Below are 144,179 nucleotides of genomic sequence, written 5' to 3'. Positions count from 1 at the left end.
GAGTCAGACATCAGTTTTATATTTTCGAACCAAAACGAAAGATAATTAAGTTAGACAGCCATCTGAAACACAAATGTGCAGCGTCTGCAGGTTTAATTGCAGATGTTTTGTTTGTTTCTTTCATTGTGTGGCAGTTGCATTCTTTATTAGATTGCATTTGTTGGTTAAATATATCATAAAATAGTGAAAGCATGAGTCTTTATAATCTTGCAGAAAGCAGTGAACCTGGAGTGAACCAGATGCCTCCTCCGTCCCGGTGGACGCTGATGGAGTTATGCGTTTGTTAAAGCCTGTTTGGCGCAGCACAACACCATATTTTCCATCACAATGAGAGTGACTCCATCCTGTTCCAGATGTTATTATGGCAAACCTCCCTAAAAAAAAAAAACATGGCGAGGAAAACTTTGGAGCTTTTTGACGAATGACTAGTTTGGTCTGGAGAGCGATGGATCTTAAGAGTATATACACTTGGAATAATGACAAACTAACATCTGTCATCAGCGTACAAACACACACTGCTGTTTAAAGAAGTCCGTATCACCTGCCTGCTCACGCTCTCGAGGCTGCAGCTGCAGCTCATGTCGTATTGGAATGAGATTTGCGAGCACATATTTCCCCCCATCGCACAAATACGCCAAAAGCATGGATTGCCAGGCACGAATCAATCAATGAGCGTTAGCTACATTAAACGCAGCGAGACAAGCGAGCATGCACGGCCTTGTACTGTAAGTCCTGCAAAAGTATGCATGAAACGAGGAGGATCAGAGAGCTTTATCATCAGCTCTGATCACCGGAAAAAAAGGTTGCGGAGACAGCACGCTTTTGTTCGACAGCGACAATGAGTTTGGTTTACAACCCACGTGGCGAAGGTTTTCCATGATCCTCGAGTTCAGCGGGGCCGCCACGACCGTCTTCCTGTTTTAATACCAAGCTTGATCCAACTTGTGCTGTTCATGAAATGCAGAAACATCTGCTCACGCTCTTCTGAAAGCGTTCAGCTTCTCAGACCTCACCGGTTCAGTCATCAGCCAGCTATTGAGTTAGTGTCCATTACATATTTGCATTTCATTTTCTTTTTAATTGTACCAGGAGGGGAAGTGGCATTCAGATGAAATCTGGCCAGGTTGAGCCCTGGCCAAGATGGCAGCATAAAAGTTTCACATAAAAAGTACAAAAGTTAAGACATGCAACTTAAAAAAAAGAGTGAGAGTGAGTCACAGGGGTGGTGTAAGGGAGTTATATGCATATATTATATTATGACTGACCCAAGTCACTGACTGCTCATTTGACTAACTGACTGTCAGTCGAGACTATATTTTGCACCTTAGCTGAGTTCTGCAGGGTTGATGTCCTTTTGCAAGCCAACCCTGGAAGTCAGCTACATAATCTCCACCGTTGAACACGGCTTTTATGATTTCTGAAGCGCATATGCAATGCTACTCATTAGCATCCGCTTTCTTTAAGACGTGAAAAAGTCTTGAAACACAAAACATTCCACCATATTTTATTCTTCAACAATGGTGGCATGTTAATGTTTTATAAAACACTTGGTGTATTGATGTTCTTGAGATACGACTTGTTAGTTTGAAACCCACATTGTATTGTTAGATATCTACTTCAAAAGCATCGTTTCATCCCACAGGATGTATGAACAATGTTGTTTCTCCATCACTGAGAATTGTACCCACTGTCCATATTTGTATTTGTACAACAGGCACAGTATTATTTTTGGAGTCTTTATATTTGGGTGAAATAGGATTGAATATCTTAAATGACAGAAAGAAAGGGCATCTTTCAGTTGTGTTTCTTGTATAATGTTTCATAAACTAAATACATTTCCTACATGTTGTCGGGTTTTCACCTCCCCACCACAAATGAAACCATGATCATGAGTGAATTTTTGCTTTCACCACAAAAAAGCCCTAAAAAATTATGTATGCAGGTCACGATTATTATAAAATACAACTTTTTACAGTTTTCTACAGTGTATCCCGAAAATGTCAACTACCTTCTTTGTGAGGTTCCACTGGTTTTTTTTTTTTAAATATATATTTTGAAGTAAATCTCTAATACACAAGGATAAAGCCTTTAGCATTGACATGTGAAGTCAAGCACATACGAGCAGGAAGAAGAAATCAAGAAGCCGGTGAGAAAAAAAAGCAAGCCTCTACTCGTTTTCTCCCGCAGTATGAGGAGGAGACAAATTTCACTTTGAGTCATTACTCTGGCTTTGATGGAGATGTTAATTAGTCGAGTGTTGTCTGGCATCATAAATGCTCTGCTGTCAAGTCATTTATTTACTGAATACTCTTGTTGTAACAACGTGAAGAGGATGTACAAACATACGTGCAACACATTTTGAAGGCAAATCCTTTTTTCTCGTTTATTTCCATAACTGCTGTATCACCTCTCCAGCGAAGGGATCTAAAATTAAACGTGTCGGGCCGATGTAGCGAGAATAAAAAGTGCCAGAGTTGTCGCCTGCCGTCTCAGGGATTAACTAACCATGTCTCGTTCGCCCGGCCCTGCTGCAGCTCCGCCCTGTCGGCCGTTTGTAGTGGTGGCTGTAATTACGGAAGGCAGTTCATCCCCATGTGTTTTAACAAGACCCGCTCTTTATGCTCTCCTCTCATTGCTGAAGGCGGCTCGTTGCATAATTGCAAACGGTCTGAGGAGTAACACTGTGCAAACAAGATGCGGGCGCAATAGTAGGGTATTTATCTTAAAAAATAAATAAATAAAAACTCACTGCTGATTTGAGAATTAATCTTTTTTGTAAGTTGTCAAACAAGAAGAAGCTGAGCGTCTGTAGCGTTAACTACTTTACATTGTGGATATTTAGCGAAAAATACGTGTAAATGTGATGAAAAATGATTAAAATGCGTATTTCCTTGGCAGAATAAATGGTGTTTCATTTGTCTCCAGCCAGACTCGGAGCTGTTTATGAAACTGAAATCGTGGAAATAAGCATGTCTCTGTTCGAGAAGGCCAAAGTCAGCGGCTGGAGAATCCGAAAAATGTAGACCAGTTTATATTACACTAATTTCTTCAGACCATTTTATTCCACTCAAAAAGAAAAAGAAAAAAAAGTTAAGGCTTGGAAATTCAACAAAAGCCTTTTTACAACCTGTGACCACCTGAAATCGTGCACCAGAGCTCAGAACTGACTTTCCATCAGCATGACGAATGATTCAGTCACTTTCATTATAAAGCCGTATGGGCAGCACGTGCTCAAAATATCTCAACAACTTCTGGATGGGATTGCCATGAAATTTGAAGATTAATCTTCCCCCCAAAGTTGAATTTGAGGAAATTGTCCCATAACTTCATAGTCGAATCATAATTTGTCCTGTACTCTGGTTTACCTGCAGAACGAATGACCCACTTTGCATTTCGTGTTAGCATGCTAATTAACGAAATTGACCATGATGTTTAGCATTAGGAGCATGTTAGCATGCTAAAGCACCATGTTGCTAATGTTTGTTCGTAAATTGTCCAAAAAACGAAACGTTTAATATTCCAATAATGGATAGCATTCACTTTTTTTTCCTCCTTTGAAAATTAAAATACACAAAAAACAAGATTATTTGATCAGATTTCTTCACATTTTTTGATGGTTTATTTGGGGAGGACAACTGCAAATACATCACTTTGTGTAAATATGCCGGATTTAACTAGAAGCGAATTTCTTCAAACAGATATATGGTGATAATAAGAAGTAGGCTACAATAGACTGCTGATGAAAATAAATCAACCTTTGCCGGGCCTCTCTCTCCGGCCGGTGTGTTGATTGACTCGTACAGCGTTGCGTAACATCCCGACACATCATCGGTTCACAAGCCGTCCTGCATTCTCCACTCGCAGGACGCAGCGATGGTCAAAAGAAACAGCTTAAGGTCGGGGTCAGCTTTTATGTGAGGCCTTCTGCCAGGCCTTTTGTGTTGCGGGCGACGTGCACACTTTCAGGATCTCCTCCTTTTCTGAGTGAAAACTGGGACAGCTGACTTAATGAATACAACATATTCAAGTTTTTTGCCGACGTAGACTTTTCAAACGTTTGAAAACATGGGGTCAGTGTACGGTGTCACCCAACCATCACGTCATGGTTGAGTCTACACAGTCTGCATGTGAACCACATAGAGCCGGCCGGGATGCAGGCAGCACCGTGGGTGGAGATTTGGCTGCTCGTCCTGGCAAAGCGTATAAAAAAAGAAATATAAGAGGGAAAAATAAATCCAGCCACAATAAAAAAAGTTTTAATTATCTCCAACATTATACAGTGTGTGTGTTTTCTTCTTCTAGGCTGCTGTATTTTGGACCTATTTGGTTTGTGAATGAAGGCAAGCCTTCAAGGAGGGGAGACCACACATGAGTACGAACTACAAGAAGTCTATTTTACCAAACTGAACGGTTAATGAGTCTTATACTTAAAGGTTGAGTAGGTGATTCTATTCAGAAACACTTTCTGTTATATTTCTTGAAATCATCCAAACATACCGATAGCAATGAATACATTAAATGCTCTGACATAAAAAATTCTAAAGTACATTTCATCTGTGGCCATGACAGGATTGTAAAAACCCCGTCCAATCAAAAGAGTTGGGACGGAGAAAATAATTGGATGGTCTGCCTGTCTGTCAATGCTTACTTCCTGATTGCCGATCTCGAGCGCTCGTTCGGCGTTCTGGGGGCCGGGCTTTGAACAGAGGTCTGAATGAAGGGGGCGGGACTTTCTTGGTTCGGTGATGCATTTAAAGTCAAAATCTCTGTGGTTTTCCCAAATTACCTACTCAACCTTCAACCTAATGGAACAAGACCAAACATTATGGAAGCAAAGACGAGGCTTGTTTGCGCAGAATCGAACGCCTTTCAAACGCCGCACAATGCCGGTTAGATTTGAGTGCGACTTGCTCTGACATTACGCACAGGTGGGGCTACGATAACCTCACGAGTTCCTCTGAACCGACTGCAAGCCCCAGGGGCATGATGGGAAACACCTGGTTGATGCCTGATCAAAGAGCTGATCGGCTCCTTTTGACAACAAACGCCAAGTTTTGTAGAAAAATCTTTATTCGCTGTGAATGAATCTTGTATGGTTGATGTGAAGAAAAAAAGGTGTTGTGATAATAATTACGACTATATTGGCAACAAAACCAGCAATTACGATATGCTTTATGAGGCAGACATAAAAAGGGATGGCAGATATGTAAACAATTCCACATATAGAATTACAAACGATCTGATCTAAAGGCAGCCTTGAAACCAGATCTAACAGGATGCAGGATTGTATTTGGGTTCCTTTAGGCTAAATCCTTTGAAGGCTGCTGGAAACTGTCCAATGTGACCGTAGAGCTTATGGCCCAGGTAGCCACGCCAGGTGAGCTGAAGCTCTCTGATGATTTGACTCCGCCCACCAGGCTCCTGGAGGGAGGGGCCTGCTCGGAGAGGTTGGTCCCACACTGCGGTGGATCCGCTAGAATATTTCAACATGAATTGCCGGATAATATCTAAAAAAAGCCTCTGTTTGCTCTCCAAAATAAAGTTCCCAAACAATCGGTTGTGGTTATGTTAGGCCCCACCTCCTGTCAATCACAACCCAGACAGACGAGCCAAAGCTTGATGCTTTTGTCAGCTAAAAAAGAGCCAAACCAGAGTTTCAAACAACTGTCTTAAAATTGGACGCTTCAACTTTGTGACAACATTTACTGTATTTCAAATGATGTCCTTAAATGTAATGAAATAACTCTATGGAGGGAAATAAATCCAAGTTTTCTTGTGTTTCCGTGCAGACGAACAGTTGTGATGGTTGCTTATCCATCATCGGCACATAAAGGCACCTACACAGACAGAAAATAAACTCCCACAGAACACCCCCTACTTCTGCTGTTTGTTTTGATGACAATGACACGAGCACTTAGAGAGTTTTCCATTGGCCTTTAGTTGGAACCGAGCTCGTATAAATATTATCATGAGTGCACGATACTTGTGCACGTGTGAAATTGTTCGCCAGCGACTCGTAGGAGAGTTATACACTGGATTAGACCGTAAAAAGCATTGATGCATACTCAACTCACACACACGTTGGTGGAAGCACACACACACACTTGACACGTTGTCATGAACTCACCATCTGCCAGTTATCAATGGAGTGCAAATCCCCAATTGGCAGGGATCCCGTGAACTGCATGTTTGCGTCTGTAGGAATACTTTTCTCCCTCGAGCCCGGAGTGAAATCTCTGTGGAGAAGAAACGCAGCACATAAAACTTGTCTTGAACTTTTAACAGAATAAAAGCAGTAATAGAGAATATTACATCATCGCTGAAATGTCGACGTATCATTCACATTTTTCAGGTCCATACTTGTATTTTTCAGAACTTTAACGTGCATTAACCTGTTATAACCTGTCATTTTCATTAAAAAAAAATTATAATCACAGCTTCCAATACACTTTGTCAAGCAAAGTGGATCGCACCGAGCCATTAGGGCTGTAACGAATGTCACTTTTCTTTTGAGGTTTTTGAACAAAGCTTTCCAAAGTCTGTAGCTGTTTGACTGAAGTGAAAATGTTGCTTTAAAAAGGTTGAACGCCATCAAATACGGATTGAAGCAGGATATTTCATGTGGTGAATTGTTGAAATGATGACTTTGAATTGCAGCAGCCCTACAAAGAATCCAGTCTGTCAAAAAAACAGACAGTGGTCAGATTTTTCCATCATTTAAAACCAAAAAAATGGTAAATGACAGATAATATTTGTGACCTCTGGTCTGAATATATCTGGATTTGCCCTCTGTCTGCAACACTGTCTCTTTAAGCCCCCCCTCCCAACAAAAAGCCCAGTCTGCTCTGATTGGCTGGTGAGGAAAACATGCTTCACCTTAGTAAAGGTATAGTGAAGTCTGGTGCAGACAGCCAAATGGGGGCAGTGGATCCTAATGAGCCTCACAAAATGCTTCCAGTCAAAGTAAAGAGACACATGGGGAGGGGGAAAAAAACTATAATTGGTCCCACCACCCACAACATTTGCTCTTCAGATGTGCGTTTTTTTTTTTGTTTTTTTTTACCCATATATGTCCTGATTTCAAATTGGGTTAAGACATCAATAAGCAGTTTCGGCTCAAGTAGAGTGAGCCGTATCGTTAGAGCCGTATCATCAGGAAAGGCCAAAATTTAAAAAACCCAGACAGAGAGATATCAAACCAACGGAGTTTCTGTCATGTGTTTTGTGACCACCTGTGACTTTGCCTCGGAGGGAAAGCGGTTTGCATCACTCGCAGGCAATCTGAATGACTCCAATGACTCTGTCAGCAGCTCAGAAACAGCTCGGACTAGCCCCTTGCCCCCGGGCCGACTGTACACTCCACTATGCAGGCAACCAACCACTGTGATACACTACCTTGGTCTCACATGTGGCATGCATCCCCTGTTCTTGGCTCACATTGGTCCTGCTGTTCTGTATCCCACACTGTATTTTTTTGTACTCTTTGGAGAGCTGATGTCATAAATTAAACATCGCATACAGGCTGTAATAATTAAAACCCAGTGGGATATGCTAATCAGAGACTCTACCATGGAAGTGGAGTCGAACAGTGAGATGAAGTGCAGGCCAGCTGGAATCCGTGGGTGTGGATCAGTTCAGAGGAAAATACCCCTCATTACATTTCTTGAAGTGGTGGTGTTGAAACATTAGCAATGTCACTTGGGGAAGAAAGAGAAGGGGGGCTCGGAATCTGGATCAAATCTTTTTTTATCGTATCGCAGTTTCCGCTGGGTTTGGTTTTGGCTTTGATGAATTTTTTGAGTTCTCTGGGATAAAGCAGATCAATTAGAATCCTTCATAAGTGCTAAATCGGGAGGAAAAAGTTTGCATGGTCCCCAGAAGATAAATCCCATAACTTTGGTGATCCCCTGTCTTTTTACCTGGCACCACCAGCAAGTTGCCATTATTCTTGTCTATAGAAATGTATTAACAGCTATTGGATGTCAAATTGGGTGTCGACATTCATTGTCACTAGAGGATGGACCCTAACTCAGTAATCCTCTGACTTTTCCTCAAGCACCGCCAGCCCAACATGCAGATGAATTCACACAATGTTCTGCATACATTCATGGTTCCATGAAGATGTACCATATTGACTTTTGATGATTTTGATGATAGAACCACACTGACCGGACAATACAAATTCGTTTTTTTCCCTCATCCAGATACGGTTCACATCACAATGCCAGACATAAACGGGGTATTAGTTTGTCATTCCAAACCCATCTCAGAGTTCAACCTTTTTACTGTGAGTTTCATCAGATATTCTATGTATGAAGCATTTTGAGATATTCAGGAAATGGAAACAGTGAGATGTGCTGAGTCAAGCAGCCTGTGGTCATCTTTTTTTCCCCCATAACTGGTCATGATGCCATTGGCTCAGTTACCGCTCTAACTAAGAAGGACAATCTGAGGGTTTGGATTCAAACTCCACACAGAAAACCAAACAGTCCAAAAAGACATTTTGTCTCTTTTTTCACCAGAGAGAAATCTTGGACTTTTTCAACTACAGAAACAATTCCTCCTGAAGGAACGGAGGTCACAGGAATCAAGGACTGATGGACCCCAGCCTTCCTCTCATCTTAATCCCATCCCCGGATCTGCCCAGCAGATGTTCTCACACAGGCACAAAAAAAAGGACCCACCCTATGTAAGACGGTTATGTACTGCTGAAGTTAATGGGCCTTTCTGAATTCCAGGAGCACCCGTCTCAGACATTCAAACTATTTTCCCCGTGGTGTTTTAAGCCTCGGGGATGAATCCTTCTCACCTCAGTCCTCCTTTCGGGCTGCCTAAGAAAAACCCCTTGTTTAATGTATGCATGGATGAGCGTATTAAAGAGAAGCAATAACAGCCAGGTGAGGCTGCAAATCAATCAGGAGGACTTGACTTGGTTTTAATCTACCAATCTTCCCCTCCCCCCCGCCTTACTTCAAGGCTTTATACAGAAAAAGTCCTGCATTTCTTGGGGTGACGCATGTTTATACAAGCATCCCTGCTCCTTGAATTGCAGCACACACATACACACACACACATATACAATGCATAGATACACACAACTGTTCCATCGCTCATAATCTTCCTGCTCGGTTTAATACACTTTCCGTCTAACGCAATTCATCACAAACATCTCATTGAGGTTTGGCAGCTCTCCTGTGGAAAATCTTAATACAGCGAGTCATGCCAGAGTGCTCATTGGTCTTGATAAACATGTCTGGGGAAGGGGCGGGGGCTCGCAGAACAAGGGTGACTTCTCGTTGTGAATTTATTACTGTAGTATGTTAAGCTCAGATGAAAAGGAACAACATCCCCCGTATCAGTAATACAACTCCTTGGATGTCTGTCATGTTTACGACTGCTAGTTGCTTACTTCTCTCTGTAAAAATCTTTAAAAAAGCTGGAGCTGTAACCATGTAATGGTCTGCCGTTTGAAATCCAGATGCCTGCATGGTGGGTGCACGCAGTTGGGAAAAAAAGATAGGAGGTAGAGAGTTTGGGGGGTCCTCGAGGGGACACGATTTGGTGAAGTTGTGGGAAAACCCACATGGCTTTAAACTGTTTTGGCGTCTTTGTTAAAACACAGATGGGCACAGGCGATGTTGAAAATATGCAGACAGCCACAGATCACGAAGTTCTGTAGAAAGAGTGGCACCAGGGGGGTACGTCAGAAATCCCAACGCGCCGGCTGTTTCATGTGGCTGATGACACACTCACACGCCCAGACCACGAAACTCTGAATGAACAAAAATAATGTCTGTAACGATTTTTCCTCTAATATAACTCCAGACTACAACAGACGGGCACAGAATTAAGTCATTTACTCCGTAAACTGTTCATGTTGAAACACTGACGGGCTCATGATGTAGACAAAAACCATCCTGGAGCATTTCTGCTGGCGTTCAGAGGAGGATTTGGACGACTGTCTGCTCAGTTGTTTAACCTTGTTCAGTCCAGTGTTCCCATTCTGACCTCTTCCCTGGAGGACTGGGACCACTGGTGAGGGAGGAGATTTAAGGAAGGAGAGGGAACTTTCCTCATACTCACTGGGAGATTCTTATCCGCCCTCCATTTTCCTCTTCTCTCTTTCCTTTTAATCATTTTAAAATATCTCAACTACTGAATGTATCTTAATGACTGATGATGTCAACATAAAAATAGTCTCTTTTACTCTACTTAAGTACTTTTAGGACACAGGGGATTATGTACTGCAGTACCGCGGTCGGCCACCGTGATAAAATGGCAGCATGGCTGCCTGGGGGCTCAGCATTAAAATATATTAATGGTAAAAGTCGATACTCATCAGTGAAATATCTCTACATGTACAAGATACATGGGCTCAAATTTCTGTGAAGCCAATCATGGTCCCCAGAGGATGGATGAGAATTGTGATGCTCCTCATGCCACTGTCAGGTTGACATTTGAGGTTTTGAGTAAAACATCTCTACAACAATTAGATACACTGACATGGAAGTAAATATGAACTGCTGGTTATCCTCAGAGGAAATGAAAAATGTGTTATTGTTGCTGGGGCATTAATGACATTCCCATCAGCCTCGGCTGTACATTGAGTTACCTATCTAATGGAAGCATCTTAGCATCCAGCTGGAAGCCGGGGTGTACTTAAGGACAGCCTCCCCGGAGCCGCTAGCATCGCTGTAGAGTCTTGTTTCTCCACCAGTTCAGACGTGTGAGCACCAAGAAAGGAGAACATAAATATAATTAAGATCAGTCACTGTCACAAAAAAAAAGCAGTCAAAAAGTCAAAGGGGGACGCTTAGGTGGAAAATAAAAAACCAAACACTGAGAGGGGAGGGAGGGGAGCTGGATGGTGTGATGGGAAGAGCGTGTCTAGACGGTTCCTGGCCTGCCCGAGCTCCAGTCTTTGAAGTGTGCGTCGGCCGATGCGTGCTGCATGTGTGCAGGGCTCTGATGAGGCTTACTCTAGATCTGCCGTTTTTAGACCATCATCTCCATCATCTCCAGGTTTATGGTCTGTGTGCCCACTGCATCCTCTCTCTCCTTCCATTCATATTCCTTTCACTGATCTCTTCCCCCCCTCTCCTCCCCTTCTCTTCTTCCTCCCTTCCCTTCCCTCACGCCATTTTCCATCCTCTTCGCAGCGCTGGCCCCCACCACATTCCAAGCAGATGTTAGAGTGGAACAGAGACTTCTCATCAGATGAAAAGACCGGACTCGTAGATGCCCTAATTGATTTTCTGTGCCATCTCCCCGTCGGGCACTAACTCTTAAAGTCTTCCTTTCAAAATAAAACATGACTGCGGTAACGACCCCAAAACTGATTCACAGAAATAAACTCTAGTTGAACACGTGAACGTGGTCTTAAATAATCCGGTTTAAGCAGTGGTGGAAACATTTTAGTGAGTAACGCATCAAGTATTGCTTTGCATGAAGGGGGGGGGGGGGTTTATAGAAAGGGTGAGGTAGCACTTTCCAGAATCTTCAGAAAATTACAAGAAGGGAGGGAGGCCAGAGAGAAGGAGGGAGGAGGGGAGGCAGACTAGGAAGGGACCACAGAGGTTTGTCTTCTTAACTGGGAGCTGCTGGCAGTTATTAAGCTCTACGACCCACTGCGAAAAACGTACACCCAGAAACTTGTTAAAAAGGCCGTGGCAGGCGAAGTGTGTGTCTGTAAATGTGCACTTTCAGGAGGAAAAGGAGGGGGAAGAAATAATGAGCTAAGCGAATTAAACACGATGACTTAACAGTTTCTGTGGTCAATTTTGTTGGAGTTGGCGTCGTTGGCCTGTCCCCGACAGATGAGTTGATTCGATGTCAGAGCGCACTGGATACATGGGATTTTTGGTGTAAAGATTGATTCTCCCATGGAGAATACTGTCAAAATCAATGGCAGATGGCTCAAACAGAAATGAAGAACCAAAGAGTGAGAAATGAAGCCGACACATGGAAGTGCCAAAAACTGCAGTTCCTCAAATGGCCACTTGATGCCGGCTCCAAAAGCAAGTTGAACTCCATAGACCCGTATATTAAAATTTTGTCTGGTACAAAGAATTATAGCTTGTCCCTGTGCATAACAACTAAATGGGATAGAATTTATATATAACTCACATGTTATAGTATTGCTAGCTATCTGCTCTTCTGGGTCACCAGAACGGCCTCAGCGCTACCTCTTTGCCCATTTTTGGATTGGTCGGGACGGGATTATGGCTAGGTTGCCACTGCCAAGATGGTGACAACCGCAGCCACCCATTTTGAACCGAAAAACATGTGTAGCTTCTGAGAATCAGAAAAAGAATGTGAACAATTCAGTTAAGAATTACAACCCAGTTGTTCCTTATTAGCAAATACAATGGACTGGCAATCTTTATCGACCGTGTTTGGGAAGACACAGACGGATAGACAAATCATTGTCTCTGGCACAACTCGGTGCCTCGACTGCTTCTTGGCAAACCTCAGTGGAACTAGCTGGTAAGCGAATGAGCCTCATTACATTGACAGCATGAAGGGAGGAGGTCATTGAGTGTAATATGGCACGTTGTTCTGCTGACATCCTTTTCCACACCAATACCTCCAGCGGGTCCGGACCTAGCCCAGCAGAAAGACTCGCCAACATTTTGGTGAGAAAGTGTGTCAACCACCCGGATTCAAGCAGCATTAAAAAGGGTTGACTGAGAGCGTATTGAATGAGTCGAAGAAATACGTTTAACCTGTCATTTCACGTATAAATCATTTTGTCTTGCAAAGAATCGCCTCCATCGCCAACATCTACATCCAACGTTTACATAGAAAGGCAGGAAGTAGTGTTCCCTTTACGGAAGTTAGCGGAAGTTAGTTTAGAGATACCATTTATTTTGGAAGATACCTATCCACAGCAGGTTCTGTTTATCATCACGAGCAAGCATATTATTTCCAGAGAGACTCTGCGACTGGGAAAGTGTGATTTTCTATGGTTTTGACCTTTTAAGCATATCTTCTGCCCACACATGCGCTAGTGGGCTTCGCCCACCTTAACGACTGCTTTTTGGATGATGAATCTGGTTTAATAACCTTTCTACCATCACACAGTAACCGCCAATTTGCTGTGTCCTCACACAATGTACACCATCTCCTGCACCTGACCTTCCAGAAGCCAAAAAGCTTCTGTAAGTGATTATCAAGCAACATATAAAATCTAAGTTTGAGAGAGTATACATGGGGAACAAACGGGAAGTGCTCCTGTAACACTCGCCACCCACTTCACAGCTTCGCAGATGTCCACCTGCATCACATTATGGGACGGATGGTATTGAAAGTGGGAGAAATTTAAATAATTCTCACTCATAGCCTGTGATTCTGCACACACTGCTTGGATTGAGTCTAGGATGCTAAATACATTCAGGGTTCAGGTAATGTGGGAACTGTAAAGGCCTGAAGTCATGATTCAAGTGCTACAATGATCATGGCTGCTTTTTTAGAAAAGTGATTCTTTTGTAGTTCATTTGCATCGACTGACCAACAAAGAAAACTATGAAATTCAACTAAAGTGATTTTCTAAACCAAACTGGACAATGGTTGATGTAATGTGGAACAATTTTTCCATATTGGCAGGAAAGAAGCGATCAAAAGACACAAGCCACAAAATGAAAAGTGTGCTAATAAGACCTTGAGCCAATGCGACTGCCAGAAACCTGCAGCTCTCGCTGGCATCGAACCCTCAACCATCTGGACCTCTAGTGGAGTAATGCAACCCAGTTCTTCGACAAGGTGCGGCGTCGTTCGGCGGGTTCTCTTGACGGGAAAGCAAACTGCTGGATCAATAGCGTTGATGTGAGGAGTATGAATGCCCCAAAGCATTGTTTCTACTTATTTGGAAGCAATAAAAGCAGATCCAAAGTCTCAAGCAGAATCAGATGGAAACCGCGTAAATCAATGAAAACATTGAGATGGTGTTAGTAAGAGATGCAAGGAATTACAAGGCAACCAACTGGCTTATTCTTTTTTATTATTATTATTTTCAGAGCAATAAATTATTCTCCTTGCATCGTTGATTGCATCCACCTGCCTCAGCTGCTTTCCGTTGTTTACCATTTTACATGAGCCTTTTTGTCAGATGTCATGGGTAAGCTCCAAAATAGCCAGCGCCGAGCCAACACACTTTTCTGTTTAGAAACATTTCGGAACGAATATGCTATCATTTCACACGGTGAAGCTTTGTATTGGTATGAGAACGGAGAGTGATAGAGCTGGAAGTGGTTTTAATAAGATAGAAGAATTCCTTTCTTGACGAGAGTTAGACAAGAAGATCCGCATACCTGTACATTAAAGTGTAAGTTTGGCGGAAATTGAAAATAAAGCTATTTTCTGAATGAAAATACATCAACTAAGCCGTGGAGGAAGTAATTTTCGCTCATCACGCAGTTCAGAGCTAGCACGGGTGGGAGCTAGAGTCCAAAATCGCAAACAGTGGGTTAGCATGGGGCCAACAGCCACACGCTTTCAAAATCGCATTTTTAAACCACTAACATTGCTCAAAACAGCGCCAAACCTCGTCAGCAGCTTGCTCTGGGTGTCTACACATAAAACGAAGCACCAACAACTCAGTTCATGAACCCGAAGTTTATAACAGAAGACAGTTAAGAACACTCACCAATTCTACCCCTGCCAGCTCCTCGCGAAGGATAGTCCGTAAGTGTCGATTACCGAACGCAGCTCTCGTGTTCCCGTGTGAGATCTCGCGTGACATGTATGTGCTTCAGATAAGGCTGCTGTCTTGAACTGATTGGAAGTGTATACAAACTATCCCGACGTTTTTACCCACCGTTATTAACTTATATTTGGCCAAACTGCCACTAATTTAAAAGTATACTCGTTTTATTCTGGGCGAAATCTTCAGTTTCACTTTCACTTTTGCATTGCGTTCGGTAATCGACACTTACGGACTATCCTTCGCGAGGAGCTGGCAGGGGTAGAATTGGTGAGTGTTCTTAACTGTCTTCTGTTATAAACTTCGGGTTCATGAACTGAGTTGTTGGTGCTTCGTTTTATGTGTAGACACCCAGAGCAAGCTGCTGACGAGGTTTGGCGCTGTTTTGAGCAATGTTAGTGGTTTAAAAATGCGATTTTGAAAGCGTGTGGGTGTTGGCCCCATGCTAACCCACTGTTTGCGATTTTGGACTCTAGCTCCCACCCGTGCTAGCTCTGAACTGCGTGATGAGCGAAAATTACTTCCTCCACGGCTTAGTTGATGTATTTTCATTCAGAAAATAGCTTTATTTTCAATTTCCGCCAAACTTACACTTTAAATATAAAGCTGCAGCGGTTAGCATAACTTAGCTTAGCACAAAGACTGGAAGCAGGGGGAAGCAACTAGCCCCGACTCAGTCTAAAAAGGGAAAAACAATCTGCCTGAAATATGTTAGCTTACGTATGCTAGTACCAATCCATCCATGCATCGATCTGAAAGTTTTCCGAGGAGGGAGTTCCCCTGTAGCTCCGTTTCGCGCTACAATAAATGCCTCCCCCAATTTTTTAACGCTCCAATCAAATGCCAAGTATTTGTTTCAGATTTCTCTGTGGAAAACTCACTTTACAGAAGTGAAAGAAGCTCTAACTTCCTTTTCCACTCTGACTTTAAAGGCAGGCGTATAAGGTGTGCCATGCGTAAGTATAGCAATGTAACTCAAGTGTCTGTCTCAACAAGGTCCACCGCCTTTACCACATTCATATGAATAATAGTTTTCACATGAATCATATATAACGAGCAACTAAAAGAATGAATCACATCGGCCTGTGTAGGAGAAAAAGGTCAGCCGTGTGTCTCCATTAGGCAGCTGTCTTGTTGGCTGACTCACAGCGATGTGGTCAGTGTGTCCTGTCTGCTTCACCGCCACTTAAATCACCTCATGATTATGTCTGCTGCCTGTGACTGCATTCTATTCAGACCAGGGACCGGGATCAGCCGTCTGAAGCTGGTGGGAACAGCTTTGTCGTTCCTGTTGCAGACTGGGTCAAATAGCGGCACATTTTTAAAAAGGTGACATTGGCTAAAAACACCCTGAAGGATTGGATCTGTCCGTGCTTCTTTATTTGTGTTTTGTCATGCAAGCAGTACGGCTCTGAAAACCTTTTTTTAGTGCAGACTGAAATATATCTAACTATCGGATGGATCGTCGTGATATTTTGCAGACATTTATGGTTCCACTAGGATGAAGCTAACTCACGTTTCCTCTCGTGCCACCATCAGGCTTTTTTTTTTAGTGAAGATTTCTCAACAACTATTAGATGAACTTTATCTGCCAAAATTAAAAATAACCTGCAAAAACTGACATTCCCTTCGGGCCCAGTTGTACTGCATGGTGTTAACTAACATACATTCTATCAACATGTGAATGCATGTTAGCAGGCATGCAGCAAAGCGCCTCATTGAGTTGCTGGCTGTAGATTTTTTTTTTTTTTTTATGTGCACATTTTCGTTTCATTTATCAGACCTCGAAACATCACCATCAAAACCACATTTACCTGATCTGAGACCTGAGCTACTGGAAATGACGGTGACCATAGAAAGTTAGAAAGTACAAACACAGGACTTTCAACAAGGACACCGGTGTTCCAGTCCCACTGTGTTTTTGAGCAATTATTACATGAATGACATTTGTAACATCCTTGAGTAACACTTAAGATTAGGGAACACATTAACCATGAATGTTTCTTATTAGCTACTTCTTATTAAGTGGTTTACAACAACTCCCTAACTCACGATCAATAAGCAGTGATTAGGAAATGATTGATGGAAAACTCTCACAGTAGTTAATGGCCTAGTAGTTGCAGAATATGATCATGCAGAATAAGGCATTGGTACGTGATTTATAATGGCTTAAAAACAGCCAATATGCTACTAATATGCATGCTAATTAGAAACTAGCTCATGGTTAATATGTGTTACACATACTTGTACTTATTTTAGGCCCAACTATGACGTTTTTCATTTTTTTTAACGTAAGTTTTGTTCCCTAAACCTAACGTAAAATTGTGCCGCCACGTAATCAGCCGTGGAGAGATCATTGTCAGTCCATGTATTTCTGTGAGATCACGTTATAAGATATAAGATTCAACACCGAGTGCCACCTGTACCCGATCTCCGATGAAAGACGGAGATAGAGAACGAGAGAAAGAGGGGTCAGCTCAGATTTATTCAGGAGGGTCCGTCTATATATACACAAAGCTGGCTAAATTTAAAGTCTGTTGACATGGGACACACATAGCCCCTCTCTCGCCATTTACTGTCCTTCACTCACTTTACCCACACACACACACACACACAGAAATGCTCGGCATGTTTAGGGTTTTTGAAAAGGACGGACGTAAAAGACGAACGCGCTACATAAACATGCACGTTGGCCGATGAGAATCTAAACTCATTAGCGGTGGAATTTCTCCCTCTCTTGCGTTCCGTCTCTTTTTGTTTTTATCTCTCGTATACATTCCGGTCCCACACACGGTTTGTTTGACAGGCACAACTGCCACAAGTGGACGTAACACAGTATTTTCTCTTCTACGACTCTGGGGTATTAAAACAGGTACCACCCCCCCAGTTCAAAGATCAGCTGTTGCTAATGATTTAACTTATACAAGCCAGAAGATTAGATCAGATCTGGTAAGAAAAGATAACCCAGAAGGCTGAAAGCTGCTAATCTCTACATTTTATCAATGACTCAAAAGAGTTTTAGTGTCTTTAAGCACGATGTTTTGGTTTGAAAGCTAACAACTTTCTCCCCCAGGGTTGTTTACAGCAGGTAACTGGTTTCAGTGAAATAAAGACCAGACAGCCAGAAACACCACTCCAAATCAACGCATATGTTACTTGTTACCGGACGTGTACTAAATACACCGTTTGCGAATATCCATCAACTTTAAAAGGTTAAAAAGATGTTTTAAAATGACAGAACAAAGTTCAGGTTTAACTGAGCTTGACTCAACTCGGGATGATGTCATTTTAAAAAGCAGAATGACCACATTTGTCCTTTGGTTTACCGACGTTGTAACCATTTTTTTTGCTTGTGTTTCACCACATTTTGGCATTTATTTCGCCATAATCACCACCTGTGGCCAAAGACGGGAAATCAACCCCCCCTTCCTCCCCAGTTTGCGATTACAGTGTATGTTATGCATTTCAACCTCAAAGATGACCTCATAGGGTGACATCACAGCAGCACCCCTTTTCTTTCCTCCTTTCAGCTACCGCAACATACATTACCAAAACCCAGCTCTGCCAAAACATCAGCATCACGGGACTAACATACAGACAACACCACGATGACATCACACTGTACATGTGTGATGACGTGTGAACACCGATGCTCGAACACGTTCTACCACATTTCACTTCAACGCTCAAACGTTGTCAACGTATAGACCCTATAGGGGGGGGGGGGGGGGGGTCATGATCTAAAGCAGAAAAAGGGGAGATGAGGCAGCCATGAGTAAGAGAGAAGAAGGCAGTGAGGAGGGAGGAGGTGGGCTGCAGGGCTGGAAAACTTCAGGCACATGGAGGACTGTGGAGCGTGAAGGTGGAGCTCATTGTTGGAACGGCAGCTTTGTCGTATCACTCCACCCCCTTTTCTCCCTCTCTCCCTCTCTCTCTCTTTTCCCCCCTCCCAATACACACACAGATACTGTTTTCCTATATTTTCTCCACAGCCTATCATGTAATAGTAGAAACATATGCGCACTGGTGTGCTGACATGTGCGCAGGCCCTGGGTCCACAGGGAGGGTGAGGGATACACGGTGCACTGAGAAACGACTATGCTATACATAAAAAAAATACTTTTACTACACTTCTCCTTTCCTTTCTTTCACCCTGCCGTGTTGCTCTGTGCACGTTTGACTTGGGGCATAATTTACCCAGAATTCTCCCCTCCTCTCGCTTGTTCCATCAAAACCTTCTGCACTTTGCTCCACTTTCTCCCTCTGGCTCATTCAGTTTGGTCATTTCTCTTTCTGCCACTAAGAAGATCCTTCGTCGCTTCCTTTTGCTTCCTCTTCCTCTTGACTTTTTTTTTCCTTTTTACGCTTTTCAACCTTTTGTGTGTTGCAACGAGTTTCACAAAGACCAGAAATATGTTTTTTTTTAAAGAGAACAAAAGTCCTTGACAGCTGCACATTTCGCCTTGGCTCCTACTTTTGAGCAAATTCCATCCCACCCTTTTGCATCACTCGCTGCTCCGTCTGCCTCACGTTCTCACAACTCCCACGTTTTCTCTTTCCGTCACTTTTTTTTTCTCCTTCCTCCCCTCCCCTCCTTTTCTCTTTCTCCTCTCAAAAGCTTCTCCACTCCTTACTCTCCCCCCCTTCCTTCCAGACCCCTCCTCCCCACTTCCCTCACACCTCTTTTGTAACATTTCTGCTCATATTCTCAGCTCTCTTAACCGTCCCGATGCTTAATTTCTGTCTGCGGATGACGAGATCGTCATTTACTGTGACTACGCTGTCGGCATGATTTAAACCAATCAGGGTGAAGCGTGGTGTGACTGTTACTCCAAGAGGAAAACAAGGGAGGGCATGCAGAGATCAACAATCAGGATAGAGGATTGGGTCAGACATGAAAGAGACCGAGAGATCTTCACTCAGATAGAGTAGAGCCTGTTAGAGTTGTGTCTGACAGTGGCTCATTTTCTTCTTCATGAATGTAAACTTCTGGCTGAGTGGGTGTTTACTAAAAAAAAAAAGGGAGGATGACTCCGGGCTCCAGGATGAGAAACAGACATGGCGTCCGCTCATCCCAGGGGGGAATGTAAACACACTATTTTACAAGATGGTTATTTTCTCAAGACTTCCTCTCGATGACGTTTAAAAAAAATAAAAATAAAAATCCCACATCACAGATGTATAAAAAAACTAATAATTATCATGTAGAAATTGGGATCTGGGAAAGTTTGAGCTTCCTTCAAGTGGGATTGTGGGTCAGAACGATATTTTAATGTGAGTGGAGTTTAATCTGTCATTGATTTTGAAAGTCATACTTAGTTTCCTTTTTATTTCTGTCAAAAAATAATGTCTGCGTTTTATTTTTGATTAATTGTCAGTCGTTTTTTTATTTTTTTTATTGAAAGAATAAAAAAAGGCTTTGAGCTGGCAGGCTGAGCACCGGCAGGGAAACAAGAGTCATGACTATTAAATCAGTTAATAAAGACAGATTAAGTATTACACTGAGAGGTTTAATTAAATATATAATGGAGTGATTGATGATGACCTGTCGATTCCTGTTGCCACAAGGGGAAAACGATGAACCATAATGCTTCAATATGGATAAAAATAAGACACCAAAATGTACTTATATGTGGAGTTTGAACATTCTGTCAGGGGCGTCAAGTATTCTCCATCTTTGATCGTAAAGAATAACCACCCTCCATCTATTTAGAGGCCGTGTTCAAATTTAGCAAATGGCAGACGAGTCGAGGCTTCGTTACTACGACCACGAAAGTGTCGAGACCCTAAATCACGCTGTTGTGGACGCTCATCTCTAACGCTGTTGTGAAGGAGTAGATGGATGTGGTCCGGCTGCTGCCTGTTGTGCTTTAGGCCACAGCTTTTCGTAGGTGGCGCTCAATTAAGGTGTCAGGTGATATCAAATTAAAGAGGATTTATGGAAACGCTGGGAAGAACATTTTCTTTTTAGGTGGCGTCTGACCACAGATAAAAAAAAAGGTGCTTCACTTGATGCAGAAGCCGTGAGAGAATGGATTTCGTAATCATGTGTCAACAAACTCTTTTATTCTACACCATCTGAGATGAGGTGGATAGCTTAGTTTGCCCCCAGGTCTGCGTGGTCCTGCCCCAGCAAAGCCTCAGGTCAAGGGTCAGCTTTTCTTCTGCACCCACCCTCCTGCAGTAACCAAAATCTGTAATGCAGTTTCCAAAAAGAGGACCAGTTGTCCGATTTGAGTCTAATGCTGAAATGTCCCCCCCCTCTTTTCTTGCAGTCCTGCAAAAAACAAAAAAAGGGGACACGTTACTTGACGTTTTAAATCGTTTTTTTTTTTTTAAACTGAGGTTTTCTCAGCGAAACCATCCTATACTTAGTGGAAAACTCTGATTATCCTGCAATAAAGTTCCTTCCACGATTCTTGCAAGACGGTTCTTTTCCATTAACCATCCAGTTAAGGCGGCGACATGCAATCTTTCAATAAAATAAATGAGTCAACTGGAATTTCTATCCACCAGTCAAAAAAGCCTTTAATCGCTTTAAAGTCCTGTCAAACGTCCAATATCTGGAGTGCACTTTTGTTCCCTAATTTACTCCACCAGCTACCTCTGACGTCCCGCCATAGGCATCTCCATTTCCTCCATGTTTGTATGGAGGGATGTGGCTTGTTGCAGGCATGTTTTGCCCTCCGCTCTGAAGTTCTCCCAAGCTCCGGGACATGGTCTTCCAGCCCCACTTAATGAGCCTCCACTTCAGCTGCCTTTTCTTTTTTACTGCAAGCCTGTAAAGCCAAACAATACAACATCATTAGGGTTGTTTCTCTTCGAATCAATTCGACGTCAAACGAGGAAAAAGGAAGATCTCTGGAAGGAAGATACACTGAGGAGGTCCCGACGGTCCCTCCACGCTGAGGGTTTCATGTCCTCTTATGTTTAGTTTACTCTCCACAATGAAATTCCATCCATTTCTCCCCTTCCCTCCTCTTTGGGTTGGCAAACGACTCAATTCTCTTTATTGGCATCATCAGGTTTTGTTCAAACGTGGGCAAATACTCTGCTGTATATGTATATCTGTTGACAAATGGCTCCATGAAAACCATAGCTTGTGTTTTATGTGATTGTATTGTCATGAACAATTACATTAGTATAGTGCGCATTGACATAAGTTTCAGAATTTTCAATGAGCTCAGTTTTCCCACAAAATTATTCTGGCTTTTTTTTTATGTGCCCACACTAGAGGGTGTTTTCTGAAAAGAGACATTGATTTATGGTCATATAACATCTTGAGCAGGCCTAAGTAGTCATCATACAAAGTTCTAAGGGATCTGAAAGGAAAGCAGCAAACTGGAGACTGAAAGAAATGCATATGAGCGGCCAAAAGAAAAGGGATTGGAAGAAAAGGGGGGATCGCAGTGACGGAGGGTCCCACAGGAGGGCAGGAAGCGGGTAGTGGGGTTCAGGGCCGAGTGGGTCAGGGGGCTGAAAGGCCTTGTTTACAGAAACCACGGTCTGCTAAAGACATCAGAGGCCTCTCCCCTCAGCTATCAACACTTCCAGGAATGCTCGCAACTCAGATTAATTCTCTTGGACGAGAAAAAGTCAAGTTAGCGAAAATAAATACGACTCAAATATACACTCATACTGTAAAGCTTCAGATTTCAAAATTCCTCGATACTGGATTAAATGAGTCTTGCAGATAAGGAGTCCAGACTGAAAGTCAGTCCAGACTGTACTCAGAAGACCCAGTGGGCTTGTGGGAGCGAGCTGACGTGGACAAGAGATGCTTTGCAGTTGAGTCATCCCGAGCAGAGGCAGCCGTGTCCTGGGCAGCCCGGGCCCCTCTGACCACTCCCTGGTTCCCCCTCGGGTGTCCTCCTCCCCGCATCTGATTTACACCATGTTTCCAGAGGGACTCGCTGATACGCCGGATGCCACCGCTCCTGGGAGGTCATCCCAAAATCATGATGAAGAGTTCCCCCCCCCCACCCCCACACCCAGTGGGAAGTCGGCTCCACGTGGAACCCGAGAGGATCTCCTCTCTGAGATGGAGGCTGACCATTGGGTGATCCAGGATCCAGCAGACAGGTGTGGGTCTGTTCCCCATAAACTGCCTCAAACGGGGCCCGAGGAGGCCGACACCTACACATGTGTGGAACTGCACACACACACACACACACACACACACACACACACTTTAGTGTGACACCCAGGGCTGGTTGGGTGGGCCGGCTGTTTACAGAAACAACAGGAAACATCACTGCTGTCAACATTTCGGCTTTCTGATTGTTTCTTTCTGTGTTTTTTTTTTCTCTTTTTTTTGCTTTGGCCTCACTGTTAAAGAGACAGTTCACCCACATTATCAAAAAAACATTGTGTGCCGAGTGGATGCTGATAGTTTCCAGTTTTGCTAATCTCAGCATTGCAAAATCGCATATAAAAATGTTTCTTTCCAGCAGCAGTGTCCCCGTTACTTGGAAGGGATCGTTTTAAAGCCCCAGTGACCCTTTAAAGTGTTGGCAGGCAGACGGTTTTCCATCTCCAAGAGGCCTAAAGTTCTCCATGCAGGAGGCGTTCTCCTACGTATACGCCATAATTCAGTTTGAGTTTCATTGACTCTTGTAATAAAATCTTAAAGAATTCAGATTTGGTAAAAGTGCATTTATATTTCTATTTAAAGAATGTGATATATGTGCAAAACTCATGTAGAGATAGCTCAACCATTTTAATTCCTATGTTATTGTAATTTAAGGGACAATGCCAATGCAATCAACAGTGAATTTATCCTATTAAGTTTTTCCAATGTGTGATATTATTGATTGTTGTTTATTCTGTACATCTTTTGCACTTCTATCCATCATCAGTCGCTGTCCTGAAAGGCTTCCTCCCTTTTCCCCCTGTTATGGGTTTTTCACTATTAGTCGCATGCTGTATAGATCGCAAAGCCCTCCGAGTAGATTTATGATTTGTGGCTATATAAATAACATTTTATTTTATTTCTCCATCCACAAAACTCCACTTTTGCCCCCAAAAAACTATTAAAAGTGCATCAGTGAGTCATATCATTACACTGAATGACACAGGGCCTTTATTACAATGAAGAGGCATTATTGTTTATTTGAGGTCCATCCCACATAAGTCATCCGGCTGCCACAGTGCATCAAATCAGCAGCTGAAAATAGTCTTCAACAAATCCTCTTTTTACCACAAACTATATGGGGGCTGTTACTGCTGTTTTAAAGTGCAGCTGAAATGAAAAATCCCATTTTAACCCTTTTAGATAACATCCAATTCATATTGTGCACCTATGGAACAATATATTCCAACGTTTATTTTAAATGTCATATTTTTCCATCTAAATCCAATGTATTTTTCTTCCTTGCAAACAAAATATGACACGGGCAATATCCAATCCAATCAAATTAGTTACTAACTAATAGCTACTAGCCTACCTATCACTCAGAAATACATCACCATACGATCCATTATTGAAATTCTCCACCTTGGCATTGATCTGATGCCTTGATGCAACACTGAATTTAGTGTCACCAATAAATCCCATTATGTGAAAAATTGCTTCCTGTCTAACTCATCTTAACAGCCACAGTTTTATTACTCACTTTAAAAAAAAAAAAAAAAAAACTTTTGGACGGAGCCAGGCCAGCTGTTTCCACATGTTGTCAGCCTTTATGCTAAGCTACGCTAACTGGTGAACAGAAAGCAGTATCTACTGTATATCCAGGCAGGACAGAGAATAAGTGTGTTTCCCAAGATGTCGACCTGTTACTACACAGAAATGTACGTGATGCCTTGAAAATTCAAGGTTAAATGCATCTTTTAAATATTTTCTCTCTTTTTCTGGCCTCCCTTTTTCTGTCTTTTCCATCTCCCTGCAGCTCTCATTCTCCTCCTCCCCAACTATACTCCTCCTTCTCCTCCTCCCTCCCTTCCTTCCATGTGTAAATGGCGGGTGAGGGGGTTGGAGGGGATGGTGGGAAAGCTGCTTGTAGGAAGTCCCCCCCCCCTCTATGTTAACGTGTTCACCGGCTGGACAGCACATTCTTTCCACCTCTGTCGGCCTCGCGGGTCAAGCAGAACCATACCTCCTCCCCCCTGGTTAATACACTGATCTGACTCTGCTAAGCTGCAGGAGTGGAGCCTCACGTGTGGTGGAGAAGGATGGGGGGGGGGGCAGACATTTTCGATTGAATCACTCTTTCCAGCGGTTTCCCCTTCCTGGGGTTTCAGGTGCTCTCTCTCTCTCTCTCTCTCTCTCTCTCTCTCTCTCTCTCTCTCTCTCTCTCTCTCTCAAAAAAGAGGAAAAAGTCTTTAAATACAAACATATGTGGCACACCAGTAACGTGAGTGTTTCCATTCCAGACACATTGATTTATGTCTGCCAGCTCAAACACAAGACACGGGGCTAAAGAGGAGGTGGTGGATGAGGAGATAGATGGTGGGGAGAATGGAAAGACCGGAGGATGGAGGAGAAAATTGGAGAGAATGTGCATTATTTTACAATGAATGCCGCAAATGGCGACAAAAACCAACAGAGAAGTCGTCTCGCAGCCGAGTGAGTCATCGAGACGAGCTCTGGGGAGGGTTGAGGGGAGGGCTGACCGTCTCCGCCGTGAACATCTCTAAACATCAGCGTAGTTTGTTTACTTGATCAGAAGTAGGATATCCCCTCGTGTTTCTCTGCAGCAAGCACAAAAAATGCAGAATTAGAGCCATCGTGAGACAGCTGAGAGAGACTTGGTGTAGGAGTGACTCACAGGGTACTTAAGGGGAACAATCCCCCCCCACCAGAAATCACCAATATGGACACGGACTAATCCCGAACAAGAGGTTGATCCAACAGCTGCCGAGCAGAAACAGTGAGAAAGAAATCTGGACCCGGAGTACAGAGTGGAGAAAAAAAACCCAACCTCTTGTTCTGCGGTCCATTCGACATTTTCATGAAATGGTTTGGATTAAGCGTTTGGACGGGAACGAGCTGGTCGTTGAATCTGTGACGTGGCAACGCAGTAAATTTGCTAACATCCACCCGGGAGCTCCTCACTCACACCTGAGTCCAGAATAAGGTGATGTGAGTGGACGTACAGTGGGTTTACCAGACTTTGAGGAGCCGAGAGTAAGAGCTGTTGTGGCATGAATGGAGGGGCGGGGCGGGGGTCGAGGGTTAAAGGGTCAGGGGCTTGAAGTGTAGTGTGGTGCAGATCGCCCCGGCTGATATCTCAGGTAACTTAAAGCTCTCTACACACACATATGGCCTAAAGCTGAGAGAAGCATGAAAGAGGGAAGAAAGTGAGCTCATTTGTTTTCGCCAGAGGTGCTGGATGGCGAGGGGGGTCAGGGATCTACGCTGTCAAGTGAATTGGGGGTAAAGTATGGAAGGGGCGGAATGACAAGCATTTACCAAGAATCAGGGAATGAGAAAGTGCCTCTGTCTTTTATCTCAGTCACAAGAAAACTTCACGTCTTTGTGAGCTATACACTCAAACGAAACGCACACTTCATCATTTTGCTGTAATAACACACGCCAGTTGAATGACAAAAAGGTACACAACCGACCTGTGATTGCAGGACGCAAGACGACTCTAACGATAGTTCTCCTGGAAGAGTATAGGTATGCCACACTTTTTGTTTATTTTCATATAGAAATCAAATCCAACAGAAAAAGCCTTCGCAAAAAGAAAGTGGTCCTTGGAAGGCCCAAAACATCGGTTCAGATGTCTCCAAGCCGAGAGGGCCCACAGATTTGCGGGGGGTTGGGTGCAGAAAAGAAAAACAAAAAAAAGTAGCTGAAACACAGGAGAAGGGTAATTTTGTCAAACTTTGGCTGCCTACAGGATTCTGTTCCCTCCACACATTTGTTGATGATAATTGCTGCCATCTGTATTTCTATGGCCAAAGAGGGCACCAAACAGAGGTGGTTGAGAAATATGTACCCAGAACGTACTGTATGCCCGGCTACCAAGAGCATTAAAACAATCATCTATCATCTAGCTTCCGTTTCGATGCAAAACTGCTTTTTTAACTTTGTTTAATCCCAAAATTAACCTCTTCAGAGCGACGGCGTCTGCTTTTTCCGAAAGCACCTGATGAACGCGCAACACCATCTGTTATCGCCAATAACTCCGTACAGTTGGCAGATGTTTAATGACTGAATTACAAGATTAATTTACACGCCGCCTTGCCAAATTCAGTCAAATTATCTGTCAGGAGAACTCCCTTACATCCTCTCCTCTGGCGTCCATATAAAAGAGATACTGATTAAATCATCGCTCAAAGAGAAATTAGGCTTGATCCTGATATCCGTTACAATTAAGCTTGCAATGTCAAATTGTCCCTTCATTTCTAAAATCCTGGAAGGATGATGATCTGTTTGAACTGTTTCAATCTGGCTATGGGCCTTTGTGTTGCAGTGATACGTCACCTTGAATTTCATTAAATGAATAATTCCTTATTCCGTATGTTCAAAACAATCGCAGTCTTTTAAATCACGTGGTGAGTTCTACTGGGATTTGACACCTCTTTGTTGGAGTTCACCTTAATAAACTCCAGGTATACCTTGGTGTCTTCCACCATTCTCCCTCCCAACTCATCTAGTTGGCCCAGCACTTCAAACTATGCTCAAGGTAACCGCCTAGCTTCTGTTTTGGACGTGTCAGTTAACGTTTGTTACATGCAAGCAGTCTCTTTTCAAAATAAACTTCAAACACCAGTTTGGTTTACTTCCTCAACAAAAGTATTTCTTTAGGCTTAAGAAGAGATTGTGGTTTGGGTTAAAAAAGTATATTTGTTACATGAAAATAGTAACAAAACTAAAGATTTCACACAGGACACGTATGGCGGTCTCCTGGGTGAATGTCCTGGGTTTGTTTGACATGTCCATCCTATGCTGACTTTCTTGTTCTTTATAATATCTGGTGCGTCCTATACATATGCCAAAGGGTGCACCAGTGTGTCTGTATCAGACGCTGAAGGGCACTGACTGAGCTCTGTACTAACCAGCACTCTGTAAGATCAACCGTTATGCTGATGACACCCAAATCTATAGTTAAGTATGACCCACTGACACAAGGACATTTAGAAGGTGTGTTTCTCTCAGTCAGAAAGTGTTGATGATTAAGTTAATAAATGTGTTACAGTGAACGTAGACGGTGGAACATGACACACCTTTAACCTTTGGGTCCAATTTAGAAAGGCCGCGATCACAACTTTAGTAAAGTAACTCAGGTGCTTATTTAGACTAAAGACATGTTAAATTGCAATCACTTTTTTGTTAAGAGCTTAATGTCTGAAGAGGATTGATTTTAGTGGAAGGCCCTTTTCATACTATTTACATGTCACCCTTTGCCAGAATCCTTGGAAGTTATGTCATCAACTTTAGTTATATGCTGATGACATCTGAATGTACATACACGTTAAACACTACCGACGAGTGTTTGTCTGCAGTCAAACGTTGGATATATTTTAACTTTTGATTAAACAAATAACAAATGTGCAACTTTCCGATGACAATTTTAATCCTGGTATTCAAATCCTTTTACTGTAACCGAGAACACTGCTGGGTGTTTTTTATTATCCATATCTGTATCCCAAGTCTAAATCAGTCCCTGATGTGATGTTTGTAATAAAAACCATGAGGACTCTGGTCTGGGCTCGGAGCACCACGATTGAAAATCAATGGCCTAGAGTGTCTACAGAGTTTGTGGTCACTGACTGTTGATACTGACTCATTCTGTTGGAGGTTCTTTGACGATGGCAGTGGAGGGAGAACAAGCTGTGTTTCTTTAGAACAGCATCTGTGTGAATTAGATGATTAAAGGGAAAGTTATATTAACTCTGTGGAAAATAGCTATTTCGGGAAGAGTCTGAGTCAGTCAATTAACTTTTTACCATCAACGCTCTGTTTGTGTCTCCCCTATTATGTACTTTACTGTACTTTTTTATTCATTTATGGAGATCCAAAGATCCTCTAAGAGGTTCTTTGAAGCCGTTCACATGTAATTTCTAACAATCATAAAATGTAAAAGCTCTACTAGGGTGATGACATGGCTGCTGTCATTTGATCAAAACTCTTACAATTATGGATCATAGACTGTAATATCAGGTGATGTCACCCATTGATCTACGGTTATGAAGCTTTCAGTTCAGCATTTTGGGCGTCGCCATCTTGGATTTTTGCAACCAGTGAATGGACATGACCATATTTGGACTGTGGAGGAGCGACGGATGGATTTGACTAACAATCTACAGGTGGGAAGTAACGAAGTACAAATATTATGTATGTATTATGTATGCAAGTAGAATTTTCAGTTATCAGTACTTTACTTGGGTATTTTTTTTCTGACAAGGTTTTACTTTTAGTTAGTTTGTGACGCTGTGATAGCGATCTGTCAATCACAAGGTAGCCACGCCCTAAAGCATACTCTGCTTTGTTGTCTATTTTACTCTAAATGAAACTCGAAGTAGGGTAATTTTTTTCATGGACTTTCATGCAATCGGACTTCTTTTAGCAACCAGAGGAGTCGCCCCCTGATGGCCAGTTGGCTTCACTTTTCTGGATGCACAAAAATCTGAGTTTGCTCAGTGTCATGATGAGAGAATCAATACAAATAAAACTATTTTATTACCAATTGTAGCTATATTGTCCATCTAAATGGACACATATGGCATGACAGCATTTAAGGAGTACGTATCTAACCTTTGTGATTCAGGGGCTCCGTTATTGGCTTTTGGACCTTCACACTCAAAGCCCCTTCTGCCAAACCTGCTTGTGTTGTGAAGGGCATTACTCAACCTTCAACACCTGACAGTCTCCGCACACTCTCTCCCTCGGCCAACAAGAAAATGCCATTTTTTTTACAACTCACAATCCTCCCATATGAATGGAGGAGTGGAAAATAGCAGGAAATAGCAGAAAGGCGAAATGTGGATTGTGTTGCTTGATTGAAAACAGCTTGTTTGTCTCCGTCACCATGATGTTTTGGTGATAGATGAAGGCCAGGCTGACTTAAGACTGCAGCTGGGAATTATTTTCTTCTTCTTCTTTGCTGATATTTCTCAGAGATGATTTATAAACTCACAGCTGTGTGTATAACTCGTTCGCCGCCGAACATGACTCTTTTTGGATGGACAGAGTGCTGTCATGTTCAAGATAGTATTTGTCTAATGACTTAAAAAAGGGGCGAATGACAAAAGAACCTGTTGGTATGTTTAATTCAGTATAGCTATCGATGCCAGGCAGTCGCCATCAACAACGTGCACGCCTACAAGTGAAAGTTTAAGCCAAGGAACATGTAGACTCTTGCCTGACTCGACCGTGCAGAGCGTCTGCAGAAGCCAAGCGCTGACACAAGTGTTTTAAAGCCTACAGCAGCGACTGCGGAATAATAAACTGGAATAAAAATCCAATAACATGGAAAATATGAGACTCTTTTAAAATCTCAAACATGAGATTTTGCTTTTTCTTTTTTAAAAAAGCAAGATTTCACGTGTGTCGGGGCCAAATCAAACATCATTCTAGAAACTCTAAACGTCTCCAGCAAAGATATTATTTGCTCATTTGCTGATTGTTTTCGTTGAATTAACGTGTAGCATAAAGGTTGGATTTTTTTTTTTTTTTGTAACTTGTGGCAACTCGTGCTAGTAATGGTTTCCTTGGGGAATCCCTCAACATAGGAAAGGAATTTATCACCCTGTGAGTCAGACCTTTTTCCACTTCTCCAGACTGAAGTAAGGATAACCCCATGGGGGGGTTGGAGGCCTTGTTCCGACTGTGTGGGGGGGGGGAGTTGGCTCACCACAACCCGCCTCTTTCCTCTAGACCTTAGACATCCATGACCAAGTGGGGCAGATGATGGTCACAGAAAAAGTGGCAGGGAAACGGGGAACATTGTAGACAAGTTTGGTCATGATGGTAATGGTTCTCCAAACGAGACGGGAAGCAGGAGAAGGGGGGGGGGGGGGGGGTGTAACACAAGAGTTATGTGGCAAAGCAGTGTCTGTGGCTCTGGCGGTAATGCAAACCTAGCTCAGCAGAGTTCAGGATGGGGGTTCTGGAGAGCTGCTCTGCTGCGGTCCGCTGTGCTCCACGGGCCTCGCTGGAGACGACAACATCAGGCCGGATTAGCGGCTCACGCTTTACGCTCCGTCTTGCAGAGAAAGCGCCTCCATCTCCATCGTCTCCTCCACCAACAGCAGCTCCGGAGACTGTGCATCCAACTCCCTCCCTCCTTCTCCCTTCTCTCCTTTTCTGGCCTTCCCTTGCATGTTCTTTCTTGTGCAACACATTTTTTTGGACGCTCTTCTACAACTTTGAAGCTTTGACCCCCTCAAACACTAACCTTTCTCTCCTCAGTTTCCAATAAATCCAAGACAATAGCCGGCGAAGAATAGAAATAACGTGTTGGTTAGATAATTTAATAGTTTCTAGGGTGAGTGGAAGTTGATCATAAAACTGTAAATGAGAGGTTGGGTTTAATTTTTTTGTTTGCCAGAGCATGTTGCAGTAACAAACATCTGGCAAACAGCTTTCCTCCACTTCACTTCAACTTCTCTCTCCTCTATTTCAGTCTTTCAACATTTCACAACTCAGGTCTTTGTATTTGTCTTTCGCAGATTTGTATCTAAGATACAAAATAAAAGTCAGATTTAAAGCAAATTAAATGAAAGTCACAATGTGATTAATATAACTTCTTTTCCATAGTGTTTTTTTTTTTAGTATTATTTTTAAATGATACCAGTCATAAAAGGTTCCACTTTTTCATGATTTGACAGGCATTCACTTACATGATTCCAGATCACCAACTGGAATGCACAATAAAGTAAAGTGTCGCCTCCTAGTGGTGAGAATGAGAAACATAAAAAAAAATAATCTCCTTTCTGGCTCTATCGCAGCATCTCCAGGAGGTAAAACATGTAAACAGCTAACAAGCAAAAATGCTGGAGATTCAACAAAACAACATAAATGTCAGACGGATCAATAAATCAGCTGGCGTCACCCTTTAATCACAGGAATGAACTCGAGTGTAAATCAGAAAAAGAAAAAAATCTGCATGGAAATCAATTAAAATTGTGTCTTTTTTCCTTTTTCTCACGTTGGCCGTGGTTTCTGATTCATTAGTGCTGGCAGAGAAAACACCATGTTTACATTATTTGGTTATACATCTCATCTTTGTCTATGTTTCCCAGATAAACAGTCTTTTCTCCCTTCGTTCACTCTTCCCCCCTTTTTTTCTTCATACTGCTGATGTGTCACCGGCCCCCCTATTCTTCCGTAGCTCCCTCCACACACACACACACACACACACACACACACACACACACACACACACACACACACACACACACACACACACACACACACACACTCTTAGCGTTTCCAGATGTGTGCAGGGATGATGTCATGGCAGACCGGAGGCATTGGACTCTGATCCTTCTCTTTTTTTCCCCCCCCATTCTTTTTTACTCCAGAAAACATTCGCGGAGCACGAGGAGGAAGAGCGAAGCGTTGAAGTTCCCAGACAACATCATGAGTGTACAACAACGCTCACTATCTCTCTCTGATTAGCCGACTTGGGTTTTTCTGAGTCACAGCCTGTTTGTCATTGAACCCCCCGCCAGGATCAAGATGACCCCCCCATCTGACCCTGCAGCCCCTGGAGAAAAATCGTACATATTCCTTCATTTTAAGTGCATATCACACCCCTGGACCACCAAATGGTACCAAAACATCTGCACATCAGTGTTAAGCAGATGTGTCTTTGTGCATAATGGGGTTAATGACACAGAGAGTATGAGAGGAGGAGGCGGAGCCGGTGAGTGTTGTGGTGGTTGCTAGACGACTGCAGCGTAAATAAATTGCGAGAGAAGAAGAAGTAAAAGAAGAAGTGAGGCCATGTAAACTCGGGTCTGTCTGAGATCTCTGGGGAATGACTGGTATACCCCGCTACAAAGAAACCCAGCTGGACCGGAACTCGGGCCTCAGACACCAGCTGTCACCCCGTCACACACACACATAAAGAAGGAAAACGTCCTGTGTGACGGCTGCAACATCAGAGGAGCAGATACTGTGGACTCGCTGTGTGCATGTGAACGTGATGGTGGCTTGTTAGATTTCCACTTTTACAGACGTATCCTTCGTGCTGGCAGTGAGATAACCTCAAATAATGCAATTTCTGGGTCTGGTTGTATTTCTTTATTAATTATATATATATATATAATAAAAGTTTTAACGATAACATCCCAAACCAGGGCTGTGCAATCTTATCTATTAGACACATCATTCAAAACTAAAAGTGTGTGTGTGTGTGTGTGTGTGTGTGTGTGTGTGTGTGTGTGTGCTCAACACTGCCATCGAAATATCGCACTCAATTATCAAATGGCATCGGACCCCGACTGCACCTGTGAAAACACCTTTAACCACTTAGAAATCACAGCTTGAACACTATAACTGCCATTCAGGTTCACACAACGACGGTGTGAAAATAAAAGCACAAAGTCAGAAATGTATTAGGGTTATTAGCTGCACTAATCAATATTCTTTTATTAACTATGGATCAAATGTATTCTTTTATTAACTATGGATCAAATGTGGTGTTTGATGTGAAAGCCACTTGACCTCAGCTTAAAATACATACGTTTCCCTTAAGGAGTTGATGGAGAACCACATCAGACCTAAAGCTGGACTTTCATCACAGCTTCATATGAATGCTTAGGTTGGAAGTGTCATCATCAGCTTCAAAAGTGAACATTGTGTGAGTTTGTTGCAGGTTTCGAGTGTTTCTGTTGCAAATGCACAAGCTGGAGGCACAATTCACAGCTGCAAAACATTAAAACCCAAACAGTGGATGGGATAGCTCGAGAAACACCTCGAAAACCATTAAACCAGTGGAAAAGTTTTTCTTTTACTCGCTCTTTAAATGTTTAAATGTTTAAATGTCAGCAGCTTTCCTAAGGTGGCAGTTTGATTTGCACTGTTGAATATTGTCTAATTTCCTGGTTGTTGTTGTCTTCTAACCCAAACGCACCATATAAAAGGTACAAACTGTCTCTCGCATGGAACAGATAAATGCTGCCCGTCTGCCACAGGTGTTACTTATATCACTAACGATGCTGCAGCTCGTTTAGGTTCTCTGGGATTCTGCATGATGACTCACCGAACCGGTGGGATCATTAATGTCATCTGTTCCACCTGTGTCCAAGTAAAAAAAAACGACATCTTGAGTGTTGAATCATCTTCAAATTTTCAAAGGGATGATTTAGATTCTGTATCACAACACTGATTACAGTGTAGCTTTGGCACATGACTCAGATCAATTAGATTAGATCAATTTAGTGGCTAAACACTGACTTTAATCAGATTACTTCACTTTGGCCATGAAGCTTAAGTCCCGAGCCCACCCACACACACACAACACAGTTCTTCTTATCTACAAAACTCAAAGCGAATGATCCCACCAGCCGACAGACGATTGCTTTTGATTCTCCGTCGCGATTAAATATGAGACCAAATATCTTGGCTTTATGCCCGTCTAAATCCAAATCCTCCCTGTGTGGTTCTACTACAAAGGCCGTGTGACGGATCTCCCAGCTGAGGCTAATCTGTCCTGATCTGTGTGCCACCTTTTTTTTTTTAGGTGCTCTGTTATTCTCATGGTCAAATGATGTTTAGGTATTCAATTGATTTTCAGATGTAATCTCTGACACGACGGCTGCTGTGTTATCCAAAGTTTGAAAAGTGGAGGAACCTTCCTTTTAGATTCCTGTGATTGTGAATTCAAGAAAACAGCCTTTGAAGTTCAAACCAAGCAGTAAAAGAATCCAGGCTACACTGTTGGATGGAGCTAAACGTGAGCCGGAGAACCGGCGCTCCATATAAGTGATGGATTATTGACACCGTTTGAAATATTTCCAAACATCCCCAAGTAGCCAGTCTCACTCCATTTAATAACACGTCCCTTTTATTTTTAGAAGAAAAAAAGGAGACTATTTGTAAAAAAAAATAAGAAGCCAATCATGATAGTCTGACGGTTTCAAAGACGTGGGCCAATAACAATAGTTCACATATTAAATTTTTTTCCTAAAGGGCCGGGACCCGGTGGAATATATTTCTTTTGCACTTCACCAAAAACCTATTTCAATCCCAAACATTTGTTTTACTCACATTGCACTCTTTATTCAATTACACTGTTGTTGTATTTCAACTTGAATCACTTTCACCACACGTCGTAATTATAGTCGTACAAAGGCAACATTCATGACTGTTTCACTCCCCATGCTGGGAACGGTTGCACATTTTAGTTAGCCGCCTTCTAATTTTTCACATCATCCAGTATGCTTTCATGTTATTCAGAATAATACAGATGTGTAAGATATTAACATGATTCTATTGTTTCTTCACATGAAAGAAATAATTGGATGGTTGAGTTAAAGGTACCCTGTGGAAGTTTTTCACACCTGGAGCACTAGACGCTCCACCAGTGCCGACATTAGTATTCTTAGCTTATTGTCTTATCTTTCAATGCTCCATCTCACACATAAGTATTAAAATCGTGTCGTAATTTGTTTTCATCAAATTTGATTAAATAAACACAAAATAGAGTAATATTTTTTAAACAATGTGCATTCTTTTTTTTATTTTTTAACACATGCTATTTTTTAGCAGGGTAGGAAAAGGAATTGGTAGTTTTGTTGTGTTCGTTCTGCATGTAAGGTGATGATGCCATCATCGGCATACAACTTGATACGAATGATGAATGAATGCTCTAGTTAAATGAGGTTTTGTAGATCGGTTTAAACAGGATTTTGCAAACAATGATCCACTTTTAAAGGATGAAGATCCCATTATGTTTTATGTCCTATGCACACAAAACGCTGATGTGATGCACATTCCTCCGGAACGTTTTATGCCACTGATCGACAAGTAAACGGCAGTAATGTGCTAAATCTCATTGCGATGTCGAAGAAAAAGGCAAAGAAAACTTGTAGCTAATAAACAACAAGAGGCTACTTGTTCCAAAATATCCACCGAAATGGCTTTGTAAATGTTTCCTGAGGAAAGAAATGCATTCAACACATTTAGTTAGACCTCAAATATACAAACAATGTGTTTTGGTGAGAAGCAGTGAATAAATATAACTTCAAAACAAGTACAGAGACTTTTTCACTGTTTTTGTTGAACCAGCGTTGTAAAATAGAAAAGGGCAATTGAGGCTATCGCCGAAATGATGCAGGGATGAAACCCTCGAGACCCGCCATTTTACCTGAACTCTTGCTGAACGTTAATTCATGAATCATGAATGAAGGAGTGGTTAGCATCATTTTAACCTTACTTCTGTCTGCTATCGAGTCCACATGTGCAGTCACATACTTTCCCTCGTGTTGTACCTTTCCCACATTTGACGCGATGCCACCATACAACACAACAAGTCTGAGTAAGAGACAAAAGAAAAGAGTAACCGTTCACAGGGATGCAGCTGGCTGGTGACGGCAGAGAACTCTTAAGGCTGAAACAGGACAGAAATGCTTTCATGTACACCAGTGAGTAATCTTGCAACACTGCTAAATCTTGACTAGATGTGACATTGCTGACACAGAAGACTGCTCAGCCAGAGAGACACTGCACCAGATGATTGTAGGAGAAACAAAAACATTACTTTTTTTTCTCTTCTTCTTCTTCTCTAGAGGAAACATGTAATCCCGGAGAAATTTGCCAGATGGAAAAATGTGCTTGTTTTGGATTTTGCCTTTGTGTGACTGTCAAAGAAGAAATATGGATTAAGTCTGCGAAAGCTCAGAGGCATTAGCGAGGAAGCTTTCAGTTATCTTTTGATCAAATGAAAAATAAAAAAAAATATGGAGATGTTTGGCGGTCATACTGTGAGGTTTTTATTGCTCTGTAAAGGTGTGTGTCATCTGCATACGAATTGAGGGGAACACCTTAATAAATAACTCAGAAATAATTAATGGAAATTCAGATTGAATCAACAATGATGGGGATTTGAAACAATTTCTTGTCTTTCAAAATAATCATGATGGGATACAGGGGATATTAATATTTTCGCAAGGTTGCCTGTGAAGACCAGTATGGGTCATTTAAACTGGAAAAGTGTAGATTTAATTACTCTGTTCCATGTATGTGTCCCAGTAGGCATCACTGATGATTAATTACACCTGCTGTTTGTTTAAAATCAACATTTCTGATACTGGTATAGGTAACCCTACTCTATCTACAGTAGTACAAGTTTGAAATTGTAAGTATTTTATTGGTCCCTGATTTGTGCAAAAGTTCTATATCCACATAAATCCATACATTTCAGGCTGTATTAAATTCCCCCGAGGCCCAGTGGCCATTTACAATAAAACGAGCCAGACCCAAAGGTGGTGTTAGATATATAAGGATAACGTTTAGATGTGTTCTGAATCATATCCAACCTTTCCTCTCTTTAACTCTCAAAAGAAAGAGAGATGATAAAAAAAAAAAAAGTAATTCCTCATTTAAATGCATGTTCTCATTTGCTTCCAGCCAGATTTTCATTAGTGGAGCCTTGGGAATCTGTTCAGTGATTGGTAATCAGTTCAGAAATGAGACAACCCGCGATAGGAGTCATCTCGTGAATTAACCGGAGAAGGAATGAAAATCCGCTGTCCTGCGGGCGCCCTGGGATTTCATTGGTGACAGGGCCTCTTAATTAAAGCATGTTTTGGGGTCATGCAGGGTGGAGGCCGTCCCTCAGTAGTAGACACAAACTCCCTCAGAAGACGGAGCATCGGCGTCCAGGTTTTAGTGCTCATATGAGTCATAACAGCAATCCTGAGTCATCTCTAAAAGCACCTTTTTTGATCACGTCGACATTCTTTAGGTATTTTGTTAAGGTATAATTTCCCACAGGGCTCCCGAATGTAGGACACTGTCTACCCCAACAGGCTTGTTAACTATTTTCTCAGGAAGAAAACACAGCATAATTGGAACAAAGTCAAGAGAAATGGCATTGTTAAGTGGATCGAATTTTGAAAAGGGCCATTTTAAAATAGCTTTCATTCCCCACAATGAATGGACACAATAATCTGAACATCTGTGGAGTCTTACGCAATCCAGTTTATAATAGTTTTTTTTTCCTTTTGTATTCGATGTAGGCGGAACTTTTTGAGAACCAGGGGTTCGCCCATCTGTGTGTCTCCATGTCATTGGTTTTCGAAGGGTTTGGGGTTGGATCCGTGCACCTAATTACCCGGGTTTCGTTTGCTGGCTCCACGTTAGCGTGGTCGGACCATCTCATGGTTGTGTGATGAGCTCTCTGTGGTACGGCTGCCTGGAGTCAGAGGTGGTCAAATGGTCTGGAGGTCTGCCACAGCTGCAGTCACACCGGGGAAGAAGAAAAAAAAAGACCTTATGAAATTGTCCAAAGATTACAAAGAGAGTGGCTGGAGCAACAGACGTTCCTTTGTCCTGCGGTGGAGGCATTCCTTACACTCATACGCTGTGGTATTCGCTGTGAATACGGACGGACGTTTTGTTTCCAAATGTCATTTTCCATAGCGGTGCGCGCATGTGTGTGTGTGCGTGTGTGTGTGTGTGTGTGCTATTTATTGAGGATGATGACACTGAGAGAGGGCCATGTGAACCGTCTGGTAAAAATTGCAGTCCGACCATGTGGCTCGGAGCCACCGTTGAAACCAAATTACAACTCAAGGTGGAGAGGTCAGCGGAGGAATTTCATTGTTGGTCGTCTTGTTTTGTTTGGGGGGGGGGGAGGTTCTTCAAAGGTGACAACTAGTTCACTGTCGCCTTCTTTCTCAGAGGAACTCCCCAAGAAACTTGTTTTCAAAACCAGACAAAAGAGAGGACTTAAACTTCCAGTGAGCTACAGTCTGAATGGGAATATGGAGATCTGACGCCATAAAATAAGCATTTTTGAAAGCTATTAAATATGTAATATATGTGTGTTTATATAAAGTGCTGCCGGAATAAGTCCTACAACCAAATGACTCAGCATTTTTGCACTTCATGTACCCTCATCTCGAAGTCAATGCTTTTTTTTTTCAGGGGTTCTTGGTTAGACACCTGAAATAAAGTTTCTGGTTACACTTTTTGTGTTTCTACGATATGAAATATGTCAGTATCGCGGAAGTGCCTTAAACTTGCATTTTCTCCACCGACCATCGGGGGGCAACTCCATTCCGCTACTTCTCACTTGATTTATCATCTCAATAAACGAGAGATGATAAATCAACTGTTTATGATTCTTATCACTATAGTTTGAAGTCTTCTTCAATAAGGCATGAAGTTCATTTAGAAAATAATGGCCCTACGTTAGAGTCCAATAGACAGACGGCAGGAAATTGCGAAATGTGCGAGATGGCGACGGCCAAAATCCAAGATGACTCTTGTGATCATGTGAGTTTTTAAGCCTTTTACATGTTTTTTTTAAAAAAGCTGTTGCTGTAATCTAAAATCATGTTGAAGGATGTGCCGATACTAACTTCTGGGGTCGGCCTACGAAAACACGGCGCCCCCTGCAGTACACACTGTGAACACAAAGCACAGCAGTGCTGAGCTTCCATCTCCAGGGAAGCTTCCCTAGAACTAACCCTTTTTCCCTCGCACACACATTTTCCACTATTGCGCCAAATAAATGGGATCCATTATCATTTTTGCTGATGCCTGGAGAGAAAAAATGGGAGAAGAGAAGGAAAAAAAAAAGAGCAAAGGGAAAGTGAAAGGGAGAGGGAGAGGCAAGACGGAGCAACGAGAGATCTTCTGGTGCTTTATGGTTTCTGACCCACGGTTGCTCGTCTTCGCCTCTAATTACCGGCGTTTAATTAAAGAGCGGAGGCAGCTGGGGCTTTGCTTGTGGGGGGGGGAAGGAGGGGTGAAAAGTGTAAACATATAGCACACTTCAATGCCGGCTTTGCTGTTGCAGCTCCCAGAGAGTTATGACCGCTGACATCGGTGCATGCCGCCAATCGCCATTTGTCACATTATATTTGTTGACGATATCGAGGACTTACTGCCAGATGGCTGCTCGTTTACGGTCACAATATTAGATCGCTCAGTCGGCACCGTTATGTGCAGAATATTATAGAAAACTCAAGCCGCAGTCCAAGGATTAGCTCAGCTCGGTTTAGGACACAGCCTGCTGACAGCATATCTATTCCAGATGGAGGAACCAGCTTCCCTCTTCTTTCCTTTTTTTCACATTTTTCTTGGTTTTTCAGAGAACTTCTTTGTTACACTGGCAAAAAAAACAAAAAACGTCTGTGCTTTCACTTTTGGAAATTGTTATACGGATTGTGTTTGTCTCTAATATTGAAGCATTTCCTCTTTATGGCATGTGACATGCGTCCAGGCGGTCTGAGGTGGCCGAGTGTCTTTCTGCTCACTGGTGGTTTGCATCTTCCCACAAGTCCTCACTTCTTTTCTTTTTTTTTTAGGGGTGGGGGGGATTCGACATATTTTGGCTCTGAAAATATCCACCAGAGTTTCTTCCAGTGAAGCTGCAACAGGCCAGCAGCTGAGTGCTGTTCAGTGTTGAGAGATGTTTACTTCCACGTTGCCGTCACATAAGGGCTGCAAATGAAAAGCGTCCTCGTTCTGCACACCTGTACCGCACCGATGCCGCCGCTTCGTTATAAGGATGGAGGTCCGCTGGGCCCTCAGGGTCCGCTGGCTAACACGTCTACAACGGACTCTTAATAATCATTATCAATTTACTCAATTTCAGTCGAAAAGTTGAACTTACTAGCAGTTTAAATATGTCAACGTGCATTAAAATAACAGTCGGAAAGAAAATTCAGGGACGGTGTCATATTTAATCATTCAGTCCAGGAAAAAGAAAAAACAAGATGGACGATCTGCGGTTCTCCCAATTTTCAGAATATTCTTGTTTTTAGTGACACCAGTGGCCGTTGAGTGAACTGCAGTCGGCATCCTTTTTCTCGTAGGCAAAAAACATCTGCAGCCTGTTCCTGTTGTTCTGCTGGACCATTGGCTCCATGACACAAACTACAGCTTGCCGTTTAAATTATTTCATCAACGTTTTGAAGCAACCAGTTGTAGATTATTGTAGCGTAGCTAAGTTACAGTTCATTAGCTAACCGCCGCTAAGCTTCAGTTACAGTTGGCTGAACTTGCATCACTCTCGGCAAGTAGAAAACAGTCGTTAGTTACCCTTTCGTGTTTTGCACCGTTAGCTACATACTGTTTAAGCTAAAGAGAGGCAGAACCGCCCTAAGTCCTTTTTAAGTATCGGTCTGGAGGCTAGTTCTAGTCCACAAAGAAAGTCGGGGAAGGTCTCAGTTTTAATCTGTTCAAACGTTGGCAATGCAAAGCGATTGATAATTGTAAATTGCTACACACACACACACACACACACACACACACACGCACAGGGAGCATGAGGCGACAGCCTTGATGCGTTTCACAGACCCCGGCCTCCACCGGCCCTTAATGACGGGGCAGACTGGGCCGACCTCCAGAGGTGTGCTTTCTCCATCAGGCCGAATGCTCTCTCTCTCTCTCTCTCTCCATGTCTTTCTCTCTGTCTCTCTCTCTCTCTCTCTGTCTCTCCGGCCAGACAGGAACATACCAGTAATGGAACAGACTGAAACCAGCAGGTAAAACACACCTCGGCGGTCGGCCAATAAAACTATTACAAACCTTAAAACAGGGCGCGGAATTTATGGCCCAGATTTTATTGAGTCGCAGAAAGAAAAAAAAAAAAGTCGTACAATTAAACAGTAGCATGCAGTGTTAAGTTCAGGTAACGTTGCCCTCGAAAACGCCTGTTGATTCATGCTCACTGAAGCCGTTAACGCGAGCATAAATACTTTGTTTTTCTAATTGCTGGCAGTTAAAGGGACCGTCTGAATGTGATGTGAAGATGTTTCCGCTTTGGCCTTCAGAAATATCTTAAATCTTTAACTTCTTAGAAAATAAATAATAATAAAAATGAGACAAAAACTCTAAGAATGATTGTCTCATGGATATAAGCACACAACATGTATGTACAGTTAAAGTCATGTCTATGTGGTTGTCATTGGGGTTTAAAAACACTTGTTTGGCTGCAGCTCTGTTGTCTGATTGTCTAATCAGCATCAGATGTGTGATCGGGGTGTGGCCTATAGAACCAATCAGAGCCGCTGTGGTGTTTCTGTTGGTCTTCAAGAAGGCCTGAGAGAGAAAGAGCAACATTTGAACCTTTTAAGCATTCTATAAGATTCTCACCTTTTAACCTGCATGTTCATATTACCTGAAATCTGTTGCTTCATTGAGGGAAAGATAACTGGAATTAAAGGTCAGCACAAAGCAGCAGCCAGATAAATAACCTGACATTGAAGGTCAGATTACTTTGGTTCACACCTGCCTTCGAGTTCAAAAAATGCCCTCATACTCAAAAGCCCTTCTAAAGATCCTTCATTTAAGTATCTGCAGGGATTGTTCTCTGGCTTTGTTGGGCCTCTAATAAAAGACAGACAGGAGATCAGTCTGAGGAAGGTTGAATCCATCCTCAGAGTGAAGCTGTAATCAGCGTTCACCTTCACGCAGAGCAGATACGAGTTGCACACTGAAGATGCGAAACAAGCACACTTACTAAGTGCAAGTTTTGAGGTACTTTTTGTCGACTTGTCTGCTTCCTCTCTTCGGTGTCAGTTTTAGCACTTCAAAGATGAGGTACATGCTTGCAAATGTCTTCATAAAGGTTTAATGCTGCGAAGCCATAAAAAATTTAAATATTAATTTCACCCTCGCTATTTTAACAACAGGACAGAGAGGGGAAATAAAAAAGAATTGCCACTCTCCTTTGACTCCTGTGAATAATGTAAATTGATAAGTAGACTTGTTTTTTTGCCAAATAAACCAATTAAGAAGGCAAAGTGGAAATGTGTCTTATGTGTTGGAAGCTGCTCGCCCCCGCCGGAGTCACCTAGGCCATTCATTTTCTTTAGCCCTTTTATACGGCACGTACAGCACGTCTGGTCCCAGGGAGCAAAGGTCAATTAGTGTATGTGAGAGTAGTGCTGCAGCGTGGGCCTGCATATTTCTGTAAGGGCAACTGGGACTGAGCGAGCTCCGGTGGGCCAGAATCAATGGGCAAGATCAATACGTGTGACTGCTGCTCCCGTCTGATGGTCAAATGCAATCAGTAGAGCAGTTAGTAAGAGTAACGACGACGCGTATGAGGAAGACACCGCGAGGGAGACCTTTTATTGAGCCTAAGAGATAAATTAAAATGTCAACAGGGAGACTGGAATGAAGGAAACATCCAAACAGGTGTGATTTGAATAATTCAACAATCACATCTGATAGTTTTTTTCATGTTGAATGCTGAGAAATCACCTGCATTTTCACTGAAAAATAATGCAATAAAAGAAAATTAAAAGGGAAAAGCACTTACCAGAGAAAAGAGGTTTGGTGGAACACGACCCCCATCTGGTGGCCAACAGGAGGAACTGCAACCAACTCGTCAAACCTTCAAAATAAAATCCCCGAATTGCATGTAATTGAGTTTTCTGAATAACACACATTTACTTCTGCTGGAAAACAAAGACACGACATGGTTAACTTTTCCAGGCATATTTAATTGGCACGGTAAACACAATACAAAGTATTCAGTGCTCCAAAACACAAGCGATGGGCTACCAAATGGAACACAAACGAAAAAGTGCAAAAACACACCATTTGGTAGACCTTACAAAGGAAACAGAAGTCTTACTTTTGCAAAGCAGATAAAGTATTGGTAAGACTCTCCAATAGTTAAAATAGATGTTTTTCCTTTTTAAACTTTTTATTTATATATTCATATATATTCTCTCTAATTCCAATGTGCCGTTTCCACTGTACAGGCAGGTTTTATTCCGGGGGGGGGGGGGAGCCACTTAAAGGTTTGTGGTGGTCTCATTGATCTCCCATCAGATTTGAACAATGAAAAACAAATGTAACAAACAAAAAAAAAGTGTTTTTTTTTTTTATATCTTGACATATGAAGCGATGGATGATGAAAAGCAAACAGGAAACTTGATTCAGCAGATTTGATCATTCCTTCCATCGAGAGTCCAAATGGTCAACACGTCCATCACTCCTTGGTTTTTATAAGAAGTGTCTGTATGACATGCTGCGTCAGAGGAATATTTTTAAGAATGGCTTCATTCAAAAACAATTTCATTGTTATACTCATATTTGCAGTTACAGGGTTTTAGTCCCATTCGGGCAGAATTAAGCTACAACATAGACTTCCAGCTTCAAAAACAAAAAAATCATCAAAATAAAAATGTTAAAAATCACGTACATTATGTGCCGTTGAGCAGCGGGGGGGAATCAGTGGACATAATTTCTCTCATCATGATTATTAAAAACTCTGAAATCCGCCCCCAAACATTTCGAGATAATCACATCGTAATCCTTTCCATCATTCCGCATCGCCATCATCCTTTTTCTCTCGGGAAAATATATCACAGTATGTTTTGGACCATCCTTAAAAACATCAGGTGTAAATGATATTTTCATAGCATTTCTGTATTTTGGGGGATCAAACTGTTGCTTGGACCAAGTGGGGACATTTCCACGAGGCTGATTTAGCTGTAAACTAACAAACAACTTGCGTTAGACACTCTGATCAAAACATAAAATACTCATATATATACTTTAACATACATACTGTATTGTGTACCAACAGCAACACAAATGCACAAAGACATCCATAACCAACCAGATCATTCAGAGAAACAACATTTCGGGTCCCTATTATCCTTTTTACTCGACAGGTCTGAGATTTGAACTGGGGGGAGGAAATCACTCACTCGCTGTTAAAAAAAAAACAGGAGAACATGCTTTCTGAATAAAAGGAAATGAAATATATATAATAAAAAATGAACTACAGGCACCGAACCCAAACAGTAGCATTCAGGTTAATTGAGACTGTACGACCAGGCAATGAGGGTTATCTGAACAGAAAAGGCTTGGAGGCGCCGCCGCCGCCGACTCCAGGTTGCCAGCAGAGGGGCGAGGAGGAAGACAGGGCAAGCATGCAGCACACCACAACGCTGAGAGGCCCCTCCCCCCACCTCCACCCAACCCTGCAAAACAAAAACAGGGGGCTCAAAGCAGCCAAAGAGGGGGGGAAGCCTGAGCCGCCTCAGGAGGGGAAGGTGGGGAGGTTGTGGTCAGAGAGAGGAAGACACCAGTGACAAGACAGGAAGTGAATAAAGATGGAGAATGACCTCCACCCCCCCTCCCCTCCCCAAGCTGGATATGTGAGGGTGATGTGGTGAAAATGGGACATTGCAACACACATTTTAAAAGAAGACAAACATACAAACAAGCATTCAGCTGAGACGAACACACAACCAGAACACAGACATGATTAAGCACCGTCACTTCTTCTCATACTGAAAACCTGCAAATATGGAGCTGATTTTTTTTTTTTTTTTTTCTGTTATGAGATTTGTAAAAAAATCTAAAATAAATCAAATCCCCAGATGTAGGTGGATGAGCTGGAGGTGATTCTCTTGTGACACATGCACACCGTCGGATGAAGGTTCTTTGTCCGTAAAGGCTCCTGCTGGTCTCCGTCCTGTCTCTGACCACACCCTCCGCCGTGTGTGTGTGTGTGTGTGTGTGTGTGTGTTAAAGGTTAGGAGAAAGGAGGCGAGGAAGCCAACAGCCATGTTCACGACCGCCCGCGGTGCAAGCGGAGTTACATTAAGAAGCAAAGCGTTGCTGAAAACTTCTGTTCTGCAGGTCGTTTGCCGCCGTTATGATGTTAAGAATGAAAAGAGGTTATGAGCTCTAAAATGTTTTAGATGGATTTCTCGTAGCGTTCGCTCAACGCTGCAGAAGTTCTGCAGAAGGAAGCGCAACGCCGGCGGTAAGTTTGGTTACGTAATGGTTTTGGATTTTTTTTTTTTCTCTAATCGGCCGTCTCTCTCTCTCTCTCTGTTTAGATTTGGGGTCATCGTTTCACTAACGTGGTGGTTTCTCCGAGGCTGCTTGCCCTGCCATTCCTCAGCACAGCCTCACACTTTTAGGAATCTGTAATTCAAAAAAAAAAAAAAAGAAAAAGAAAAAATACAAACAAACAAAAAAAATGACAAAAAGAAAAGTTAGATAGCTTTTAAAAGTAACCCAAATATTCAAATATATAGAGAGGAGGATAGAAAGAAGTCATTGCATATGAAATGTAATCTCCACATACTGTATAATCCAAAATATGTGTCTGTTTAACCAATAATCTGTCAGTTTATTCCTCTTTAATTTGGATGGAATGCATGTTAGGACTCGACATGCTGAAATCATGACCATGCGACGCATTTATAGCAAATTTTTAAAAATGACGGGAGAATCGAAAATGTGTTTTTACAGCTGATGTGAAATAATATCCTGCATGTAAAAATGTATAAGAACCTCATGCTGATTTAAAAGAGTGTGAGTGTTTGATGAGTTATGAAAGGAGATCAATCTTGAGAAAGTAGCAGACTGTCTGATCGTAGCACACACACACACACACACACACACACACACACACACACACACACACACACACACACACACACACACACACACACACACACACACACACACACACACACCATGCTGTTTTGATGGTAAATGCAGCGTTCAGGTGCTGCTCGGACACCCCATGCATGAAAGCACAACGACCTGTAAACTCAGCCCAGTCTCTCTCCATTCTCAGTCCTTTTTTTACCAACAGTCCAACACTATCCGTTAAAAAAATGTGGATTCAAAAAAAGAAAAGACAGCTCATCCTATTAGTTAGTAATCTTGATCAATAATCTTATAAAACGACCCCGAACTAGGGGAGAATAATCACTTTTCATATGTTTCACGTTGTAACAGCACTATGTTAATCTACAGCATGCGACATTTGAGGGAAGGGGTGCAATTCTTCTTTTTTTTTTTTGTCTTTCTTTCCTGTTTTAGCCTACAAAAATATCATTTTTAATATGTATTCATATTTTACAGCGGATTGAAATGACATCTGCGTGATTTCACATCGAGCATGCTTTTCCTTGTCGGGGGCGATACAGCAAAGTGACCCAGTCACTGCAGATCGGTGCATACATTCACTCCTCCAGGATTTTATTAACCACGCTGATTTAAAAGCATCCGACGTCTTAACAAAAAACTAAATATATATATATATAAAAATGAAGTACAGTGTGTTTTGAAACGTGATCGCTGTCGGCGGGTGATTCGTCCCCATCGTGCTTAGCTAAGACTGTGAGTGTCATGTTCTATGTTGTGTGGCCACTAGGTGGCACTGCAGTGATTGGAACTACAAGCTCCTATTTTCCCACATTTCTTGAACACAACACTCGCCCAACATGAATTGTTTTATCCAGTGTACAGAGACACACACACTATCGCCTACAACTGTCCCAACTGTTATGAGGCACAATGGACAAATGTGATTGGTCCTTCCCTCTGCAAGACAGGAAGTGTGTGTGTGTGTGTAATCTCCATGACTCGCCCCACTCATATACCAGTGAATGGACACTTACTGACTCACAGTAGCAAAAAAAAACCCCCCATACACTTGCTGAGTTAAATGTATGTCATAGCACCTTTGGCATTCGTTTCCAAAAAGACCTCGACGTAGGACGAGGGGACGTATCCCTCCTCGTCCTCGTTCCTGCGCACCCTCGTCCAGCCGTCTCCTTTGTCCTCCTCGATGACGTAGAGCAGCTCCCCCTCCGTCACCGAGATGGTGCCCTCGTTGTGACCTGCAGGACGAGACGCCAACATGATTATCAGGAAAAGTCCATCCTGTAAAAAACTTCACGTAGAGCTGAATCTGGAAATCAGGAGGAGGAGGCCAGACCAGATGGTAGAGCAATGCAACCATAATAATAATAATATAACGTACTTATTATCCCAATACTGCATCAGCCTACAGTGAGTGTGCTAGCCTGACCCATAAATGACAGTAGTCTGGAAATGAAGCAGAATATCAACCTTGAAAATTGGCCTTCAGGCCACATCTTATGGAAGAAAGTTGCAACTTTTTTTTTTTACACCAAACTTTGCTCACAATCAGTCAAATCTGTCCAATTATTATATATATAATAACAGCAGGAATGAGAATGACTCAAACTAAATTGGGCGGAAATGTTTGTTGATATTTTCCATTTTGAAATGGCAACTTGCAGAAGGATTTGACACTTCTGAATATAAAATATAAATAAATTGGACCAATCCCATGCTGGAAGGTCGGGACGGTATAAAGAAAAAACTATTACTATTCCAGAAAATCCCTTTTTCTTTCTCCGTTTTCTCTAGTGCTGCTTTTTCCCTTGAAAGACTTTATTTTTACTTCTTCAGCCTAAAAAACATCCTTAAAATAGGCTATGTGAAATATTCAGTGTCTTTCCCTCCTACCTCAGCAGGGTCATCATTTATACATTTATCCTCTGGCATTGTTAGGATGTCCTCTCTCCTGTTTTTTAACTCGGAGATGGATCCATTTCTTTTGGAAACTTCTACACATCTTTCCGAGTGAGGTCACCGCTGTTTCTCATCTTGGCTCTCGGCTCCGGTTTGAGAATTTGCCAAATTTGATTTTGAAGAAGTGACTCTCTCTATCTTCTCTCCTCCACCCACACGTGAGCATCCAGTAACAACGGGGTTTCTCCTCACCTTCGAAGGGGTACAAGGCTTTGCAGGTGCCGATGGTGGGCAGGGTCTCCTCGTCGTCGAACTCGTCGTCGAACTCCGGCGTGCTGGACGTCGGGGGGATGGGGTTGATGTTGGCCTTGACCTGAGTCTCTGAATTCTGCTCCTCTGTGTAGCTGCCATCCGGGCTGCTCAAGGGCCAACACACACACACACGGTAAATAGACTGTGAAAACATACATAGTTTCCCCTCCGAGAGGCTTTAAAGGCCTTTAGGGCCGTTTGGTGTGAGCCGGCGTTTTCTCCGAGTATACCATACCTCTCTCGGTCCTGCGCACAGTTGTTGCTGCTCACGGTTGTGTTGTTCTGGGTCTCATAGAGTCCACTTCTCCGGTGCGTATCGCTCTTGGATGGCATCCGCTCCTCCACCTCTGCTAACCAGCCCTGAAACACACAATCATGATGCACGTGTTTGCTTTATTTCATGGATTATCTGATTTATCCGTGAATCCGATGGCCTTTACATGAGGTTAAACCAGGCCGGTTTCCAGCCCCTCCAGCTGCATCACATCACCTCCTAATATGGACTTCTCCTCTCGCCGTGGACGTGTGTTTGAACTCCTCGTTATTTACGGTCGTAGATAAACCAAACAAGAGCGCCTCGCCAACACTAACACTCGGCACGGAGAGGAGAGGCTGAGACTCACCTCGAATTTCTGCGACTCGAACTGGAGCTTCTCGATGTTCTGGCCTATTTCCGTTAGCCGGGGGTCCACGCTGGTCGGGTCCCCCATCTGAGGGTTCTTGATGTACACGTCCTTCATCTTAGTGAGGGCGTCCCTGGGAGAGCACATCAAGTCAGCACCAGTCTTTGTTAACGAGGTCAACATATACAGGGAGGGAGGAGATACCTCTGGTCCATCTCTTTCTGGATGTCCTTGTTCAGTTCGTCCAGCTTGCCCTGCAGCTTCTTCCTCCTCTGTTCTGGCGGCAGGTGGCTGAAGTCCTCTGGTCCAGAGCCCTGAGAGGACAAAGAAAAAGGGACGAAGACGACGGAAAAGAGGCAGAAAGGAACCGTAAGATGGAGGAAAAGCAACGTCCACAAGTCTGTGTTGCTGTGGGGATGTTTGTCTAGTTGGATGCAGCATCTCTCTTTGCTGTAAACCCTGAGAACCAGGACTGGGGGGGGATATAATGGATAAATGGATTCACCTATTCACCCCCCCACCCTCCTGATCTAGTGCTCCCCACAGATGCATCAGAAATGTAATTGAGCGTTAGCTACATCCCATTATTGCTCATACAGTGTTTTTCCGATGGAGCTGCTTCTCTGACAGGTTTCTAAAATGGAGGGTGTGTGAGTTGAGAGGTTTTTTTTTTTTTTTTTTTTTGGCTGGACAACGGTCATATTTCTTGATGAGAAGGTTTCCAGTCCGTAACACCGAACCGATGAGTCATGCAGCTCCAAGGGCCTCTCCAACTTTCTGTGCACGTAATGCATCAGTGTGTCATCCTCAGCTGCTCTGTGTTCAAAATCTAATCAAAATCTAATCATGAAATAAATAATATGCATAAATAAATTACAATAATACTAAATGAAAAACTCAACTCATTGTGTAAGCTTATTTTCTGATATTAAAACTGTCCTCATCACTTGAGTGTACTTGAATGCATCGTGTGATTGGATGTCAGTGAGACGGGGGTCACAGCAGGAGCACCACAGGGTTGAACTGCTGGAGCTACGGACTTCACTGCACGTGATGAAGATGCCGGGTCAAAACACAAGCCGCTAGGTTACCGTGGCGACCTTACCCCTTCGCCCCCACATCGGCACGCAACACTTACCGGGCATGCAACACAACAGAGATCGGTGTCAATCATGCAGAGTCATGCTCCTTTTTTTTTTTCTCTCTCTCTTTCGTAGTGATACGTTAGCTAACAGACGTCAACGTATTAGTGTTTGGCATTCTCTACGGACAAAACCAGATCACTAGAATCTAGTTCAATCCTTAAAATCAGAGTAAAACCACAGAGACATTGGAAGTCATGTGGTATGATACATTCAGGATGGATGCTAATCTACTAACTGCTTGTTCTGTGTGGATTCATGATTTTAACACAATTATTCGCCTTCCTGCGGAGAATCACGTGTCTGGCAGTTAGCTTAGCTTAGCATAAAGACTGGAAGCAGGTGGAAACAGCTAGCCTGGCTCTGCCTCAGTGACTTCCTGCCCACTTCCTCAGTAATTAAGATTTCAGACACTTATGACAGTAGAGTAGCACAGTGGGTGCACCTTTAAAATGTGATTTTTTTAATATAACATTTGTAATATAAGGCTCTATATGGAGTATACGCCTGACCCTCAAATAACAAGTCAAGATACCGCGATATAAAAATGTTCTTTTGTGAGATTGAGAGATTATGATTCTGACATTTTCATACATTTAGAGTGATTTAAGGCTGTTTCCAGTCATTCATGCTCAGCATCATAGCTTTCTTGTTTTCCCAAAATGTGAAAACTATCCCTTTAAATCATCAAAGTGTTCTCTTGTTCTCTTGCAGTTTGTTAGCTTTCTATAATAATAATAATAATAATAATAATGATAAAAACACTGATATCGGCATGCTGTGTCAGGACATGAGTGAACAACTACTACATGAGATCGGATTAGTGTTTGTTACAAAGACGTACAGTTTGTTGGAGACACGGAAAAAAGGACTACGAGACGAGACTACGAGACGGAGACGGGTAAGAACGAGTAAATCTGATCACCTCAATGAGATTCCGGACGTGGGAATTGAGTGTGATCTGCACCACGGAGACCACACACAGTTTTTTTGGGGGAGAGACGTGACGAGAACACAACCACAACAAACAACAAACAAACAAAAACATAAAAATGAGACAACGACATGAGTCCGAGGTTCCATCGTTGCATCACAGCAAAATTATGAACTCAAAAAAAAAAAAAAAACCCACAACAAAAAGGTGAGGACGCACACAGCGTTATTAACAGTGTGTTACTGGGAGGACGTGACATGCGTGCTGAGGTCATGCCGCTACGGACGTGAGGTTAAACGTTCATGCTTACCAGCTTGAGAGAAAGCTTCATGTGTGGGGGGGAGGGGGGGGGGGGAGAAATGGCGAGGAGCAGGAGAGAGAAAGAGACATCAGTCAACATCAGGAGAATATTTGTTTTAACTTGTTCCTTGAAATAAAAGTGTACACGTGTTTTATGAGAACGCTTTGCCAAACTTCACCATTTAAGGAAAAGAGGGAGTGGGATTGAGATTCTAGCCGCGTCATTAAAAGCGCCGCTCTTTTCTCACGTGGTGAAGTTTAACAAGTCTAACACAATGGATTAATGAAAAATGAGGAATAAACTGGCACAAGCATGAAGTAAACAATGTGGGGGAGGGGGAAGGGAAGACAGATGAAAATAAATGTAGAGAAAGAAGTAGAGGGACGATGAATGCGACGGGGGGGGGGGCGGATGTACCCTTTTTTACTTCCTCGATCCCTCTCTGCTGCCGTGGCAACGACTCGCAAGTGACAGCAGAGGGAGCCAAAAGCGTAAAACACATGAGCAGGTCCAACACGTTGACATGGGAGGCAGATACTGGACGGAGAACGCTCGAAAAACAAGCCTCCACATATTCAGGTCTACGTGTATCTCGAATAAAGAGCGGCTTGAACCAAAGTACAAAAACACAAATCAGGGTCATTAAGGGCTTATTAGTGGAGCGAGTTGTGTTTCTGAATAGACAGAGAGAGCAGGTTAACAACCCTTGGCTAGTAGAGCCGGAGCAGATGACTTATAATCCGGTTATCGGCTCACTTTAGTCCACTAATCAAGTCAGCCACCTGGAATGGCCTCTAACGGTCTTTGCTATGACACCTTGTGATCCCCCCCCCCCCCCCCTCAGCACTCTGTTATTCTTATGCAATAAATCAAATACACTTGAGAAACTAGTTTAGGCCTTGTTTTTGTTTCCAGTGGGTCAGATATGGACGATATTTCTAGTGAATCTGAGTAAAAGAGAAAAATGACATAAAATCTGAGCCCGTAAACGTTTATTTTGGGACGTAAAAGATAAAAGTGACAACTCACAAACTTAATTAAAGAGATATTCTGGCCATGATGAATAAAAAAACAATGTATCAGGATATTGTTTTACTTGTATATGGAATTGTTTATATTTTGCATTTTTTAATTTCCATTTAACATATTAATTGAACTTTTTGAGAATTGTACTCTTTAAGAATAACATGTGTAATAACTGAGTAAAATGTAAGGATAAAAAAAAAAAGAATGAACAATGTTGAGTATGCAGGGTGAGTAAATACTTGTCCCTGATTGGCTATCCCTTCTCTGAGCATACATGTGATAAATCATGGGATCACTTTGCTGTAAGTAGGAGCACGTAGCATGATCCTGGTCCAGGGATCTACCGGATCCTTTCCCACCGCCCAGACACACACGGATACACAGGTATATATCATGATCCTCACAGACAGACGACATCGCTGCAGTATGGCACACCAGCACAAAGAAAAGCCCTGCAGGGGTGAATTCTGGGTACCGTAGGCTGACCCTGGATCCAAAGTGTGACCAACACACAGCCGACGGTGAGATGTCAGATAGCGGGGGGGGTCGGGTGATCGCTTGGTGCGACGGATAGCACCCTCACGCTCCGTAATCCCCCCCCACGTCCTCAGGTGCTTGTGACACTTTGTGAATTGACCCCTTGGGAGACGCTCAGTGAGGGAGGGGCAGAAAACCCCCCAAGCTGATACATGTGATGTGGGATGAAGTCATCATCCTCTCCGATCATTCGCCCCCGGTGATCAATACCGAGCCAGGCACAGACGCCAGCCTCCGTTTGACTGTGAGGAGATGTTTTGCCTCATTAATTGTGACGACTGTGGATGTGTCACTAAAAACAATTATCAATGAGGCTCCTGTACGTACATGGCTTCTACTAATCACACACATTCCATATTCAGTCACACTTTTCTTCCAAGCACCTTAACCACCCACACACACACACACACACACACACACACTTACAACATATTGCCTGGCTTCGAATGCGTATGTGGGTCGACCCAGAGTCCTCTTCATGAGCTCTTTGTGAGAAACGAGCGAGCGAGGCGATCGCTGCTGTCGTCGGAGAGAACACAGCTTTGTCAACGAGACGTCTCAAAGATCTTATACTGTACACGGCCAAAACACATACGCAGTCTCTTACAGGTACTGTGCTGAGACGGCTCATATGCACCAGACAAAGGCTCTCCCGCAGGGCTAGACACCCCACCTCCCCTCTAATCCCTAATGTGACACCATGTTGCTGCCTTGCAGGAGGTGGGAGAGAAGAAAGATTGTTCTTCTTCTTCATTTACCTGCAGAATGGAACCACAGGGTCGACTAGACAGAAGGGTTTATATCATGCTTTTGCTTTTATTAAACAGGGTTTCTGCAGGAAGTTAAGACTTTTACAATCCTGCTGTCAACAATATGAAAGTATAATTGAAAAAAAGGTAGGAATGATTTATTATTTAAAAAAAATCTGTTAATTTAATGTAATTAATTGGATCTGGGACCCCGATAAGTGGGAGAATTAAAAATGATTTTTAACGCTTTCCCATTATGAAGAGAATAATAAAAAAACAAACATTTTACAGCCTTTTTGGGGAGAAAACGTAATTCAATGTGCAGATACCCCATTAAAAACAAGCTATTCTTCTCAAAATGAGCATGCATACTGCAGTCCGGGTGATTGCAGTGTTGCTCGTTGCCTGGTGAAGAATTGGCCTGACAGTCGACCAGCAGCTGTTCGGTGGCATTAGTTTAAAATGTCAGAGAGGCAGCAGAGCTGGTGTCCCTAAAAGACTTGTTGTTGTTCTGCTGGATTAACCACCAAGCACCTTCTGTTGCCTTTTTAACTTACTGATAACACGGATTTATAAAAAAAAAACCACTGTACTCTACATTAAACATCTATATACATGAAAAACAAGACATGAAGGGGTGAACAACTTATTTATGTCATGAGATATGGAGAGGAGATTTAAACTTCCTGGTTTTCCCCTGTGCCATAAAACGTTCCCGTAAGGTCAAACTTCAATCTTTTTCATCTGTACGGAGTCGACAAACACAATGCGTTTGATTTAACTCACTATTATCGCTCTTCTCGAGAGCTTTTTCAGCACTTCCGCTTTCAGAAACGTGCACTTCCTGTACAATCTGTCCGGCGCTAAAAAAAAAAAAAAAACATGCACACTTCCCCTTTTTTTTCTGCCGACCTTCAATAATTTCCTCTACAATCAGCCCGCACTGCTGCACCGCTGCATTGTTCTTTTACCCTTTCAGACGTCACGTTAGCACCGATTCATACAAATGTTTTTACTTTAAATAACCGCTGCCCTTTTCTTAATACGTAAACAAAACAAAACAAAACAAAAAAAAACTATATTTGTGTGGTCCGGAAGAGGAACACGTGAGTTACCGCCCAATTCTTGAGGTCAGGGAGAGCTGGAGGGTGAAGTGGGTTACGGGAAGGCTATAGCAGTGTTTCCATTACAACACACACACACACACACACACACACACACACACACACACACACACACACTGGACTTTACACCGCCGCTGATAAAGCGGCCCTCCGGGAAGCCTTCTAAAGGGACTCTGCTGGTCCTCTCCCTCCTCAGGGGGAGGAGCGACTCACTCAGTCACCACTTCATCCATATTATGAGCTTCAAACCTCTTCTTCTTTTCCATAAAAGCATGTGCATAAAAAAAAACAACAACCCCCGCCCAAAAAACCCATCTGCCTCCAGTATAGACTGCAGAGAAGTGCGCAGGGAGCTACTGCAGTCTCCATGCTGCTGCCAAGACTGCTCAGGCATCTTGCTCATTTCTGTCAAAAGGGAGGGGGGGGGGGGGAAGGAAGGTGCGTGAGAGGGACTGTCATTATGAGCACAGAGTTAATATGAAGAGGGACAAGATGGAGAGAATGCTAGTGAGTCAGACGAGGACCATGGATTCCTAGTTACGCTACGGAAGCATGCTGGAGAAGCACATGGGCTGAGCACTGTATGGTGAAAGGCCTGTTGAACAGATCTGGAATATATATATAGAGATAGATAGATAGATAGAAGGCAGTAATTGAGCTCTGCTTTCTGATGGAGGTCACATTGTCTACATATGGATGCATTCAGTTATGTGATGAACCCATGTTGGCATTATGACCTCCCAAACAGATGCAGATTCCACCCTTTTCATGACTTCAGCCATACAGTGCAGCATGTACAGGTGTAGGACACACACACACACACACACACATGCACAAAGCTTGCTGGACTACACACACTTACCCCTCGCCTCAGGCTCCGGAGGCAGTGCATTTTGGGTTTGGAGGTCATGAAGTCGTTGAGGCGGTGGGAGAGGGGCTCCTTGTGCTGCTTGGGAGACTGGGGGTCGTTGGGAACAGCAGAGGGTGAGGGCGGGGATGAGGCTGGGGGGGCAGGTGGGGGCTGGTGGGGGGACGTTAACAGGGACATAAGCTACCAGTAAGAGAGGGGAGCCGTGACGGAGAGGAAGAGGAGGAGGAGGAGGAAAAACATGGAAGAAAGGGGGCAAGAATCCAACGAAAAAAAGAGGAAAAGGAGGAGGGAACACAAAACGAAATAAATAAGCCTCCGACAAATATTAAAAAATTAAACACACAACAGAAAACCCAAACAGAAATGAAAAGACAACCAAACCTAGTGTATCAGTAGTTATGTTGTAGTATATAAAACGTAAAAAATTAACATAAAAAAAAGAGAAGAAAACAACCAGAGTGAGTAGGAAGCGTAAAATGTTTATCAAGCAAGCGGCTGCGACAAAGCGGACAGCAAAGAGTTTCAGTCAAAGCGCATGCCGGCGTTCCTTTTAGAAATCCTTTTCCTGACCTCGTCACATGCCAGCTAAGAAATTCACCACATCCCCAAAGATGTCCGCCGCTGAATTTGAGGTCATCGTCACAAAAAAATCTCATCGCTTATCTTTGTCCTGAAACATCCGACTGCATCATTCATCCAGTCGTTCTGGAGAGTTTTTCACAACGAGCGGCAGAGACGAGATTGAAGACACATGCATGGGCGAGCGAGTCAGAAACCAAGTCTTTCTCAAAGACGGAGAGAGAGAAAACCCACCAAAGAACCTGTTTCTGTGAGCCAATGATGGTGCTTTCCTACTGAGATCAGTGTAACGTTTTATTTTCTGTTATGCTCGCATGCATGTGAAGTAGAAATACCTCTCTGTACCTCTAATCCCGAGCACATCAAGCACAGAGAAGCCATGTGTTTAGACGCCATTTTCTGTACACACAGTCAGAACACTGGGGTTTCTCAGCGTCCCACACACACACACACACACCCAGTGACTCACTCATGCTCTGCTCTAATTCAATGCCGACAGCGCCACCAGCCCATAAGACAGTCAGAGATCAGGAAACTGCAAAAAGGAGGCTACTCAAGATACGATTACCAGTCAATGGGGAAACTGTTATTTTCAGATCAAGTTAATATCTGCCAGTTGAGGCCCGACCACAGGATGACAGGATAGAAAAATGCATTAGTGTGTGTGTGTGTGTGTTACGGAAGGTAAGTTTCCAAAAAAAATCGGTGAGGGGGTGATTGCCAGGGAGGAGGAAAACGGGTGGCAAATAATAACAACAAAAATGGCAACACTAACATGAACTAGCAACACATTTCTTGAGCTTATCTTTAATTTAAAAAAAAAATGAAAACTATATAAAAAATATGTAACCAGTACAAGAAATGCAACAGATACAAATGTGACACTGAACACATATTTCTGTTATGAGACCTCCACCCCCCCGAGATAAATCTCCCAAAGGTATAAGGTGACCTCCGAGTGTAAGGTGACCTCTGTACGCTGGTTAACATGGTGTCTGTGTGCAACGTTCATGTGTTACCTTGTTCTTGTTCTTAATGAAAGGCCACAGTTTGCCCTTGCTCTTGCCAGCAGGCTTCTCCTTGGCCTCTCTGGAGTTGGACAGGCTGGTGTCGGACGCCGTCCTCTTCATGGCCTGGCCGTAATCCTCGAACTCCACGTCTCCCGGGGGCTCGAACCCGGACTTGTAGGACTCCACCACCTGCTTCGAGTCCTAGTAGGGGGGTCACAGCCTTGGTTACAGTTTGATCCAAATTTAAATATCAATGGAAGAATCCGAAAAATGCAAAGCAATGACTGAAACGTGGGGAGGAGGGGGGAGGTTGTCTCTGTTTGTATAGATTGTCTGGCTTATCAGCAGGTCTGGAGATAACATGCAACACAATAGTGGGCCTGGCGACTGCTTTGCGTATAGTAGTTTTAGCCTGATAAGGGTTCATGAATGCATCATGGAAGCGGAGGCAGAGACACTCGTCCTTATCCACAGGAGAAAGAGGAAAAGACCTCATTCTGCCAGGCGGGAGTTATGACAAATACTCTGAGGTCGGGGACACAGCCAGACAGACACAGGAAGAAGGCCATTAATCAAGTGCAGTGTGCTTCAGCCTAAATGCACTGATATAGGGGGGAGGTCTGGTTGGAGTTAAGTTCAGGGGTCAAAGATTGTGCACTCTATACATGAGACGACGAGAGGAAGGGAGACAAAGACAGGGAGGGAGCATGTGATATGTTATTCCCTGTCGTTGTTTACTGTCGCAGGCTGGAGTCATCTTCCTGGAGCTGAGCCACACACACACACACACACACACACACACACTACACAATCCCTGGAGATACTCTTGTTTTTTTGTCATACAGCAGGCAGCCAACATGTGACACCTCAATAAATCACACTGTTTTCTCAACGTAGGCGATCGCTGCCTTCTAGTTCAATATCCAAACAGTACAAATAATCATTATTATAATAATAATAAGCCACAAGACGGAACAGTAAGTAAGTGTATCAACTTAACGCTTTTATCATGAGCTCATCAATAAAACGTTTGCGTTTGTAGGAAGTGATTCAACTTCCTCCTGTTTCTAGAACAGGTGTTAAAAAGAATGAGTTTGACATTTTTTAGGGGAATAACCGCATTCAAATTCTGACAGAGAGTAAGATGAGAAGAATAATCCATCTAATATCAGGAAACAGGCAGATTTGGTTCCGTCTCCCATTGATTTCAGCCTTTATGCTAAGCTAAAAGTAGCCGTATCAATCTTCAACACAATATCAAACTATTGCTTCATATTTCATGGACTGCAGCCACGCTTCCCCTGCCACCACTTTGTTGGGCTGTGGTTTATATTTTCAAAAAGGCCCACCTAAGTGCACCCCAGTGGAGCACTTGTTACTTAAACGAGCGAGTTGTGAATGAGTGACACACTGGCTGAGTGAGTAATATGTCCCATATGTGTGTGTGTGTGTGTGTGTGTGTGTGTGTGTGTGTGTGTGCACGTATATCTTATTTCTGTATACTCACAGTCTTGGGCTCGATGGACTCGGCGGCTTTCGTCATGCCGTCTAAACATTTCCCCACGATGGGCAGCACTTGGCGGTCCACATCAGCAAACGTCTTCATGCACATTCCTATCCTGTCAATCCGTTTCTCCTCCATGTCTTGAAGTTTCTACGTTGGAAAAAAAAAAATGCATATTCGTGTGTGAGAGGATAAGACTTGACAATGAAAGAGCTTTTCTGGGAAATCTGGGAAATCTCTGACACACAATCTAAATGTTTGAACCCTTTTTTTCTAAAATTAAGAATATTTCAAACTCATAACACTGTGATTCCGCGCTCACAAGCTGTCAAAATGTAAAATAGCAAAATAACTACACTCTCCATAATCACGGCTTGTTAGCCTCAAGAGTTTCCCACATGGAGAGAATTTATTTTTAGTTGTCGAGGAGGGGGGGGCTGCCATTGAATTCAAAAAGCCGACTAATGATCGCACATGAATGCACCATTCTGCCGGACTTTTCAATCAGTCGGCACTTTGGGAGTTTTGAAAGACAGAAATGAAAATAAATCTGGGCGGAGGCGACCAGATTTGGGTGGGCCGCTCGAAATAAACGTGATGTCTGGGAACCGCCGGTTGACCGGTAATTGCCGGTTTGCTTAACAGCTTTCTAAGTGCAAGAACAAACCAGATGAAAGCGGCCCCATGTTTGCGGCGATGTTATATTTACCTGGAATATGTTGGGGATGACTGTGAAGTAATGTTCGTTCTGCTCCTGGTTGAACTTCTGCAGGTAGGAGGAGTAATCGCTCTTGCTGTCCGAAGCCATCTGGTGCCTCATCTGAGCTTGCTGTCGAGCCTGAAGGAGAAAAAATACACGACATATCAGACAAATCTCTCCACAATAAACCTCGGTGTCCCCTGATTGACACAGACATGTGGGTTGCACACACACACACACACACACACACACACACACAACGCAGCCAAAAACGTGCACACGAGCACGTTCATGCACATAAACACAAAGCTTGTGGATGCGCGGTCACAGGTGCCAATCAAGGCTGGGCAGCAGAAACAGCCACCGTATGTAGGCCAGGAAGGAGAAACAACAGCCTGCACTGGCTGCAGAATGTGGGGGGGTTGGGGGGGGATTTGGGTTTTGATCGCCAGCCCAATCTGGCGTATCTCTGCTGTCGATAAGGTTGATTATTTTAAGTTAGTTGAGTCGTGGTTAGGCAGTCAGAAACGCAGCAGGAGCAGCCTATTACAGATCCAACGCAAGCAGATGGAGATGAGATTATCTCAGCATGTGTGTGTGTGTGTGTGTGTGTGTGTGTGTGTGTGTGTGTGTGTGTGTGTGTGCTGTAGAGTACTCGTATCTGTTTCCTCTTTTCCATCAGACATTGTCTGTTGTGCGGTTTCATTGGGTCACCTCATGAACCCGTGATTGCATTCAACAAAAAAAAAAAAATAATAATAATAATTTAACCGTCGAGGGAACAAAACCCTGATTTGTCAAAGTCCTGCAGGGAAAACGAAGACTTCCTTCCAGTTTTCTATCTGAAGGAGCTGAGTCTCTCTCTCTCACACACACACACACACACACACACACACACACACACACACACACACACACACACACACACACACACACACACACACACACACACACACACATGGGTAAGCAATAGACGACGGCTAGAAGAAAAGGAGGACATCAGAGCGGAGACACTCGTCAGACACAAAGGTACGTTATTTCCAGCACGGGAGGGATGACATTTAATACCTCGGGTGGAAAATGATAGTCACAGCCTTCAAAAAAAAAAAAAAAAAAAAAAAAGGAATGTGAAAACCAGGGACAAGCTAAGAAGCACATGTGAAAGTCCAGCTGTGTATAATCTATGTGTGGGCAGGGCCTGTGTGCTACGCTAGTGTAGGTGCATGCTGCTGCCGAATGTATTGTGAAGCACCGTCGCCATGGCAACCTGGCATATCAACGAAACTTTGGTAACGAGCGGCCGTGCCTGCAGCAACATCACATCCTGTTGTCATCTTGTGGAAATTACCCGTTTTGTTTTTTTTTACTCACTATTGTGTACGTTTGCATGTGTGCGTCTACACAGAACATTTCCATCTACACGTCCATCTTCAGTATTTGCGTAAATATATCTGACAATCTTTGTAGATTTGAATGAAAAGTAATGGAAGCCGTCGCCTCACGCAACATTCAGCATTTGGTTTTCCTTTCATCACACACATGAAGTGTTCAGCAGATGACGGCGAGACAAGCCACTCTACGGGGAGCAGACAGGACAGGACCTGGTCCAGGTGTGTGTGTGTGTGTGTGTGTGTGTGTGTGTGTGTGTGTTCCCACAGATATATCAGGCTCTCTGTCCGCCAGACCTACCTTGTGGGAACTTCGCTTCAAGGCATGGCATAAAATAGATATACAAACACACACAAACAAACAACAACAAAAAAGGATTGTTAGCCGTTTCCAGCTAAACAAGAAGTTGCCATAGATGCACTTCCTGGACCACCGGGCGTGACATCACTTCAAAAGGGGAAGTTGGTATCGGCGTGTAAACACAATAGAATCACAACTAAAATACTGGAACCATAAACCAAACTCTTAAGGATTTAAGAGAGGCAGAGCAGAAGTGGAGAGGATGGCACCGTTTGATTATTTTAACGCTTTATGACTTACGATTGCTACCATAGGGAAGTGTGTGTGTGTGTGTGTGTGTGTGTGTGTGTGTGTAGGCTGGGGGTCCCTCAAAGAACTGCTAACAGCTTTGTGGATATCTGAGCTGTCGATCCAAACCCCAAATTGAGGGATTTGTTTGCCAGAGGAGGCGAGGGAGCGGTCGCTCCAGAAAACCACAATACATCAAGAAACGGCAGCTTTTTAGCATCGCGGGCCGAGATCGGATCACAGCAGCAACGCCTGGAGTCGACAGATATGTCTGTTCAATTCTTCTGTTACTGTTACTGACAACTAACCGGGGAAAGTTAAGTTTCTTCGTGAATTTACTTCCTAAAGTGGCATTTGGCTTCAGGATACTGATGCACACAATCATACAACGATGCCTCCAACAATCGTGTACAAACCCTCTGTTACTTCTTGTCTTCTTTACCCATCATGCATCTGTTCCATCCAACCCCACTCCTACTTCCACCCCGAGGCTTTAACTGAGACTCTGACACAAACCAGGCTGAGGTTGTGACATGTCATTCCTTCTGGTGATAAATACTCAAGAGGGGGGCTCTAAATAACAACGGGAATATTCCTCGGAAAGGAAAACACACGATCTGTTCTTTTTATGACCGCATTTGTTTAAAACCAAAGAAAAAGCAGTGAAAAAATAACATTTGACTTGCTGTCGTAATGACAGAAATAATGCGTAAATACATGACGAGCAACTGAGCTAAAGTCACGAGGCTTTGCAGTGTCTAAACCACAAACACACACACACACACTCTCTCACACACACACACACACACACACACACACTTCCTTTCTCTTTTTTTTCCATACATCCGCACATTCACACTTTTTGTTTTCAGTTGATAAAACACCACGGATACAACACACCAATAACATGAAAGATATATTCATATGTGGGAAGAAAATCCAATCATCTTCCATGGTGACTGATTTAACAATGGAATCAAATATCCTCACATAATCTAGATGGCTGCTCCTCCCTTTAGATTGATTTCCTCCTTTCATTGCAGACACTGGCTGTCATCGATTTCACTAGAGCTTGAACTTGCAGAGACTACTTTTTATATTTTCTAAAAGAGCAAAACAAAGGTTTATCTAAGAGTGAATGAATGTCAAAAAACCAAACCTAAAAGGAAAATGTTGGTATTTTTCAGCCTTATTAAACTTATAATTATAGGCATTCTGATGGACGTCACTGAAGATGGATTACAAGTCTTTGCATATAAACTACTCAAGTTTATATGTTGTTACACCACTAAAGTAACTACTGTACGGGGGATTTAATTGAAGTCAATAGAAAATGGTCGGCAGAAATAATAACACACACAAGCGATTGTCGTTTTGTGATACTAACTAAATGAGAGCAATAAAACAGCACTGAACGTTGTGTAATGTATGAGTCTTTCATGCTTCAATAAAGGAAATAACTGTAATCGGACACAACGCCACTCTTGTTTCCGGGACTCGTTTCTTGAGCTGCTGTGCCGGGTCTTTCCAGTTGAGTTCAGTGTTAGCCTAAGCCTATTGTAGCTCTTTGGCTGTACGTCCATAGTGCAGAAAAAAAGGCTCTTTATTCCCGCCTATATTTGCATAATAATTGGGTCTGAACTGTGTCAACGCTGCGCCTTTTTTAAAGCTCTGCTCCAACAGCTGATGATGCAGCAAGAGCACGCGCTGCTGACCCATGATGCCTTGCGGGCGTGGGAGCCATGTGGGTTAAAGGCTTAGACTTTGAGGGCTCTTTTAATTGGTTGTGACAACAGGAAATGACATCAGCTACAGGCCCAGGGGTGTGTGTGTGTGTGTGTGTGTACCAAGTCTTGAGAATGGGATGGTTTGCTGCATGTGTTGAATAGTACATTCAACCACAGATTTGTCACAGTAACAAAAAAACAACACAAAGCCAACTAATATGTGTAATCCACACACAAACATACACGACGAGGAAACAAAGTCCTCTCTGTTGCCGAGGCCCACACAGCACAGCGGCGTGTTTGCTGTCTGATAATGAGGACTCGGTGCTGCTATCAGCTTTGTTTAGCAGCGGATCACTGTGCTGCTGAGACAAAGCCAGCTTTTACACACAGGCCCATGCATCAAACACATGGTCACTCAATCTTCTGCTGGCTTTCCGGCTCAGGCGAATGAGGAGGGGCATGGAAGAGGGGGGTAAAAAATGGACAGAGACAGGGGAGGGGAGGGAAGGCCAGGCAATTGTGTAAAGCGTGAGGGTATAGGGATGAGCGTGCTGCGATTGGCGGTTGCAGCACAGGAGCAAGATGACGCATACCTTTTCCACGTCGGCCTTCGTCACGTTAATGTCAGCGTCCATCCTCTCAAAGTATTGCTGTGCTCTATCCGCCTCTTTACAGTCCCTCTCGAACCTTCTTTTACTCTGGAAAAAAAAAGAGAAGAAACCAAGCAAATTTAATTGAATCACAGACATTAAAATCAGTCGTTTCCTGCCTTGAGCTTTAGCCAGAAACACTCTACGACTTGACCTTTTAAAATAGGCAAATTAATGAACGCCATAACGTGTAACGTATACGTCATCTTGCTTTCGGGCGCGGCGTTGTGTGCGGCAGAGGTCAGTGTATGCCGTGGACACAGCGATGGTTTCTGTCAGAAGGCCGATTAAACAAATGTTCATAGTGGGCATTTGTGTACAGAAAAGCAAGCATTCATTCAACCCTCCGTCGACCCCTCTAGCCGGACAATCGGTGTTTGTGGGGCCAGCGTGCACTCTGAACTCCGCCTATCTGCCTCGCACACAATGGGATCATTGAACGCACTGCAAGTTTGAGGAGGACAAGGCAGTTATGCATCTCTGACACTCGTTCTCTCGCTCCTGTCAAAGGGGCCAGGCAGAGATAAGAAGTGGTGTTCTGTGCAATCTCTCCTTCAGCTCCTTCACTTTAACCGATGAAACACACTCCTGGATCTGATCTTCTCCGGGGCTTTTAAACGAAACAGTAATATATTCTAAATGAATGGTGGTCTGGCCTGCTAATGATAACTAAATGGGCACACAAGGGAAACCTGCTTTTGTATTCCTAGCTCTACTTTAGGGCTATATAATCTCTCTCTTTCCCGCTCTCATTAAAATAAAGCTTCTAATGTCTTGTGATGCGTTATGACATCATCTGAAAAAACGGTAATAAAAGTTTTTTGTTATTGTGGAAATCTATTTTTGCTTTTTTAACAGACAATTTTGTGGCAGATCATTCCGACCCCTCGTAAGGACAACGTAAATGACTCAATTAAAAGCATCCATAAGCTTTAAACCAATATAATGTATTTATTATAATTCCATCTTGATGTAAGACGTCGTCCTGTTTATTCATTCCACACGTGTAAACACTTGCCCTGTCTCCATTTTGATCAAATAGATGGCACACTGTTTGAGGTCCATGGTGAAGATAGAACAGGAGGCCCCTCAGGGCTCTGTACACGGCCCTCTGATGATTTATATAGATAGGACTGTTTGCTGCCCACTGTATGTACTCCCACAGCTTTGGATGATGTGGTTGTAAGTTATAGTCACGCGGCTCATCCTTAAGTGCTTTAGTATCATGTGGCGTTGATGTTGATTGATCATAAGGCTGCTGATGACTGACTGTACCGCCTTGAGCCCTTAGGGTCAATAGACCATCTCTGCACATTATTATATATGTATTTATTGTTACTTATTCCACACATATATAGACAAATACAACATTTTATGTCATAACTAAGGTTGGGTTCTGGGGGGGGGGAAATAATGGCAAAATATCTTTTACATTTGTTAGCATTGAAGCTACCAAATAGCAATGGAGAAAACATTCAGGCAACATTAGCGTGCATCTTATTTAAGACGTCACTTTCACCGTTTAAAATGACACCTGCATCAGATTATATCAGCCGTAGCTTATAATGTTGATTTAATCCAAAAAATACAGCCTGCATAATTAAATAATCACCTTTAAAATTGTGTTTATCGTGTTCTACTTACCGATTCCAGCTGTTTCCACAAGCTCTCAATGTGCTGCTGCGCCTTGCGTCCATCATGGAAGTGCTGCCAGAAGAGAAGAAAGGGAAAATAGAAATCTTTATCATACTATTCACAAAGCTTAAGAGATTTAAAAGCAGGTGACCTTGACATAGTAGGGATAATAAATTAGAAGCTGTTGGAATGAGAGCCTCAACCATACCATTAAACACTATGAATATTACTCACACTGTGTCAGGAAAGTATTAATGTAAGCTGAGAAAGTAGGGCAAATTCAAATAGACACTATACTGTAGCTACATTACAAATCACGGCCGCGCATCCACAAGCTTAACTCTGAGATTTATAGACGCTCCATCATACAGAACAGCTGTATGTGGATTTGATTGAAGAGCAACCACATCATGTCAGGTCAACACAGGTGCACCATGAATGATCAGTTTCAACACACATGTCATAAAAAAAGAAATATATTGGATTTTGAGATACAAATAAGTTGTATTTTTTGGCATATATTTGTGAAATAAGTTCACAATATGAGCGGGGAAGTGATCTAAAAGGGTTTTTTTCCCCATTCAAGCTCAACTTAAAGCACCAACAGTAAAAAAAAAATCAACTGAATGAAGGCTTTATCCATATTCCAATAAAATCAAAAGGTCAAACACACTGTAGATCTAGTTACGATGACGACCAAATATAAAAGGACTAATAACAGTGTGGTGAAGCCAAAGCTGCAAAGTCACATGTCGTGTTCATGGTGCCATCGGCAAGGTTCGTAAACAAATAACTGTCCTCTGTGCTTCCTGTTTGGACCTCCGTGCATACATTGAGGGCGTATCAATTCCATGAATGAAATCTGCACAATTCAAAGAAATCCATCGACATTATGGTGCATGAATGTCCAGATAGAAGATAGAAAAAATACTGGGAACTTGGTGAGAAAGTAGAATAAGAAAGAGAGGCCAACTGATGAAGTGACATCAAAGGTTGGACATGAAATGGGAAGCTGACAGTGAACATCCCATTAGATACTGTATTCTGGGGGGGACCCACAGATAGGGTTACAATGGTACTGCTAAATGTAACATATTAGCCGTGGCTAGGTGGCAGCAGCTGGTCTGAACCTTGGAAACTTGAAACTGAAACTTGGCCCGGAGGCCAAGCACATCTCTCTCCAGCTCTCCGTGTGGATCACAGCCAGATCCCCTGGAAACTAAGAGCCCCAACTGTATTTATTTATTTTTTTAAATTAGATTGTGATTACTCCATAAAGCATACAGATACCTCATCTCGTGGTCATCTGCTAAAAACATTCAAAAAGAATCAAATGGAAATGCCACTGAGACTTTGACTACCAATGCGGTATCCCCTGGTTACGGCCAGTAGCTGAGCTGAATATCGATGCAGCAATTCAATAACGGAACCAGGCCAAAGAACAGAAGGCTTTTCTTTTGTATTTGCGAGTATAAAGCCGTCAGTATTCCGACTCCAACGCACAGGCGAGAGATGTGAAATTAAGAGTGACGTCTGAAGGCTCACCTGAATACCACCGGGCCTCAGAGCAGTTAGTGAGAATGTGCCCTGGTGCACCTCAGATAGTCACACTTCTCATTTCACCCAACGTTTCGAGGGAAGCTGACTAAAATAAGGAAGTGCTCCGGGCTTTCAGAGGAAGTATTTCAGCTCAAACTGAAAAATGGGACACTGTGGAGCCTCTAAAGTCAAACTAATGTATAATCAAGTTGTTTGTTTCCAACGCCGTTAAGACCCTGACCTTCCAAATTCCTGATTGCCGAGAAGAATCTTATTCAGTTATGAAAATATGTCTCATGATAAGATACAGTGGAGATACAATGAAGCCTTTTCACAACACGCAGCACAAGACTGGTGACATCATTGTTAGTGTGTTGCATTTTTCTTTTCTTTTTTTAAACCAAACACTTGTCTCCATAACAACATATTTGGGAAAAATATCCAGCATGTCACCCACCATTAGGAGGATAAACAAACTCTGCTGACACTTTTCTCCAAACAGCTCAATCAGATTCTGCAGGAGGATGAAGGCCGGCAAAACCGAAAAAACATGTGTTCATTCAATGTCCAACGCGATTAAAAAATAATTAAAAAAAGCCGTCGGATGCATGTTTTAATGCTGAAGCCATTTCATTTCTGCAGCTATTCGGCCTCTCTGAGTTTTGAATTCATCGACTGCAGACACACATCTTGCTCCCACACGATCTCCTCAGTAACAGCATGTCTGGGACATCTGGGGTTCCTCAGGGTCGGTGACCTGAAGCTGCCACTCTCAGTTACCGACACTCGGTGACAGAGAGGGGAAAAAAAGGGATGGAGTTAACTTACAGATCCTTAACCTGCACTCCAAACTTAAACCGCATAAATATAGATGGACTCAACAGAAAGAGAGAGAGTCCAAGAAGACACGACGTGAACAAGAGGAGAATCAACGAAACATTGAGTTTCCTTTACGACGAGCTGCACATGTACATCTGTGTGCAAAGCCGAGGTCCAACTGATCTGTTAGTCATTCATGGACGTGACTTGGTTCACAGGAATGTGCACCTGCAGTCCTGTACAGATGTCGACACACATAATCATTAGGTACTAGAAATAGCCACAAGTCATACAAGAAGGAGAGACGAGGGCGCTGATTAAACCTCACGAGAGGCTCCGCCGACTTTTTTCCTCCTCATGTTTAGGCCATTAGGCAGCAGCTGTATTTTTGCATTTCTACTTTTCTAGAGCGAGATGCTATGAGAAGATCCACGATCAGTTCTCAGCCTCCGGTTTGTCTTTTCCACTCAACACAAGGAGTGTGAAGCAGAGAGACACATTGTTCCTCCACTGAGCCTCTCCTCTTTGTCTCCTGAGAGATAAATGAGGAGAGTATCCTCTGCCAAACCCACCTAAATGTTTCATAGGGCATTATACTTTTCAGCTGACTTTTCGTAAAAAGATAATGCTTATTTTACAGGCCCTGCCAGCCGACGATGGATTCTTCTTTAAATGTTTGTAGCTTTAGATGTAATGCATTTGGTGCAGGCAGCAGGCTCTGGCACTGAAAGCTGCAGTCCCTCAAATGGCAACTTGGGTTTGGCTCTAGGGGCAATCAATTCCCACAGACCCCTATGCCCCACTTTACAGCAGAAACAAATAGGTTTACAGCCTGGGACAAAGATGCTTTTGGTCTTTACGGCAGCAAGTGTATTCTTGCTTATGCAATATATCGCAATATATTAAATCGTGTCCTATCGCCAGATTCTTACAGTAAATGTAGTATCGTGACTTTTACAAATAGTAAAGATATATAGTAACTAAATAAATAGTAAAAAGAGTAAAGGGATTCCTCTGGAGGTGTTGCTGAGTCTTTAAGGGTCTTAATCATTCCTCATTAGAGAGGATACTAAGCCCCGTGATCAGTAGCAAGAGGCCTGGTGAGGACAGCAGTATGCTGACCGGACACCTTATATTATGATTCCTCAGCACAATCCCAGTCCAGTGAGACTTAGGCTCTTCATCCCATATTAACCCCTGCCTGCTCTTCATTAGTGCCCATTATATTATTAGACAATGAGCAAACAATGCCTCGCAAACGACTTGACATCTGGCATCTAACTGAGGTCATGATGAAGTCTGTTCTTCCTTTTTTTTCTAATTCAGATCTGATGAAAGAAATATGTTTGCAAGACACATTAAATTGGAGCAGACTGACCTACAAAAGCAGGTTGGAAAGAAAACAAGTCTATCTGTTCTCAAATGAAATCCTTTCAGACAACATTCTTGGCCTCTCCTCCCGTGCCACCCCGAGCCGAGCTCAGCGAGAGGTTCACTCAGGGGGAAAAGCAGAAGGGAGGCGGGGAGCGCTTACAAAACAACCCCACATGAGAAATTAATGAGGTATTATTTTTCAGTTCTCCTCCTGGTTTGGAAGGTGGATTTTTACCTGTCCAATGAGCTCTCTCTATAAACCCCGGAGAGGCGGGACCTGACCCTCCTGTAATCCCGCTGTCTGGCTCTGCCTGAACAGCTTTGTCTGACATGGAACGCAAATCACAGGCAGAAACCGAAGTGGTGCTTAAAAATTCATGAGAATGAAACGGGCGAAAAGAATGAGGGGAAGTCACGGTTAATGAATGCTTTACAAAAATCGTTATTACTTTTTTTTAAAAAGGTGTTACAGCGAGACTTCCTATCAAACCCTCAATGTTGTTCCGTGAAAACAACTTTGATGAAGGTCTCTTTCTTCGTAGCTGAGTGGCCTTGTCAAACATGTCTTTGAACGAAAACTGACAAAAATAAATGGCACTACATTTAGATTATTTAAAGATAAACTGAAACTCATGAAGGGAAACCCCCCCCAGAAGTGTCTTTTTTTTTAGTCAAAAGATGCAGACACGTTCCAAAGAAGGACAGCCGGGAACGAAAAAGAGAGATGAAAAGATATTTCTAAATAAAATAGTGGAAAAGAGGAAGAGCGGTGTCAGAGTGACATCCTGCAGCCTCGGGACAGCGGGGGTCTTTCCATGGACCCTCCATCTGGACACTAGAGATACAGATGCAACGCCGAGCTAAACCAACAACAAGCCTGTGGAGGATTCCCCTATCAGAGCTGGAAATCCCCTTTCTCTCTGCAACTAAAAATCAAAACCGATCATCAATAACGGGACCCGGGGGGGTTCCGTTATATTTAGATGAAGCGACGAAAGCAGCGACGGGGACATCACCAGTTGTACTAAAACACGAGTCACTGTGCTTTCTGAGCAGCTCTGGTTTTGGTTTTCCACTCCAGTTCCCCCAGCTGGACTTCCGCAACACGAGAGCCCATGACAGATCTTTCAGAAAGTTTGTTTTTTTCCCCAGCTGGGTTGCTTTCTCTCTCTGCTCCTCCACCAACTGTGTGACTTTAATGGGCACCACGCTGTTATCAATGAATCATGCGCAGCAGGTCCACCGCTCCTCCAGAATCACTTTATAATGGCGAAAAGTGACTTCAATATTTAAGAATAGTGTGCGGTGCGACCAATATTTTGTACGATGGTTTATAAGAGAGAGAAATAAGCCTGTAATGATAGAGAGACGATGACTGGTTCCATAAAAAGGACTCAGTCAGTCACGTTTTGGGCTTCTGGTGAGCCGTTGGGTGTATCTATATTTACTCAGCGATGACCTCAGTCCATGGGGAGTCGGCCATGCAGAGGGAATGGGCTACTTAATTTCTTGTAGTGTGGCTTTTTTTTTTTTTCATCCAACAGAATCCTTCACTCTGAAGTCGATGTTTAATGTAAAGCCCTGGCATGGCGGAGAATGACGAGAAGTACCGGATGTGAAATTATCTCACCGTTTTCCTCTCGGCCTTGATCTCCTGCAGGTAGCGCGTGAGCTCGGTGATGATTTGAGACGTCAGGTTCTCCGCGATGACCTCGTGCTGACCCGCGTAGTCGTTTAACTCATTGAGTGATGTCAGGAAGGCTCGACAGAAGCTGTACCTGGTGAGACACAGGAAGTGATGTCAGAGGAAAGATGCGAACACAGTAGATTTGTTCAGAAATCGTAGCAGAGGAGTTTGGATAAGACTTGGAACAGATTTCAAACTGGAAGCTTTTATTGTTTTCTGGCGGGGACTAAGGTGAGACAACTACAGCTAGCATCCAGTTAGTAAACGCCTTTAATATTTTGACTCACTTGTTCTCCTCCTCTTCTCTTGAGTTCTTCTTGGGTTGATACTTCTTTGATAAATTCCTGCGTGGACAAAGAGTTCAGCCTTGTCAGTCATTTCTTTAAAGCATCTTTCCTAAGAGCACAGTGTGCAGATGGGCTAGTGCACCATTCCCATTATATTTCCCTGACACTGCCCTTTATGAACCTGCCAAAAGGTTCATCCAGTACACCATTCAATCCAGCAGAGTGCTTTCCGCTGCCTTCACTACATCCCCTTTTCCTCTCTTCGGGTCATAAATAATGTCCCCCGGGAGAAAGCATGCAGAGCCAGTCACCAGAAAACAAGCATGCTTTTCAATATGGAGCCTCTGCCCTTGTTGTGACTGTGGTTAGTGTTGTTAGGGGCATGAGATGAGCGCAGCGTGAGGAGGAAGAATGAGATGTAGAGATGGATCGTAGACTGGAGGATGTGGAGAGTGGACGTAGGCATTGTGACATCATTGGTTTGTGGACTTTGTAGCGACACCGCGGTCATCATACCCTGCTTTATCGTCTCATTAAATCTAAATTTACATTAGTGTACTGAAGGAGATTGAGACCATAAACTGACTAATAAATCAAGTGAGAAGTCTCATAAACTTCCATGCAATCAAACTTATTTTGCACCTAGAGGAGTCGCCCCCTGGTGGCCAAAATGCAAGTTTAAGGCACTTCAGCATTGGCTTTACATTCTCTGACTTTTCAGAACCAGATGTTGCCGCCCGGTAAGGATGAATTATGAATATTTTAAATGTACAAGCTGGAGGTGAACTGGTCTTTCCATTGCCTTCTCTCAGACGAGCAACCGTTGCGTTGATGGACGGGTTGCAGTAGGCCGTGTCACGTTCGTTTCATCGCGGCGGCGTGACACGCTCGCCAGCCAAGTGTGTTGATGCTCCGTTTGGCGGCTACTCTGTCAACGGGACATAATACCATACACTATGCTCTGATGAATGGGAACGCTGTGTGCTTATGCCTTCAGGATCCTTTTGTCTAATTAAAGAGCACTGTCCTCAATTAAAAAAATGAACGAGCAAAGTAGTGCACCTACACACAAAAAAAAAAATCAGACCGACGCAAGCCATTTAAATGTTCACTAAATCTGAACGCAATAAGGAAACAATATTAGTAAATTGATTACGTATTTGTTATTTCTATAATAAACACTGATAAATGTTAACACTCCTGTCCAATCCTGTTTTTTTATATGAGGAAGAAAGAAATATTGTAAGTCAACTGCTCTGAGAGATGATAACAGTCAGCGAGGGCTGCCAATGTTATGAGATAACAGCTCTGTATTCATTGATGGAATCTGAATGCTTCTCCTTGTACATGTTGTGAAATGAGCATGCAAAATGCCAGCTTAAATAAATAATGCATGTGTTAAAAGAAAAACTACATGTGTCTCACTCTGCACACCCCACCCCCCTCAGCACTTCAATCCCCGGTGGTGTTTGCACTGTTGCTAGGCAGATCTATCGGTCCATCTCTCTCGCTGTCCGATCTCTAATTATAGTGCCGGTTCCCACTCAGCTCAGTCGCTCACAGCCAGATGCCATGTGTCAGATTATATTTGCTCGCTCACCTCAGTAACACATTTAAAAAAACGTGTCAAAATATCTTAATTAGGAGGATTAAACAAGCGGTAGTTGTGTGTTTGGTTATGTCTGTAGGGAAGATGATAATGCATGAGTGAATGGCTGCAACATACTAGCTGACACTGTAACCGTGGTAAAGACAGACTTTCCCCCCACCCGCCCCCCCCCATCCAGTCTCTTTTGTTAGCCGGACTTTATTCCCACTGTGTTATGGATTATGCCAGACTGGAATTTGGGGGAGGGGGAGGGGGAGGCATTAATGCATTGCCCTGCAATGACTAGACTGGAGCATTGTGCATGTTTACACCGATGCAGTGGAAGAGGATTATTGGTGGATTAGAGCAGCGTGTGGTTGGCGTGGCGATAGAAATGGTACAAAGTGGTGGAACAGTAATAGGTGATGTTGTGGTGAGGGATGTAGTTTCAACAACGTATTTGCATGATCACTGAATTCCCCTGATGACCAATAAATACATCCCTCCAAACTGGAATATACCACCTGAACATATTGTCCATTAATCATTTTCACAATCACCAGATCTCAAGAGTCCAAGGTTTTGCCCAATCTAGACTCCAAAACCCAAATATATCTAATTTACTTTCACATGATAGAAATAAAATCACTGGAACAACAACATGTTTGTTTGAAAAACTACTTAAACTGTTCGCCGATGATGAAAATAGTTGCCAGTGACTTGATTTCCTGTAGGGTGTCCATAAGTATATGGCAATTATTCTAAATGTTATTTTAAATACACCTATAACGGGAGATATCTGCCCGACAACACAGATGAGAGATCTAGATCAAAGGGCCAATACCATTACCTTATTAGATCTTACCGCCTTACTGCTTTTTGTTTGGATTGAGTGTCCCCGTTAGATTAAGCCTCATTTCATGCGCTAAGTTGATTAAAACCTAAAGGGATAATTAGTGCTGAAGTACGGTCGAGTAGCATCGTGACAAAGAAGCACAGAGCGTCCAAAACACAGGAAAACCCTATGACTCAAGCCATCCTGTCAGTACAAACTAATTTCCTCATTTTGACTTTTTTTCTTTCTGACAAGTGTGTCAGTGAGTGTGTGTGTGTGTGTGTGTGTGTGTGTGTGTGTGTGTGTCAGTGTGTGTGTGTGTGTGTGTGTGTGTGTGTGTGTGTGTGTGTGTGTGTGTGTGTGTGTGTGTGTGTGTGTGTGTCTACAGACCCGGTGTGACGGCGGACCCTCTGTGTGAGCACACTGACTAAAAACATCCGCACCATCTGTGGAGCTTGAAGTTCAATAAAAGCCAACCTGTCATGACGAGTCTTCAGCCCGTCCTTATAAACTGCAGACAGATGCTGACTAATCGAATTATGGGATATCCGTATGAGTTCAAATGCAAGAGCAACTCTGTGAATGTGGGGTGCAATGTTTAAAAAAAAATTTGGCTAGAAATGTATTTTTGATCAAATTTAAAAATATCCAGGAGTTGCACCATAGTAAAAAAAATATATATAAAAACACAATTTGTTGGATGTGATTTTATTTGAGTGTGAAAAGTTCAGGGATGCTTTATGGGTAATGCATGTGTGTAAACACAGACGGCTAGTCCTATTATCTCAAGCTGACTTAATTCTCAAAAAGACGAGTGGTATGGTCCGGAGAGGATCTGTTGCTATGTGAATCCTAGGTTGGTATTGGCTAGTCACTATGAAAAAGGGGGGTTGGGCTGATACTTAGAGCATTAGCCATATTGTCAGTCCTTTTATAAAGATGAGGATTGTGGATGGGGGGGTGGTATCTCCTCCTGTGTTGGGATGCATTAAGGGGGTAAGAGATGGATGCAGGACTGTTCATGCTCCCATCACTGGAGAATCAGTCCTGCACCAAAACACACTGTGTGTGGTGGGGAGGAGAAAAGGAGGGGGGGCTGACACACTTGTGGTTGGAGGGAAAAAAATAAAATCTGGGTCAGACCTGGGGTTGATAATGCTGATACCTACTAGTCTCTATGGAAACACAAGCTCCACCCCATCCCCCCACAACCTGACTTCCTCTCGCCTGAAGCAGAAGCTAGCAACAGCAGAGCATGCATGAGAGAGAGAGAGAGAGAGAGAGAGAGAGAGACAGAGAGAGAGAGAGGCAAGACTCTTTGAAAAAAGAGAAAGACGGGGATAGAATAGACATCCTCTTCGGGGTTATTTAGATTTACACTTGCGTAACGCATTCGTGCTTATTAATAAAACACTGCTAATGTACTTCCCATGTGGGAATTCTCATTTAGTCCCCCCCCCCCTCTCCATGCGGAGGTCAGAGGTCACGGTCAGCTACATAACAAGCTGGTAAGGATTTAGTCTCCTGTTTCAAGGACACTTCAGCAGGTCAAATCCAGCTGGAGAGGGGAGGGGCTCTTTTATCCAAGCCACCTGGATGAAAAAAAACACTCACCCCAAATTACAACACACAACCCTGCATATGGATCATAAATCATAAGCTCGAGGACTCACCTAATTTGCTTTGCATAGCTGGTCTCGATCTCTGACCTCTCCTTCACAAATTTGGTGTACTTCTCCACGTATTCGATCCCCCACTGCGTATGCTTCTCCAAGTTGTCAAACTGATCCTGCAGAAAAAGAAGAAGACGTGATTAAATCACTTAAATTTAAAGGAGACAGCAATCTGACGTCATCAAGTATGCCGAAAAACAGGGAGAGAAGCGTAATGAAAAGATTAAATTGATCAACTTCATGATTGATCAACTTGATCAACCTCAAATAGCCCCATTTTTATTCTAAAAGTTCAACTTATACATCCCTAAACCGAAGCAATCGGGCGTATATGTGTCAGTCAATGTGTGATTTATTTCAAGTCACTGATCAGACGCAAGCGTGGCTACAATTCACACCTTCAAAAGGTTGCCTGATGACGTTGACTGTCACTCAAGTTGCAGATGTGGCCGTAATTCATCATAAAAATAGCAGGCGCACCACGCGACTGATAACCAAATACAGCTGTTGGTCCTCAACTCATTAGTCGTCATATGTTCATGACTTGTGAGGAAAAAATGAGCCTCCATTTGGCTTGAAATTCAACAATTCAGAAAAAGAACATTTCATCTGGTATAGCAACACACACACATACACGCACACACACACTACAGCTAATCTTTACTGAGGATCAGAAGGCTACATCCAAACGATCTTGTCAAGATAACATGAGATCCCATCCCCCCCAAAAAGATGACCTTGGTGTGGCTCCAACAGTCCCCCATCCTCTCCTCCACCATGTCGGGGCTCCGGCTAATAACTCCTCCAGCACGACTGTGTGTGTTGAGTGTCGGCTCGAAAAAAAAAGGTTCATCTGATTATCTGAGTGCTGGAAGCATCTCTGCATGAAAAAGCATCACACAGGAAGCGGTTGTGGTGATGAAAAGTTCATGTGTTAGGCCTCCGCAGTCCTGCAGCACGGTTAAAAAAATCAGCATGAACATTCAGGGCGACGTGATCGAGGGACTCTCAGACGCCTTTTGAAGCAGCGTTCACAAATTCAACGACTCTCGATCGTAGCACTCAAGGACAACAATAGAGAGCGCTTTGAATGGAAAGGACTTTCCAGACCGCATTGTTAGTCAGTTTCAATGAGCAATCACTCATCAGCCAAGCCACTCAACAAAAGAATGATAAGATAAAAAAAAAAAAAAACTACAGCCTCGGTTTTCTCGTCCTCAAGACACCTATTTTCTACGAAACCAAAAGCATGCTGACATCTCGGCTCTATCGGCCAATTAAAGTCCACTTCCTCGTCACTTGTCTGCACCGACCGTACTTGGAAGAAAACAATCAGCACACTCAATCACTGCAGCTCCATCACACACATAAAACCCTCTCGAAGCACACACTCCTCCATAAACAGAACTCAGGTTACCCTTTTTTGCAGGGGCACCATCTTATCCGGCGTGTCTCACGTGTGGAATGTGTCGAAATCCCCCAAAATGTCCATCCAACTCCCGCCTCCCACCCCTCTCCAAAGCAGCAGGACAAAAGGCTGAGGTCAGGGTAGAGAAGAAGGCACCCGCGGGACCATTTCCCGAGGTATCGGCGTGCGGACTGGGGGTTTTGGAAGGACGTCCGCTGACCTCCCGACCCCCCCCCTGCTCCCACGCGATAACAAAGAAACCACGGCACAGTAATTCACGATTTTGTCTGGAAGGAGCGAGAATCCCAGGCTCCCTCGCACAAATGTATACACTCTGGATCTGAGGCCACGGCAGCCCACAGCGTTCAGGCTCAATGCTCCATCAGGCGTAAGGTGGAATAAGTGGGATGGGTGAGGACAGAGAGAGGGAGGGAGGGAGGGAAAGCAGAGGGAGGGGGGTTGAAAGGGGTAGAAATGACAGGAGAGGCGGGATTACATAGGAGGGGATTACATTTAGGAGGGGGTGGGGGTCGGGGACTATCCTTCAGCTTCAGGGATCTCAAACTCTCCACATTACCATATTTAAAATATGATCAAATATGATCCGAGACGATGATCTTTGCTAATATGGGACAATATGGAAGTAGTCGGCAAAGCAACTCTCCGGCTCCGAGAGAAAGAGCTGCTTTAATAAATGATGAATCAGAGTGGGGCAAGTATTACAGACAACAACACATTATGTGAAAGTGTGTCAGATGGGCGGATACTTGTATGCATGTAAAAAAATCCAGCATTTGATTAAATCATTAGCTACAGCTTTACATTCTAGGCTGATGGGGAGTTTTTTCACTGTCTCTGTTAGTTTGGTTGTTTTAATGATTGCAGATTTTCTTATTTCATTGGGATATTTGCTCTTCATGCATGTTTTTTGATTTAACCTTTATTTATACAGGTAATCTCATTGAGACCCACGAGAGAGACCCAGACCAGTAAGGTTCTCTTTCTCCAGGACTGTTTCCCTCCTATGGGCAATAAAGTATCCTTAACCTTATAAAGAAAACTTCAAACAGAAATCAAATATAAATCCATGCTATGATCTTGACTATGAACACAATAAGGCTATTTAAAAAACAAAAAGTAAAGACACAATTATGACACTTTTTTGTTATATCTCTAGAAACCGTTGAGTAGTTTTTTGGTGAAAATACTTTCAGTTGGAAAAAGATGAATTTGAAAAATGTAAAATGAATCCACCTTCCAGCTGCTTCAGTTAGCGAGTGTGCACTGCGTGGAAATTAGAGCGTGTCACAGTTGGCTCAACAGTTAGTTACTAGACTCATATTCAAGCCTCCAATGGAATTTTTTGTGAAAAACCTCCTCCCCGCCAAAGACTAATAACTCCTACTTCCATTCTGTCATCTGTGGCCTCTGACACCTGACCTTGCAGGAGGGAGTAAGTGGGGGATCCCTTCAGGAAACCAAGCCGGCCCCCACTTTGCTTGTTATTTCAGGACACAACCCAAACCCACTGTGATGCATGTACTATTGTGGTAGTACATGAAAGAAAACAAATAGAGCGGCACGGCTAAATATTTTTTTATTATCCAGGAAATGGGAAACAGGTTCAAACGGAGAACAAAGGAGACACGTACTAAATATAAGTAGGTTGTCCATGTGCTTTGGGAAAACAAATACATGCTTGTTTAAGGATCAGCCTCGTGACCTCCGACCCTTCCAAACTGCTGATGGAGATTACGGTGCCTTCGTGTATTATAAAGACAGTTAATCTGAACTAATGCACATTATTTAGCTACCACTGCAGATAAAAATCGCTTTTTTTCAGCCTGAATGAGGGTCCACTGACCCGCATCCCTACAACACAGAGGTTTGCTCTTTCCTCTTTCCTTTAACATACACACAGCGGCAAAAACACAGAGGTGAGTATTAATTCCATGTTCTGGTCATCAATTATAGAAGTAAAAAAAACTAACGCTGTCAGGATTTGAATATTTAAAGCAACTGAATACCTGATAGTTCAACCAGAACGGATGTTAGAATCGAAATACCACTGCAAAGAAATATTTAACTTTGAAACATCTCCAATATCTGAAAACAAGGAAATATGTATAACTTTTATTACATATTATTCAGACGCAGCTGCATGTTCTTCTCCTTCCCACCACAGATGGCAGTAGAGAGTAATAACAGTACGACTGACACTCCTGCTATTTTATTAGGGTATTTCTGTGTAAATCCCCAAGGTAAGGACTAAATGGAGCATGTGGACTCTGACCTCGACATAATAATGCAGCTGTCACCTCCAGAAGCGAGTTGATGTGAGATGCAGGAACACCACATAGGAAACCTTTGACATGGCCATCTCTGTTTTTGGGCGGATAAAGGGCAAGATAATGACATTGTTAATCATGACGGAGGTTGCCAGACACAAAGAGAGAGAGAACTTTACAACACGGTTTGGTGATAACAGGATTTCACCGGTTTGAAAATGTCCAAAGGGGACATTTCTTTCTTTATCACGGCTCGCTGCTCTGATGATCACAGCAAAAAAAATCAATGCTCCTTTAAAAACGAGATTTAAATGGGAGTCAGTTCATTGGTAGATGGAGGGGGAATGGACAGACAACAGGAAATTACTGACTAAGAAAAAGATTAACGTGGATGTGAATCAACCATCAACACAAAAAAATGCTAAGAATGTGTGAAAATAAAAATACTTCCATAGAGAAAAGTCTCTGGTTTATTTGTGGTGTAATAGTGTACATATTTCACATGGATGTTATGGTAACGGATTTAACAGATGGGTGCCTGATTAGTTTCTGCCTGAACGACAGTACAGGACTGACATGAACTGACCCCAAACACAGAGTTGATATAAATGAGTGGCTTTACTTTCATGAGACCGTTAATCAGATTAATACAACTGCTAGCCCAAGCCTTTCAAAAAAAACCTTCCAAAACTTAGCTGCAAGATTTCACAACTACGTTTCTAAACCTGCAACACAAGCTTTCACATTGTGTCAGTGGTTTCTATATGAAGTCTAACCTCTTTACAGGAAACCTGAGATGAAGAAAAGCAGACGTAAGGGGGGGCTGAGGGGACAGATGTTCTGCTGCAAGGACAATGAGACAAGAGTCCTGTAGATGCTTTTGTCTTATTTTTTGTTGTTGTGCTGAGCAAGGACAGTAGGTTGGGTTGGTGGGTTTGTTGCTGAAAACAGCCAAGACTGATGAAACCCTGTATACACCTCACTGGAGTCCCAACTCCTTCACTGCTTGCAGTGATAAAACAACCAATTGTGTGATTCCCGTTGCACTATTCAGTCTGATTTGTGGTTTCAGTGTCGTTTTTATGCGCTTGTCTATTAGAACCATTACGGTAAAGTTATCGCAGGATCCTCGTTAGCGAACAAACCCCAAACTGCAGTGAGAAGAAGGGTGAGGTGGGGGGGGAAACGGCATTCATCCAAGAGTGGTCATTAGGCTGTGAGGGTACTGCCAATTGAAATAATAAACAAACGGCCCAATTGTTCTTGGAGAAACGAGCCCTGCCTCATCGGATAAAGCAAAGCGGAATAAAGTGTTGAATGCTCTGGAGTCGTTGTGGTAATTATCCGAAGCCGTAGACTTCTCACTAACGTTAGCGGACGCACCAGAGAGATGACTCGAGGCAGAGCCGGGGAAATGTGTGGTCCGACAAGAGGCCGCTCGGTGCAGCGCTCCACGGCCGTGGGCGTCCAGCGGCGAGAGCAAATATTTGGGAGAAGATGCCAAACCCTCTCTGAAACACACACCGTGCTTTGTACAAGGAAGCGGGGCGGAACAATGCCTTCCATAGCCCGGTGTGACCCCCGCGCCGGAGAGAGGAGTCGCAGGAGAAAGGGATGGTAGCCTCCGACGCACGTAAACGAAGAGCGACGGTCACGTGCTCGACGACTGAATCGGTTATTTGTTTTTGGCTTATTAAAGATTGAGAAGGATTTGCCCCTCCCGCCTTAAGGCTGGGTTACACCAACATGGGTTCATTGTTAAACCCGATTTAATCCTGGTTTAACTTTAAATCATGTTGCACCAAACTTCAAAACTAAATGAAGAAACCTCACCCTAGATTCTCTTCTTCCTCTATAACTTTAAACTGGGTGGTAGCTGGGCAGAATAATCAAGTTCCAAGCCGAGCAAACATGAGTAACATGGACGCAATTCTTTTATTTATTTGGGTCAGCAAGCATCTCCATATTGACTATAGTATTAGTGATTGTTATTATTCCATTTTTGGTTTAAACTTGGATTGTGCGACAGAGCTCTGCTTCGTTTTCAATCTGGATTTACTGATTTTAAACCAACTGATCAAATGAATCCGTGATGGTGTATCCCATCTTAAATTCCGATTTACACATGAATGCAAACGAGGCTAAGAAAATGTACACTTGTGTCAAAATGAGCCAATGCTGCAAATAAATCCACCTTGCATCATATTATACATTTTACAATTTATTTAAGATTTGATTGGATTTCTAGAGACCAATAATGCTACCTGAGCTGACATTTGCGTAGCGTCTTTCACTACCACTCTTAAGGATCGGGCATCATCTGCCTGATGCTGGGTGACAAATATGCAAAATATATTCCCCTGAAAACAAACAAACTTGCACAAACACACACTGGCAACGTCCTGCCAAGTACAAGCAGCTGTTTGGGGCAGTGGGTGACCTTATGTGTAAGAGCTCTTGTTTGCATACCGTGTGAGATATTTATAGAAGTGACGCCTCCGCCGCTCTGAAATCTAAGAATGTGCACTGGAGCATGCACACGTGTATCATCGACTACGTTCATAAAACATGTCTACCCCTTGTGCAAGCCTGTGCATGCCCCCTCGTTATCCCATCCCTCCACCAATGTCCATGTTGCTATACAGTGAGGAACAGTATCATGTATTAACAGTCAGCACTGTGCTTGATAAGAAATGCCAATCCCTTGTTGTGGCAGTTAAGCAACAGGAAATTGCTGCCTGTAAGCTGTGAGTCATAGTAACTGGAAGGGTGGTCAACTCATTCAAGGACTTTTTACTGCCGCGCCCTTCTCCATCGTTCTGCCTTGTAACAGTCCGATGAGCTGGCGCCTTAACGAGCGCTTCATTCTGTCAGATTGTACGACGGTCGCCACCACACGCATTATATAAGAGGCACACCGCCTTCCTCTGCTCACTTACATCACTGGTCATCTTCATCTGCATGAGCACCTGCAGATACTCTTCGTAAGGGTTCAGCTGGTGACCTTCCTCGTGCTCCTCCGCTTCCGATTTCACGGAACGAAAGCCGTCCAGGAAAACGAAAAACTCACTTTTTCTGCGCAACATGGTGGCGGTTTTCATGTGACAAAAAGGTGGCGAAAAAAGGAGTTAATCCATCTCAGAGGAGTAAAAATGACAAGTCTTAGTGGAGCTGAGGAGTGTTAGGAGTAAGATCCTGTATAAAGTCATGCAAACACATCATATATCCTGGTAATCCAAGAACTTGTTCATGAGTGGAAGCACACCGAATGCAGGTGTAACGAGAGAAGTGATAACGACAGAAACGGCGTAGAAGTTGATTAAATGGTGTTTTCATTAATCTGATTACTACAACTCAAGCTTAACGCCTTGACCGCCCAATAGGACGCTGCTGTTTCTGCGGATTAATCCTGCTGCGCCAGCAAACACACATATTAGGGCCATTGTTCTTGTTGAGCAAGTTTTTAATTGGAAGATAAAGCTCTTTATGTGTTATATAACACATTTTCTGGGAATTATGGAAAACTTAATTTTCCCAATACATGATAATCTGCGTGTTTGTTAACATGCCTTGAAAACCGATCTGATCTACTATGAAATTTGGATACGTGACAGGTTCAATATAGGTAAACTCTGTAACCCTCATAAAATAATGGCCTACGTCATATTTTCATGTTTTTCACAAAACGTCAAAAACCTCAACGAAATTTAGAGTTTGAGCCGACTTAAAAAAAATGACTATAGTGGAAATTATTTGAAGAATGTATGTTGTCTGCAGTGAGCATTGACAGGCTAATTTACTGCAGTTCACTTAAATAATAAATCATAAAATCAAGAGCAATATCAGCTTAAAAAATCAAGTGAGTCAGGCTACGCCATGTACTCGTTTTCAAGTAGAAGCCCTTTAACACGCCATGAAGCATGTAAACTTTAAAAGTAAGTGTTACCACAGATGACACCCCTGCTCAGCTGTCCTCTAATAGTATACATGCTATACATGGTGCAGGTGAATCCCATGCCGGGACATTCAAGCTCCATGTTGCTGCCGTGACTCGTCTCACACCAGGATTTAAACATAACTAGCCTACGTGCTCGCTTGCAAAATAGTCAAAATGATCCGTTTCAGGATTACTATACTTGCGTAGGCATTAGGTGTCAGTTTGAATTTAATCACACTGTAGCCGCCATAGAACCTGAACATATAAAGAGAGCACCGGCATATAATTAAATCTGCTGGTAAACATGATGGTAGGAAATGAGAGGCTAGATTTAACATCTTATGTGGTTTACACACACCCAACAGGGTGTCTCGCTCACAGTTTCAATTCATAAATAGATCAGCCCTTCTCCGTCAGTGTCATGTAAGGCTTCGCTTCTTTATTTCTTTTGCAATGGCACATTTTTTAAGGTATCAGTAATAGTGAAGATCGTCTCTGCATTATTTCTTTTATTTTTTGAGTCTCAGTCAGACCGCTTGTTTTCCTTTCCAGGTAAGTCGTCTCTCTACTTCCTGCACCAACTCATTTGACTTGAGATGCTGCAGAAAGATAAAAACTGCATGCAGACATGTGATGCTAGACCAGCCAATCAGCATGCATGGCTATTTTAAAAACCAGAGCTTTGTATTTCGCTGGAATGGTCTGCTGATGTTAACATGGATACCTGATGACCATGTGTTGGGCAAAACCACGTTAAATCTAACACTACTCCTACTAACTCCTATTTGCTTATTTGAGCTCCTTAGCTTATTTTATTCTTCTGGGTATAAAAAGCAGAGACTTTAACCTGCTAATAGCCCATAATGGCTTTAAGACTGTAGCTTTATTCTCTCTTGCAAATAACAAAAGGTTTTACGCTGATGCTTTACAACCCAACACACAATTACTTTCACTGAATCATCAAAATGAGCTGAAATATCTATTTTTTTTGTGCAGTTTCTCAGGCTCTCTGAAGAGTGTGGCAGCACTTTCGCTCCACCATAACATGCCTCATCTCAGGATATGAGTAAGGATGGCACTTAAGAGGCTGCCTGACACAGCAAGCAGGAAACTCATCTTGGAAAGTCTCAGATTTCTGCCTTTAATGCACTTGTAAGCGAGATGGTTGCACCCACTTTTCTATGCTAATCCACAGTGCACTGCAGGGGGTAACACCTTGACACGTGAACCTATTAACTTTACGAGAAAAAGCCACGTCTTTTGTTATTGAGTGAAGCCGGAAACCCTCTCGAGGAAGAGATGGATCTCATTTCAGCTGCCATTAACTGCCAAAAAACATATGCTAATAGAATGAACGACCTCCACCCCCTCAGCCTGGCATCATTCACATTAATAAATGTCCACCCCTTTTATAAATAACTCCCAGACGAAGAGTGATATTCCAGCTAAAGGAAAGGGGGTTTTGACAAAGCATGCTGCAGAATGGAGAGCATAAACAGACCACTGTGATGCACTATCATGCCAAGAAGCCTCCATAAAGCCCACACAACCTCTCAATGAGGTTAATTCTCCCACTGGGAGAGGAAAACCTAAGCTTACAAACATGGAACGAGCAAGGCTTTTATTTTGAAGGGACAGGCGTGATCGTATACATTAATGTAAGTGTCAGAGGCGAGAAGAGGGGAAAGTAGTAGTTAGTTTGATGAAAGCTGAGGGAAGAAAAGAAATGAGGAATTGTGAAGAAAGACGAGAGTGGGCTGAGAGCGAAAGGAATATTTTCAAGCAGTGGGAGAAAAAAATGTGTGGCAACCGCATGAGCCAGTTTTCATTACGGCTTTGAATCATTTCACATTAAAGCGGCCGTAAAGTAAGTGCTGAAAAGGTTCACCACGTCCACCGACCGCATCTGGTATCCTTTTTTTTTTTTTTTTTTAAATGAAGACATTTCCAGAAGAAGAAGAAGAAGAAATAACAGACCGTGACTATCACACAAGCTGCTGACACACTGTTTGTGATTCTTGGCCTCAGAGACATCCCCCTGACTTCATGGTCACAAAAGAGGCAAGATGGAGAAGTGACTCAATAAAATTTACACTCGCAATCTTTAGCACTTTGCCACAAACACATGCTGTTTGTGTCAAACATCTGCATGCATTCATACAGGCTGCAAAAAACACTCTGGAGTTCCGATCTGTATCAATAAAAGAACACATATTTGATCATTTCCTTAAGATCGGGGGTGTTTCTTCGTTTATTACATTCATGTCACGATTATCCTGCCCAAAATATGCTTAGAACTCTTAAAATGACACTAAAACATACTGAATACAATACACACTTGAAAGCATCAGAAGGGAAAGGTTGCAGGCTTTTGTTCGTCCGTCACTTTGAACAGCCGTAAAAAAAAATACGGTTTAATCTGTGCTAGTGTTTCTCCATTGACTCTGCTGAGGGAAAAATCAATGCTGTCAGAGCCTGAAGAACAACTGACACTTACAGTATGTCGAACAGAGCAGTCACCTAATTAGGAGAACACAGAACGGCTACGAGGCTCAGGTGACGATATGTCATCGCTCATGTGACGCGTTAAGAATTTCACAGCAGTGATTAGAAGCCGACTTGTAACAGAATGGCGACGGCTACAGATGAGAGGCTGTAGCAGTCTGTGCTGGGAAGGACTGAGTCACCTTTCATCAAGGACAAGATGACTAAATGGCTCAGATCCCTGGTATTCAGTGTTATTCAGAATGAACACACTTGTGGTCAGAACATGCCCGATACACAACATCGCAATAAATCGTGGCGTATAAAACTTTTACTTTCTTTTTAAAGTAGAGGAATCGCCGTTGGCAATTTCCTGGAGATGTCATCTAATTTCCTGATTTGTCCGACCAACAGTCTGAAAAAAAAGTCACCAGTGATAAGACAAGAAAACTGCACAATCTCAAATTCAAATTTATCGATTCATGTATTTATAAATTGAGGCAGATTTATTGTCTAATTGATTAATCAATTAAGTTTAGGGGTTAACAGAAATATTAAGAGCCATGGTGCCTACAGATTTGCAAATATGTTACACGAAGCTGAAGCTGGACTACATGATGTTTTTTGCCAAAAATATCCAGAAGATCAGGTACATTAAAAACTGTAGTCTGTGAACCCTGACCTCTTTTATCAGGATGTGTTTCTAGCCAAATTGAAAATCATGGGTACGCTCATAAAGGGTCGGGGACAAAACCCCAGAAAAGCCCATTTATTGTAATTCATGTGCATGACTTACATCAATGTGATCCCTACTCCTCTCCTCACCTCCCCGCGGTTTATGCTTCCCGGGGGGGGGATGAGGATCCATTCATCACTGTTTTACTGTCAGGGCAGGTCAAAGAAAGAGCTGAAGAGAAAATGGGCCCGGGGTGGTACCACTGAGTCAGCAGGTGGGTGGCGATGAGTGTAAGATTTAATGGTGGTGGGGGGGGGTGAAGGTATGCCTGTTTGTCGTCTGCCAATGGTTGACTCCCCCCACATACACCCCTTTGACTTCAGCACACAGACAGAAGGAAACAAACTAGCTCAGGTTTCAGCCCTGGAAGTGCCCTGAATGTCAAGTGAACAGCAGGGGAGGAGGCTGGACCCTGGGGGGGGGGGGGGGGGGGTCTGATCCAAGAGCAGAAAGCACAGAGGAAATCTCAGTCTAACACCAGGCTGCTTCAAACTCGTATCACACCACCAAGAGATCCGCCCCGGTATCTCTGCTATGAAATGCATGACGGAAACCTCCCCCCTCCCCCCAAAAAACAAGACCATGAGGTTTTGATTGAACTTCTCAGTGTGTGCGCCGCTGGCAAAGTCTGGAGCACCACTTAAAAGACAAGAGAGAAAACAAGGCCTCTCCAGACAATACCACTTTCCCTTCTCCATTGCATAACGGGGCGATGGCCAACAGATAGGAGTGTGCCTACAATTAACAAATACTAGACGAGCGTCTCTCAAGCTGTCCCCAGTGACATGACGACGGCGTGTTCACGCCTCGACCGCAGCCGGATCAACAAAGCAACGCACAGTTTGGATTAAACCTGCAAAAAAAGCGTGGTTTGCTTGCTATTTTAAAGCTTCTACAGTTCAACTCACCTTAAGCTTCTGCTCTTTCACTAGAGTTTCCACCTTGTCCATGTCGCCTCATCAATACGACATACTTTTACATCCTATAGGCTACGAAGAGTCAGTGAGCTGCGGCAAAAACTGTGAGATAAGTAGCTCGGTGTTTAGTTCCCAAATGAAAGAATCGAGAGAAGTGAAACATTCAAGGTGTGTCACAGTAGAAAGGTGTACTTTAGTTTTTGAGGCCAGAGAGCTTTTACTTTGTAGGCTACTGATGTGTTTGATCTCCCTTGACAAAATAATGTTGGCCTGGTTAGTTGCACCTCTGCTGCTTAAAGTGCCAACTTTATCTCCGACACCCCGAGCCGCAAGAGGAAACTCTTCTGAGATGTTGCTGTCTCCATTTCTTTGAACTTTCTACAACACAAGCGCAGCTAACTTGATTTAGAATGGTTATTTAAAGTATGACGCCTCGAAACTTGGTTATAAAATGGTCATTTATGATTTTGTTTTTTTCTGACTGCTGTTCGGCGGGGAAACAGTCACATGTTTGATCCTTCCTTCCTTAGTCATGTTGCAGAGTACTGAAATGTACTTGAAGGTGACGATGTTTTTGGTAAAATTCGGAGGAAAAAAATTAAATTTAAAAAACAGTTCCACTGCATTTAAATAGGAGACATCGCAGGTATTTAAAATGTGTATTTTACAAGGTTTCCTTTAAGTTAACAATATTTTTGTAACACTTCTGTTGCCACCTTGTTGGTAATGTCACATGGATTTCACGGCAGCAAACATTCCCAAAGTCTGTCTTTCAGCGGATGCCGGAGACTATAATCAGTGCTATGATGTTGCACCGAAGGCATTCAGCATTTTGGAGTCCATCAACTGACTGTGTTGCTTTACTGGCGCACAACGCCTAAACAACGGCCAAATCCAACTATAACCTCCCCCGATAGCTCTACATTGAAATAAGGTTTCTGCTCCATGAACCATTGTGGCTTAGATCAGAAGCAAGGCCCGTTTTGACGACCTCAAGCAACGCAGCGGTTGCCATGAGAGATTGACAAACCCTGCTCGTACGTGACTTCACTTCCTGAAATGTCATTTACTTTCCTGTTCACGGCGAGGAGCAACAGGATGAGCGTGGGTTACCTCATCCTTTATCTTGTCATGTTGCACCATCGAAAAGTTTTGTGAACTAAAACTCACAGTTTTAGGATCGGAAGATGTCGAAAATACTGGATCTTGCCTTTTTAGAAATAACATCTGGAATGGCAATGTGTTGAGTTGAATTTTAAGGATTTTGCTGTAACACAAAAGGTGGAGGAATTAGACGGTTAATGAATTGGTTGATGAGCAGAAAGTTTTCATGATGATTGATGAATCATTTGTCCCAAACAAACTGATTTCTGTGCTAAAAATGGGATGATCTGCTGTTTATTTCTGTTTTTATATCAACGTTCACTGATTTTCTTCGGGCGACAAGACTTTCCAGACGTCACCTTGGTCTCAGGATCATTTTGATCAATTTGTTTCACTATTAATTGTTTAACATTTCAAAGACGATAGCGATTTACAAACAATCTGCGAGATAACTGATAATGAAAATAATCATGAGTGGCAGCCCTATATTAATAAGACGGGTAGTTTTCGCTAATGCCACAACATCCTGCCCTTGCGCTGCATAAGAAAATGTGGGTGCTGCCACGGCAACAGTGCTGGTGTTACTTGCATGGTTTGGGACAACAAGACCAGTGTGTGTGCGTTCACCAGTGGCAACAGCCACCTGTAGAGCATTGCTGTGCTCTGTCTGCTCCCCTATTCCAAGGACTGAGATTAAAGGAACAAGTGTCTGGATTGCATTCAGCTACGGGGGGAAAAAAGAGTCAGCATCTGGTTGTAATACATTACTCTCTGCAAAAGCTCAGTCTCTGTTTAAAAAACTTTCAAATGTATTCCAGACTTACGGTACACATGAAAGCCTGTTAGAATGTCTCCAGGCCATGTTCGCTTTGCATGACTACCTGGGCAGCACTGTTTCTGAGTCAGGCGTTGCAGTAGTAAAGTAAGAAATACACCGGCATCCTTGGGAAAGCGGAGGAATGTGGAGTACTAGTGGTTTTCTCTGTGAACTTTGGACCAGGTAAATTACTGGAGAATTCAGGGGAGGGCTCCCCCCTCCTGTTCTTTTCCTAAAAAGGAAAACACATCCCTGATTTAAATATCTCCGAGCCCCCCTTTTGGCTGCTTGGTAGAACGAAGGGGGGGGGGAAACGTTTTATCACAGTATTGCGATCAGAATTGTTGACCAATGGATTGACTGAGTTTAAGTCAACAAAAATGTAACCTGTCGCCCTGGAAAGTTCAAATGCAAACTCCATGTAGTGACTTGCAAGCATGCATGTTTGCACTGACACACACACACACTTAAAACATACCACCACTCAAAGTAATTGTGGAATGAATCCTGCAACAACACGCCAGGCGGTCTTTCAGCACACAGACAGCAGGAATGACTGCTTTTACAGCGGATCACTTCCACAACAAAACAAACAACAAGAGCTACTGTAACAAAAATCTTGACATCAGGAATTCCTCTCGCCACAGCTGCTTATTATCAAGTCATTAAAATAGTTTTGAAGCGGTCCTGTAATCTGCGATATTCCCGTGATTACAACCTTAAACGTGCGAGCGTACGTGTCTGAATATGGGGGGGAACACCACCGACACCGGTGGCCGGCTTGACACGGACTTTAAGCAGTTGAGCAATCCTTGAAAGTGAATTTCAGTGAAAAGTGACATCATTACACAGGAATTTATTGTAGTGGGATCACTGGGCTTCTACTGTTTTCATTCCCAAAAGAGTGCCTGATAAGCCAAATCGAACATTTGATCATATACAAGGTCATCCTAGGTCCCATAACATAGTGACTTGGTCAAATTGTGATCAAATCTAAGACTAAATTCCCTGACATTTCCATTTGTAGCTGCAAATAGTTTAATTAGCCCCATATTTGAGGTTGCAAATTCAACTAAAACATATAGTCTACAAGATTATTGACTCATTTTTCTGAAATGGTGATAAATAAACATTTAACAGTTATTTACTTTACTTGAATGCAATAACAAGTAACATGAAATACAGTCAGCACATGACTGTTCACAAATAATAGGTAAACAACTGCACTAGAGCCAATTAATGACGTCAGACAGCAGATAGCTTGTTACTGGAGTGCAATAACTAGTGAGTTGCAGGTGAAGATAGCAGTGCTTGAAGAGCAGCACTCGCTTTAGTGTGCAGCTAAATAAGATAACTTAACGTCAGTCTACTTCCTGTGGAGACGGCGACAACGCAGCCGCTGAAACGCACGTAATTTACACGCATTTAGGAAACCGTTACACGCGCACACACACACACAAGCAAGTGTCACTGCAACGTTGCCTTTAAACAAGTTGGCGTCGCAAGGATATCTGTTATAATGCGAGGGGGTGTGTATGTGTGTAGCCTGTGTGTATGTGTGTGTGTGCGTGTGTGTGTAGCATGTGTGTGTGTAGCATGTGTGTGTGTGTGTGTGTGTGTAGCGTGGCTTCAAACGTAAACTAAAATGGATGGGGTTGTTTTTCTAAGCTAGCTTGGATTCTCTCCTAGCCAACGTTAACGCCGCATCAAGCCGATGTTGCGATCAAAACGTAGCGCGCGAGCTCCGGTTATTACGACAAATTAGCTCGTCTCAGGCAGAGCACGCAGACTTAACGTCATTTTAGCGACAAAAAATAACCGCGGAGCCTTGTATGTATATGTGTGTGTCTGTGTGTGTGTAACACACGCGCGTTTATCGCATCCGAGAACCGTTAGACTCGATTTAAAAACGACCCAGATAAAAAAAGAGCCGTTAATTAGCGATACAAGTGCGCGAGACTCACCCATAGCTCTGACCCCCAGCTCATGGTTTCAGTACGATGTCCTCCGAATAATCCACAACTCGTTTGAGGTGTTTTTCAGCACACACACGTTGATTTCTCCCCCCTTAAAAAAAAAAATCTCCTCCTTTTTTAAAAAATTCAATCAGCGTCTCATCCTGTCTGATACAAGATGGCCAATAGCTGCTGCAGCATAATCTTCAAACAGGATAGTCTCGCTATATGCACCGCGCGCGGGCACCCGCTTCGACCCAATGACAGCTGCTCTTGCGCGCGCACAGGCGAGAGGAGAGAAGAAGAGAGAGAAAAAAAGAGAGAGAGAGAGGTTTGTGGTGGTGAGGGTGGGGGTGTGTGAGAGAGAGGGTGGTGGGTGGGTGTCACTACTGCAGGGTTGTTCAATAAAGCCTTTACAAATACCGGTGCTCCTCGTGCGTTTGAACAGAATGCAGAGGGAACGTGGAGGGGAGGGGGTTCAAAGGTCACCACCCTCAGCAGATGTTTCATTGAGGAACACCGCAGGGTTTGATGCTAACTTGTGGGGAACTAACCCTACTTTCCCTTTCTCTCCCTCTATCTGATCAGACCTGAAGTAACCATGCATGGCTGACAACACCCTAGATTTACTCAACCCTGTGCCCCCCCCCAAAAGAAAAAAAAGAAAAAACGTGCCACGTGCAACAGGTGGCTTTTGTGCATGATATGAGCTGTAATATCAGATATATATCTACCAGCATGTGGGAAACTAGTTGTGGATCAATATGAGGCATCCAGGATACACATAATCCTTTTAAATCCTTGTTTTTAACCCTAGCTTTCTATGTTAGATCCATCATATTACCATTGATAATAAATAGTTCCTGACTTTATAATGACAGCTCATTAAGTATCAGGTTCAGAATACAGAATATATATTTAATACTTAGGGCCAGTGGATTTGGTCTGGTCTTAACTTGATATTCTTGTGTACTATTTTGCCCTGGCCTCTTGGTTTTCAGCTGGTTAAAGGGACATGAAATGATTTGTTCAATACTCAAGACAAATGTTTTCATACTGCAAATTAAAACCAACTGTTAAAAAAAAAAGTGACTTTCAGAAGAAAAAAAATCCCTCACCAAAATAAATCAGAAAACAACAGTAGCTAAAGCAAATTAAAGGCATGGTCATTGTGATTAATCATATGAATCATCATATCATATTATATTCCTTTTGAAATTGGCAGTCCATTTCGTTGTCCAAGCTATGGCCATATTGTTGCAACAACACTACCATCTAGTGGCTGGGTATTTGCAAACTGGAACTACACCACTGGGGGCGCTATAGAGCAGATGAGAGAAATACAAGGAGGTGGAGGCCATTCAGCAAAGGCTTGCCAAACAAAAGTACATTCAGATCATAATGTCCAGAGCTAAGTTTATTATTAGGATTAATGTCAATTAACTGTTCTCACAGCAAACATGTTTATTTATAACATGAATTATGCTGTTGTTGTTGTTGTTGTTGTTGTTGTTGTTGTTGTTGTTATTTCCAGGTGTGCTCTCCATGACCCTGTAATTATACATCACTTGCTGAAACAGGTTTTATATTGTGCTTTTTACTACTCTGATAAGTGAAATACAACTAGAGAACACAACAGATTCCTGAGTTCAACTGTTGGGAGCATTTCTACATGGCAGTGGTTTGGTATTTTTCAGCTCATTTACGATAAATCACCTGAAATCTCTCCTGACCAAAGTGGACCAAAGATTTTGAGGGTTTTTATTTTTAATTAAAGTTGTTTCATGCAGCCGTTTGTTTCCACACATTATCACATTGCAGAGAGCCATAACAATGTCACATCAACTTCATCTGTCAGTTTATCAGATTTAAGAACTAAAGCTAACCCACGCTTGGCAGTCTGTCTCCACTGAGCATGTATTATTCATGAACTATATGGTATTAACTAATTATATATCTGTGGACAATACAACTATTTAACTGTTAACCCGAAACCATAAATAGTTTGTTAGCTATTGTCTAGTATACCGGTAAGTCAATGTATGTTGCCACCTAGCTTAATTAAACCTCGACATGTTTAGCAAAATTGCGTTGATTTTTTGAAAATTATTTGTTTGTTAACGTTTTGTACATATTCAATAAACGTTACTGTAGCTGGGAATGTTAGTAAACGTTAGTTAAAACTCACCTCGTCGTTAAAATCCTCCCTCAAGCTCAAATCCCAGTTTGAAATTTGCGTAATAACCTTCGGCCCAACGGCTCTGTTGATTGACAGCCCAGAGAGGGCGGGATCAACGTATAAAGAAGCTCAACGATTGGCTGAAAGTTAAGACCTCGGGGTTTGTGTGAATTTCAGGCTCGTACTGATACGACGCTGAACAGTCGCGTCATAATAAATGAATGATTTTCTCCCAGTACGTCTTCCTCATTATTCATACTGGGAACTGTTGGGGAATTGTTCTCTGACCAGTATCTTCTTCTTCTCTGTAATGAATTGCGGATCGTAAACTAACGTTGAGCGGGATCTCGTCTCTCGTCGCTTCCTGTTTACAACGACAATCAAGAGTCCGAATTTTTGGCCAATGCGATGAAGAGATCACGTGTTCCTTGAGCCGAGAGAGTATGCTTGTTATTGAGGTCGGCGTACAACGAAATCAGACTCTGTTGAACTTGATATTACCGGCTAGCTCCACCCGGGGCCAGTTACGTAAACCGGAAGCAGCCGGACATTTACAACAAGTGCACAACCAGAACCTGCTTCAAATCACAATGCGCGAATTATAACGGCTTTTACTTGAGTAATACAAATAAATAAACAAGTGATTTTCACAAGGTTGAATTATATGGTGAGAAAACTTGATACGTTTTTTTTTCTTTAAAAATGGATTCACGTTAACTGTTTTTAGTTTTGTTATCTGTACTGTCTTATGTGTTGTGTTTGTTCTGCTTATTGAGACCAGTAATTAACTAAGTTGGGGGGGGGGGGGGGGGGGGGATAATTACATTGTGAGTTTTTACACACCGTTTCAATAAGAATGGCAGTGAGTGACCGGAAATTCAAACAGGTAGGGTGGGATCTACTAAAGTACGCACTGCAGACACTGATGCACACAAAATGTGTTGAAGACGGGAGGAACCTCTAATGGAGAGAAGTCAGAATAAGATTGGTACGGTCCTTAATATCACATCATTTGAGAGAAGCCTTACTTTTACCAGCAGGGGGTGCACAAGTGCTTTCCCTGCACAAAATCACAAAATACTGAAATCATTTTTTTTTTTAAATGCATCATTGTAGTCCTGTCCCATATACCATATATGCTCTTTTGTAGGAGGAGCCATGACTTGAATCTGAGGGCCTTCCCCGGCTCGTCTTTACCACAAGAGTGATAATATCATCGGTCACATCAACAGCTTTTACCACCTGCTTTTGGTTTAACCCGATGACTACACGAGTCTCCACTTTCCTCTGATCCGGCACATCACCAGACAGCGATCAGTTGACAGCTCATCACATCCACAAGTGCACATGTCCGATAAGACGACTCCAAAAATGCCTCACCATTTAGCCCAACGCTCTCTGATACCTTGTACATCTGTGAATCCTCTTGTGTTTCAAACGGGATGTTTAGCTTGAACAATACACGACTCGAGCAGATGTCCAATCACAACAAACTGTGTTCAGGACTGGACCCCTGGTCACCTTTCTCAAGCTTTTGTCAGTTTCAAACATAGACGTTGAAGGCGGCTGAGCGCTCAAAAGCCTCTGTTACCTTTATACACTTTCCAGATGGAGGAGTTGGATTCCAGAGAGCTTGAAAGTGCCTCCAACCTCTCAATCTCTCAAATAAGGATCCTTCTGCTGACGGTGGATCCATTACACATTTAGACAGCCGGTTTCCCAATAAGCACTGGTTTCTCTCACCTTGCTTGCTTCAGGCTTCAGAGGTTTCAAGGGACCTGGATGCAGAACTCTTCCTCTTATCTGGGCAAATTATGGTGGATTAGTCTTACTTTAAATATTTGTTCTACAGAGAAGAACCGAGTAAAAAACTGAGTTCTACAAATGGAAACAAGCATATGTCTGTATTCTAATACAATGAGCATCACTGATAACATCACAATGTTGACAAGTCAAATGTATCGCATTCATTTCCTCAGGAAACTTACCCAAGAAATGTTTGCTCTCAGTTTTTTGCTTTTGCTTTTAAGAAGCAGAAGTGAAACCGTGTGATGGCTGGTTGCACATGTGGTGGAGTCAGGACCAGGTGGATATAAAACACTTTTGCAGTTTGCTTTAAATCTTACGCCCTTTTATGTAATCCTAATAAACCTCACATAAAAATGTACAGAATATAGGACAAGGACACAAACACATTCTCAAGTTGAATTATACCACAATCATAATGCTGTAACTATGAAACACATCTGGAACATAAACCCAAACGCACTCAGGCAAACAATAGAAGATCTGCAGCATTGTTATAAAGCGTGTTTTTCCATGCATCACGATGACACTTGATTACAACAGCACATTAGACTTTATCGTGCAAGCAGGGTTTTTTTTTACTGTGTTTCTGCATAATCATGCACATTGAAATCACATTGGACAAAGCTGCTAATGCAATCCCAGGAAATGCTGCGTCTCACAGTAGAAACCTGCTTGTTTCAACCTGCACAACATCTTCCAACCCACTGCAAGACATCATCAGAGTCCACCCACAAAAGTGAAGAGATTACCCAGGACTGTGGATGCATCTAATGGCGTGCAAACATGAGACTTTTTCCATGAACATGTACAGATATCACATGTTGCCAGCCTGTCTAAGAGCCAATAAATACTGAACTGGGTGAAAATACTTCACCTGTCGCTTCAGTTTGTTGACTAATCATGCCAGTACCAGTTCAAATGTCTGTCTACTGTGCTGTGTACTTTTTACAATGTGCAAAACCAGTAGCACCATTTCCACGTTCAGAGACTGCCAATGATTAGGATCACCTTGTGTATTAAATTAGGATTAATGACCGATTGAACCTAATCTTCCAAATCATGTCAAGTAGAGCTGCTCGAAGAGGCCCGACACTCGATAGCCAGGGGTTTCCCTCGGACAGTGTCAAGATTATAGGCGAGGGTTGGATTATCACTGCTAATCCAATTATACACGTTGTTGCTTTAATCAGCTGTCAAACCGGTCTCCATTACAAAGCATAAACCCCAAAAATCCACATAACTACAGCAGAGTGAAATGTCAATGTTTTGGCCACTCAAAACATTTTGAAATTGTAAACAGTCGGTGTAGAGTGCAAAAGGTGCAGGAATAAATTTAAATCATTCAAGATTCAATATTCAAAGAGTTTATTATTATCATTATTTATTTATTTATTTATTTTTACAAACTTTATCATTTCACATATACAGCAGATCAGACATATACTCCACATAAAATGGACCTTTTAAAAATAGAAAATAAATAAATCTAGGGATAAAAAAAAAAGTTCCAGTATAACATACCATATAAAATAAATCTTTAAACATTAATCTTCTATAAATGAATGAAAGAGTTCGAGAGTTTAAATATGAACTGTGTATAATATATAATAAACCTGTAGCTGGTGACATCAGACCGCATCAGACCCCCGTAATCGTGGGACACGGCAACCGGAAGTGAAAGGAGAAAGGGGAAGAGGAAGGAAAAAAAATCACCACCACAACCGATGACGACTTGACTCCACCTCATGATGCCATTTAGCAACAGATGAGCAGCAACAGCAACGTTACATTCTTGGGGGGTGGTGGTGGGGGCATCCACGGGCACCGACGCCGCCGCTAAAAGGACTACTTCCGCTTGTGTAATGGTTGCCAGGGTCGCGGTGCTGCTTCCCTTCCTTCTTCTCGCACCCTGAAGCCTGGCCGGTTTCTCGGCGCGCGCGCGCCCCTGCGTTCCAGAAAGCAACCCCGCGTGTCAGAGTGTGTGTTTTAGCTGGCAGCGACTCTCCCTCTCTCCCTCTTTTTGTACCGTGGTGGCTCCGCCGCTCGCTCGCCATGGACGCGCTGTGGGTGATGGCTCTGCTGCTGATCCCGCTCCTGATGTGGACCAGCAGCACGTTTGTTTTCTATTTCAAAAAGTGCTTCTACGTCGCCTGGATGATGCTGCTGGCGCTGGTGGCGATCCCGCTGTCGGTGCTTAAAAGCGGCGGCAGGGACGTTGAAAACATGAGGTGAGTTTTGATTTTTTTGCATAATAAATGTCGCCGTCTGACAGCTACCCCCCCTCCCTTACGTTAGCTCGCTAGCTAGCTATACTAAAAACATTCCGATAGGGAACGTTGCCGGTCTCATTGTTGCGTGTCAACATCACTGCAATGGAACGTCACCGAGCTCACAGCCTTGGCAACTAACTAACTGACATTTAAAGGAAAACAACAACAAAACAAATAACGATGCGTTTTTTAAATGCTAATATTAGCACCCCGTTGACACCTTGGCACTGTGTGACGTTAGCCAGGAAACAGGAATGCTAACGTGTTTACGTGCCTAGGTGAATGGGAGGGGGTGGGGGACAATGCTAGCCTCAGATAACGGTAATTTCATGTCCTGTAAGAATGTCTGCTAACTTAACCCCCCCTTCCTCCTCCTCCTCCTCCTCCTCCAAGTCGAATACCAAGACATTAGCGTAAGTTAGAGAACATTAGTCTACCATACAAAGCTGTCATTGTTTCTTTTTTCTTTGCTAGTTCGCTTAGTTTGATTTGTGGCGGAAATGACGCCAGCTAACCGCTAAATTGGTTAAATGCTAATGCAACTTATGTCAGTGTGTCCATTACTAGTAGGGACACAACAACATGCAACCCCAGCAGCATCTAATATGCCCTGCAATAAATCCTCTCTGTATGATTTCATGTTTAATCCCTTCTTCTTCCTTAAAGGTAACAATAATACAGTGTAAAATATTCATTATTACAAGTAAAACTCCTGCAAAGGGTAAAGCACATCAGTGTTAACTTAACTTTAATAACTTTAATGCCGTCCAACATATCTGCACTAACTCTGGTCAGTAACATTCTGGATGTCCTAGATTTATTATTATATAGAAGTATGTTACCGGTATTTAACCCCATCACACACACTGGGTCAGCTGATACCTGTTAGGATTGAAATGTAGTATCAGTGTCCACTTTGTAGCAGGGGTATTTATGTGTGGTGGTTAAACCTAGATGGGGAGGATGGATTGCTCGACACGAGCGACTGCGTCCGAGTAATTACCTTGAAGATGCCAGATGGGAAGTTTCCCCCTGATTAGAGTTGGGTTACTGAATAGTTATGAGGCCCCATCTGCAACGCAACCTCACTTGGCCTTCGCTGACAAGCGGGCCCCCGTCAGTTACAACAGCGGGTCTTACTGCCTCGCTGCTCTAGGAATAACTGTTTCACAGACATGTTAGCCATGTCGGCGGTGTCATGTTGCACCAGTGAGCTATTCTGCCAGCTCAAAGGTTATCGGGACCCATTTGACTGTGACAAAAGCGACTGAATCGGGGTCAGACCTTGCACAGACAGACAGAGAGAGAGAGAGAGATAATCGAGGTTTGGATGCACTTGCCGGAAACGGCGTTGTAATTAATCGAGGATAGAGTAGTGTGTCGCAGACATTTGCTGGCAGGCGGGTACACAAAGGCCTTAATTCTGGTCTTGACAGTTTGCTTTCGGACTTGAATGCAACACCGTCAACTGTGACGGACCAGAACAGACCTCTGCACAGTGAAAAGCATCCAGAGAGCTTTTCACTTTAATGGCTGTCTGTCTGTCTGCAGACACACAGGTCGACCTCTCACATACTGTATGTGAATGTGGACTTTCTGGCTGTGGCTCAAACGTTAATTATCAGGTTGGATCTTATGTCAATAGATGAAGGACAGAGGCTTAGTTTCCTCGGCTCACAATGGTTTGAGCTCCGGTTCCACACTGTGAAATGGCTTAACATCAGTGGGGAGACAACCAGTGTCGCTGTCTGTTTGCCTAAGCATGTAATGTTGTCACTCTGGCTGTTGAGTGGCTGGCCTTCCTTTAAAACCGACATAGTTTTAAAACCACACATTTTCCATCCCTGCAATTTCTGAATGAAGACATCCCCTGCTTTGTCATAGAGTGATCATATGATGACGCTGTCAAGAACTCTCTGACCTTTAGCACTTTAATACGCTTCGACACTGGTATCTTGTGATCGTACCACATTCTTTTTTTTTTTACGGATAAAATTGTACATTTGTTGTACAGGTTGTATTGAACATACCTTGGAAACGAATCACTCACTGTGTCATTATGCTCTGTAGTTAAATGAACATGGTAAGAGACTGATAATGAAACGTACCAGAGAAGAAAAGCTGATTGGATTGGCCATAAAAAAAAGAAACCAACCCCCTTTTGTCATTCTTCTTGAACAGTCTTAGAGTTGCTGCAACGCTGGCTGAGACGTTGCATAACCGGTGACTTTTGCACTTGACTGAATGTATATCTCAGTGCACTCATGTGTTGAAAGATAACCCAAAGACTGTATTCTGGTTTAAAGGTTAAAATTATTTGTCTGTAGTTCATCAATGAAACACACTTTTATGTGCAAGCTGAGTTTCGAGAGAGTGAGACATGATTGCGTCAAGTAGAGTCACGAGGTAATGAGCGGCAAGCAATGAATTCAAGAGCGTTCCTCATGTCTTTGATTAACGCTCCCAGCTTTACCTTTTTGATGTGGTAATTAAAATCACTTTGATTTGATTACCCAAAAATAGAATAGAAGGGTTGGGAGAGTAATCATAAGATGAATGTGCCGTGTAGAAGAGCAAACGAGAAAATCATTTTAAGAGGGTGACCAGTTGATGAGCCACTCCTAAAGAATATGTTCTCAGGCTTTTAACTGTGATGCACAAGGTCAGATATGTCTGTTTATGTTCCATAATATGACATAAGTAGTCAAGCAGAGCGTCCCTAAATCTGCAAGGCTACGCCTTCATGAAGCATTGTTTCATCAACATCAAAACAAGACAAAGATGAGTTTAATTTAAATGAATCTGTGAGGAATTTAAAAAAATCTCTGCTCCCCTCATTCACAGCGAAGAACTGTTCAGCTGCCTTTTCAAAACAGTGTCTAGTAAATGCCCTCCTTCATCTCTTTAATAATCGGCTCTGGTATCAGGGTGAAAGGCTATTATAATGCACTAAGTGGCTTTACTGGTTTTTCAATCCCATAATTATTGGGAGCGTAACCAAAGAGAATTACCCCAGCAAGAGCCATGGTGATTTAATCTCCTTTCATTCGAGACAGAATGTCAGAAATGATATTTGAAATGTTGGAAATATTATATTGCACACATTAGTCTTGTACACTATCAATACATATAGAGACCTTTATTTTTCAGCATTTTATTTTGGAGGGGTGGTGGGGGGCATGTTCAGCTGATGTTCTGATTCAAAAACATAGATTGATAGAAGGCGTTTGTAGAAATGAGGTCTTTGCATAGCAGGTGGATGTTTAGACGGTGAGTTGTAGCTGTATGATCATCATATGATTATATAGTAACTCTATAGTGTTCTTGTTTTAATATGTATCTGATCACTCTTGGAATTTATTTGCATCCTTAATGAATATTTTTAAAGCGTTTCCACCTTTATTTTACAGGCAGAGAGACAGTAAATGTGAGGCGAGAGAGGGGTTTGATGTTGGCCTGGATATAAAATGCCATGGCTCGATTTTCAGCCAGACGCATCAACTCAAGAGTTCAGATACTTTTGAAATTGGCAGCTGTAGTCCGTGTGTTCGAGGTGAGAAAGTGTATTGATTGAGGACAAGGCAGGGCTTTTGAAAGCGGGGGAAATCTCATGGATGTGAGTGCTCGGTAAGAAAGGATCTCTTTCACAGTGGAAGTAAAAGCGTGGTCAGGGTTGAGACGCAAGTCTCACCATGAAGATGTTTGTTTTTGAATGTCTTTTCCAAGCGGGGCAGAGGTCACCTTGGATATTTATTAGCAAAGTTCAGAACTGCTATCATGTTTGTCTCTCCAAAGGTCGAGTTTTTTATAATCTCCGAAGGATTAACCCCTGGACAGAAATGGGGGGAAAAAACTGGAAACTAGTAATCACGTTTAGGAATGTTTAACCTGAAAACAGTTCTTGAGGCTTCATTAAGTTACTCAATATTTACTCACTTGTGCCTAAATCACATTTGTTGTTGTTGTTGTTTATTTTTTATAAAAGAAGTGAATAAATATGACATTGACAACACCTTTTATAAGATGGGAAGTAAATATAGCTTTAAAGGAAATTATATGATTTCACCTCCTAGAGATTTGCTTCTTTATTTCCTGTGAAAATGCCAAATTTTCACTGATTCCATCCTCCGAAATGTGTCATGCTTTTTTTTATATATATATATATATATATATACACGATAGTACACAAAACAAAATATTTGGAATTTGAACTATTGCTTGAATAAAACAAGACATTTGATAACATCATCTTGAGATGTGAAATTTGAACCGGACGTATTCTAAATAAAACAATTTATCAGTTATTTGAGAAGTTAATCTGCAGATTAGTTTGTTTTAGTCCTGTTTACCTTGAAATGTTGTAATTCCCTTTTAATTGGAAACGTATATCTAAAATATGTATCAAGCCTTAGGGATTTACCCCCACTCAACTGAAAGTGGACTGAATTTGAACAAACAAACCTGACTTTCGACACATTGGGAAGTCAGAACGTGGATTTAGTGTGATTGTTTTATTTAGAGGCAGACAGGCAGATGGTAGGACATTCTTTCTCAAAGCTTATTGGAGCGTCATTCTGACTGCGGGCGAATTCTTAACGAACCAAGGAATAAACAAAGCTAATGGGGATGTTGTACCTGCTTAATTGTATTTGTAAGACGGTCATGTAAATATTCGAGCTGGCCTGACGTGACCTTGAACCTAAACTTAATCCTGTAATTAACCGTTTCTCCCCAGGATTATCCGCTCCTTGGTTCGTCACGTGAAGTATTTTTTGGGTCTTCGCTTTGACGTGAGCGGTTGGGAGCATCTGCAGACGGAGGGACCCTACGTCATCATCTCCAACCACCAGAGCTCCCTGGATGTTTTGGGTGGGTGCTTTACTACCTTTTTATGTATCAAGGTAGATGTGAAGACATTGCAAGCGGTCTCCATATCTGAAATGAAACAATGGCTGTGATGCCAAGTGCTGGCGTGTTAACGTCTATAATCTGAACACTGTAGGAGTCGTTACCCTGCTGCATTGTTCAAGGGGACTTTGGATTAGAAGGGCTATAATTCTGACATTGTTAAACCAGTATGAATGTAAAACCCCCAAAAGACTCTTTAATACTGAAACAATTTTAATCCAGACATTTAGATTGTTCCAACACTGGAGCTTGTTCTATTTAATGTTTCCCTGCATGATTATATAATTGTCACTGTGGTTTAAACATTAAAGAACACAATGTTGGGAGGTTTAGAAATGCAGCCATGCTATTTTTACATCAAGAATGAAACAATTTTGTTGGTTCATACTCGTGCAAAGAGTGACGCAAATGGCAGCTTTTAGTCCAGTTTTGCGTTGTGCAACCTCAAATAAGATCAGATTTAGACTAAGGCGTGTCGTTGACCTCATTCACTGGGAGTTTTCTGGACGTCCGCCTCCGTCTTCCATCAAGTTGTTTAATTCAGCAAAACACAGTTTACACGTGACAATGATTTTGTGTTATAAATACAGCCAATCTCTCAGCACCGATGATGCGATGATCATGACAAAATTATTTTTATCTGCAACTAATCTTGATAATGACTGCTGGTCACCAGGGTATGAGCCGAGCCGCATTTGGGTTTGAAATGTTCGTGCTGATGTCACGTCAGAGACGGCTAAAATATGCAAATTGGAGCGACTACATTGTGTATTTTGGCTGCGTTTTGTGATCACGGGGGGGGGATTGTCTCTTGACAGCTGTGGTGTAGCTGGAATGCTCCATCCTGTTTATAATGGCTGTTAATCACAGTCTGGTTTGGATGAGCCACTAAACAATTCAAGAACAGGCTGTGATAAAACATCAGGACTACTGAAGACATCACTGGTGTCATCACCCCGCCTCTCCCCGAATCCACTGGGCAAGAACTTGAATAAACAGTTAAACTCCTCCTTATGATAGGAAGATCCAGCTTTTCTGGTTTTGGTTGCTTAGACAATGTAGGCCAGGTTAATATTAAAACTTTACTGGCCTCGCAGCACATGCCATCTAAAAGTGGTTTAAAGCATGTCTTGGAAATTGTTCATCTATCTGGTCTTGTCTTATGATTTTGCATGTGCGGTTCTGTCTTTTGCCGTCTTCCTTCTCCGGTCCTGAATGCGAGTGTTGAGGACTCTTCGTTTAGCAGCCGTTTGGTTTCTCTCCGTCGGTGGGGTTTGTTTTTCAGTGGCGGTGAGTGATGAGGGCTCGAGGCCAACGTGGCGACAGCAGGGGGGAGAACGAGGCGTCTAATTAACACTGAGAGAACTCCGCGTGAGTCTGATTGGGCGTCCAAGTTGCCATGCCAACTGCTACACCCAGCAATTAATACCTGTTCTTCCTCAAGGTGATGTGATAAGAGCGTAGAAGGAGCTACTCCCCTCCGCAGCTCAGTACAGACTCATCTACTTGCTGTTTGCCGTCCCTTTTTTTAAATTTCACACACTGACCTCCCTTCTCTAATATCGAGCGTGTTTGACTCTTATCTTCTACGCCAGCTGCCTTTTTACGCCAAGGTTAATCAAACGTGGCGATTTCATAACGCAGGCGCAGCTCGTGAAGATAACTTGTATCAATAAAGTGACCTCACTTTTCACGAGTATTACATCAACAGCCTTGGAAGGCCATAAAGGGATAAGATTGAGACATACTGTGCAAGTTAGAGACTTCTTTTCACACACACACACCTTTTTAAAGACTCTATATTCAGCTGTTTACTCGGTGATGCAATTTATTAAAACACATTTTCTGGGGAAAAACCTTCAAATTTAGAAAAAAGTATGGTGTAAATTAGGCTTTGAAGGCCAATAATATAGCAAACAAACTGATCAGGGTAGGGGCAAAATGATGAAATAAGCTGGTGCCTTATTTTTCAAACTTTGAAAGAGTAAAACTATAGATTTTCTGTCCATTTATGGTTTTTAAGTGCTGATGTGTGCTTTGGAAATTCTATTTCAGTTTCTATTCATATCTACCTAGATACATCAATTGTATGCTTAATATTTGGATGTTTATAGCACTATGGGGTCTAGATTTGTAGTTGTTATTGAGGATTTTCTCTTATATCTTGAAGTGCAAATATGTTTTGTCTTTGCTTTTGCCTTTTAATTCATATGCTGAATTGTATTGCACACATGCAGTGACGCTGACTTGTCTTCCTCTCCGTTTTCCCAGGCTTGATGGAGATCTTACCAGACCGCTGCACCATGATTGCCAAGAAGGAGTTGATCTACGCCGGCACAGTAGGGCTCGTCTGCTGGCTGGGCGGCATCGTCTTCATCAACCGCAAGAAGACGAGCGACGCCAAGAGCGTCATGGCCGACGCTGCCAAAACAATGTTGGACGACCAGGTAATGGGGCTGCTGTCGACATCGACCGTGATGGAAGGAGTCTATTTGAGTTTAAGTGATGGTTTATAGCATTTACATCCCTGAAGAACTAGTACTTCATGCTTGATACGTAGTATTACATAGATTATTTCTTTCTGCACTTAATCCGTCACACGGTTCAGGTTGTTGAGATGATTTTGGATTAAATCACTGTTTTGTGACCTCCACAGATTCGTCTGTGGGTGTTCCCAGAGGGAACGCGAAACCAGAGAGGCGACCTGCTGCCCTTCAAAAAGGGGGCTTTCCACCTGGCAGTGCAGGCACAAGTGAGCACGCCTCCTCTTTAACTTACACTTTGTTTGAGGGTGTCCATGAGTCATCCGATCAATATGCCACATGGTCCGGATCATTAAAAAAAAAAAAGGTGCTGTGATGACGTTTGCATTTCCATGAAACTTCAGCCAACTTTTGTCTCCTGAGAAAGAGAGAGTGGGGTGATGTTGCCAGCAGTGTGCTGCTTCTAGACACATGGGGGAGCTAGCAACCTTATGTGGCAACACTATGATCTAACCGTGTGCAATATAGGAACGGAGCCAGGAATGGTTTAGTCCGTCTGTGCACTTTCATTTCTGTGTTGGTCCTCTCCTGACACCAAAATGATAAGAGTGACGCCACAGAATGACGTAGTGAGTAATTGGCAGCTCGGCTGTGTGGCTTTTTTAAGGAGAGCTTTCTCTTTGAGCATGCAGGTGGGAGGTCTCTCTCTTTTTTTCCTTGAGTCGATGTTTCGGGGGAACAAACTTGGGGCCCGACAGGTGGAATTAATCAAAACATTGCTGAATGAGATCTGGCCAGAAACCGCAACTTGTTTCACCCCCAGGAAAAAAAAATATGTTGTGGTGTGTTTTTTTTCTTACTTGCTGCTAAAGATTAATATCGGAGAGGCTAGAAAAACAAAGCCATGGTGCTGCTTGTTAGCCAGCACATTTTCTATAGGGGGCCCTGTTGGCTCTACAGACCGGAGTCTGCTCAAACAGGCTCATGTTATACAAACAGTGTTTGCGTGAAACTCGATGTGGAATTGTTGTGTGTGTTTTGGTTTTCTCACTCGAGACTGCGTGAACTGGAGGGGGGGGGGCACGTTTGGCTCAGCCTCTATTAGTGGAGGAGATGGAGGTTGCTGGTGTTGTGCTGATTTTGTGTGTGCAAGAGAGAGAGAACACGATGTCGGTTCAGTCAAGCATTTGTATTTGTAAAGTGAAGAGATTCAGCTTCACATGAAAATGGAGAGGTCATGATAATATGTTGGGACGGTGTGTTTGATTTCCTTTTTGTTTTTCAGGTCCCCATCATCCCTATCGTCTTCTCCTCCTACAGCAGCTTCTACCTGAGGAAAGAAAAGCAGTTCAATTCAGGTGACTAACTTTAAAAAAATTAATTAAAAAAAAACACTACTTGATGTCCCGTGAGACTTGTTAACGGTGGTTTAATCGTGTTTTCCACAGGGACCATCAGATTGAAGATCCTTCCAAAGATCGAGACGAAGGGGATGACGTCAGACGACGTCGCATCCCTCTGCGACAAATCCTACAACGTGATGCGCTCCGCCTTCCTGAACGTCTCCGGCTCCGTAACCCAGAGCAACGGGCCGCTGAGGCACTGAACACTTACCAGTTCCCACCATGTCCCCCCCGTCCCTTCCCCAGACCTCCCTGCTCTCCCAACCCTCCCCTCCCCCAGGTTGTCCCATTCGCTGGCCAGAAAACATCATGACCTCCTGTCATGATATCTCTTCTCGTCTAGTTGACGCCTGGTTCCGGTTCGCCTCTGGCCTCGCCACACAGCACAGCCGGTCCCGACCCTCACCGCTGCCCTCTGCAGGCCGTGAGCGGAGTGACGGACGGCAAGCCCAACATGTGCATCGTTCTTCATGCATGCCTTTTTTTTTTTTTTTTTTAAGGCTCGGTCCACCTTCATCCTTTGCTTTGCTCTCTGGCTTTATTTAATTTTTTAATTACCATTTTGTACCTTTTTTCTTTTTTGAAATGTCTTTTTTTGGTTCATTTTCTTCATCTCACACTGCCTTTTATCTGAGTTATCCGTGGATGCTCTTACTGCACATGCACACACACATATCTCCCTCCTTTTTCCTTTTTTTTAGTGCGTTCTCACCTTCATTTCTGCATTCCAGTCTCTTGCCTAAAGACAAAAAGGTGTGGTCTCTCCGAGGGGGGTGGGGAGGCGAGAGGTCGACGCCGGTTTTGAACCACGGACTTCTTAACGTCGCTATGAATTAAACTATATCCATATTGGCTCTTCGACTCAACGACCAACAGCTCCACGACGTGCTTCACGGTGTCGGCAAAGGAGATCCACGACACCAGGTGTGTACCGATGGAAACACACTGGACTTAAAGTGGACTGAACAGTTTTCAATGTTGTGCATTGTGGGTGTTTCATCGTGCATTAATTCAGTTTCTCTCGGATCCCAAAATAACCATCGAGCAACAAGTGTCTTCTCGCTGTATTTCTTTTTTGCTTTATATTTATTTCTACTTAAAGATGATCTTTTTTTTTTGCTCCTCAGAAAGGAACTCACACGTGAATCTATTTAAGATGTGTCAAAAAATTCATATTGTGCAATTGCAGCTGTTTTACTGTTCCAAAGTGCGAGCTACCTGCTGTGCCATGACAAAGTGTAAGCCCATTATTATCTCACTATGACCTGCTTCATCGATTTCACTTTACCCATAATGCAAGGTGTCGGAAAGCGTGTAGAAATGTGGAAGGATTTTTTTTTTGACTCGACTGATTTGTTCTAATTAACTTCACTAATTCCTAACAAACCTGGCATACTTTCAGTTTTAGAGAGTTTTAAGGGTCGTCCTTGGTTTTTTGTTTTATCCTTATGAAAGTGAATAATGTTTGAGTTGTCATTCAATTATATCTTAACCTCATAGAAGAATATTAGTTTATTTAAAACGTTTTGGCCTTAAGTTTGATGGTTGTCGTTGCACCTTTTTGGATCATTTGTTTATGCTCTGTATCGTGTGCACACACTCGCTTCCAACCACATAGAAGTGACTGAACTGTGTTGCGTTTACTTCCAGGTCTTATATTTCACATTGCTCAATGCCTTTTTACGCTTCTTTCGCAAAAAGCTTTTGTTGCTTTTGCCCGTCAAACACCATCTGTGAATGTATCTCAGCATTCAGGGTATTCGTGTACTGCTAATGGCATCTTATTGTTGTATTTTTTTCAATATGGCAGGATGTTTTCACTCACATGGTCCCCATTTCATCTAGAAATGTTTTTATTTCACCATTAAATGTTTAAATTTCTTGACTGACACGTACAAACCTGATGAGGAGATGGATTTATTAATGCTTTGGTACTAAGCCTGTACTGGTTCCAGTGATCAGGGTTTCATTTATGTGAAAGGCCAGTATACAAACCCCCCCACATTAAACTAATTGATCTATTTTTTTTTCTTATTTGAATATATTTATTGCGTTTTTATCTGTAACAGCAATTTTACCTTTACAGCAAGTGTTTTGAATGTTATAAAGTGCTCTACCAAATTGATTTCTCCCAAAAATATGACTTATACCATATACAATTTTGCTAAAGGGGATGTTTTATGTATTTATTCCCTGTTCATTTCTTTATTTTGTACTACAAACGTGTGATTTGTGGGTGGCGAACGGGCTCTACAACAATCCCCCCCCCCCGCTGGTTGCTTTTTTGGGCAATTGTTTACGAACTGATACTGTCAGATATATATAAAAAATAATCAAATTATTCTGAACCTTAATAAAGCACTTTTCATGCTGAGTTTGGGTGAAAAAAAAAACAACTTTTGAAGTTTTCTCTCTGATTTTCACCAAAGCTATTAAAAGTGTTCTTGGTAGTAGCTTTACATGGATAAGAGAAACGGAGCCTACATCCTGCAGGGCCTTGTACGTGTGTGTGTGTGTGTGTGTGTGTGTGTTAATATATGCATACACACAGTATAGACGCCCATTATAGTATCTGGTTAATATTGACGATGTAGTGTTCTTGATTTCACCTTTTTCTGGGTAAACGTGAATGCCTTGCAAAAGAATAAATACAAATAAATTCTTTTTTTTTTCTTAAGCTGTCGTGAACTTAAATGTCTGCTTTGCCTTCCTCCGATTTATATTCAAACTGTACAATTTAGACGCACTTTAATTTTCTGCTACTTTATACTTAAAAATGTCGTATTTTGTTTTCTCCACTACATTTATCCGATTGCTTATTTGCTATTTCCATTTTGCACAATGCAGAAACGGCAAAAGTACTTTGTCTATAAAATGATTCCTAAAATATTAAGAAATAATTTTCTTATAACAAGTGAAAGCAACATGTTTTTTTTTTTTACACTTAATTTAAGAAAGAAACTGTTTATCATGTAAAAGTTACATTCAGTTCTACTTTTGATACTTTAATGACATCTTTACATGAGAATACAAATTAAATGCAGGGCTTTTACTTGTAATGAAGTACTTGCTGATGCATTATTGATACGTTTCCTTAAGTAGAGGATGTGAATACCTTCTCCACCACTGATACAGTACAGAGTGTACCGGGGGGGCCAGCGGGAGACATCCGATGTTGTGTTAGCCTCAGTGCCGTGTTTGTCCGTCTTACATCAGCAGCGTTTATATAGGCAAACATTCTTCATTAATCCTTCCATATAAGTGAGCACACATGACATTTTTGATTAAGGCCTTTTATTACAAAATGTTACAAAACTAGGTAGAAATGTCTATAAGAGCGCTGAGAAATAATAACTGGATGTAATCATAATTTAAATAGATAAATACAGATGTCCCCGCCCCCCCCCCCCCCTCCATGACACACTGGAGGGGTTCAACAGAGGAACACAGCTGCACTGATGCAAAACAAACAGAAAAAGAAAAGGTGGCCAATTTGACCTTTGACCCCTGTGTTTTTGTTCAGATATTATAGGGATGATGTCACTGACCCCTACCACAGGAAGTGTTGCAAAAAGAGAGATTTGACAGTGATTCAACAAGAAAAGAAAATGATGATGTTGGGAATAGTAAAAAAAAAAAAAAAAATCACAGATGATGATTTGTGAGATGATTGCGTCACTGAGGCCGTTTCTGCTTCCTGCCATCCCTCGATGGATCGTACCATCTCTGGCAGGTTCATGTCATTAGTAACTTTCATGGGAGACGTCTGGAAATGTCGGCTAATTCTCCTGGCAAGAACCTACGGGGGAGAAGACATAAATATGTTTAAAAACAAAGTTCATAAAGGTTGTTTAATGTCATTTTAAAAACCTGATTTTACAGACATTAATTTAAAAAAAAAGAAGGTCAAAACAAGCTTGATTTGATAGACATATTCACATTAAATGCTACTTATTATTCATCATCTTTACTGGAATAGCAGCCACTATTATATATATCATATTTATTATGAAATAATCACTATTTTTTTTTTTTCAGATAATAAGTGCTACTGATTTCTGGTCTGTTACAATCTAAGAGAAAATGTAATTTATAGTTTGATCGGCTCACTGAGCTCACTCAGCCAAGAAGGTTATTACGTTACAGGCAGCATGATTTTATTACGTTATTAGATTTGTATTATTACTTTATTTGATTTCATGACATTATGGACAATTGTTGCGTTTGGGCTTCTACGTGCTCTCTGGTCGTCGTTTTGGTTTACTGGCACACAAAGGTCGGCGTGCGGTCGCTCACATGTGCCGATGCGCTCCTCCAGGAAGCCGATCTGCTCGCTGAGGGAGTCGATGCGGTCGAGCTGCTGGAAGGAGTGCGACAGCAAGGTGGTTTTCTCCGACCAGCCGTCGTCCAGCGGCCGCGGGAGGAAGCTGCTGAAGGGCGCCAACACCAACTGCAGCTTCTGCAGGAAAAAGGACGAAACTGTGACCTATACGGCATAATTATACTTCTTCCTTTCCTGAGGTCTAATAAAAACCACATTAAACATCTTGAAAGCCGTTGCGTAGGTCTGGCATTTCAAAGAGTCTTTTGTTGTGAGGATTAAAAAGGCAGCTCAGATTATAGATCATACAAAAGGCTGGTCGGTGGGTTTTATGTCTGTCTACCTTTTCCAGGAGCTCTACTCGGTTCCTCAGGCTCTGTACCTCCTCCGTCACGTTCTCCATCTGGCTGAACCCTCCACCTGAAGAAACCATACAAACAGAGAACATCAGAGGACGGCGACCGCCTGCTTTTAAATTGGCGGAAAGAGGGGCCTTCACGCTGATACACAAGCTGATAGAGAGGTCACCAGAAATAGACGAGCTCATGAGCATCGGTTATGGGGGCAGCGTCGGCCCCCGGCTCCACCGGAGGGGCCACGTCCCCGGAGCAGCCGGGACCCAGATCGGGATGCAAAATTAGGGACCCCCTGCTATTTCTGCTGCAGCTTCACCAGACGGAGACTCGAGCGGCTCAATGTGTCCCAGATGTGGTCCATTACTAAGACAGGAGTGGAGTTCAGAAACAGGGTGAGGAGGAGGAGGAGGAGGAGGAGGAGGAGGAAGGGGGGGTGGTGATGACCCCCAGCAGACAGAGTTGATGGAAACTGGAATGAGAACAATAAAAGAAGTGTTGACCAAGAAAGGGAGACAGAAGAGGAGGGGGAGAATGATGAAGATGGAGAGTTACAGACGTAGTCCAACACTCCTCCGCGGCAGCAGCTTGGCAGAGTCAGAGCGATGGACCACATCCTGATCCTTTAAACCCGTGTCCATGCTCGTGATCTCCATCAACATCTCCTCTGACGTGTGCATGACAACGGATAACCGTCTCCGAGGAAATCCTCACATTTTTTTGCATCTTAAAAAGCTCTTACAAATAACCCGTCCGTCGCTTTCACCTCACAAGAAATCTGTCATATTTTTTTTTTGCTGACTCAGCGATACTTGCAGGACTCATAGGGAGCGAACGTCTCATTTTAGCTGAGGAATTCCATTTTGTGTGACTTTATTTCTTCTCCGCGGATAAAAAAAAAAAACACACTGATGAATAGGAGGGAGTTTGGAGCGGAGCCCGGGATCATTTGGCAATGTCACGTTTATATGAGAGACATTTCATTTTCTGACACACGAGGAAAGAAAAGAAAATCTCCCCCAAAGGTGGAAAGATTTGGAAATCAGTAAGAAAAAAAAAAAAGCCTTCTTTAAAGTTTCATGCTGCATAAATTCCCCCCCAAAAAGCAATAACGCTGACACAGAACAGGAATTTAAAAAAAAAAGAAAAAGGGATGGGGTCAACTATCTGTAGACATGAGGAGTGTTGTGTTGTTGCTAGGATACAGGAAGCACACAAATGGCAAGACACAACATTGCAACATTTTTCATGGAGCTAATGGAGTGTGTGGGGATACAAATATGTCTGGTTTAGCATGAGAGCTCGATTAGAGTCAGATGTTTTTACTCCTACAAGGACCCCTCGGGAGTCAAACTGAGCCATTATCCCAACAAAAAAAACCCAAGTGGTCCCCGGTCTCAGGGGGTTCCAGACCACAAGGACCTGAATGTGGAGTCGGCACCAGTCGCAGTGCATTATTACTCACGGTACGAGTTGAGAGTGGCATAGCGCGTACCAAAAGTAATAATGGACCGCGAGGCTGGCTGGTGTCTTTGTGTTCTCTTCCGTGCTTGCAGACGCTGCAAAGAAAAACACACACATTTACCCGCGTCGGTGTGACCACCCACTGTCGCCCGGGTGGGAGGGGGAAGACAGGAACGGCCGTCTCCGGCGAGCACGAAGCCGTCCCGGCACGCACACCGGTAGCTGCCAGCCGTGTTCACGCAGTCCTGAGAGCACGGCCGCCGCCGCCGCCGCTCGCTGCACTCGTCCACGTCTGAAACACAACATTGGGCTTCAATGTGTGTGTGAGTCACGCACAGCGTGTGGTTGTGCAGGTAAAATGTGTGTGTTTTTACCTGTTTGGCATTGATGCCCCGTCCAGCCGAGAGGACAAGCACACTGGTCGGGTCTCAAGCAGGTTCCTCCGTTATCACAGGCTTCTCCACACACGGCTGCAAAGAGAAAATCAAACACATGCTGCATATGAAGCTACAGCCAGGAGACGATGTGCTTCGTTTAGCATAGAGACAGCTACCATTTCATTCCCACCAATTAACACATTATATATAATATATTTAAACCCTACAGCAACTTGTGATGTTAATGGGAAATAACGTGCTGGACTATTTCTTGGCACTGGTTGCATCCGACCAAGAAATAGTCCGACACATAAAGAAGCCACAACATGAACTTTTACAAAAAGTTCAGAAACACATCATGTTGCTTCCAGACTATGCTAAGCTACGCTAACCGCCTCCTCCTGCCCTGATGCTCCATGTTCATGGGGGATGGGTCAACCTGGGGGGGGGTTTACCTTGGTTGCAGTTGTGGGAGTGAAACCTCCTCCAGCCCGGGCAGCACTCGGAGTAGAACTGGGAACGAGGTGCCGCTCTGCTCACCTGCCGGTACGCCACCGAGTACACCGTCCTGTGGAGACGAGATAACACACCGTTAAAGGGATTCCTGGTTATTTGGTAATGATGTCAGACACCCGGCCCCCCCATGTTCTGTCAGACTGGAAGAAGAGAATGTGGGATTTTGGCTTGACACTGAAACCACGGACCACTGAACTCAGAGATGAGATGTAGAGATGGAGGGAGAATTCAGAGTGTTTGGTTTATAGGAGAGATATAAAAAGCTTTAAAAAGTGAAAGGATCTAAACAATGTGAGGAGAATCACCACGTTATCAGAAGGCTTGCTGTCTCAGAAATGTGAAATCTGGTGGTGAGGGAAGAGTTAAAAATGGATTAAAATGGAGGGAATGTAAGGAGGGAGGGGGGCTCGAAAGCATCAGAGCTGCAGAGCGAGTGAGAACGTAAGTATGGAGGGAGACGTGGTCCAAAATAAACAGGACTGTGGTCTCTGAAGGCCGGCGGTTCATTTCCCGTAGTTACACCAAAGTACTCCATATTTAGATTCTAGGTTCTGTGTAAAACACGTCTTTGGGGTGTGTGGGAGAACGTCTAGATCCCCTTTCCCTAAACACGTCAAACATTGTTTACCCCTCCATTAAATAAAAAACAATGACTTCATGAGTCCTCATGTTTGGTGTTGTTTGTTTGCGTCTCACTCACTTGTATGTGCTGCAGAGGCGATGCCCCTCACACCGGGTGATGTAGGGCTTGTGCACCGGCTGGACGTACGACTCTGTTGTCATGGTGACGCTGTGACGGGTGAGGTCTCGGCCGCAAACCCTCCTCCTGTGGAAAAAAAATGCGATCAAACATTAAAAAAAACAGAAATAAAAAGCATCTTTTCTAGTTTTAGTGCTTATTTATATGTCATTTCCACGGAGAGCTCAGAAGTTGCCGTGTTGGCCTAATTGCTCCCGACAGACCCGTGTAATCACGGCCGAATGTGTGACAGCTAAGAGTTGATCTTTGACCTCCTCGGCTATGCTTGACCTTTCCGTTTATTTTGGTCTTTCAACTGAAATTGACAAGATGAGCTTGGAGACTTTCTCTCTCTCCCCTACCCATAATGCCGTGCGTCAAATAGTCTGGAGCTGTTTGGGTCCTGAGAGAATGCCCCCTTAAAATGTGTAAATTTGTATACATTCACTAAAACAAAGGGCCACACTGATGATCATAATGACAGACCATAATAAACACAGGAAGGGTGTTCAGTGGGCTCTCACCCGTGGTGAGCGAAGAACTGTGGAGTGCCCATCACATGGAGGATGAAGAGGGAGGAGGAAAGGAGCAGCGTTTGGTACATCGTCTTCCTCGTTCCCACCAGTGTGCCGGTCGGAGGGAAGAGGAGGATGCTGGGTAGGGAGGGGTGGGGGGCTCGTGGATCCTGAGCTGAAGTCTCCTCACGCCGAATGCGTACGTTTTCCTCCAGGACGACTCCAGTTACCTGTAGAGGAGAGGAGCATGTGTTAATTAAACTAATATCGATAACTTGTTGCTAGGCAACGGGCACCAACATCTGGACTGTTGTAGAAAACATGTAGAAATCATGCAGTCCTGACAGAGCAGGTTGAACTCTCTCTGACCTGCATGGACTCAAATGTTCACTCATCCCTTCACACCGTTTTTTGGGATTATTACATACTGTACAGGATTAACAAAAAAGAACGGTGAAGCCCAACAGATCAGATACTGAACCCTTGGGAAATCTCTAACGGGGGGGGCTTTAAAGCGATCGCAGGCTGGAGAGCCCCCGAGTCCGGCCCTCCGTGGTCCCGATGCTAAGCCTCCGCTGACAGCTTGCATGTCTCTCTGATCTTCCTGCTGGCTTCTCGCCCGGAGACGGGAAACACACTTTTAAAAAAATAATGTGTGTTGGTTCAAAAAAACAGAGTTTGACCATAAAAGCATCATCAGTGTTCGTGAGGGAAGTTTTTACTAGTTGGGTGTGGTGTAGAAGAATAACAGCTTTTTTATTATGATGTTATTGAAATCTATTAATTCTTCCTTCGGGATGCATAAAGTGAAATTACCAAAATGTATATAATATTCAAACCCACATTTAATCATTTTGTCTCCTTGAATATATATGATTATGATTATTAAAACAAAAATGATGCTCGTTATGCAGGTGAACAACCTCGAGGCTCAGACCACGTGGTTGCACGAGCCTCGTGTCATTTGTCAATGAGTCGAGTGGAGTAACTCGCCAGCAGAGGGCGCTGTTTTGAAAGGACTGCACCGTACAGATCCCGGAGAGGAGGAGGGGGGGATACATCCTTCACTCACTCACTCCGTAATGCTCTCATACACACGCAGAGTCACAGCGTTTTAAGGAAAAACCCAGAATCCACAAAACAAAGGGATGCTGGACCCGCACGAGCCAATATCTAAATACATACATGCATACAGAAATAATAATCACAAACCGTGCAATGAGCAGTCAGGTTTCCCTAAAATCAGTCCCCGCCCACAAACAACAACAACAACAACGCGGTCCTGCACAACCGGCAACCGGTCCGGCAACAAAGTCCCGTTCTATTCCGCTGCGGAGTTCAAGAGTCCAGTGATGAGAGTCCGCTACAGCAGTCAGGTTTCTCCCGGAGCCCAGACTGTCAGGGAGCATGGAGGGGGGGGGGGGGGTATAGGACCTCCTCCCCACACTCCTCCAGCTGGGAGCTCAAGACTGCCTGCACTGCACTGGGGATCCGTGTGACGTCACTAGAGCTTTTCATTCATAAACTGAAGTGATCCACGTTTAGTTTATTGGCTGGTGAGCAGAGATGTGTTTTATGGCTGCAGATGGAGTTAAAGGGTGCGTTCGCACTTTTTTAACACTAAAGTCTGATTTAAAACAATACTCAAAAGAAGATGTCCTGTTGCAGAGGTGTCAAGATATATTCAAGTATGTACAAATACTTCAAAAGCACTGGCAAAAGTAGAATTACTGATTCAAATACTTTACCCAAGTAAAACTGAAAAAGTACAGGCTGTGAAATGTACCTAAAGTATAAAGTAAAAAGTATCCCTATGGATACCTTTTTTTTTTATTTATTTGTAAGACTAACTGAATTTTGCGTTAGTAGGCTATAAGGAGTATAAATACAGATATTTTAAAATTATATAATATTCTGAAAATTCTAGTATAGTAAAGTATTTGTGCTTCCATAAGTTGCAGCCATATGATGTACACCTGACTGTTTAAAAACAGATTATGATTATTTAAAGGGAAATGATCCTTTAATTTACTGTCAAAGAAGAAGTGAAGGAAACTGCTGTTCTCTTCTTAGAAAGACCCTTTATGATTAATTACATTTAGTAGTTAATTACACGCTAACCTAATACAATTAATTAAATAATACAAAAAATATGCAAAGGAGTTTTGTTTAGAAATGATAGCAATTGAGTTGAATTAAGTGTGGTTTTTCTTTTAGTAAATTCTGTCAACACTATAGTGTGCCGACCCCTTTCCTCTGAAGTTATATCCAAGTTATTTTAATATCCGACTCACCCATAGTGATGAATAAAGATAATATTAAGCCAAAAAGTGTTTCTCTATTATGTTCTAGACGACTAAGCTAAACAGTCACGACCACTTAGTTAATTTAATAATCATCACAGGCAACAGACCCTTTATTATTATCATATTTTACCTTTTTTTTAGAGGCGTGTGCCAAATAAACTCTCAATACATGCACATAAACTCTGTTTACTGCATTTACTCTGTATTTGCAGTACCTGAACCAGCCATGTGGCTATGAAGATCATATGTAGTTACATATTTACAGTTGCTTATAGACCTGCCTGCTCAGTTTATGTCCTTCTGTATTTTATTTTAGATTTTGTTTTGCTTGTAAGTATAGTGAGAGCCAACGAGAAATAAAAAATAAAAATAAAAACCCATATAATTAAATAATAAATAAAAAAGACATCTATAGGATCTTCTAACTGAACATAAACACGCATAAAAATAAATAATAAATAAATAAATATCTTACCCTCGCAGTAGGGGGCCACCAGGTGCGTGTGTGCGCGCGCAGGCTGAGCGGCGGCGGCCATGGGCGCGAGCCGCCGCTCCACCGGTGGATTAGAGGACTCTTCCATTTCTGCCGGTTTTTCTTATTTAAAAGCTCAAGAAAAAATAAAAAATAAAAAAAGCAGAAACCTGTTGCTGGTTCGCGGTGCTGCCGAGAGTCCAGCGGCCACAAATGAAATGTCTTCGGGCGTTTTTCACTTGCTTTTTATGCAGAGCTTCCTGTGGAACGCAGGAATTGGACGGACAATCCCAAACCGGACTTCCTGTGAGTGTTCGCCGCTGATAAAACCCCTCTCCTGCACAAACACCCTCCATCCTGCTCCGCGAATCTGATTTTGAAGCATTTTTCTGCCCCCCCCTCCCCTCCAATCACCCCCATTGTCGTGCAGACATCTTGAAGAGGGCCTTTTCACCCCCATGGCCTAACGTTGCCTTTACTGTCCTGGAGAAAAACAGGATTTATCAGTTAGAACTCACATGTAGCTGCAGTTACAGTGGGAGCTCTATTCGGCTTTTAACATCGCGGTGAGATCAAATCTGTCAAATTGCAGCTTGTTAAAAGCCAAACTGTTGCACGATAACAAATACCTTCCTCCTCCTGCTTGTAGCTGTTTAACCCGACACACATTGTCACTCTCATCCACCGCTTTATAGAAGCTTTGTTGCTTGTGAGACAGTTTGGTGACATGTTTGTGTTGATCCTGGTATTAGCCTGATCCCAATGAGGCCTATTTAGCAATGTTGTTTCTTCCAAAATCACAGATTTGAACTGTATGTTCCTCCGTCCTGCAACATCTTTGCAGGATCGGAACATTTCATTTTAGTTAAAAAAAACAACTAAATCCTGTTAGTTTATTCAGGTTCTGGTCCTCAGACCCTCATCAGACTTTCTTGACTGCAAGAACTTTGTGCTACAAATTGATTTGAACTAAACGACCTCTTGTGAGACTTTTCCAGTCTCCCCGGTCTTGAAAAGGCGGTTTGAGGTCTTTCCCGGGTTCAGACCTGGTCTCTGATGTGAGCCCTGATACAGTAGCTTGTCCCGAGATCAGTCTGAGAACCAGAACCCGTTTTGTCATTCTAAACATGTGCAGAACCGGACCATGTATTCCCAATTGTGCATGCACACACACAAACAAGTATTCTGTGTGTGGGTTTCAGAGGGCGTGACCCAGAACTTTCCTAAAAACTTGGAACAGTCAATGGACACGCTTCTCTGTTTCAACGTATTATGAGAAGTTGTTTGCTGAAAAGTTTTCAGTGTTTAATCTTAATATTCTGCCGACAGAACGTACGATTTGCAGACAAAGATGTTGTTTTCCTCTGCGACAACAAAGAGGGTATACGTGACGAGGCGCCATGGGAACACTTCACTGCAGGTCGCAGGTGATCACACACACACACACCATCAAGACTGATGGCTCAGAGGGGGCTCATTAGAATATAGGATGCAAAATCAGTGTGTGTGTGTGTGTGTGTGTGGTCTTGTGTAAGAGAGGCCGAAGTGGGAGGGTATCTCTTTTTAAGGAACTCTTTTCATTCTTTGAAATCAAGACTTGGCCCACACAAGCAACGTTTTTGCAGTCCCAGATTTGTCCCAGAGAAGATGCGGGAGAGAGGGGGGGGGGTGGGGGGGCGCTGAAGCAAAGCAGCACTTCCTCTTTGGGAGGAAACAGGAAAAGGCTGGGGGAGCGAGATTCTGCAGGGCTGCACCCTTGGAACAATAAAAATCTCACTCCGACAGGAAACGGATCTGCGTCAAAGAGGGCCTGACGGTTTTTTTTGCTAAAGGGCAGCAGCGTTGACCCTGGATGAGGGGGGGGGGGGGCATCGACAAGAGGGCAGATGTTTGCCCAACAATGACCGTAAAACACATAGATTTCAAGTGAATAGTGTGTAGACGGGTGTGGAAGGGACACGTGTGTGTGAGAGCTTTACACTGATGAGGACGAGATGCAGATAAAATGCTTTTAATGTCTCCGTGGATTCAAGTCTGAGTGCATGAAGTCTGTTATGGTTTGTGATTTGTGTATATGTGTGTATATGTGTGTATATGTGTGTATATGTGTGTATATGTGTGCGTGTGTGATGCTTAGAGACTAAAGATACCATCCTTCAGCGTGGTCTGTTTGTCTGAAAATAGGCCTGGAACTTCCCCAAAACACTCAGAATATAAAGGAGAGAAAACGATATTAACTGTCTTATTAAGGTGTTGATCCTCTTCAGATCCTCTTCAGTGGTCCTTGGTCCGGATTCTACAGAGTCTCTGGACTCGGTGACCCGTCGTTTTTATATCTGGACATTAAAACAAAGAAAGTGTCAAATCTTTCAATAGTATTCCAATAACACTTTTTAGTTGCCACTCCGTTGCCATGGGAAACGCCTTCAAGTGGCTTGAAAAATGTTGAAAAATATGCACAGTAGCTTCACTATCATTTGTATTTGTTTTGAAGGGAATTCAACTTTAAACCCCTTCGCCTCCTTTTCAAGGTTTTTGACTCGGCGTTGTGTGCCAGAGTTTCTAACGGCCCAGATTTAAGTCATCGCCCCTAATGGGAGTGTTTTTTTCTTTTTTACATAAGTGCAGCATTTTAGCGATCCGGTACGTTAATACGGTTCCAACACGCGTTAGCAGCCTGGAAGAAGTGAAGCTTAATGATGGTTTTGTTTGTCGGGTGTGACAATATGGAAACATTTCCCACAATGCATTTCCTTCATATTTGGAATTCCTATCAGGTGCATGAAGTTGAAATGCCAAACAGTTCCTTTGTGTCGGATTTGATCAACTTCGCAAGTGACAAAGGTGGGGAGGGGAGGGGGGGAGCGGTCCAAACAGGACATCCTGTAGTCCAAGGCCTGCCACCAATACCATCGGACAAAGCCGAGGCCTGCACTCATCCCGAACCCCCCCTGGAATTGGAAATACTTGGTCCAGGCATTTCCTGTGCTCCACTTCCAACATCCAGAGAGGTCGTTTCAAAAATATATAATATTCAAAACTGTAGAATTCTCAACCAAACCGCCCAAAAAATAACAAATATCCTCAACTAATTGTGTCCTATGTGCCTATTTAATATGCGGGTTTGTGGTTTAATGTCCCTTTCTAACGGCCTCTCACGCGTCCAGTGTTTCCTCCTCCTGCTGCTGCTGCCAGCTCTCCTTGTCAGTCCGTCATCATGTGCAGAGATAAGGGAGTTTATACACATTCCTTTAAAAACACATGCGAGGTCTGATTGGCTTATTTATCAGAGTAATCAAATTCTCCAGCTCTGGAGTCGACCGCGGTCCAAGATCTGGTCTTTGAGGCGGCGAGAGAGAGTATTTTCCACCGTGATTTCATGCTGCGTTGCCTGCACACGGATATTTATTGCCTGGATGCTGAGGTGACCCAGCAAGAGAACGCTGACACATGAAGAGTGATATAATGAGCGTTGGCGAAGAAATGAAATCCGTCACAGCGTTGCCAACTTTTATGAGGACCTGTCAGCATGCGATATTTGGCATTCTTACCGTTTTTTGTGTTGTTTCCCCCCCTGGTATATCCTCAGATGTGCTCCGTGGATTATCATCATCCAACCTTTAACAGGAACGGATTAAACGTAAATGGGGAAGTGAGTCCCGGCGTGAGAACAACGACATTAAACAAACGTCTCATAACAAATATGTTTGATATGGAAATACTGGATTCTAAAAGTTCAACGTGTTGGTCAAGAGAGGAAAAGTCACCAAAGTGGTTCGGATGCATCATCTGGGGAGCATGAATGTTGAGGCTGTAGTTTGTAAATGGCCAATCCATGTGGTAGAAATGGAGATATTGAGCTGGATGAGAATAAAGATGATGAACTCTGGTGGCGGTAGATAAAATGTCACCAAATGCCTTAGGATTCATCATCTGGGGAGCATGAATGGAGCCCTACTAGTGTCAACTAAGCCATTACATGCAAAATGATTGGATGGGCTACCTGCTTATCTGTCTGAAGGGCTATCAGTGTCCAATATGATCATCATATTATTATATTATTATACGCACCAAATATTCTGCTTTTTGCTCTCATTCCAAAAGAAGACACATGGCTGATTAAAATGAATATTCAGATTAATATAACGTTCGTTTTTTGACAGGAATATTAGTGGAATATACATTTTTATGAATTATGTGCTTCGTGGGGAAATTGTTGTTTTCGGGAAAAATTCAATAAAATAGAAATATTTAGTGCATTTAAACGTAGTCGCTGTTGCCAACTTGAGCAACTTTTGGAACTAGATTCCATGTATATATAATTATATAAATATATATACTAGATATGAGCTGACCCCAGCTTATATGGGCAGGGTTCAGCCTGACCATGTTCCCAGGCCATCACAGGGCGATGCTGAGAAATGAATAGAAAGTTTAAAAAGACTCCTTTTGAACGATTAAAAATAGTTCTGCATCTAGAAAACAATTGTTTATGTGCCAGCCTATTGTCTTTGGTAGAAATCCATGTCAGGATCTGATCCCAGTTCAGTCAGCTTCCTCCGATCCGGCCGTTTTTCTTCTGGCTCCCGGTGTGTGAACCGTAGCGGGAGACGATGAAGTGATAATGATAACGCCTCTCAGCTCTGAAAACAAACTATTCATGGATTCACTACAACCTAACAACCTCTTTCTTCATCCCTCCATCCACAACTAAACTTACTAAAAAAAAAGGCTCCACATCAGTGAAGAAGTGGTCAGTTCTATAGATCTGATGCAGGTCTGATGAATAGCAGGACATCAGAAGGGGGGGGGGGTCTCTGTTCAGCCATCTGTTCCAGAGCTGTCCTCTGGGAGAGAACCGGTCCATTAAGACCCAAGACCACCCAACAACCCCCCCAGCTCAGACTCAGCTTACCAACTTGTTAATAAAACTGCTATTTTTTTCTTCACAAAAGCGGCAATTAATTTACTCCATTTTAATTAATAATCCGAATAATCTTCATCAGATAAGAGTGAAAAATGTCCCGGAGTCCAATCTTCAAATAGCTTGATTGGTCCAACCAAAATATAACCGAGAAAACAAGCAGATCTTCTGTATTTGTGAAACAGGATTCTTTTAACCCGACCAGCAGCACGGAGGGACAGAATCGCTGCTAAAAAATATAAACATCTGAGTAATTTAATTGCAGTGTGAATATTACATGTTTCTACGGAAGCGTATTGCATTCACTTGAGTAATTTTTTTTTGGTTTGTTTTTTGGAGTAATTATTTCTGTTTTTCTGAGTAATTTATTTCTTTGGTCTGTTTTTCGGAGTAATTAATTTTTTGGTCTGTTTTTCGGAGTAATTAATTTTTTGGTCTGTTTTTCGGAGTAATTTTTTTGGTCTGTTTTTCGGAGTAAATTTTTTTTGTCTGTTTTTCTGAGTAATTTTTTTTTGGTCTGTTTTTCGGAGTAATTTTTTTTTTTTCTTCTGTTTTTCAGAGTAATTTTTTTCTGATTTTCTGAATAATTTTTTTTCTGAGTTTAGACAGCATTTGAAACAATAGACGCATTCATTCCTTTGTGAAAGCTCGATAATGGAGGCCAACATGACCGACTTGTTTAGTTTGATCAAGTTCTACTTTGATCTGGGATTAAGACACTGGGAGATAGTCCTGTCTTTGAGTCATATAGATGGTATTACCATAAGTGTATCCACCTTACGCAGGCACCTGAGGACTTTGCGGCTGAATAGCTGAAGATGGGGCATGTGTATGCAGGAGTCACTACAGGTCCATGGGAGTCACTTGCAGGTTGGAGGTTCTCGCGGGAGTTCGAAGTATCGCGATAATTCAGAAAAAAAATTACTCCGAAAAACAGAAAAAAAATTACTCCGAAAAACAGGAAAAGAATTACTCAGAAAATCAGGAAAAATAATTAGTCAGAAAAACAACCAAACAAAAAAAAATTACTCAGAAAAACAGACCAAAAAAAAATTACTCAGAAAAACAGACCACAGAAATAAATTACTCAGAAAAACAGGAATAATTACTCCAAAAAACAAACCCAAAAAAAAAATTACTCAAGTGAATACAATACGCTTCCGTATGTTTCAGTGTGATTTCAGCATTTATATGGAAGTATGATTTATGAAAAAGAAAGCATTTTTTCTACTTTCCCTGCTTTCTCACATGCAGTTTTTTAGTGTGGTGTTTTCAAGGTTTGAAAAGTGCTTGGATTAAGAGTAAAGTGCTTGAAATGTGTGTTGTATGATGACATCTATGATAGAACAGAGAAAAGAAGATCTCCATATTTGAGGGACTGAAAACAGCATTTTCTGACATTTCTGCATGAAAAATGACTTTTGATGATGAACAGATGATGAAAATAGTTATATATTATATTTCTGTGGATCTGTTAGTGGAATTAGTTTTCCTTTCATTTGTGGTCCTTCTGTAAAAAGCTGTCTCCAAACACCGTGTTGGTTGTTTAGAGGACAATAACATCTCATTTAATGTGATGAACAAGTGACATAATAAGTAGACTGAATACTGACCATTGGATTGATACAAATATGGAGTTTACCACAGCTGGAAATGCTTGGAAAGTGCTTGAATGTGACTTTGGAGAAGGTGTAGGAGTACTGTTGCATGTAGAGGAACCATGGAAGGACCGCAGACGGGGAATACCAGCCCACTGCTGTGACTTTCTCCCACTCTTAATGACGGGTTCATTAAAAAGGTATCTAGCCGCTCTAACTGCACACAGATGGTCCGAGGAGCAGCCTATCAGACGACTCCTCTGGAGGAGACGTTGTGCCAAACCGCAGCCGAACCCCGGGAACCTTCGTGCAACGGTGTTCGACCTTACAGCCGTTTGATCTGCTCGTCGTTCTGCAGCAGCTCCACCGTCCTTCCATCCAGTCAGTGTAAATGGGATTATTCACTGCAGAGCAAAGCAACGGCAAATCAGAGCTGACAGTTTCCTTATAAGTGGGGCATCGGATACTGTATCTCCACAGACCGCAGAGCGTGCCCACGTTCTCCCCCTAACGAGAGAGCACGGCGACCTCTCGACCTCCGATGAGCAACGTGTTCCAGTAAACAAGCGTCTGTCTCTCTCTGTCTGATGGAGTTTACAGCTGCTGACGGGCTTTATGAGCCGAGGCGCTCGCATTCAGAGCCGTTAACCCTGAGAGTGTGAGTGGCGTTGGCCCCCCATCGACTGTGCTGATGGCACCGCAGAGGGAAAGTAAGAAACAGCGAGGGAATAAAAGGGGCTGATAAACAAGACATCAGCAAAAACTATTGTTAGGTCTTTTTTTCCGGTCATAAAAAGGTTTTAGTGCAAACCCTCGCTGCATTTAACGCTGCCGGACTAAAAGCAACCAAATCGGTGGCTCACGGCAGATTTGTTTCCAGAATATTCATCCCATCCACCAGCTCTTTGTTAGATTATGTTTTACCTCGAATAAAATGCTGTCATAGTCTTTAAAAAATGAAATAATCAAAATTGTTGAGACTTTTTGATGGACTTCATCCAACCAGTGAAGTTGCTTCGTGCTAACGGGAGGAACGAGAACTCTGAGAGGTCGTCAGACTGGATTTGGAAAAACTTTGCAGTATTCCTTCAAATCCCTTTGCTGCTGACTGCGGTTTCCTCGAGAGTCATTAGTGGCACCGAGGTCTTCTCTGGAGGAAAATGGTGGATTTCCGGTCCGTCTGCGTGTGCAGAGAACTGGGCATCATGGAGATCACGTCTCCCCCCCCCCCACCACCCGAGGGAGATGGACCTACTTACTGACTCCACCGACACAATGGGAGCGTCAGCAGTTTGGAAACACACTGGTTGTGCGACCCGGCGAGCACACGGACACACACGTCCAACGCAGACTTCCTTTTAAGGGGCTCGGCGTTTCTGTCGCACGAGGACTGGGCCGGCCACAGGATGTGAGGAGGGTGTGGTCGTTCTCCCACAGACCCTCGGACACACAACACACACATTGCGCACAACGCACACACATCGCACACAACACACACCCGCTTTGCATGACAGAAAATGCATCTAAAATGCCACAGAGATCGTGCATTCTTGTGATGCTCCCTCTCCACATTCATTCACAAACACCCTCCTTTATCACCCCCCCCCCCCAGGCAGGGGTTAATGAACTTGTTTTGAATTCCTTCACCTCTCGACAGGAACTACATTCCCGAGCCTTGAAAACAGCGGCTAAAACAAAGAGAGGAAGTGATGTGAGAGCACTTCCCATCGCCTCCCCTTTGGATTTATCTCAGTCCTGCAGACTTGCCCCCCCCCCCCCCCCCCTCACCCTTCAAACCCCCCTCCACACCCTGACCGTCGCTAAGATATGCTAACCCTTTTATCCACAGCACATCAGTTAGGTTAACCCCCTGCCATTTAACATCAAGCGGGGGCGACATCTTCCAATTGTTTGCCCTCCTTTTTGATCGTCATCATATGAGGTAAAAACAAAAAAACCAGCCTGGTTGTGATTATCCGCCCCAAACTTCTACTTTTCTCTCCCCGATCCCCTCGACGCAGACGTAGATGTAGATGTATGGGTGGTGAGAAGTGGAGGATACACGCGCAACATGTGTCGGGGCCTATATCGCTGCTTGATTCAATGCAAACCTGCTGTGACCTACGACCTCCGATTCATACGTGGGCAGAAAAAGCTCTTTGGCAGAGCCGAAGGAGGGCGCCTAACGTCGGCTTGGCTATTTTTGCCGACTCCGACTGTTTTCTTTGTCGTGATCCATTTGAATGTGACAAATGTTCCTCATGCAAACGACTTCTTTTACTCAAATATGCAAACCCGTCGGCGTTCCCATGATGGAAAACATCACAACTTCTTCCATCGCAGGTCCAGTAATAAATGTGTTTCTGCATGATCTCCATATCCATGACATGATTGTTTTTTCAACGTGGGTTATATAAGCACACGGCTTTAATCTACAGTTTAAATGGATAGAAATCATTAGCGAAGGCTTTTTTGATGTTGATGTAATGTTTTCTTTGGGGGGGCAATAAAGGGGGTGGGAGTCAGGAAGAGTCATTTAGTTACTGGCTCAATCTCCAGAAGCAGATCTTCCGGTGGACGGGTGCTTCCCTGCGTTAACGCTACAATAATACGGGAGTCGGGGGGGGATGATGGGCAGGAGGGAGGGGTGGATTGAGACGGGGGGGTAAAAGCGATACAGAACCATGTGGAATTAGAGATGTATGATGTAGGAGAGTAGTCAGGGCGGGTGGTCTGTTTGGGACAGGAACATCGCTGTCTGTGGCGAGAAAAGGTGTAAAATAGATACCATCTGTTGTGATTTCTGCATGGGGGGGGGCATGTATATAGGATTGTGTGTGTAGGAAACAAGAGATGGTCTGTACGACACTATGTCGCCACATGAGGTACACGGACACACCAGCAGTTTATTTTTGAAAAAAACAATAATGTTCCTCTGGATCAGGTTGCATTCAAGGACCCAAAAACAAGTCCGTGGTTTCTCCGTCCTCCTGGGTCTCTGTCCTCCACCATCTGCACCGTGTCCCCAGCATGTAATGAATACACTGGAAAACACGACTCCCCAGCAGCGAAACCCTCCATGAAGGACGTACATGAAGTGCTGACATCCCATATAGGGGGGGGGGGGGGGGGGGGGCTCAGTTCAATCAGGTATGCACACGCATCAATATGAGTTCAGGTTTCCCTTCTGAGAAACTACACGACTGCTGGTCGGGCTCTGTGACTGCTGTAAGATTTAAAGGCCGCTAATGTGTGGGACGATGACCTCCAGAGCGACCCCCCCCCCCCCCCCCCCCCCCTCCCTGCATCTCCTGGCCAAAGCAGAGCAGTGAGGCGGTGAGGGGAACCCCCCCCCCCCCCCCCCCCCCCTTTTAACAAGTCTCTGCAGGCCCATCCGTCTTCCCAGAGAGCCTGTCAGTCTGCGCTCAGGGATTTATCAGCTTGAAAAATGAACCAGCTCTCACATGAAAAGGCGCCATCGGAGGCTACCGGGCACCGTGGGGGGGGGGGTAACTCGGTCTCTACATGGCAGGTCACAAATATTCCCATTTTAGAGCTAAAAAGGGCTAAAATCTGTTTTCTGAAAAGGATTTAAAGAAAAATAGGCATTAAAATAATCCGGATTCACATGAGTGATTGACAGCTGCATCAGTGAATACTTGGCTCTGATTGGTTGTTTGTCTTCAGTGCCATTCAAACTGTTTGAGAAAATGTGGAAAATACTTTAGTACTCTTGATTTCTTTCGTTTAAGTGATTATTTAAATATAGTGTTTTCTTCCATTATTCCATTACAGTTCCATGTTTTATATTTACTTAATATATTTATTTATTATCTTTGTTCTGCCTCTTGTTGTTGCACATTCCTCCCTAAATGTCTAATAAGGGATTATTTTATTGTATCTTATCTCATTCATTGACTGTTTTTTTAAAATGAAGAGATCACCAAATGTGATCAACAGTTCATCCTCCCGGGAACATGAATATTGTGTTTGAAATTTTACGGTAATCCATCCAATGAGAAAAAAGTCACTGTCCTGTCACATCAGTGGCTGATGAAAGAGAGGCGGTGGAGCAGGTGGGTGTAAAACAACCCCCCCCCCCCACCCCCATGTTTGTTTACCCCCCCAAACCTGCTGTCGCTTCCTGCTTTCATTTATTTTGGGGTTTCCCTCATGTCTCTCACAGCAGGGGTTCACCCAGATGGCGACGGCTTCACGTCTCCTCCAGCTGTACTCGATCTTTATTAATGCCTAATCTATCACAATATCATCAAACACTCTGATCATCTGGTTCGATTGATCGTCAATCCTGTTCATGTTCTGTGTTTTTTTTAACGGAGTCTCATCTCGGCTCACGTTGGCCTGAAAACACCTGTTTGAAGAATCTGTGACCCCAATTCAGTGTGTTTATTTAGCTTTTAGACCAGAAGGACACTCTCTCACACACACACACACACACACACACATACACACACACACACACACACACACACACACACACACACACACACACACACACACACACACACTGAAGCAAACAATACTGAAAGGGGCCATTTACCTTCAATCACAGGTGTGTTTGCTTGCCTCTGTCCTTTTTATCTCAGCTGTCACCTTGAAACTCTCTTTACAGTTTTTTTTGTGTTTGGTTCGTAAAAAGTAAAACTCGTGTGACCTCACGGCGCCTCACGCTCTCCAGTCCACGGAGAAATTAAACACATTTATAATCTTTTTTTACGTTTCCCTGCCACGTAGCTGTAAAACCGGCTATAAATCACGTTTTATATGCTTGTAATACATTTCCTCACACTGTTTTTTTTTCTCGTTGCGGTCACAGCCCGTGGATTTCAACTCAAATTTGTCATGTTTTTCAGGCCTTTTTAAAAACAACACTATTCAGCTTCGGGGGCCTTTTTCTTTTTCGCTGATTGATTAGCAACAGGCTTCTTTTGTAGCTCCGTCTCTCAACCTGGAGAGTGATTCATTTTCTACCATAAACACATTATGTCCCTGATGTTGTTGTACTGGGAACATTTGTGTGTTTTTCACATTTTACCATTAAATTGATGGTAAAAATCGGGTCCAAAAGTATGTGCAGAGGCCCGGTTATGTTGTGGATGTTTTAATACATTACTAATATTAATGCCTCCTGGCTTTGGTCCAGCTTGAACGTTATAACTCCTTCCATGAGGTTTTTTTAAAGTGTCAGCCAAGCATTTTCGTCAGCTTCTTAAGCTCCCTGCAGGTTCTTTTGGCTCGGTGTCACACTTCTACTCTAATCAATGGAATCAGCTCCTCAGTGGATTATTCCGTCGGGTCAAGGTTCAAGGTTCAAATATTGTTAAACTGTAAAAACGCCAGGAGACGTTAAGATTCAGATTCGTTACAACAAACCTGCAGATTCAGGTGATAATTCTCCGGAGGGTCATCAGTATACGGGCGGGGAAAAAACCCTCACTTTGTTTTCACACTGTCATCATATATTGTTAATATTTTATGATCGTAGCTGCTTTGAATTATATTAGAAAGGGGGAAAAAAACGCGCGGTCGCTCACAATCACACATACGCAGGATATCAAGATTAAATCTGGAGGAAATAACTAAGAATAAAAAAAAAAGCCAGGAACCATTATTATTATTAACCAACCTAACCCTCTTTGCACTCGACCCTGCCTGATCTCCATCGACCCCTCCCTTGGTGAAGGAGGGGGGGTCGCCACCTGAGAGAGGAAAGGCTGCGGCGGATGCTGGATATGAAATCACTTCCTGTCCAGGTCTGAATATAGTCGTGATGGGATGTTTACACAGCGGACTGCGGGGGCTCCTGACACAATAGAGACGTTCGCCTGTTTGTTGCTGGAGAAAAAAAAAACGCCTCTTTAAGTGGAGCTCCAGTTAGGAGCCCCCTTTTGTTGTCGCGTTATCCTGTTGCATGCTGGGATACCTGTGTTCCCTGGGACGAGCGTTGACATTTATTTGGCAGCCGGCGGAGAGAAAAAAACACATCTCACTCAGCTTTGAGCAGCAGAACCGATCTGAGAGCAGGTGTTCCAGGTTATCTGGACTCTTCCTCCCTCCGAGCCGGGTCTCGGGTCTGTTTCATGGACTCCTTCGCTCTACCGGGCCACCAAACCAGACTCCGGATCATCTCCGGGGTTTTGGGGCCATGTTTTGGACGGGGTCCAACCTGTGATGTCGATTCATTGGTTAACAGTTTGAATGATGCTGTTTTTCTTCCTTCAGATGTGCCTCAACAGGAAGTGAACAGTAAACCAACAGTCATACTTTATCAAGTTCTACTTGAGACAATGAGATGTGAACGACGCTGCTGCATTTCTCTAAATATACACAAAATTATTTAAAGAAACACAACCTATTTTAATCCCTATACTAGTTATTTTCTCAGTACACGTGTTGTTTTTTTTGCTGAATTCAAATGTGAAAGTATGATTATCTTCAATCAAACCACTGATTTATAAGCCATGGCAATCAACAGGTCATTTTTCTAATTAATAGTTCTACTTTTAAATGATTTCATTCCCAGTTATTTCCCATCATGCATCCTGTGAATGTCTTGCATTCTTGATAATCTGCCTGTTAAAGATTATTCAAACTATTTCAGCATAAATGATGAAATAACATCAAATTAACTTACATTTGAATACGTTTATCAGCTTTACTTCCTTTACCATGAAATGTAAAATGTGTTTTTAGAAAATGACCCCTAATGAGGATTTTATTTATTATTATATATTATTATTATAAGGCTGCTGAGACTGATGAAGCCGTTTAAAGACACAGCAACACCTAGTGGCTTCTTCTTTAGCAGAGTGGTGGAGGTGACTCAAACTTCACTCTTGTTTCACAGTGATTCGACATAAACACTTTACCAGGCGAGCAGCGAGAAACCTGTGAATGTGGATTTTATTTGTATGAAAATGTGTCATTATTATAGTGACTTTTCTAACATGAGCAAACGAATGTTTTTCTTGCTTTTTTGTGCTTTAAAAGTTTAAGAACTCCAGTTCAAGTTGAATATTTACAGCAAATGTTTGTTTTTATTGAATCAGTTATTCGATGTTTATATGCAAACCGGAGTAGATGCTACACACGGGGGAGGAGGGGGGGGAATAGATCTTTAAACCACAGAAAATCATGTTTCTTTCTAACTGACCACTACATGATTCAGTATTTTCGGTTGCCCAAGTATTGCATCTTTTTCTCTCCCTCTTGGAAGCTTTACTGTAATTCAGTTGTTTGTTCTGCACTTCCCAAAAGACATTTGGCAAAATTCCCCCCTTTTTTTTTTTTACACTGCAAAACCAAAAGCAGTTGGCAGACAAAAGAGCAGCCCCTCCTGGTGGCAGAACGATTACAAACACAAACAAACTCCTGTTTATAGTCTACTCTCTGCTTACATATCTAATCTCTCCCTCCGAGGTCTGATCTGCTAATCTTCTTCTCTTTGGTGACTTCACGGGAATGTGCTCTCACCCCCGGGTTTGATTCTGCTGGTGTCGGTATGATGAGCTGTTAAGGGTGAGGGGGAGTGGGGGGGTCAGCGTGTGGTGGCAGTGCCCTCTGTTCATACTGAGATTAGAGGTTGACCCCTGTTTGACCCCCCTCAAAGCTCCACGAGTGCCCTCTCACATTCTTTACCACCGGAGGAATGAGTGGGAATGAACCTCCACTCAGAGTTTTCCCATCCGGTAACGGCAGAGTTAAACATCTTCAGACGAGTCATCGAATCTTCTTCCAACATCCACAACAACCGAACAGACAGAAGCTATTCTTCCCCACTTGATGATCATTGAGAAGATGCCCAGACTCCTCAGGCTCCTCAGTGGGGAGGAACAACTCAAATCACATTTATTCCTCACGATTACAAGCGTACACAATAGAATCTAAATTATCTTTAAAAAAAGAACAATGGAGCTTCATGGAGATGGAGATACAAACACCTCAACAGCTTCACGACTGGATGGATTCCCATTATTTTTTATGACAACACGCTTGGATCTTCGTCAAGGTCGGCAACATTTTAACAGACTGAAAACACGTCTTTATTCATACATAATACACGACAGCCAGCTGTGGTTCCTCAAAAAACACCAGCGTCATAAAACATCCACAAACTCAATAAAATATCAACACTAACGCTACGCGTCCCAGATATCAAAACGTGTCATTTTTCAACATGATGTCATGTTCATCATCACACAATCAAAACATATGATCAAACACACTTCATCAGCTACAATAATAATGAAAAAGAGGAAAAGAGGGTTTGATCTCATCAGACTTTTAGGTGTGAGAGTCTGAATAATAAGAAAAATAATATAATGACTTTCTCTTTGGAGTCGAAGGGAATTAAAATCACCTCTTCTTGAATGAATGCACTAATTAATCTCTCGAACGTTCCCGTTGCCGTGGCGATGGGAATAAATCGACTGGTCCTCTTTGTGCCGCTATGAAGTTGATCTTCACGTCTGAGGATGAGCGATTCATTGTTATAATTTCTCATTTTCAGTAATCAGGCTCATTTTTAATGTGTCCGATATTTTTGATTTTTTAGATTTTTCGCCTCAGATTTACTTTGCTTTTAGTGCTAATTAGCAATTAGCATGCTCACTAATGATGAGCATAGTAAACACCATAAGTGCTAAACACCAGAATGTAAGCTGTGTTTGAGTACAACCACACACGCTGAAGACTTAAAGACTGTGAATTCCTGAATGTTATGGAGATGTAATGCTAATAAATGTGTGGAGCCCGTCTCCTCGCTGAGGTCACGCTGTTTCCTCGGCACTTCCAACCTTCAAAGCAAAGGATTTTAATATAATTCGACACTAAGCGTCAGATGAAGCACATTTTAACCCTCAAACGCAATTTATTTCTACATTATGATCTTCATTATTTCAGAATGAAAGTTCACTGCCTTGTTCAGCTGTATGGATGAAACTTATAGAGAAGTGAACGTTGGGTTTTTGTTGCTTATATAAATAACCTTGACTCTCACTTATAATACCGTACAGTTATGGAAGGAACTCTACGTTCAATTCCATTCAAGTTTTTTCGCTCATTTTCGTGGAAAACAAGAAGAAATCTTTCAAGCTGTTTTATTTTTTTTGCACTTTCACAGCTTTATCAAAGGAAGTGAAAATCCCTCCTTTCCCTCCGAGTTATCTCAGCCCACGAGGGAGTCTGGGCTTCGTCAGGAGTCCCGGTCCCCTTACCGGGCCTTTCTTCCTTTTTTCTCTCCCCAGCAGAGTGACCCCTGAGGAACCTCGAGGAAAGAGCCCCCCCCCACCCCTGATCCAGGAACACAAGGACCACCATCTGACCCCGTCCACGACCAGGAAGGACACAGTGCTGCAGGAGAGGATGGAAAAACACCGGCAGCAGAAGAAAAAGACGACGGTCCTTTTGTTTCGCTTGTGCCTCCAGAGACGGTCTGTGTTGCCTGATTTATGAGCACCATCCTGATCAGAAGACTTTACTTTATCTCAAACATGGCTGACCTCTTTAGAACACTTTTAGATCAGAGTATCTGGTCCACTATTAAAGGGGCGGTTCACCCCAAAATCAAACATGCATCATTTTGCTCTTAAATGTGGTGTTTTAATCTACATTGGTGTGTGAGTGTCCTGGTTTTGGAGATATCAGCCAATAAGGTGTCTCAGAAACATAATGGGGCTATATGGATGGGTTTTGTGGTGATCTCTGGAAAGAAACACCGCTGTTGGGTCTTTTTTCAGCACTTTGAGCGCCACAAACCATATGTTATATGTCATATAATCTCATAATTGGATAGAAGGCAGACGTCTCTACGGCCGATACCTCCAAAACAACTCACGTTCAAAACTATCTATGATAACTACAACTACAGCGGAGAGGACAAATATGTATTTTTAGATTTTGAGTTTCCCAGAACAAGCCTGCCCTATTGTGTCCACCTCACATGGATTCTCTATACATATCCAGTCGCCAGATAACTTTCAAAACCTGTTCTTGGTTACTTGGTGTCAGCATCACATCCTCAAAAGCGTGCCAAGCGTAGCAGCGCCGGCGGCTACGGAGGCTGCAGACAGGGCGAAGTATACTGGAGGAAACATTTGGAACCTATAAACTATATACGCTCTCTCGCGTAGACGAGCCTGATCTGATCCGGAGAGTAAAAACATAATCAGGAAATAAAAGCCTTTCCCAGAGGAGGATGACCTCGTGACACAAAGCAAAAACCTCATATGTCAAAATATCTACAGAACACTTTGAGTCTGTCATTTCAAATATTTCAAGTCATGTCAAGATTATATTTATAGCTTCAATATTGCATATATTGTGTCAATGGGCTTTAGAGGCCACAGAAGTAAAAACTCTCCACATATAAAGTAGGTCACTGTTCCAGTCCTGAATTAGAAACGTATCCCACTTTGCTCCGAGTAGATTTAAAACGTCTGCTTGAGTGGAACGACGGGGTCTGACATGTTTACATTCTCCTTTACAAAGTCTTTTATCTTCATATTAGAACCTGTAACGGCGTCATGAACATTTTGGCTAAAAAGAGGGGCATTAATCATCCACCGCGCCAGAACAAATCAACCTTACTCAGCCCAGTCGGGGTAAAGTTGCTTCATATTTGGCTCCTGAGGTGCATTCCTGCTCCCAAAAAACTGATCCCGAGGCATGTGCGCTGCTTTCAGGATGTTATTTAATCGATGGAAGCCTGAGTGGGACAATGTTAGTGAGGGTAATGTATGGTTCTGATGAGTCTGGGCAGAGAGGGAAGGGACAAAGATAGGGCTCAGACAGGGACGGTGCTTTTTATTATTGCAGCTTCTTTTCTGTTGGGACACGGCTTCCTGTGTTTTTCAAGCATTTTCTTCACTCATGGCAATTATATTTGAACATAGCATGGCAATTAAGATAGTAACATGATGCAACTTGAAGCAAATATGCAATATAATCGGTTTTCATATGAATGTTTGTTCAGAACAAATGTAACTTTCCACCAAACCAAAGGGAAAAGTTTTATTTTATATATCTTATTTATAATTGTGTTTGATTCAGGTTTTCAAATGTCCCCATTTCAGAATGTATTTATATACAAAATATTACAGGCAGAAGCAAAAAAAACTAAAAAACCTGGTGGTCATTCGGGGAACTCTGACTTCTGACTCTGGCGCCATCATCAGGTCAAAATGTATGATGTAAAAGTTAAGATAACACTTTATTTATCCTGAGAAATTGCTGTGCAGCAATGCTTTGTGGGAAAATGAAAATACAAATAGTATTATTATATATATTTATATTAGATAAATAAAACTGGAATAAAAGTAACAATAAAGTACAAATCCAATGTATATACAGTTTTAAAATCAATACTTTAGTATGTCCATGTTATTTATACATCTCCTTCTCTACAATGCTTTTAATGCAGGATTATATATGTTAATTTACCTAATGAGGATGAAGATTTGGAGGAATGATGAGTGAGATTATACTTTTATCAGTGTAAATTATTTGGCCCACATAGAAACACTTATTTGTGGAGCGCCACTGCCCTCTACTGGCAGGAGTGATTTTAATTATATTATATTACTTGTTCTTTAAAGCACTACTACATTGGAAGTTTGCATCTCTTGATTTAATATAATATTGTGACTATAATATTATGCTTTAATAAAACATATTCCCATGTCGATAAACACAATTTCACGTAATAATATTAACAAAGAAGAACAGAGAACTGGGGCAGGTAATCCAGCCTTGCATTCAGAGATTATTCCAACACAACGTCAGTAGAGTGTAATTTAAATTAATATGTCTTAATGTTGATTCATAATTTGGAGTCCAGACTTTGTTCTTGTTTTTTTTTTACAAGTGGAAGTATCTTTCAAACTTTTTTTATTGTTCATATTCTTATATGCAAAACAATGACAATGTACAAATACATCTAATGTCCTTTTTGCTCCCCTACCCACCTAGTAAATAATATTATATAACATAAATTAACTTTAATAAATACAGACATCCGCCGTGCAAATTAAGACTTTTAACATCAGAAAACTCACCTGCAAATACATCGTTTTTTTTTTTTTTACAAACTTTATTTGATAATTTCACATATACAACAGTAGGCCTACATTTAGAAAAAAGAAAATAAATCTGGAGGTAAAAAAGTATAACATACCATACCATGGACTTCACTTATCCTCAGATGAACGTGATTTGTCTGACGTCATCGCGTACGTGCGTGACACCCACAGCGGCTTTCCACTGCCAGCAGCAGTCCGCGCTGACTCGCTCGCGGGCACACTAGCCCTAGCTTTAGCTTTAACTAGCTGCGGGAACATTTTCCTACTATTTCCCACGAGTGTTGCCGTCCAGAGTGGATTTCTTTCAACAGGACAGGTAACAAATATATGTATATTTATATATATAGATGTCCAGCTGACACATTAGCCCCCGTCGCGATGTATTTTAACGACAACGTATGTGAACTAGCTAATATCAGCGAACGGTTTTAACGTAAGTTCGCATTTATTTGCATCTTGCGTTAGCTAAACAAGTACGTAAATGCTGATGCTAATACACTTTTTTTAGATTGCCAGTTGTCAAACAATTCGCGTGTTTGTGATCGAACGGAGCTCGTATTGTTTGTTTGTCGCGTGTTTGTGACGTACAAAGAAGGCAGTCTGGTTTGTGGTTAGTTTTTTTTTAGCGTAGTTCATTCGTCCCATGATAGCTGTACGGTCGCTTCCACCCGCAACGACAACACCGACTGTAGGGATTTAAAGTGCGGTGGGTTTTCCACGATGAACGCTGCTCGCTTCCATCTGTTGCTGCTCGTGTTTTCGTCCGCCGGTTTGCCGGTAAACACGCTGGAGCCGTTCACAACGGCGGCGGTTGTGGGTGTCGGTGCGGCTGTGGGGGGGGCGGCTTACAAATATTATAAGGCTTGGAAATCTTATGAAAAATGTGATTCGACATGGATAGCCTTCAACCAAAGAGGTGAGCATTTTCATCAGCGTGTAAAGTAGTTTGTATAGAGTTTGTTTAAGAGCGACCCGTTAACGGGACAAACCCTTGTAACGATACTTACTGAGAAACGAAAGTGATGGTGCTATGGTTTCGTTTCTTTCACCTTGACACTTTGCTGCCATGAGGACAAAAGTTTGACTTTTTTTTCCTTTATAAATGGAGCAAAATACAGCGATAGCCTATAAAAATGAATGTTGGCCTCTAAATATGTGCTATGCCAACATAAAGGTCTAAAAAAAACATTTGTCGAGACTATCAAGCACTGTATTTTCATCACTCACACGATGCAGAACAACCAGTGCTGTCCGTCTGAGAATAACTCATTATCAGTAAGGGAACGTGTTTGCAGCCATTAACCCCGTTGACTCTGTGCTCTGGACTCTCCAGGTCTCGAGGCTGACCTGAACAACAAATTGTTCGGACAGCACATTGCGTCACGCATCATCCTTAGAGCTGTGAATGGATTCATGACCAACGACAACCCCAAGAAGCCCCTGGTGCTCTCTCTGCATGGATGGACCGGCAGCGGGAAGAACTTCATTACTCAGCTGATCGCTGAAAACATTTACAAAGAGGGAATGGACAGCAACTTTGTCCATTTATTTACGTCTCCACTTCACTTCCCACATTCGAGTCAATTTGAAACCTACAAGGTATGATGATGAATCCAGATCAGATAGAATCCAGTTACTTTCAATGAAAACACACAGACATTTTATGTTTGGACTGTTCCTCTTCAGTCTGAGTTACAGCAGTGGATCAAAGGCAACGTCACCAACTGTGCACGCTCCATGTTCATCTTTGATGAGATGGACAAGATGCATCATGGCTTGATTGACAGCATCACGCCGTACCTGGACTTCCACAACAAGCTGGATGGAGTCTCTTATCGGAAAGCCATCTTCATCTTCCTCAGGTGAGAAGCTGAAATCATTCCAGTCGGACCTGTCAATCATTTTCCAGAATACAGCGCTACAATCGGAGGCCAATTCTAATTTGTTCCCCATTTCTAATATCCCTCCTAGCAATGCTGGAGGGGATAGCATCACACAGGTGGCTTTAGATTCCTGGAAAGCAGGAAAAGATCGAGAAGCGATCGGGCTAAAAGATCTGGAAACGGAGCTCTCTGTAGCGGTGTTCAACAACAAGAACAGTCAGTATTAAAATATATTAATGCTTTATTTTATTGAATACTAAAAACGTGATCCTTGTCTTACTGAAGTCTCGTTTCTTACAGGTGGCTTTTGGCAATCAAGTTTGATCGACAAGAACTTGGTGGACATTTTCGTCCCGTTTCTGCCTCTGGAGTACCGCCACGTGGTTCAGTGTGTCATGTCGGAGATGAAAGCCAGAGGACTTAAGGCCGACCCGAAAGTGGCAGACGATGTGGCCAGAGATGTCCTCTATTTCCCCAAATCAGAGAGACTGTTCTCTGTCACAGGCTGCAAGATGATAGGGAGCAAGTTGAACTTCTACATATAATATCGGCATCTGATGTGCACTTTTTTTAAAGAAAATATCACTTGATGATGGAGAACTCACCTTTTGAATGAAAATTAAGACTGGAATGCTATCCTTTCTAAGTCATGGTTGCCACTTTATATCACTGCACAGCTCGGAGGTGGTCTTGTTTCCTGTCTGTGTCCTTATGTTATGTTGCTGTTTTTGCATTTGCTTTTTCAAATGTGTGCTTGATATATATTGATCAATGGAAAACCTGCCTAAATTATTTTTTATTTTGCACATCGGAGTTCATCAGCAGTTGATATTGGCCTCGGTGATCATATTGACAGTTACATCAGCAAGATATTTTTGCACTTTCATAGTTAAATTGGTGAGTTTTCTATGTAAGATTTTGTTGTGTTTATATCAGTAATTTACTGTAATTGATAATGATGAGTCCATAGTGAAATATTTCCAAGATGTAATATTTGCCTTACATTTCTGATCTTATTTACACTGTGACTGGACTCTATGGCAGCATTTGGACACTGTTTATGAATTCAGGACCAAAATTTTATATAAATATGTTTTTAAATGCAGACACTTCAGAATGCTAAATTCTGGTGGTGATGTTTAATCAGAGTGGTTGATTATCCAATTACTTTGATTTAAAATTCAGCTAAAAAGTTATTTTTAAGCCACTCTGCTCTTTATTTTGTTTTTAATGAGGGGGAAGTCATATATTATATTGTGATGGAAGGAAATGTTGTGTTGGTTTCTGAAGAATCTGACTGGAAAGTCAACACTAGCACACTTCTTTGCTGTACACACCACACAAACAATTCACAAAATAAAACGTGAAGGGACCATGAACTTCCTCAGGTGAAAATCTGTAATCATTCCAGTTTGACCTGTCAGTCCAGGGAACGAAAGTGAATAACATGTCCATTTGTAGGTGCACAATAATATCACTGTCGGGAAGTGTAGTTGTGAAACTGGAGTTTAATCCATTTAAATACCCTTTGAACTCAAATATTCTCACTCACTGAATGCAATCGGTGACCAACATTTGGCAGGTTAAAAAAACTTGGACTGAAATAGCTGTGTAAATAACACTACTGCTTAACACTACTGTACAAAGTGCAACACTAGGCCCAATGCTAATAATTCTGTGTACATTATGAAGATTTGAAAGAAACCGCAACATATTGCTGTGAAAGAAGGATGTGTTTCCCAGAGTCGCTCTTATAGCCTAAGAAGATCTTTCACGAAGAAGGAAACGTAAGATCGAGCTGACCCACTCTTAACAGCCTTCTTAGCGACGAAATGCTCAGTGATCAAGCCTCGTCAGGGAAATTTATATTCTCCACTTTTCGAAATAATAAACAAACAATGCTCAATGTTGTAATGCGCTAAAAAAACAAAAAAAACTTTTCATTGAATTACACGTTTAAGTTTTCCACACACATCTGCATATATGAGTTTATAGTACTACACATAAAAACACATCAACAACCCTGTGGCATTTCACAGATATCAAGGAAACAGATGTAATTGAACTCAGCTGAACCTCATCCAGAGAGGCTCCACCTGCTACTCTATATAAAGGCGTTGCCAAAGTCCGCGCGTGTGAGAAACCATGGCTGCAATACAGCACAGTCTCGCTGCGAACCAACAGCGTCGCCGTGCGCGAAGCCAGACAGTTTATATAAATGCTTACGTGCGTCAGCACTTCTCCCCACTGGACGTGCTGTCAGACCGGGCTGTCCAGACAAAGTACCGGCTGCCCCGTGCGGAGATCCAACGGCTGATCACTCTGGTGTCTCCACACATCCAGAGAGCAACCCGCTGCAACTTTGCCCTCAGCCCTGAGGTGCAGCTCCTGGCTGCGCTGCGTTTTTACGCAGTGGAGAGCTTCCTGGAGGTGGTGGGGGACGGCACCGGCCTCAGCAAGGCATCGGTGTCACGGAGTGTGGCAGCTGTGACACCGATTCTCCTCGTCCACTAACACGCCCATCTCCTCCGCGGTGAACGCCGGTGCCCGCTTGGTTCGCTTGCTGCTGCTTTCTTCCATTCTCACATGTGTGTGCCTATATCCACGGGGGTATATATGCGCTAATGGGCTTGATTACTACTTGGATACAACTGTTGGCACCCCCCCACACACACACACACACACACCCGCACCCGATACATGTGTAGCCTAATTGCACCTGTGTCGGGGGGACCACGGGGCGCTGTGTGTGACGTATGCGCTGATAAAGAGGTGGGTGATCGATTAGCCTGGCATCGATTGATTCAGTTTCAGCACCACCGCGGTGGACAGCTCCCACTAAGAGCTTCTTAAGAAGCTTCTTTGGCTTGATCTTAAGGTTGTCCTAAGAAGGCAGTTAAGAACGCGTCTGGGAAACACCCGTATCTTAGCGCTCCTTCTTAGCCCAACTCTTCTTAAGAGCCTTCTTAAGTCCTTAAGAACGATCGAATCTGGGAAACGCGGCCCTTGAAAGTTGCCTATATCGCTGTCTCTGCTGCTGTTAGTTTAGCATGTGCTGAATCCACCCTCTCCTCTGATTGGCTGTGGGGGAAAAAGCCCCTCTCCTCTGATTGGCTGTGGGATCAGTCGCTCTCAGATCAGCACCCTTTGCACCATAGACTGAATGCACAGATCGTTTTGCTCCACATATCTCAGTGGAGATGGGATTTGTGATTTGTAGGTGTACTTGCGCAGTTGTACTTCTCGATTTGTGTTTGTGTTTTAAAAGAACACAAATATTTTCGTGGGAAATTATTTTACATGCATTGAACATGTATTGCACAAGTTCACATTCAGATTTGCACACATTCAAATTTTGTCCACAACTTCACATTGTCTGATACAGGTACACAAATATGTTTTGCACCAAATATACCAATAGGAGCAAACATGTGAGCGTGTCAGTTTTTTAATCTGTGACTTTTAAAATAGGATTTGTGCACCTGTAATTAAGAATTTGTGAATGTGTAAGTGTTGTGTTGTATTTGTGGAGAGAAAAAAAATCTACAAGTACACAACTCATAGTCTGTGACTTCAAATATACTGATACACATACACAATCACTGTCACAACTACAAATTCCACTGTTACAGGTGCTCAAACCTTTTGCACCAATAATACCTTCATAGTAAACTAGCTAATATCAGCGAACGGTTTTAACGTTAGTTCGCATTTATTTGCATCTTGCGTTAGCTAAACAAGTAAGTAAATGCTAATGCTAATGTAACGGAGTGAATACACAGTTATATGCATTTTATTTTAAATCCTGCAGAAATGGGTCCAGACTTTTATTTTGAAGTTTCCTGTACAGGTTTGGATCGTAGTACGGAGCCCCCCTGGTGACATTGGATAAAAAAAATAAATAACGCGTGGCCACGAGATAATAACGCGTGGCCACGAGATAATTCACCTTCAGTAGCGGAATGGTTATCCATATGGAGCTGCCTGTCAGTGATGCTTATTCATGAATAAAGGCAATTATAGTCTGCTTTTGTATTCAAGAGTAGCTTTGTTATTATTGTCATGGCAACTGTAATGTCAATAATAATGCTATGAAAGACTACCGCGGTCAAGCCAGCCGCAACACCGATCTCCGTGGTCAAATCAGCCGCACTTAAATTTCGAGTGTACAAGTATTCTCAGCATTGCGGTAAATGCGGAGAAACGTCGTATTACTTTTGGTTTTCAAAATAAAGGTATTAAGAACAGTAAGCTATATATCGAACCTACCAACCATTGAAAATAAAATGTTACATTAAAGTGATTCATGCGCCTATGATGAATAAAAAACACTTGTTATCATTTGTTTTACTGTACCAGTGTGGAGAAATTCAACAACAAAGTCCCATATTTGTATCTGGAGATTGCATATTTGCCCATATTTGAGCTACTGTAAAAACACTTTGCTCAATAATTCCTGGCTATGGGTGGTATATTTGACTTCTACACATAGAGGACTACAAGTATGTTTAATATGAACCATTTTTAGTGTACCCATTAAGAGAAATTACAAAGTTAAAGTCCTACATTTAACGAATAATAGGTTGTACAGTAAAATGCTTGATTTCCAGTCTGTATGTAGTCAGAGATGTAATTTCTCTTAATTGGTACAGTAAAAATGGTTACTGTTCTTAATACGTTTATTTTGAAAACCAAAAGTAATACGACGTTTCTCCGCATTTACCGCAATGCTGAGAATACTTGTACACTCGAAATTTAAGTGCGGCTGATTTGACCACGGAGATCGGAGTTGCGGCTGGCTTGACCGCGGTAGTCTTCATAGCATTATTATTGACATTACAGTTGCCATGACAATAATAACAAAGCTACTCTTGAATACAAAAGCAGACTATAATTGCCTTTATTCATGAATAAGCATCACTGACAGGCAGCTCCATATGGATAACCATTCCGCTACTGAAGGTGAATTATCTCGTGGCCACGCATTGACTATCTCGTGGCCACAAGATAATAACAGGTGGCCACGCATTAACTATCTCGTGGCCACGCATTACTATCTCGTGGCCACGCGTTATTTATTTTTTTATCCAATGTCACCAGGGGGGCTCCGTAGTACGGTGGGTAATTTGCAGCAGGAAGAGATTCTCCATGCTGCAGGTAGGTTGGGATTTCGTGGGTCTGCATAAAAGTCTTTAAAAGTCATATTCACTCTGTATTGCATGAGACCATACCTTCCGTTTTAAATGTATTATATGAGGTCATTATAAATCGCATTTTTGCGATGTTTGACTCTGTATTGTTTGTTGCTTTTATTTCGTTTTGCATTTTCGTTTGATCTTGGAAGACATTTGTATGGGAAAGTGCAACTGTTCATTTGACATTTATTTCGTTTAGATGACGCACGCATCCTGGCCCTGAATCCACATACCAACTTTGGTTTTGTGTCTGACCCATGTGCAGGTAATCAATCAGATTTGTAGTTTAAGTTGTTCATGTTTTGTACGTTCTAAGTTTGCCTCGTGGCTGCGCTAGCATTCGCGATCTCAAATGTGCTTAGCCTGCCACGTTATAACTGTATTTAAGTGTAATACCAGTTTTAGCCACAAGAGGCTAGTCTTTACCTTTGTATGAGCGCAGGTTGTGCAGCTCGTATAGGGTCATTCCATGTGAAAACAGCCAAAATCGGGGTATCATGTACATGACACCTCTCAGATTTTGCTGAAAAGCTGGGAAAATATGCCTTATGTTACCAAACAAAGGAATCTGAAGTTTCAGGTCAATATCTCAAACGGTTTCCCCGTGGCGTCCATTTGAATTTCAAGTGCGACACCCCTTTTTGACACATTGGAATTTCGCATTTCATCCGTTAGTTCAGTGTAATGTGTACTACACAATTCTACAGGCAGAATCAACATTTCTTACTGTTTGGGTGAGAGGTGGGTCATCAAAGTCCAATTTTTTTTTTGACGGACAAAATTATTTTTCACTTTTTGGGTGCTCCTAGCACCACGATGAATGATCACATTTATTCTAAACAGGATTATTTGTTATATTTGGGACCTTTGCTCTTGCCAAAATGAATTTGAAGGGTATGGTACCACTGGTGGGGGTTTTATGGGGGTCCAAAAACCCTCCCGGGCAGAGGTGACTCTTTTGGAACCCCATATTTGGACTCCCAAATGACCGCGTGGACACTTGATGATCCTAATGAGATTTATACCAGATAAAGATACATATTTGTTCTTTCTTTTAATGAAATAAAACCTTTGACTATGAAGCTCCTTAATATGAATTTTATTCGTCAAAATGCACCATTTTTGACTTTTTTTCCAGAAGTCTGGAATGTAGATCAGGGAGAATTTAGTGATGATAAAGCATGAAAATAGTGGAAATAACTTAGTATTATGCTCAGTGATGGCAAACAATTAAATATTAAGACTGCTGGCCATTAATTTCCTGAAAATCACAAATTAACCCCTTATCCCCGATGAAAGAGACCCGCCTGTGACAAGCGACTTGCAGCACGAGCAAGTCTGCAGGCCACTGATGCAAACCACATTCTGACACCAATGGAGATGTTTCAATGGGCAAAAGAAAAC

The 144,179-nt window shown here is 42.7% G+C and overlaps 4 protein-coding genes across 23 annotated transcripts; 2 read left to right on the top strand and 2 right to left on the bottom strand.

Annotated features, from left to right (window-relative positions):
* Positions 1 to 43,267: 43,267 nt before the first annotated feature.
* fnbp1b (formin binding protein 1b) lies at positions 43,268 to 91,219 on the bottom strand. 20 transcript variants are annotated; one of them, XM_084035449.1, is made up of 19 exons: positions 76,054 to 76,167; positions 75,317 to 75,432; positions 71,221 to 71,277; positions 70,877 to 71,024; positions 65,524 to 65,586; positions 63,823 to 63,927; positions 61,212 to 61,226; positions 59,532 to 59,660; positions 58,826 to 58,972; positions 57,328 to 57,519; positions 55,721 to 55,909; positions 51,432 to 51,446; positions 51,113 to 51,148; positions 49,250 to 49,359; positions 49,046 to 49,178; positions 48,658 to 48,782; positions 48,363 to 48,526; positions 47,291 to 47,449; positions 43,268 to 45,737 (listed from the first exon to the last, which is right to left on the bottom strand). In XM_084035449.1, exons 1-19 carry the CDS (start codon positions 76,093 to 76,095, stop codon positions 45,730 to 45,732), a joined length of 1,953 nt encoding a protein of 650 aa, XP_083891575.1. In that variant the 5' UTR covers positions 76,096 to 76,167; the 3' UTR covers positions 43,268 to 45,729. The 20 variants fall into 20 exon arrangements, with proteins under 20 accessions (XP_083891575.1, XP_083891579.1, XP_083891573.1 ...); XM_084035453.1 differs by lacking the exons at positions 43,268 to 45,737; positions 76,054 to 76,167 and adding an exon at positions 90,972 to 91,219 and having other exon boundaries at positions 46,220 to 47,449; XM_084035447.1 differs by lacking the exons at positions 43,268 to 45,737; positions 76,054 to 76,167 and adding an exon at positions 87,078 to 87,134 and having other exon boundaries at positions 46,220 to 47,449.
* A 5,371-nt stretch (positions 91,220 to 96,590) lies between these two features.
* agpat2 (1-acylglycerol-3-phosphate O-acyltransferase 2 (lysophosphatidic acid acyltransferase, beta)) lies at positions 96,591 to 108,691 on the top strand. The gene is made up of 6 exons (XM_084034952.1): positions 96,591 to 97,178; positions 101,956 to 102,089; positions 104,400 to 104,575; positions 104,785 to 104,880; positions 105,897 to 105,969; positions 106,060 to 108,691. The coding sequence occupies exons 1-6, from the start codon at positions 97,003 to 97,005 to the stop codon at positions 106,215 to 106,217; spliced, it is 813 nt and encodes a 270-aa protein (XP_083891078.1). The 5' UTR covers positions 96,591 to 97,002; the 3' UTR covers positions 106,218 to 108,691.
* Positions 108,692 to 109,083: 392 nt separating this feature from the next.
* Positions 109,084 to 117,302, bottom strand: egfl7 (EGF-like-domain, multiple 7). The gene is made up of 9 exons (XM_084035886.1): positions 117,081 to 117,302; positions 114,309 to 114,529; positions 113,746 to 113,871; positions 112,985 to 113,097; positions 112,527 to 112,622; positions 112,274 to 112,444; positions 110,679 to 110,755; positions 110,311 to 110,473; positions 109,084 to 109,813 (listed from the first exon to the last, which is right to left on the bottom strand). The coding sequence occupies exons 2-9, from the start codon at positions 114,386 to 114,388 to the stop codon at positions 109,794 to 109,796; spliced, it is 846 nt and encodes a 281-aa protein (XP_083892012.1). The 5' UTR covers positions 114,389 to 114,529; positions 117,081 to 117,302; the 3' UTR covers positions 109,084 to 109,793.
* A 19,015-nt stretch (positions 117,303 to 136,317) lies between these two features.
* Positions 136,318 to 138,963, top strand: LOC311029668 (torsin-1A-like). Its single transcript, XM_084034936.1, has 5 exons — positions 136,318 to 136,613; positions 137,031 to 137,296; positions 137,384 to 137,559; positions 137,669 to 137,796; positions 137,881 to 138,963. The coding sequence occupies exons 1-5, from the start codon at positions 136,418 to 136,420 to the stop codon at positions 138,123 to 138,125; spliced, it is 1,011 nt and encodes a 336-aa protein (XP_083891062.1). The 5' UTR covers positions 136,318 to 136,417; the 3' UTR covers positions 138,126 to 138,963.
* The last annotated feature ends 5,216 nt before the right edge of the window (positions 138,964 to 144,179 follow it).

The sequence above is a fragment of the Eutrigla gurnardus genome (assembly GCF_963514095.1).
Source record: "Eutrigla gurnardus genome assembly, chromosome: 19".
In the NCBI taxonomy this organism is placed as follows: domain Eukaryota; kingdom Metazoa; phylum Chordata; class Actinopteri; order Perciformes; family Triglidae; genus Eutrigla; species Eutrigla gurnardus.
The sequence above is the reverse complement of the archived record's forward strand: the minus strand, read 5'-3'. Positions and strand labels throughout refer to the sequence as shown.

Coding starts and splice junctions, on each gene's coding strand:
- agpat2 (XM_084034952.1), top strand. CDS start 97,003: ATGGACGCGCTGTGGGTGATGGCTCTGCTGCTGATCCCGCTCCTGATG. Junction 102,090..104,399: donor GAGCTCCCTGGATGTTTTGG/GTGGGTGCTTTA, acceptor CCGTTTTCCCAG/GCTTGATGGAGATCTTACCA. Junction 104,881..105,896: donor ACCTGGCAGTGCAGGCACAA/GTGAGCACGCCT, acceptor TTTGTTTTTCAG/GTCCCCATCATCCCTATCGT.
- fnbp1b (XM_084035448.1), bottom strand. CDS start 76,095: ATGGTGGAGGAGAGGATGGGGGACTGTTGGAGCCACACCAAG. Junction 53,499..55,720: donor TCCGGAGCCTGAGGCGAGGG/GTAAGTGTGTGT, acceptor CGACAGCAGCGA/TCGCCTCGCTCGCTCGTTTC. Junction 49,179..49,249: donor CAGAAAGAGATGGACCAGAG/GTATCTCCTCCC, acceptor GTGCTCTCCCAG/GGACGCCCTCACTAAGATGA.
- egfl7 (XM_084035886.1), bottom strand. CDS start 114,388: ATGTACCAAACGCTGCTCCTTTCCTCCTCCCTCTTCATCCTCCATGTG. Junction 113,098..113,745: donor CGCCTCTGCAGCACATACAA/GTGAGTGAGACG, acceptor TCGTCTCCACAG/GACGGTGTACTCGGTGGCGT. Junction 110,474..110,678: donor GAGTAGAGCTCCTGGAAAAG/GTAGACAGACAT, acceptor TTTTTCCTGCAG/AAGCTGCAGTTGGTGTTGGC.
- LOC311029668 (XM_084034936.1), top strand. CDS start 136,418: ATGAACGCTGCTCGCTTCCATCTGTTGCTGCTCGTGTTTTCGTCCGCC. Junction 136,614..137,030: donor GATAGCCTTCAACCAAAGAG/GTGAGCATTTTC, acceptor TGGACTCTCCAG/GTCTCGAGGCTGACCTGAAC. Junction 137,560..137,668: donor GCCATCTTCATCTTCCTCAG/GTGAGAAGCTGA, acceptor TATCCCTCCTAG/CAATGCTGGAGGGGATAGCA.